At 35.1% G+C, this 135703-nt stretch overlaps 3 protein-coding genes across 3 annotated transcripts; 2 read left to right on the top strand and 1 right to left on the bottom strand.

The window, feature by feature from the left end:
- The first annotated feature begins 1787 nt into the window (after window positions 1-1787).
- Window positions 1788-10007, top strand: LOC128990230 (ester hydrolase C11orf54 homolog). The gene is made up of 7 exons (XM_054412529.1): window positions 1788-1874; window positions 2460-2558; window positions 4323-4498; window positions 4796-4963; window positions 7845-7941; window positions 8171-8340; window positions 9102-10007. Exons 1-7 carry the CDS (start codon window positions 1799-1801, stop codon window positions 9303-9305), a joined length of 990 nt encoding a protein of 329 aa, XP_054268504.1. The 5' UTR covers window positions 1788-1798; the 3' UTR covers window positions 9306-10007.
- A 4473-nt stretch (window positions 10008-14480) lies between these two features.
- Window positions 14481-35760, top strand: LOC128990429 (splicing factor YJU2-like). Its single transcript, XM_054412790.1, has 8 exons — window positions 14481-14819; window positions 18091-18191; window positions 23713-23824; window positions 26355-26522; window positions 28448-28635; window positions 29097-29220; window positions 31923-32164; window positions 34974-35760. Exons 1-7 carry the CDS (start codon window positions 14796-14798, stop codon window positions 32160-32162), a joined length of 957 nt encoding a protein of 318 aa, XP_054268765.1. The 5' UTR covers window positions 14481-14795; the 3' UTR covers window positions 32163-32164; window positions 34974-35760.
- Window positions 35761-35967: 207 nt separating this feature from the next.
- On the bottom strand, window positions 35968-114595 carry LOC128990428 (neurotactin-like). Its single transcript, XM_054412789.1, has 13 exons — window positions 114470-114595; window positions 80895-81176; window positions 76094-76240; window positions 74305-74433; window positions 73321-73470; window positions 72985-73093; window positions 60782-60917; window positions 53913-54156; window positions 46736-47068; window positions 46149-46289; window positions 45654-45834; window positions 42535-42785; window positions 35968-39506 (listed from the first exon to the last, which is right to left on the bottom strand). Exons 2-13 carry the CDS (start codon window positions 81168-81170, stop codon window positions 39228-39230), a joined length of 2376 nt encoding a protein of 791 aa, XP_054268764.1. The 5' UTR covers window positions 81171-81176; window positions 114470-114595; the 3' UTR covers window positions 35968-39227.
- Between the last annotated feature and the right edge of the window lie 21108 nt (window positions 114596-135703).

Genomic DNA, 135703 nt, shown 5'->3' with positions numbered 1-135703 from the left:
AGGAAATAACAATAATAAATTAGGTGGTTCATTCATGTGGACCAGCAATCCTCCTGAGTCGCCATACTGTCGTAGAAAAAGTCAACAGATTCAGCGACGCGGCGTCCCTTGGATCCAGGTGTGACAATGTTAAGGGTTTTCAAAATTGGGGTTTCAGTTTCTAACCAAATGATTTAAACAGTTCAACTAAACTCTACCTTTTTGACTGTTACTTATCTTTGTTTTGTTTTGGGTAATAATAAAGTTGGGTTTTGTAAGCGAGTGCTGAGTTTTAATCCTGAACTATGTCACAGTGCAGAAACCTCCAGTAGCTGAGGTGTCTACTGTTACATAACCACAGAAGATATTTTCAGTGTTCACCTGTCGCTATCTATCTACACTAGCCTTAAGGTTTAACCTAGGCCTTAATTTAAATCCATGTGTGTAGCCCCTGAGCTGTTGGACATAATGTAAGACTAAATTACTTACGTAATTCCCGTCACAGCTCAATAAAATATGTCTATTCAGGACATGTTTCGGTGTTAAAACACCATCGTCAGCTTCAGGTACATAGTGTAGAGTTGATCAGTTGTTAACATCGTCAGAAGAATAAATAAACACAGTACGGACACGAATAAATACATAAAACAGTTAAACATTTAAAATTTAAAAATTTTTTTTAAATGTTTAACTGTTTTATGTATTTATTCGTGTCCGTACTGTGTTTATTTATTCTTCTGACGATGTTAACAACTGATCAACTCTACACTATGTACCTGAAGCTGACGATGGTGTTTTAACACCGAAACATGTCCTGAATAGACATATTTTATTGAGCTGTGACGGGAATTACGTAAGTAATTTAGTCTTACACTAGGCCTTAAGGCTACACTAAGTAATATCACAGGTGATTAATAAAAATAATCTAGTCAATGACAATATCTTTTGGGTCTTAAGATCTTAACTTAGGGTACCAGGGGACCGAGCGTTCATCTCATTGGTGTATTTTTTGTTTGGAATGTAAACAAAATTCAAAAACAGTTTTTGTTTACTTTAATAATATTAATATTATAAAATACTGTCTAAAACATGTTAAAAAACCTAATTCTATAAAAAATATAACATACTCAAGAAGTATTGGTGCCGTTTATAGAACATTTTATTTAAAATTATGTCTTGTAAACCGATTAAAATAACACGCATTACTGACACAGCCAACAATACCAAAATAAATATAAGGTATCAGCAATCTGACACATGCTTTCTCCCATTCGCTTCTCAACAACCCTTATCATGGGTAAGCAGTGGAAGTAACTATGATTTTTATTGGGAAAATCACAAAAGTTGTGATAACTTTTAATTTAAACCTTAATTTCTACAACAATGGGGGTTTTGTACCATTTTGTTTAGTGTTAAAAGGACTATAACATACTAAATTTTAATCAAAACCGTTCATGCTGTTATTTGAATATTCATTATTTTTTATTTTGCAGAATAATCACCATTAAAAAAATCAACTAAAATAAAAACGTCTGGAGATACCATGGATTGATAAGCTAGAATTTGTCATTGCTGCTAATAATCCTTGCTTTAATATTGCATTGACAATGACTCATCTCTAAAATGTGACTTTCACACGAAAATCTATTCATCACAGGAGAATTTATTTGTAGAAGAGTTGGATCAGTCATGTAATGTTGCTGTGACTGTTTGTTTTGTTTTGCCAAATAATAAAATGTCATCTGACTGATAACCTTCATGATATCTCAGCTTTGTCATATCAGCTGCAGTTTTACAGTGTTATTCACAGTAGCTAATTATGGTTCAAAATCCAAAGACTCTAAAAATAGAGAAAAAGAAGCTGACATTACCTCCGCTTCAAAATGTAGCCCAAGGTGAGTGTAAAAAAATATTTTTATAGCAATTTTTTGTCAAAAGTTAACTTTACTGGGATTAGTGGTGTACGATAGTGAAACCATAGACAAATTCAAATTGAATAAATAAAGACCGGCAGCAGTGCTGCGATTAGCATATGTTCCGGCACACACTGCTAGGAATGCTGTGTAGTTACGGCGCACACTGCTGCAGTCTGCTGGTAGCATAGGGCTCCTGCGCTCCTCACCTGCAGCAGTGTGCGCCATAACCAAACAGCACTCCTAGCGGTGGGCACCGGAACCTTCATTTACACTCTATTAGTTTTAAAATATTTTGTTAAATGTATGAAGAGTACTCAAGTGAAGTCGCTTTACAACTGGGACAAAATGGGTAACAGTGAATTGAAATATACACTGACGACTTAATTAACATTAAAAACAGTAAGGTTTTTTCTTAAAACCAATAATATAAAAATGAAAAAAAATGCTAAGACCAACCAGTTATATTATATGGTTTTGCTGCTGGATGAATATGGTTTAGTTCTTGCTCAAACCTAATTGTAAAGCAACCCTGTTTGTAATTTTAATATATGTGTGAATGCATAGCTCTCCAAAAAGGATTGACTTCCTACTTTGAGTCAGTTGAAGTAGAAGTTGTGGATTGTCCAGATCTCACATCTGCGCCTTACTGTCTGGCAGCCCCAGGTAAGTCTCTTCAGCTTTATTTAAAAAATACTGTTATATAGAAGTATTAAATTTAAAACATTCAAGTCCAGTAAACTTTGGACCCAACATTTGTAGGTATTGATATGTGACACATTTGCTAATCCTTTTGCGGTTTTAAACCCTTTTCTGATTCAAAAATTCAAAATTAAATCAGTTTAAGCTCATTGGTTTTTCATTTGTATTTGACAATTTCATTAGTTGAAAATTTAAACTGCTTCATGACTCATAAACTTAACTCTATTTTCTATTTAAAGAAAAGCAAAGCTGTACATATTTATTGGTTGTTGCTATTTTTAAGCCATATTCTTACAACTGGTACACTACAAAATGCTTTTCACTCAATTTCGATGCTGACTAAATAGTAATGTCTAATATTATAGTATGTTAAACTTACTAGTCTAGAAAATTTTTACCGGACGAGTATGGTTGTTCCTGTCCGAGACAAAGTCAAGTACTGTAAACACATATTTTGACACGTGACGTATGCTATTTCTGCTTACTACCCCCAACCTAATAAAAAAAAAAACCTATATATTCTCACTGACTAAAGGACTCAGCAATCAATACCTACTCATTACCTGTTAGAGAGGTTATGTTTTTGCTTATAACCAATAGTTAATTGTTAATTATGATCAGGTGGTGTCCAGTAAATATTCATTACAGTACAGTAGTAAGAACAAATTACTTACATCAATAGCTCAATACTGGATGGTGAATTTCAGTCAGATCTCATGTTTTGACACATTGTGTCATCATCAAGCTGAGTACTTTAACTTGTGAAGTGTTGTATTCCATCAAACTGCTTCGTCATAGTTCAATAAATTAACAAATAACACTTGTAAACGACAAGACACCTAAAAATTCAAAACGCCTAAAGAAACGTTGCAGGCCTGCTTGGACGAACATACAGTGGCACGCCCGAGACTATGTCCCTGACCCGCGGTGAGACTGTATTCTCGTCCAAGCAAACCTGCAACGTTTCTATACGTGTTTTAAATTTTAAATGTTAAGGTGTCTTGTCCTTGTCATTTACGTGTGTTATTTGTTAATTTATTGAACCATGACGAAGCCATTTGGTGGAATAAAACATTTCACATGTAAAAGTACTCAGCTTGATGATGACACAGTGTGTTGAAACATGTTATCATGTTATGACTGTAATTCACCATCCAATATTGAGCTATTGACTTAAGTAATTTGTTCTTACAATACCATAGTTATCTACAGCTCAGGGGTTTAACAATGAATTTAAAGTACAGTAGTACGAAATGAAATCCCATCTTTCCCATCTGATCAAGCAGGTGGCAAACAGCTGTTTACTGGACTAAATCATTGTGTGGGGAGTCCATTAAAACAGTGTAGTATGGCAAGAAAATACATTACACTAAACATTCACTCAATGTTTTCAGTCATTGCAAGCCCATATTTCGAATTTAAAGAACAATCGGGCATACACATGGACACAGACACAGAAACATTTCAGCCAAATGAACTATAGGGGGAAGTTGAGTCTAGACCAAAGGAAGAAAGTTGGATGAGTATTTTTTGTGTGTGTTCTTGCCCATGAGTGTGTTTGTCTTAATTCTAAACTTAACTCAGAATGAAGGATATATGATAGTGATCACCTGAAGAAAAGTTTCACTGTAAATACTGGTATTCTATTTAAGGATTTTATACAACTTAGCAGCCAAGGTTATTCAAATCAGTTATCGGTTAATTTTAATATTTCTTGTGGTGTGCCAGGCCTGTGCGGCAGTACTCGGGTGGTGGAGGTGGGGGGAGTGTCCCACTTTATGCCCCTGTACCAGCCTGATAAGATCTACGACCTAAGATACTTCCCAGACTTGTTGGGACTGCAGTCTGCTGCATTCATAGGGACAGGAGCCGGCCCTTTCACTCAGGGACACTGCTGCTGTGAGGTTATATAGCTGGAATACAGTTTAAGATTGAAATATAGACAGATTTTTACTATGAAATACAGTTGTTCAATATTATTGAAATGTTTTTGGTACTCTTTAAACATCATAGCATTTTGATAAGGTTTTCTTTACACAGCTTGTGGAATGTTTTATTAAAAATAGCAATTGCTTAAACAAGTTGATAGAGTATTGTAATGTTCACTGGAAACGGCAAGCTATTGTATACCATAGCCTCATTTACGGATCCATCAAACTGACACATTCTAAAGAACTAATCATACTCCTCATGTTTTTCAGCTCTTGGCAAATGCCTATTTGTCTAAAAAAGAAGTCAAGATCTTAAACCGGATAGCTAAAGTAACAGATGAGAATGACAGAGGTTACATTGTGGAACTTCTTCCTGCAAATGAGACAAAGTTTGTCTTGATGGCAAATTTGTTTGTATCTCATGGAAAACCAGGAAAGGTATACAAAAAGTTTACAACATTTAGTTGACACATAATTTCTAACAATACTTCCTCCATATCCTATGATAGGGGAAGAAAGTACAAATTAACGTTTTATAAGAATTTTATGATGACAAACAGTTATTTGTTGTATTTTATATACAGGGTGGGGGAAAGGTGTTGGACATTTAAATATTACAAAATATAATAAAGATAGAGCTACAAAGCTTGGGACAAAGTTACTGGGCATTAAAATTATTTTAAAACATTATACAGTGATATGCTCTTAGGGCCTTTGGGAGACGAGACGGATGAACCTCTTAAATGCAAGCATAGGTTGTTATACACATAAATTAAAGGTCTTTCCTATTAGCGAATTTCCCATATAGGGAATAAGCTATTACCGTAGTACTCATGGTAAGACCTGGACCCGGGACCGATTTTTTTTTTCGTTTTGAGGTCCCTAGAGGCCAAAAACACCATCCGTTCAAATTCATATATATATGTATATTTATATATATATATATATATATATATCTAATATATAAAATTCTCGTGTCACAGTGTTTGTCTGCAAACTCCTCCGGAACGACTTCACCGATCGTTATGAAATTTGGTGTGTAAATTCTGTAGGTATGCGAATCGGACGTAAACTATTTCCCGTTTCGAAATTCTTAAAAGGGCTCCGCCCCAGTGGCTCTGGAGTTTCCCATGTTAACCTTATGAGAAATGGAATTAATGAATCTTAACAGCTGTTTCAATTAAACAAGTTGGTTCTGTTCTATGATGTTCAATAGCATTAAAGTTACAAGGATTACCAACAGGGTGCAGCACTATTATTTCTTTTACATTTATGACAACAGCTAATTTGCAACCAAAAGGTGAGTGAGCGTAGCGAACGAACTTCAACCTGGAGGCGAGTTAGCGTAGCGAACGAGCTAACCTGAAGGCAAGTGAGCGCAGCGAACGAGCTCCAACCCAAAGGTGAGTGAGCGTAGCGAACGAACTTCAACCTGGAGGCGAGTTAGCGTAGCGAACGAGCTAACCTGAAGGCAAGTGAGCGCAGCGAACGAGCTCCAACCTAAAGGTGAGTGAGCGTAGCGAACGAGCTCCAACCCAAAGGTGAGTGAGCGTAGCGAACGAACTTCAACCAGGACGTGATTGAGCGATGCGAACGAGATCATCTTGAAAATTAAACGTAACGGTACTTTCTTTCCATCGGTCTGTCTTAGGGGAAACCTATAACTTAGGCGATACGAAGTTCGCCGGGTCAGCTAGTATATATATATATATGTGTCCGTTAGCGCGATAACTCGAGCAAAAATGATCCGATTTTGATGAAATTCGGTACAAACGTGTAAACCTACGTTTATTCGAACGAGTTCGCAAACCAGCATGATCGGACCATAGGAACGGGGGTTTATGGGGGCTTTTATGGGGTAAAAATGGGTTTTTCCAATTTTTGACCCAAAAAACATAAGATTTTGCAATTTCTTTCCAAACTATTTTGTAGAGCTTAAAAAAACAAATAATTTAGTATATTGAAGCGTTATAATGCGCCTAATGGTTACGGAGAAAATTCCAAAAAATTTTTAATTTAAAATTCCCATGTTATTCTTATGGAGAATAAGTAAACTGTTGTAATTTGCTTGTTTATTAACATATTTTGCCCAAATTTGGAAAATGTTTTTATTTCTTACTAACTATTAACATTTTACATAAAAAACAGTTTTACCCTCCCTGTTGCAGCAAACCTACGTATGTGTTAAACTGATTCTATTTAAATAGGGAATAAAAGTGATATTTTTAAGGAGACATTTTAGTGTAAACCTAATCAGGCAAATGGAAATTCGCTTAGTCTGCAGGTTTGCTGCGGCGGGGGTATTTTATATAGTGCCACTAATTTAAACTCAAAAGAACAACTGAGTAAAGAATGGCAGCCGTTCAAAGGTTCAAAATGGCAGATTCAAGACATTTTTTAATGTCTGCCATTTTTACTCAGTTTTTCTTTTAAGCTTAAATTTCTGCCATTGTGTTCGTTCTACTAAAAAATTCTTACACTTATGATTTTCTTCCGACTTATAACAAGCGCCCCCTACGAAAGTACACTAGCATGATGTGCATATAATAGCATTACACCTATGCTTTTATTTAAGATTTTCTTCTGACTCCTAGGTCGTCCCCCTGAAGCATATCACTGAATAATGTTGACTATTTTAATACCCAGTTTTTGAAATATTTAACTGTTTTGTTTTGGGACTTTATTTCCACCATGTATATGAATCAATATTTTATAATTAGGACAATTTAAGTCTATTTTATTTATTAGATTGTTTTCTAAATCTGGTGTAAATTATTTTTCCTACAGTTACCTAACAATGTACATGTCCTCTCACTGATTTGAGAAAGCAAAGTGGCCAGTTCGCTCATCAGTGAGACAATGTTAACATTGTCTCACTCTAATTACTTTGTCTCACTCCAGATTTGCAACGTGAAGGCACGAAATAGTGAGCGCGTAACATGCAGGCAACGTCGTATGCGTGCGAAATACGTTGGCAGCACTGGCTGTAAATCAGCTGGTCAGCTGTTGTACTGTTGTATTTGTCACTTCACATTAAATGTTATATTAAAAGTTCACTTCTGTGTAAAAATAGGTTATGTTTCTTCACAAATTTATTTGTTTTATGGTAACTGTAGGAAAAGTATAATGTGCAACTCGAGTGCAAAGTACAATTGCCTCACTCGAGAAACCATTCCTCACGAGCCGTAGGCGAGTAAGGATTTCCGTAAGTAAGGGTCCGATTTAGGTAAGTAAGGATTTCTCTCGAGTGAGTCAATTGCTCACTTTTCTCACTATATATTTGCAAAAATAACTTAACATATAAATGTTTTTTTTTCAGGTTCTAAGAATTCACTGCAAAAAGAGACTGAAAAATTATGATTTTCCAGCTGCTGTAAGAAAGTGCTTGGCTCAAGAGTTTCAAAATCAACACTTAGGTAAGTTTCTTTCTCAATTTTGTTTTCAATCACAGTTTAGTAGTAACTTTATTTCATGTACACACACATCCATTACCCAGTGTCCATAGACACTCAACCACACCCAGCTACACTCTCAGATATACATAACTTGAAATGGACTGTTTTTTTTTTAGATTCATGGTTATCCAAACATATACCTATCTACCAAAAAACTTTAAACAACTCTTATTAAAACTCTGCTTCACAGGACTTGGTGGAGTGTTCATTGTGGAGGGCAGCAAAGTTAGACAACATATTCCTCCAAAAGAATTTTCCAAAGTACCAATCAATACATCAGAGCAATTGAATAACTGGCTGAAGTTTTTTGACATGAATCCACCACTGGTTTTTGTAGGAACTATTCTCACTGACCAAATGGTAAGTGTTAATAAATTTTGAACTTTGTGGTTTTTTCATGAAAACTGAAATTGTAATTTTGTCATATAATTTGTTTGTTTTGAGTGTATTTAGTTGAAGTTTGTTGTAAGAGTTGTTTGTAAGATCAAATAAAAGACTCATGAACCGCCATATTTAATTCTAACAAAACTGATACCGTAAATGTAAATTATTTTTTGGAAATGCTACAGGAGGGTAAAACTGTTTTACAAACTACCATAAAACATAGAATTAAAGTTGAAATATTTAAGCACAAAGTCTCTAATAAATCGAATGTGTATAGACAGCAAGATTTTATTTTTTGTCGTTCCGAGTTTTGTATAATATAACGAGTATGTCTTCGCTTGTAAGTTTTTTTTTTAACATCTTGACACTTTCCGTCTATACATCACAAGCTTTGCATGCTGATTGTCAATGTTTAATTTGAAATAAACAAATGAATATTGACTAATATAAGTTTATATTACAAACATTTCTAATTGGAATGCAGATGTGCTATATTTAATCACAATTGGAATAATAGTGTAGTTAAAAAGCTTTTAAAACACTGACACTTTCAGAGCATTCTATAAGGTATTTATGTTCAGACAGACCCGAAACAAGGGGGGGGGGGTCCGTGGCATGAAAGTAAAAATTATGTTGGTCGACCAACTCAGACTCAGTGATTTATTAATTTATTTACTTATTCCAACGGAAAACCCATTACACGTTTCCATTGCACTGTAATTTATTAATTTGTTCAGGACATGGATATGATTCTGCAACACTTCCACTCATTCAGCCAGCATGGAGAGGGAGGTCACTACCACTACGACACCACCCCAGCCACTGTGGAATACACTGCATACTTCAACTTGGCTGAGCTAGCTGTCCATGTTGACAAGCCCCCACGAACCTCTAGTCTCTCAGTGGACAGTATCACGCCTACTGGCACCAGCAGTCACTAGTCATAGAATAGCTTAGCATATCTGGACTTGTAAGATTGTTGGAGAGAGGGATGTAGGGTATGAAATCAAGTCCATAGGTGCCACAAGGGGATGGAAGGCTGGGAGTCATAATTTAGATAGCTTGATGGGGAAGCAAGTTTTTCTCCAGCAAATGCACTTAAATGTTTTGGCAAGTCAGCATTGAAATTTCATCACTCTGTTAACGAAAATAGTACATTTCCGTCCAGCTGAACTACCTGAAATTGTCAATTTCTAATCAATCCAGCAAAACATATGATTTTTCCTGTCATAAACACTCTTTACCTAAACAAACTTTTTCCTTCCCAAACAAACATTTTCCTTTCCCAAATAAACAAAGTTTTTATTCAGCTCAAGAGGAGAACTAATCACAATGCTGGTGACAGGGGGGCTGGGTCCATTGCGCAGGGCCTGAGTAGACAGGCGGCCCGGAGGCTTCGACAAGCTGCCAAGGATGTGAAGCAAGGGATTGGGGAGGGGGGCTTGGGGGCCCGGCACTATGGTTGCCCAGGGGCCCTGAGAATCCTGTCACATAAACCTAATGTACTAATGTATGCATTATTTTATTTATTAAAAGAATGTTTTTCATTCAGCTGATTTTAAAATTACCAACCTATGCCATGAAAACTTTAAACAAAATTACTATAGATCATGGAATCTATATATTTAAACCCATTCGGCCATTCCCGCCTAAAGACGGGCAGAGCCCGTTCTAGCGTGTCAGGTTACAAAAGACTAAAAGACAAGCAGCGCCCATCCTCATGCATAATGCGTTATTATTGGGCTTATTATGCATTATTACGAACTTACCTATTTTTTCCCAATTTATTTTTAGCTAAAGTAATATATTCATGCTTAGAATATTATTTCCCATTTATTTCAATACTCACAACACTTAAACTTAGTACACATGAAGTTTTGGTGCAAAAATTGTTTTCCATTTACCTGGCTGTATTTCTACTAAAATATTCCCTGAAAATTGTCAGATTTTTCTTATTTAAATAACATTAATTTTAATGAGTACCTGGGTTTGTTGCTACAGGAAAGGTATTGAGGTGTGTTTTTTTATTAAAATGTTGATAGCTTAGTATGAAATAAACAAAATTATAAATTTGATTCAAATATGTCCATAAACAAGCATACTACAACATTTTATTAATTCTATATAAGAATAACATGGGTATTTTTCTTAATTTAAAGTTTTATTTTAATTACCTTCCGTAACTGGTAATTTATTAATTACTAATAATAATAAATTTTTTAAGCTCTACAAATCCGTCTAGAAAAAAATTTTAAAATTTTATAATTTTAGAGTAAAAAAATAGGAAAACCCCAATTTTTACCCTATAAAACCCCCCATAAACCTCCGGTCCCATAGTCTGATCATGCTGGTTCGGTAACTCGTTCGAATAAACATATCTATATATACCCATATATAGGCCTACATGAATTTGAACGAAACAAATTTTGTTTTTTTTTTATAAAATTTTAATAGCTTATTACAAAAATAAATAAATTTCCCTAGTTTGATCAAAATATATCCATAAATAAGCAAACTACAACATTTTACAATATTCTTCTTAAGAATAACATGGTAGGCACTATGGCGCTACCTAATTTTAAATTAACAATTTTTTAAATGTTCTCTGTTACCATACAAAAACACTTTGATGTTCTAAATTATTAGTTTTTTAAAAAGGTCTAGAGAGAAATTGGGATTTTTTTGTTTTGAGGGTCAAAACATATTTTACCCCATTAAAACCCCCGTTCCCATGATCCGATCATGCTGGTTCACAGAGTGGGCCTATGTTTTATCTATGACATTACACATAAACCAAATTTAATCAAAATCTAACAAAAATAACTATTCATGTTATTGCATTCACGGACGTATATATATATATATAAATCTATATATGTGATGTGGAAAGCGAATAGGGACCTCTTGCCGGGAATTTTATATTTTGAGTTATACATATATTTGAATTCCTTATTAAATTCCAAATCGATTGGTGCAAGTCCCTCGCATGAATGATTTTGTCGTTGTTAAAGTTATAACACTTTAAAGGAAAAGGGCCATTTTGTGAAAAACTGTTTTGAAAATTCCAAATACACATAAAAACGGGGTTTTTCGTTTCACACATCTTTTTTTAATCATATCGTTTTGGTCTTTTAAGAAACGATTTTGATATCATAAGAAAGCTTATAATCTCCTCTTTGGAAGCAATACAAAATTTTGTCCTAACTCACGGTAGTTTTCATTTAAATAATAAATTGTTTTATTGAAGCATGTCGTAAAAACCGCATTTCATAAAAGGAACCTTTTTGTCGGCCCTATGTTATTCTGATAATTTTTCGTTGCCTTGCTCCAGGATTCAGGCAATACATTGAAGAACCTGATACTGTTGGCAAAAGGGTGTCTTTCAAAGAATTTTGTCCTGTGCTTAGGTAGCTCTTAATATTGTTTTTGTGCCTGAGAGTGTACTTCATTGAATGGTTCTGTTTGATAAAGATGATGCTTTAGATTGTGTAATAGAATGGCAAAGGCAAATAAGGATATTGGATGATAAAACTGTACAAGTATCCAAAGTTAATTGCTTTTAGTAATTGACTTTATATGAAATATATTTAATCAATAGTAGTACCATAAAAATAAATGGTATCAGCATTCTGACACATACTTTCTCCCATAAGTTTGTCAACAACCTTTATTATGTGTAAAAGGTGAGAGTAAATATACGGAAATGGGATTTTGTACAATTTTGTTGAGAATTTAAAGGACTATAACATACTAAATTTTTATCAAAATTGTTCGAGCCAATTTTGGGAAATCCGATTTTTCCGTTATTTTATGGGGTTTTTATGGGGAAATAACATAATTTACAATAACTTTTGAACCGTAATTTTTACAGAAAAGGGATTTGTACCATTTTGTTTAGAATATAAAGGACTATTATATACTAAATTTTTATCAAAATCGTTTGGGCCATTTTTGGGAAAATCCTATTTTTCTGTAATTTTATGGGGTTTTATGGGAATATCCCCATCTAAAATCAAAATTTCTAAAAAATGAAAAAAAAACCATCAAAATTGTAAGGACCATAACCTACTATGTTAAATCAAAACTGAATTTTTGTCTAAAATCCTATTTTTCGTTATTTTATGGGGTTTTTATGGGAAAATAACATAGTTTACCATAACTTTTGAACCGTAATTTTTACAGAAATGGGATTTGTACCATCTTGTTCAGAATTTAAAGGGCTACAACATACTAAATTTTAATCAAAATCGTTTGGGCCATTTTTGAGAAAATCCGATTTTCCCGGTTTTTTATGGGTTTTTATGGGGAAATCCCCATTAAAAATCAAAATTTCAAAAAAATGAAAAAACGCCTGGAGATACCATGGATTAGAACCTAAATACCAAATTTCATCGAAATCGGACCACAGGTGTAGTCTCTAGCTCTGTACACATCCAGACAAACCATCGTTTGGGGTAACGACAAACTTCAGACTAAAGCCGCGTTTACACCGGAGTTTGAAACACGAGTTGCAAACAGAAATTGCAAACATTTTTAAAAACGCACATTTTTAGACGAAACATTTCGCTGTTGCAAACAGTTTTTCAGTGTTTGCAACAGAAATTTTTGTTTCCACTTGAAGTCGGTAAAGATCAAAGGGAGTTGCAAACTCTTTGTTTGCAACACTAGTTTCGGTCACTATGAGCCGTTGAAACACGAAACAGAAACATTTCTCCGCCATCCCCTACGCTGCCACATCCACTCACGTGATCACTGCGACCCTGTGTCTCGACTCAGTGTTAAATTATTCGGAAAAATGCTGTTTGACTGTCAATGAATTAACACTAATCTCAAATGACAAGGTCGTCTAATTTAAATATAACAATAACGTCTCATGTGAATTAAAAGGGTTATAATAAGGTCCTTGTAATCTTTAAAAATTAAAAATAATTTTAATTTGATGATTTATACAATCACCGATGTTCACCCAGCATCGTCTCGGCCTACGTTGCTTTGACAACACGACACACGCCGCCGCGGCTAAAATAACATCCTCAGAAGGACTGATCCAAGGAACCAGAACGAGGCAAGTCATAATCAAGGTCAAAATTATTTCAAACAATTTCATGAAACATGGAAACAAATCATTAAATAAAAATTGCAAACATTTATTTGAAACTACTGTTTGCAACTGCAGTTTGCAATAAAAGTTTGCAACTTTTTGTTTGAAACTCCGGTGTAAACGCGGCTTAAGAAAATATTCAAACTGCAAAAAAGAGCCATCAGATTAATCTTCAACCTAAAATATAGAGAGTCTTGTAGATCTGTCTTTCGTACAAATAATATGCTGACCTTCCCATCAATTTTCATTTTTGAATCTTTGACCTTCTTAAGAAAAAATTCGACAATGTTTCATATTAGAGGGTCATCTCACCACAGCTACAATCTCAGGAGGAACTTTAACCTACATATTCCACTATCTCGTACCACTTTCCATAAAAACCAATCATTCTCCATGTGTATCCGTCTTTTTAATTCTCTTCCTAACTCAATCAAGGGCGAACATGATTTAAAAAAATTTAAGCGTGGTCTGAGGGAATATCTAGTTGATAAGGAATTTTACAGTGTTTCTTCGTTTTTAAATTGTAAATAGTTTGTACCTTTTGAAGTTTGTATCTTATTTTAATGGGTCTGATTTTATTTGTTTTAGTTTTAGTGACTTTTGCCCTGTACATTTATGTATTATTATGGCAATAAAAAATTCTGATTCTGATTCTGACACACAGACACACACACACACACACACAGACATCACTTCGAAAACCACTTTTTTGGTTCCAGGGGGACCCAAAACGAATATATCCACTCAAAACTCAAACTCGAAAATTTTGACGAAAACAATACTTTCTCCATATACTATGGTATAGGGGGAGAAAGTAAAAACACGCTGGCGCTGGCTCAAAACTTGATGATTTAATATCAGACTAATGCTTGTGACCTGTGCCTGCCTACCATAAAAAAAAACACGCTGGCGCTGGCTCAAAACCTCAAAACTTGATGATTTAATATCAGACTAATTCTTGTGACCTGTGCCTGCCTAAGATGAAATGAAAACAGAACAAAAACAGTCACAGTGTCAACTAAACTAACTGTTCTGTCTAACCTTAACCTATAAAATGTTATTTTCCAGTTTCTGTTCTGCCTGTTGTTATTCCTGATTGTTTTGTGATTATACGTTTGTTTTACTTAGTTTAGTAGTAGTTAGGTAGTCTTAGGTTTTTACGGTTCTGTTAACTTAGATCGTTAGGTATCAGTTCTGAGCATTTTGCTCAGATAAGTGATAGGCCTAACACCAATTAGTTTTAATTTTAACGAAAGGCTTGTAATTTGTTTGCATTATAAGTAGGCCTATAGGCCCTAATTTGTAACAAGTTTACCAAGAAAACACCAAAATGTCTGAAAGAAAAGTCTTAAATGTAAGTACAAATCCCATGATCCTAATAGGCTAAGTTATATCAAGGATTTTTAAAATCAACCTTTTTCAAGTTCATAGGCATACTGTAAGAGGTGAGCTAGGCTAGTAGATTTTTAAACTTGGAAGCTTGTTTTCACAGTGTAGTAGCCTGCTTTACTTTTTAAACCAGGGGGTACAGTTACTTAACCCTAGAGCTAGCAGTAGTGTAACACTGTACTGGCATAGGGAAGTTATTGATTATATAATACGCAGAGGATACGCGTCCGGTAACCGGACGTGGATTAGGCGTCCGGCAGTTACTGTCATAACCTAACCTAACCAACCAAACTTGCTGATAGTGAAAAAAATCAAATGAAGGTTCAATTCTCTTCATAACATAAAATTATAAATGCCAAAAATTCTAACAAAAGATGTACAGTTAAGAAGAAATTACATTCAAAGCAAAATCTGTGACAAAAAGTTAAAGTTACTGATGGGTTTTGAACCGGGGACCTCTCGCATATCAGTCGAGCACTCTATCCACTACACCACGAACACTGATGGCTGAACATCGTATCATTGTGGTAATGGCGTTCCGGGACCCCCTACCGGACGCCTAATCCACGTCTGGTTACCGGACGCCTAATCCACGTCTGGTTACCGGACGCCTAATCCACGTCTGGTTACCGGACGCCTAATCCACGTCTGGTTACCGGACGCGTATCCTCTGTGTATATCATATCATTTTTAAACCATCATAAAAATTAGAAATAGCAACATAACTATGGATTGTTTTATATCATTTTGTTCGGAATAAGACAAAGAACATAGGTGATTTACATGGTTGCCACAAAAAAAATTTTTGTTTTTCCAAATTGTGGGCATTAGGCCCTAGCCTATTACTTTTTTTATAAAATGTTTTTATATTCCATCGTTTAGCATCATAAGGTAAATTGTAAAGTTGTGGTAAATTTTTTGCTGATTCCAAAAATATATAGTTTATATAGCTTATTTTGTGTATTTTGTTTGGTAGCCCTATTACTATGTCGATCGTACTCCCGCGCTAGTACCAAATAACCACCCAACCCAGGTCATGTACAAATCCGTACACCTTAGGCCTATCTATACTATTATAAAAAAGAGGTGGTTGCTGTATGTATGGGAAAAGTAAACGCGAAAAATACTGGTCGGATTGGGCTGAAATTTGGCATGATGATAGCTCACATTCCCGATTAACATATAGGCATATTCTTATTTCAAAAATCCTTTCGGGCTCCGCCCCAGTGGCTCTGGAGTTTCCCATCCCATGTTAACCTTATGAGAAATGAAATTATTGAATCTTAACAGCTGTTTCAATTAAACAAGTTGGTTCTGTTTTGTGATGTTCAATAGCATTAAAGTTACAAGGATTACCAACAGGGTGCAGCACTTGCACTATTATTTCTTTTACATTTATGACAACAGCTAATTTACAACCAAAAGGTGAGTGAGCGTAGCGTACGAACTTCAACCTGGAGGCGAGTGAGCGTAGCGAACGAGCTAACCTGAAGGTAAGTGAGCGTAGCGAACGAGATAACCTGAAGGAAAGTGAGCGCAGCGAACGAGCTCCAACCTAAAGGTGAGTGAGCGTAGCGAACGAACTTCAACCAGGACGTGATTGAGCCATGCAAACGAGATCATCTTGAAAATTAAGAAGTTAAACGGGGCAAAGCCCGCGGGTTACAGCTAGTATAATATATAATTCCAGGGTACTCTGGTTTGTATTCTTATTTATTACAAAAGTAGCCCAAAAAAGTTAACAAAACTAAAAAAAAAAAAAATTATATATAGGCCTACCGAACACCGGCATTGGCGCCGTATATCCGGCGTCGCCGTTTCGGCCGCGGCCGTTCGCGCCGTATATCCGGCGTTTGCCAGCGCTAGGGTTAACTGGGCTACTCTCATATCGATTAAAAATATCGATTAGATTACTTAGTAAATCTCTATATTGATTTTTATTTATCAGCAAGTTTGTTTGGTTAGGTTAGGTTATAATAATTTCATTTAATAATTGATTTAGCCTACCTAAGGCTAGTTTAAAATATCGATATTTTCAATTGATATTAGGGTTGTCCAGTTAAAGAAACTGTAAGTTACCCATCGAATGATTTTTTCTGATGGATTGATATTTTATTTTTCCATGGACTGATAGGCCTAAGTACTGGTACTAATAAGTTAGGCCTTAGAAATTATTTTCGGTGATCGGTACAAATTGTGAAAGTTTCTTTTTTAATGTCAAGTTAGGCCTGTTTTAATTGTTTAAAAAAAATAACCGTAGCCTACATCAGGCCTAACAAATCAAAACTTTATATTGTAAAAGGCAAAACTAAAAGGCAAAACTAATACAGATGTAAGACAAGTGGGCATAGGCCTACATTAAGTTCCGATATGTCTGATAGTAGTTTATCAAAACGGTCATGATTCTCTGCTTTTACATACTCCCGCCACATGTATTTAGCAAGATATGAATCTAACTTAGATGGTGGGGTTAGAAGTTCTTATGAAGTTCTCATCTTCACATTAAAAAATTAATTTGGTTCTTTCCTGGCTGTAATATTTCCCAAAGTATTTTTTTTTTTTTTTTTTTTTTTGGTGCCGATAGCAGACTGCATTTTTACTAGACAAGTTAGGCCTACACAGGAGAAAGCACCTAGGAAAAGCGGTTCAAAACTATTATGTTATGTGTTGTAGACAGAGTTGCCACCCGTCCCGATTTCGGTTCCTTATGCCCGTATTTAAGCCCATGTTAATCCGGTAGGGAAAGAGGCAATGTTCCGATTTTTTCCTGATCTAAGGTGGCAACCCTGGTTGTGGATGTGCCGGAAATTGAACCCGTCCCTCCTGCACTGAATTCTGTGATGCTAACCACTGGGCTAACACACATAGTTTTGGTAATTAATTGAGGCAAAAAATTTACATTTGGCTCCATCATAGCTACGGATAACTTATAGAAGGTTTATTATTGACAAATAATCAATAATATTACCTACACTGAATTATACAGGGTGTCCCAGAACTCTCTACCAATATTTTAGGGCATCGTTCCTGAGTAAAAAAACATATCTAGGCCTAAATATCATATTTAAATTGTCAGGAAGTCGTTAGTTACTCACACAGCCGCCATTTTTTTTCACTTATTTTTTTTTCTCTAAAAAGTGGTTAATACGAAATTGAAACTTTGCAAAAATCTTAGCAAAATATGAAGTAGGGTATTGTGGTATTGGTGCTTAATTACTAATTTTTTCTCTTTCCAGAAATATTATCCTCCAGATTTTGATCCTTCAAAGATTCCTCGTATGAAATTGCCTAAAAACAGACAGTACACTGTTCGTCTTATGGCTCCATTTAATATGAGGTAAGTTCTTATTGCTGCTTTTATAATTGTATTCATTTTAAAACGTTTTTATTAGCTCGCTTTCTTGTACAGTACAAATTTTGCAATCAATTTTATACTAACTTCCCGATGAGCTAGAGACTTGAAACTTGAAATATAGCTCACAAATGGAAGACAATGCAATATTATATCATTTATTTATTTCATTTTCTATGCATGGAGTGTTGCAGGAACAAACATTTCATGTAATTTTTGCAATTTTTTAGTACTCTTACTTAGTTTTAGTTTTTTTTTACTTTTTCCATACATTTGTCATGTTCACGGAAATAAAGCATTTAATTTCATTTCATTAATTTAATTTTGTCATTCAATTTTCATATTTCTTTTGGGCTACGCCCCATCGGCTTCCTAATTTTCCTTGTTAAAATTTTGAAAGAATGTAAATACTACATATCAATTAATTTAAGGTGACACAGTACTCCCTATCCCGCCCATGTTAAAATTGTAGTTTATAGGTACACATAACTTTAACAAATATTAACCTATCAACTTGAAATTTTTGTACTATGTTTAATACATTATTACCAACAATAATATGAAACAAAAAAAGTTTTTAGCAAAATTAAATTGTTGGTATAATTTTTATAAATTTTATAAAATATTTTGTAATTTTTTAACATAAAATATTTTTTTATTTCAAAGGTTTTTGGTTGTCATGGAAATTGGTTCGTATTGTTGTTCCTTATCATATAAGGAACACACACACAAATTTTTATTGAAATCTATATATTTAATACGCGACATGAAACTTTGTGAACAATAAGGCTTTTTTGTTTTAAGATTTAACCCCACATATTATATACCAAAATGTTTGTCTAAGTGTGAAGATGTGCAAACTGGCTTTAGATTTTTAAAATATATCTTTTTAAGGGCGTGGGCTGCCCTTAAAGTTCCTTCCATAAGGATAACATTGTGATTGATTTTAATGTTATTATATTCTGAAACAGATGTCATTATAAAAGTTTAAAAATCCCAGCTGTTCGTCCCTAAATGCTGTCCCTAAATGTTCGTCTAGGTGTGTAGATGTGCAAACTGGCTTTAGATTTTCGAAATATATATTTTTAAAGGCGTGGGCTGCCCTCAAAGTCCCTTCCATAAGGATAACATTGTGATTTATTTGAGTGTTGATATTCTGAAACAGATGTCAATACATTAGTTAAAAACAAATTAAATCCCAGCTGTTTTGGTTTTAAAATGTAAACAGTTTGAATGTGTTTTAAAATAATTAGAACCCCGACAAAGAAACGTTACCTATAGGACACGACGGGAGAAAAGTTTTACATTTTATTTCCGTTTAAACATGCCAAGGACCCGACGACAAGGAAACATTACCGGTCGGACACGGCGAATCAATATACGGCAAGCAATGCAAAACGTAAGGAGCCCAGACGAGGAGCTGGAACAGTTAGTGGCAACGTGTATTTACAAAATTGCACTGACAAATACAAGAATTCAGCAGCATTCACTTGGCGAGATAGCATTAAAATGTCAGAAATGTGGTGCGCTACATTTTAAAGAAGAACAAAGAGGACGAGGCGAAGGATTTTCATCCTGCTGCCATAAAGTAAAAGTGAATCTACCACCATACCGAGAAAGCTATTATATCCAGAGCTTACTTAATGGAGCAAATCATTTGAGCAGAAACCAGAAAGAGGACATTAGATCGTACAACTCTGGAATCGCAATGGTCGAGCTAAAATTGAAGAAAATAACGGTGGAGGGCCTTTTATGTATAAGGTGTACGACACAATTTATCACTCAATTGGCACCTTTCAACCGTCCGAAGGGGAGCATCCTACATATGCCCAAATGTATATATACGGCGTCAAAACCGATGTTCAAGAAAGAATGCTAAACAAAGCTAATGGCTCTTGCAGCACTATGAACTCCTGCACATTTTGACACAACATTTGGTTGATATTAATCCATACGCGCAAGTTTTCAGCATGATGAGTTCCGTCCTGCAATATACTCCTTACTCCTACTGAACAGCAAAAAGAACTTAGAATGCATATAGTCAACGATCGAGCTCAAGACCAACGTCGATTCAACGACGCAACTTCTAACAACGTTGCTATAATATCCTAATTTATTATTCGTGCGAACTCGCGCGGGTTCATCTAGTTGGATTATAATTGAGGAAGAAAAGTGTACCTGACTAAAAACCACTTGACTTTCTGAAAACGACAAAAGTACCCCCTGTCACGGGTAGTAGTAGGGCCCTTGGGCATGCTAATGTAAGAGTGTATAAAAGTCACTGTATAGGCCTAGCTTAAAATAATTTTTTCTTCCATAATATTTTATATGTACGTGTTCAGGAAAGTGTGTTCTACAAAACTAAATAATAAAAAAAATTAATATTTGACGGCGTACCCTCTGCATCTTGATTAGTAGTAGGACCTTTAACATGCTCAATTAGGCTGCAATAGTTTATAAAAGTAGCTGAAAATTAAAAAAAAAATTTTTTCTTCCTTAATTTTTATTATCTACGTGTTCAGAAAAGTCTGTTCTACAAAACTAAATAATAAAAAAATACCCCCGCCGCAGCAAACCTGCAGACTAAGCGAATTTCCATTTGACTGATTGGATTTACACTGAAATGTCTACTTAAAAATTTAACATTTATTCTTGATTTAAATAGAATTAGTTTAACAAGTACTTAGGTTTGCTGCATCAGGGAGGGTAAAACTGTTTTTTTTTTTTTTTTTTTAAATGTGAATAGTTAGTAAGAAATAAAAACATTTTCCAAATTTGATCAAAATATGTTCACAAACAAGCAAACTACAACAGTTTACTTATTCTCCATAAGAATAACATGGGAATTTTAAATTTACAATTTTTAGGAATTTTCTCCGTAACCATTAGGCGCATAATAACGCTTCAATATACTAAATTATTTGTTTTTTTTAGGCTCTACAAAATGGTTTGGAAAGAAATTGCTAAATTTTATGTTTTTGGGTCAAAAATGGGAAAAACCTATTTTTACCCCATAAAACCCCCCGTAAACCCCTGAGCCGACCCCTCGCACCGCCCCCAGACGAACAACTATTGGAAGCATGCTCCCCATAGTGACAGTGCGAGTGGCCGCCCCACATCCCTAACAAAATTGAAAGGCCGTGGGTGAATATCAAAAGCAAAACAAATAGTGAACTAGGGACCTCAAAACGAAAAAAAAAAATCGGTCCCGTGTCCAGGTCTTACCATGAGTACTACGGTAATAGCTTATTCCCTATATGGGAAATTCGCTAAAATTGAAAAAATTTTTTATATTTGAGTACTGTGTTACCTTAAATCAGCTGTAAATACTTAAATTTGACAGTTCGAAGAGCAGAGGTTAAGAGGTACGCTCCCAAGAGATTATATATACAATCAAACATTTCTAAATAAAGATAAACAATCTGATTGCAGATATAAAGGTGTTCGTTAATAATGTCAATTGTTGTTTAAAAAAAACTTAAACAAAACGTTTTTAAACGCACTAAAAAGTACAAAATAATTTATAAATATGTGGAGAGTAGGCCTATAAATACTTGTAATTAATTTAAAACGAAAAACGTGGGGTGCATGCAATTGATAATACATTAGTTCAATAGGTGAAGGTAATTGTAAATTATCTATTGCATGCACCCCGCGTTTTTCGTTTTAAATATTACAAGTATTTATACTCTCCACTTATTTATAAATTATTTTCTACTTTTTAGTGCGTTTAAAAACGTTTTGTTTTAAACAAGTTTTTTTATTCATAAATTTTTTTTTTTTTATAAATTCAAATGGGTTTTAAAAATTGACATCTTACTACACATTGTAGTCTGTTGTGTAGAACAAAGAATAATATGACATACGGTACAAATTTTTTTGATAACCATAAAAATATTAGATATAACTTAACACTTGAATTTCCAAATTATTGAATTTCTTCCATAATTGCTGTCAGACTTGTTTAGGAATCGTTCCTCTTAAACCAGTAATCCATAAACTTCAAATTTTGATACTATATATTTTTCCAAATCATAGGGGATAGTTTTTGTATATATCTTCACTTTTTTTTATGAACTTCCTTTGGCTGACTTTTGATTGTCTTGAGACGAATTGTTGGGTCAATAATGAGATCTAATCTCTCCCCTTGTCTATTGCAATAATGTCACTCCGCCTCACAGAGCCCTCTTCTTCTATAGCTGTGACCTCTTAATAGACCTCTTAACTTTTTCTTCAGACTTGATTAGCTATGATTTTTATTATTTTTCTTAAATACACTGCACTGTTTCCCGTCCCTGGACCTCCCATGAAGACTTCTAAGGGAATAACGTCTCTTACCATCAAGTACTGTTTGAACTCAGCTTTGGTCAGGCACAACGTCCAGCCAAATTCTTATTGATCTTATGACATCCTTTAAAAATAACCACCCCATTCCCTTTATATGGAAGCCTAGACTAATTTTGATACTCTAAGTCTTGTAAGATTTCTCGCTGTATCTTGGGTTTTGTTTTGATAAGTAAAATTTAGTTTTTTTTTCAGGCAAAACCTAATTCTTCATCAAATTGTGGAATATTAAGTAAGGTGGGGTTACCCATGTTTTAATACACAACATATGTTTTTATGTTGGTTTTATAATTCCCACATTGATTTAGATTTAACCCAATCCTTTTGTTTTAGCTAATTTCCCTATAGGGAAGTAGCTATTGCGGTAGGTTTCTTAGTAAGACTTGAGCCCGGGCCCGATTTACTTTTTCATTATGATGTCCCCAGGGGCCGAAAACACTATTCGCTAAAATTTATATATATATATATATATATGTCCGTGAACACAATAACTTGAGTGATTTTTGTTAGATTTGGATACAATTTGGTTTAATTAATTTGGGATAAACTTGAATGAGTTCATGAAACAGCAAGACCGGACGATGGGAACGGGGTTTTACGGGGGTTATATGGGGTCAAAATTGGTTTTTCCCTATTTTTGACCAATGTACAAAATTTCCCAATTCCTCTCTAAACAATTTTAAAAAGCTTAAAAAGACAAATAATTTAGTTTATTGAAATTTTTTGTGAGGTCATTGGTTACAGAGACAATTCAAAAAAATTTTAAATTTCAAAATTCCTATGTTATTATTATGGAGACTATTGTAAAATGTTGTAGTTTGCTTGTTTATGGATATATTTTGATCAAACTTGGCAAATTTATTTCTTTTATACTAAGCTATTAATATTTTACTTAAAAACACACATCCTTCCTCCTTGAAGCAGCAAACTTAGGTACTTGTTTAACCTAAATGTTATTTAAATAGATTTAATTGTTTATAAATTCAGACAAATGGAAATTCGCTTAATCTGCAGGTTTGCTGCGGCAGGGGTATTTAGTACTTATATAAAACATAGAATTTGACATAATATCAGGCTTACAAGATTTTTCAAATAGCCTAAAAAAAATTGTTAAATTTAATGAAAAAATATTTTACTAGTACTATACTTACTATTGTTTCAGATGTAAAACATGTGGAGAATATATATACAAGGGGAAAAAGTTCAATGCTCGTAAAGAAGATGTTGAAGGAGAAGATTACTTTGGGATCAGAATCTACAGGTTTTACATCAAAGTAATTTTTTGATACAGTTTTAGAAGTTACAAGTTAATGTGTTGGTTGCATGTCTTACCATTTTTATCAAGCTTAATTTCTCTATTTCAGAAGAGTAGGCCTATCAGGGAGTGAAGTACACGTATAAATTTAAATTCTTCTGTTGATTAAGACTTAATTGTTTAATTTTTGGTTGGGAGGTATTACTGGAATATAACGTTAGGTCTAATTAGATCCTGCTTATCTTATGCTGTTGTAAAACTTTTAAGAGAATAACATCTTGATTAGCAGTGTTGGGAAGTAGCGCGCTACAAGTAGCGACGCTACTTTTAAGATTTTGTAGCTTTAGCTGTAGCTAGCTACATTTTTGAAGTAGTTGTAGCGGAATTTTAGCTACTTTTCTCGCTACATTAACATTGATTGAGATAGTGATTTTTATCACAACCTTACGTGAAACAACCTTTTTCAAACTGAGATTTTAAAGAAAATTAAGCCTACTTTCTTGGCTTCATACAGCTGGTCACAATCGTTTCATTACCTATTACAACATTGCGTGGACATGGAGTTGCTGTAGCTGTAGCTAAGCTACTTTTTTGGAAATGTAGCAGTAGTTGTAGCTAGCTACATTTTAAAAGTAGCTTAATTAAATATCTTAAACCATCTATATCTATATAAATATCTTAATTAAATATCTTAATTAACCATAGCGTTAAAACTAAGGTTGCCATAAACAAAGTTTTAGAATCAAATAAATTGTCTTGTAACCTAGAATTAAATGAGACTGCAAACAAAGACATGTCGAATGAGACTTTTGAAGACGAAGGTGACGCCCCATTGGCGGCAACCAATGACAATGTCCCACTCCAGACTACATGGGTCAAAAAAAGATAAATGAAATGAAGAAGGCTGTGAGTGAAACTCCGAGAAATGAAATCAGACTGGAACCAACGACCCCTGTATGTTGACCCCCACCGCACTGTTGAGTCTTGTTGAGACAATTACTGACGCCTTTGAACATAATGAGTCAATCCTCCTCAGACTTTGCGATCTGAGCAAGGCGTTTGATGTGGTGTCCCATAAGCTACTGATAGGCAAACTAGCAAAGTATGGTGTGGGCGGAACTGTGCTGAAGTCCCTGTCCTGTTATTTGGCAAATCGCAGGCAAGTAGTTGTGATAAATGGGGCCTTCTCCTGCGTTAGGAGTATCTCACATGGAGTGCCACAGGGCTCGGTGCTCGGCCCTCTCCTTTTTAGTGTAGCGGTGAACGATTTGAGGCTAAATGTCTCCACCCTCCTATTCGCTGACGACACCACTCTGATATCTAGAGGAAGCGACATTGAGCAACTGCATATTGAAGCTGACCATCTTTTGGAGCTGGCCAAGAACTGGTTTACAGCAAACCGCCTGAAATTAAATGCAGCTAAGACTCAGTCCTTGCTCTGCACACTGAAGCCACTAACCGAAAGAGATGAGGAACTTCTAGGTTTCTGGTTGGATCCCAAACTAAGCTGGAGCTCACATATTGATAGGGTATGCGCACGGCTATCTAGGGTTATTTGCCTCCTAAGGAAACTTCGGAACATCATCCCGAAGCAATTCTTGATAACTGTGTACCATGCTCTGTTTCATAGCCATCTTATGTACGGCTTGGTACTTTGGGGCCATTCACCAGCAGCACAGGACATATTATTGCTCCAGAAAAAAGCTGTAAGAATCATAATGTCAGCCGACTACAACGAACATTGTAGGCCCCTTTTAAAGACCTGGGCATTCTTACAGTCTTCAGTCAATATGTATTGAACATCCTAATACTCCTGAAAGAGAATGTCCATCTGTTTGACCGAAGAGAAGTTCACCACCGCTATGACACCCGGCAAGCACTACACCTTGACATGCCGCGTTGTCGTCTCACCCGCACCCTCAAGAGCTATCCCCGCTATGCCATACGGCTTTTTAATACCTTGCCGGATAAGGTGCGGGATATGGAAATCACCTCCTTCAAAGCTGCCATCAGAAATAGCTTGGTGGATAGGCCACTGTACTCACTGGAGGAGCTGAGTAAAGAACCCCTAAAAGTCACATAAAAGCCTTCATTACAAATGGGGAACACGTTTTATTTACCGCCACAGCCTGTTTAAGTTGTATTGTTTATATGTATGTAAATAGTAGTGTTTATTTTTAAATGTATATAATAACGCAGTCTATCCGACATTGTCGGTCAACGACGCAGCACACAAGTATCAAGTATCAAGTAAGTAAGCTTCCCCAACACTGTTGATTAGACGTTTCTTTGACAACTTTGTTATATCTGAAAGTTTCAGAAAAAGTAGCGTTAGAAGTATTAAATCATTTTGAAATGTCATCCATTAATCTTTAACATTTTCAGAACACTCAACATATTTTAAATTTTGAACACAATCAATTTCTTACATAACCTACATAGCTTGAGTTCATCTTGCAATATTTCTTCCATTAAGAAATTATCGTATCTAAGTACAAATAAAATTTTACGCTTTGAATTATCCCTCTAAGCAGATACTGTGGTTTCAGTGTACACGATGTCTTCAAGAAATATCCTTCAAAACAGATCCAAAAAACACAGACTACGAAATAGAGGCAGGGGCAACTCGTAATTTCATGGCTCTCAAACTGGCCGAAGAACAAGCTCAAAGGGAAGAAGACGAGAGAAAAGAAGAGGAAGCTAATAATCCAATGAAGGTGAGAACAATATATGCTAGAGAATCTAAGCTGTGGTTGGTGGTTGGTTCAAAATTAGACCCAGACCCCTGTCCTTCCTAGCTTTGCCCTTATTGGCCATTAAAATCTTAAACAGGTTTTGGCACACCGATAATGCCAGTCTTTTTCCATACTGGTACCCTACTGATTCAGGTTGGATCCCCATTGTAATAATGTTTTTAAACACCTGGCTTTTCCACCTTAACTTGGGTTATACATTTTTCTGAGCATCCTATCTTCTAAAACTAAAAGTTTATTTTCATCTTAATGGTATTTCTTATCTGTAAAGTAGAACAGAGTGGATTACTGAGTAATATAATTATTATTTTAATAGTTTTTGTTATTTGAGTTGAAGAAACCGTAGTTATTGATCTGTCTGCCGTTATAATGATCCTAACCTAAACTTAACTGGTGTTCTAAGTCATTTACCAGGGCTGCCCTCAGGGTTGGTGGTGCCCAGGGCAAACATGTTCATGGCGCCCCCTTCCCCCCAATAGTAGTTGTATGTTAGTTTTTTGCATTGCCACCAATACTCACACAGCATACCTTCTTAAATAAACACAGCATACTTGAAGGATAATTACATTATGAGTCATATTTAAATGGCCACAACCTATAAGTCAAATTCACTGGCTCCTCTTCCCAGACTTCATTGAATGTTACATCATGTGTGCCTCGAGGGTCCCTCCTTGGCTCTTTCCTGTTTGGTCTATTCATCAACGACATTGGTGCGTCCCTCAAGTCCAACTTTCTTCTTTTTCTTGATGACATAAAAATATTTAGAGAAGTTGCATCTGTAAACCTACACGTTGAGCTCCAAGAAGATATTGAACAGATTGAACGCTGGTGCCATATGAATTGCATGCAGCTCACGGTAAATAAGTGCCTAGTCCTAACCTTCGGGCGGGAGGAACAAAAACAAGCCTTTCTTTGACTATACCCTTAATGGCACAATCTTGGAGGGAGTCAATTTGGTTAATGAATAGGAATCCACCTATCTCCTAGCTTGGAGCTAAATGTTCACATCACTAATGCCTGGGCCTCTGCAAATTGTACACTGAGACTCATTGCTCGGACACCTCAAAATGCCTTCTCCTCTGCAACAGTTAAGAGTCTTTATTATTATACTTTAGTCCGGCCCATACTCGAATATGGATCTACAATTTGGTCCCCCCACCAGTTAGGCCACTGCGATTCCCTTGAGCAAGTCCAAAAACGCCTTCTGCGCTTGTTGAGGGTGAGGAGTGGTCTTAGGTACACCGATGTCAACACCACTGAAATTATGCCTCATGCCTCACGCAGAATTGCTCTTCACCTTATATTCCTTCATAAGATCGTGAATGGACTAATTGATTGCCCTGAACTGCTGCAACTCTTTGACATAAATGTTCCCGCCAAGGGCTGACTTTTGCCAAGCATCATCACTGCACGTCCTATGTTTACCACATCACTCTGCAACGCTTGATGCACCAGGGAAACAAATCACTGTAATAACTGTCACTGTCACTCCCTATATTCCTACCGCCTCCGCCTTACTCCCGAGTTCCGACATTTAAGTCCCAAAAAGTATGACAGCGTCTGACAATTGGTTGCACGTGAACTTCCTTTATAGTAGTACCAACCCTACTTCATACTATATTACATTTACATTTAATTTTACCTTTATATTACCGGGGGCAATACCTATACCGGGGGGCAACCGTTGCCCCCCCCCCTTCGGACGGACCTGAGTTTAGCTGTACAAGGCATAAACCTCTTTGGCCAGACAATACTTTTAAACTGGAGTCAAATGACAGGATCGACTTAATCACAGACATAGATTTATATTTCAGATAAACACTTATGGTTACACAAAAATTATGTTGCAGTTGTAAAGCAAATAATAGCGATGTTTTCAACATTTTCAGCTTTTGGAAAATAGAACCCAGCAGTCAAAACAAGAACTGGAACTGCTTGAATCCTTGGAGGACCTGAAAGACCTCAACAGAAGACAACGAAACATAGATTATGACTCCATGCTCAGCAATTATAACACTAAAGAAGCTAGAGAGAAAATTTTAAAATTGCAAGAAGAACAGGATGAAGAGTTTATTAAGTAAGTAAACTACAGTAAAGATTCAATAACCAGAGAGTTTATACGTAAATCCTATCTATATTTCCTTTATCAGGCGTTGTATTTCAGTTTATTTTATAGCTCACAATAAGTTCATAAAAACATAAAGGTTTTCAACAAACGCAGATCTCTATTTCTTCTCAAGATGTCCCCATTGCAGAGAAATTTTAAATGAATCAATTGGGCTTTGGACTTTTTTTGTGTCCAACCAACTGCTTGAAATGAATTTTAAAGTTCATTAGTTGGTTATTTAATCTTCTTATGTTCCTAAACTTTACTGTATCTTTCTAAAAAAAACTATAATTCTTGGTACAGCACAACAAAATAATTAGATTAGATTAACCGAATACTAATCTATTATTATTCATTATTTGCCAATCCAATAATGATTTCAAGCCTTAAAATGCTCCAAATATTTTAAATGTAATGAGTGAATATTTCAGATCAGTGTTCAGCAGTGGAAATAAACGAGTAGTCGAGGAGGAGATAGTAGATGCGGCAGATGAGGAGAGATCTACTCCTGCGACAAAAAAACTGGCTGTGGAAAAACCTGCACCCAAAACTCAGGTAACACAAAAAACAATCTAGTTACTAGTACAAGTTGACAATGGGAGCCAGGCTCAAATTCTCTTGCAATGAGAGCAATTCAAAAATGTATTGGGCAAAGACAGTTAATATTTTAACATTTTTCAAATGAATTTTAACACTCATCATAATTTAATCCCATCATTGTTCTTAATGCCTTTTTCTGTAATTTTAGGATTCGAGTAAGATTTTTCTTTGTTGTATATAAGAATACAAAATACATTAGTTACAAACCACTTTATTCTACCATTAATGCATTTCATTGAAGTGCTTATTCATGAAGTGTTTTTGAATTGAATCAACACGCTACTGTTGTTTTTTAAATGCTCATGTTTACGTTTTTGATTGAGTGTGATTGGCATTTGGAATAGGCTAACATACAATTTTGTCATTGTCATTGTTTACACTCTTTTATTATCTTTATAAATATATCAGAACACTTGAAGGGCAAGAGGTGTTACACAAGAGGTCTTACAGATAACCACATACAATTCAACATTCAACTGCAGTGAAAGAAACATACACTGTAATAGCTTTGATATTCTATAGAAATCAAGCACTGTTACATCGTATCCTTTGACCAATTCATGCGGTTTTTTACAGAACAGAAAATTTTTGGGTACGTTAACATTTACATTTTACCTTAGATATCCGGTATGCAATATAAAAATTTGTAGGCCTACTGGTAAAAAATTACCCCTAAATCCTAGATTAATACAAGTGATTATAGCTATACCATTGTCTTTTGGATACCGAAGTAGACATCCCATAAGCCAGCTCTCGCCAATTTAAAAAAAAGTTACAGTTTATGCCCGCCACAGAGTGTGCTAGTGTCTTGTATTATATTTTCTACCTTATTTTGTTTACTAAAATACAGTAGACTCTAGACTCCTTCTTATCCGGACACCTTTTAACCGGACATCGGTTTAACCGGACTACACTCTGCGTAAATGTCATCTCTTTAACCGGACAATTGTTTCCACATCAGTTTAACCGGACTAGATCGACAATACTGTGGGCATTACTGAAACGACTGTTCTCGTGGGAAAGATTTGAGACCAGCGATCACGTGCCTAAACACAATGCTCTCCTTAATTTAAGTAAAATATTTGGTTTGCATGCATTAAATTTAAATGGTCCGTTTTAATGAGTTTTTGGGGACACCTGTTTAACCGGAAAAACCGTTATATGGACTGGCCTCGGTCCCATGGAGTCCAGATAAGAAGGAGTCTACTGTAGTTGACTATAAAAATATGATACAAGTACATATACTTAAATCAGTTTTTGACACCAGCCCAGTCTGGGTTTTCTCACTTCACATCCATTTTGATTCAAACTGTTAACATAGGGATGAATTGTCTAGTTCTAACTATAGTCAAAATATACACTCTGAAGTTAGTCAGCAGTTTTGGTATTCCTCTGCTCCGGATACTAAAGTAGACATGATTTATGTGGGTCAGCAGTGGCGGAAGCGTTTCACAAACTCCAAATTCTACCAGCTTCAATATGAAAATATTTAAATAAAAGAGAGATTTATGAACTCCAAATTTCCCCAGATCTAAAAGCATAAATTTTAAAATAACCATCGTTTCACAAACTCCAATAATATTAATTAAATTTAACAATGCAAGAACTGCCTGCAATCCGACGGTGGAAACTTCTGGTTGGGACTGTACTTTTTGAGTTGTTGAAATTTGGAGCTTGGGAAACGCTCTGCTTATTACCATTGGAGTTCGTGAAACGATTATTTGAAATTTATGCTATTGGACTTTGTGACAGTTCGTGAACTTCTCTGTTTATTTAAATATGTTACCATAGGAGTTGATGAAATTTCGAGTTTGTGAACCTTACCCGCTTTAGGTAGTTTTTACTCAGTTCTTTGAGTCCAATGAGCCTCGGTTAGAATCCTTATAGTTCTTTGCACTATGATAGCTGATGGGGAACTTAAGAAATGCTATAGTTTAAACAAGTTGCCTTTCAGTTTGGCACGGTTTAAAAGTGGTTTAGGAATCAGATTTTTTTACAAAACTATACTTTATTGGTTGATTGAAATTGATCTATTTTTTGTTTCAAAAATGGGTACAGTTTTTACCCGTAGTGTGCAATATATTTATAGGCTGAACACATGTGCCTTAGCAAAATCATAACATGTCTAGTGCTTAGAGATTTCAGTCATGGAGGCTAGTATTTTGCACATCGCCAATGATCTTTTGCCAGGTGTTTTAAAGAGTTATAATTCTGTTAATCTCACTACTTTGAGAAAGTCTGTATTAGGAATAAATTTAAAAGTTATTCTGTAACCTTTTAATGAATCTCTTGTATGCATGTAGCGCATGGACTCTATTTACCTTGTGCATGCTAGCTGAATATTATCTTAAAACACTTTTTAATTAAAAATATAAAAAAAACTAAAACTGTCAGTTAAGGGAGGTGTTCAATTTCATTTTAAAGTAATTAATTTATTGTTTATATAATAGATTTAGTTTTAGAGGTGCCAACTCGGCAGACGACCGAGAGGTTATTGCTGTAGCGAGTAGGCACGTTCCCTGCTTGGGATGAACTTGTTTAAGTATTGAGAATTTTGAAAATAAAGCGCCTTTTCATTTCATTTCATTCATTTTCATTCGTAGAGATGAATTGTTTTACTACATCCAAAATCACTTGATATTCATGTGGTTTTGCAGACCCAAACAAACTCGTCTTGGACCAAGAGTGTGGGAGTGATGGGGAAGAAGCCGTTGAGTGGTCTGGTACGTCTGAAGAAACCTGATGCAGCTACAGGCAGTCCATCAACCACTTCAGCTACTGTCCCAACAACTTCAAATATCCCCGCCTCTTCAGCCAATGGGGAAACCAAGAAACCCCAAGCGATTCTGTCCCTAGTGGGCGCTTACTCTGATAGCGATGGCAGTGAATCTAGTTAATGGTTTGTTGTTTATGTATTTATTTGTGTGTAATATTAATAAATGGAATCTTGGAATTTTAATTTTTTAAACCTTTTTGCTCGTTTAACACTAAAAAATCACATAGATCATTCCTAAACCTAACGTGTTAATTTATGTTTAATTTTCCAACATTGTTACCCATGCAAATGTAATGGTTTTCATGGCTCATTAACCGTCTTTCAAGTTGGTGATCGTTAAAATTATTTTTATTTTACAGTAAACCCTAATTTATTTGGACTTATTGGGATCTAAGTTTTCTGGGTTCTGGATAATATTAATATACTACTAGTACTAAATAAGTTTAAGTTTAGTTTTGGGGTAAGGCAGCCGTATTCCAGGGAAAATTGGCTAAATATTCTTAACATTAGGCTAAATTGAACACCAATTTAGGATATAAGCTTGAATTGGATGTTCTGAATTAAAAAAAAAACCTAAAAAAACAAAAAGTGTACAGTAAATGCAACAAGATTGCCTAGTTTAAAGTGGCACAGTCTTAACATAGGTATTCAATGTTTTAAAATGTGCTAGACAGATTAATTAAAATTCATAATGGTTGGATCTTACTGAATGACGGTTTAGTGAAGTTTTATTATCAGCATTGGTAAGCTTTACAATTGAAACAATCTTTAACGAATTAAATCAATCATCTTTTTGAAGCTGTTATGTTTGAGGCAGTTTTCTCAGAAAAGCGTTATTTCCCCTTATACACTCTATACGGTATAAACTTTTAACTATCTGAAGATTGTTGATTAGTTACTATGTCAGCATCAAGTTATAAGTACTATTAACTAAATTAAATTGAACATTTCCTTATGGACAATCCCTTCCACTTGTTAAGCATCACTCCTTACTGGTGCACAATTAGAAATACCTGAAATTATTACAAAATCAGGGCTATCCCTCTTCAACTTATCTAAGAATATTTGTCAATCATAGAGATTATTCTGTAATTCGAGATAAAGATTATTTATCATATAAACAATTTAGGTAATCACAATTTTCATAATTCAGATTGAGTCTGTGAAAAGTGTTCAAATAAGTTTATACAAAATGGTTTTGTACAAAATCATATCAGTTTTCCTCTTCATTTTTATTCTCAAGGTAAGTTCAATCAATGAATTAGGTTCTTTTAAATTAAATACCTGCACAATTTTAAAGTTTAAGTGCTGGATTAGTTGTTAATGTGTTAAAAGGTAGGCTACAGGTAAATTGGGTATTGTATAAATACCTAGATATTTTTTGGGTAAGTAAAGAAAGTGTCATAGGTACTTGGATTCCTGCTTTCCCCATCTTTAATTTTTCTACAAATGCCTTAGATATCTTGAGTATGTTTTTTCATAACTTCTCAAATAGTGCTCTCAAATAACTTTACATGTAGGCGGTATTAGACGGATTTAAAAAGTATTTCTTCCAAAATTACTCGGATATCTTTATACTTTACACCTATTATAAAATCATTAATGTACAGTATAAATGTAATAACCATATTGAATAGTGTTGGAATTTATATTAGGCATACAAATTAGAAGCTATTTCATTGTTATAATTCAATTTTTGTAAGCAAATCTTGGACAAACCCCTCATTATTTTGTGGCGTAGCATTTATTTAACATTTTACATTTAAGAGACTGTAGCATTCAAAATTCAGTTCGTAATAATAATTGTTTTGATCTTGTTGTTAAAAATAAAATTTAGTTGTAAAGTAATTTGATACTTCTTATATTTCTGCAGCTGGACAAGGGAGTTTTTTACTGTTCAGCTTATTGATTTTAATCATTATCATTATCAATTGAGATGGGGACGCCACCTAGGTGCATATTTTAACAAAATAATATGAGTAAGGATGAGTATAGAATGGAGTGAGATGATCTTTGTAGCTTTGTTACTGACTAAGGCCGGGGCCACACTTGTAATTTTTAACCAGTGAGACTGTTTTTTCCGTTTTCACGTGCGTTTGACCGGGGCCACACTCGTCTTACGAGATAGGTTTTTCGGGCAAACCAGTGAGACTGATAGAGCATGCCACGCTTGCAATAAAAATCGTCCGTGTCCGTGTGCCGCTGGTAAAACCAGCGAGACTGACAAACGCGTTCACGGACGTTTTTACTCTAGTGTGGCCTGCCCCATATACCGTAATATATCTAACAAACCCACGGGTAACGCCCGTGGAAAAAATTCAGCGAGATAAGATGAGTGTGGCCCGGCCTAACCCTTCTTGAGTCACAACTTGAGTTAAAATAAATATAAAATAAGATTGATATGTACTCAAACACAAACATTTCATTTGACCCTCAATCTATGAAACTAATTTGCATAATAGTCACATACTTTGTGTATTTCTTATTTTTAATTATTTACATTTTGAGGTTACACAATTATTATAACAAATATACATCGTGTAATTTATCCGGTTTCGAATTATTCTGCTCATTGTGAATTTTAAAGGATTTTTTCCTATTTGTAAACTTAATCAAAATTTACTTCTTCATCATATTACCTTATCTCAAATATAATTACTTGTTTTTATAGTACTGCGCGAAATTTCAAAACAGTTGTAGCATTTGTAATTCCAATATTTGTTAAACATAACAATGCACAGATAATTCTTTAAAGTCTCGTTTACACAAGGCTAGTAGAGCAGGCAGGTTACTGTCTGGTTTGTTCCTCAGGTAACTCGAAATGAATTAGAAGCAAGTAATCTGTCTGCTGTACTGGCCTCGTGTGAACAAGGTAAAGTATAAATAAATACATTTTATTTGGAATAAAAAGTAATTTGAAATATTTCCACAGGTCAGTGCATTTCCAGGAGATTCTCAAACACAAGACCTCATACCCTCCTCTTCTCATAAATCACTTGGCAGTCTAAAGGAGTTTTACGGCACAGCTAAGAGTACTTTGGACAAGTTTCAATCATGTGGTACAGAAACCCATTTAGAAATAGTATCTTTGGCCTTGTTGAAGTATGGCGATTACAAGGCTTGTGTTAATGCAACTAGAGAGATTGCTAACTATGAAGAAGTCTTGATTGATCTCTACTTCTACGTCAGGTTTATCGGTACCACATTCTTCGATTTAATTGAGAATATACTCGGTTGTCGACATGAAGGTGGAATTTTAACAATCTTAAACTGTACTGTAACACAAGTCCAAAACAGTGGACCAGAATTTGATGAAATTCTGACAAGGGCACAGGGCTTGATCGAAGAAGTCCAAGATGATACTGATAACCTAGTATATTATATTAAAAAATGCTTTAGTCGCAGCTCCAGTGAATTCTTCTCAGAATTGAACAATCTGATTGAGAAATGTTAAAAATGTATTGTAATAATTTTATTGTTGAATAAATTTACAGATTTTACTTACAATACTATCCTATGGACTTGTTTAAGGAGTACCTGACTATCAATTAAATGGTCTATCATTTTCTTAGATGTATTGAATACTTCCTTTCAATTGCATAGACAAATGATATATACTGTAAGGAAACACGTAAAAATTGCCTTTAGCTGATCCATTCTCTTTAACCGTCTCTAACTAAAGAAGTCTATATTAGCATGAAATATATCGATGTTATGTTTGTGATCTTGTATTGTGTATATATTAGCTCCTGTACTCTGACTTTCTCAAGTCATCTAGCTGAACTCAATCCCTTTCAAGAAAACTCAAATCTAGAAAGAGGAATTTTTAGTTTGTATTTAATTAGTTTCAATTAAAATTGATAAAATGGAAATGAAATAAAAGATGGAAGTGGAAGTAAATGGAATAAAGTAAACCAAAATGTATATCAGTTAAATTTTTATTGCTACGTACAATATAATTACACTCAAAATGTTTATCAAAACACATCAATAGACAAGAAATGTATGTATATAAATATTTAGAAAATAACATTCTGGCTTAACAAAAATATCAGGCTTTACAAAAGCACAATACAAAAGCTACACTGATGGACAAATTTACCTGTCAACTATTAGACATGATAAAAATTATACTGTAACACTTTAAGTAAAAAGTTTTGGTTTGTGAAAGACTTGGGGTTGGATTTCACTGTGTTACTTTACAAAATTTTCCCCAACAAATTCTAGATTAATTTAACCATTTATATTTTACATCTCAACTAACAATTATTATTATCTCATACTTCAATATCGGTTTTGATTTTATTACAGTGAACCCTTCATATCTGACCATGACGGGACCGAGCCATAGTCGGATTTCGGGGGGAGCATAACCTGCAGTTTCCAAGACATCAGTCATTTTCTCCCGTGACCCAAAATCCTTGAGCGTAACTTGTACTCTGCGACTTCGGTAATCGTATGCCGCGATTCCGGTAACATCCACTTTCAGTCAACGGATCGCGCTTGGCGTTGGCCCAGATGATCGGATATCTTGAGGAGTTGGTTATTCCAAGGTCGGTATGGGGGGTTCTACTGTAGAAAAATTGGTATCATAATTTGGGTCATCAATGTTAAATCTACAGCACACAATTAAATTGCAATACAAATCTAAAAGGTAATCTAGAGGATACAAAGGTGTTAATTAATAAAAGGAAAGTATAAGCTCAATTGTATTGAGTGAGGTATAGTATTTATTTGTGCATTCCCTCCTCATTCTTATACACTTAAGAGTTACCTTAATTTGATTCAAAGATTCCATGAAGATTTTTATTTATATTAAACTTTGTCCTCTTTCTGGAAAATGTTATACACTAGAGAAATATTACTTTCCATACTCTATCTATACTCACTTTTAAAAACATAATTTTGTTTTTAACTATTACAAAAGGAACATTAAATCCTAGAAAACATTTGCACTTATTTAATATGTTTGAGATCAGTCCTGATTCAGGCAGTCGTTATTATTTATTTACTAACTCTAAAAATAATTCTAGACTTATAAAATGTCCTGTGGCTAATTTTATAGAGATCTATAAATATTTTTGTATAAAAATGCAAAATTCCTTACTACTTTATCACATTTGACCGACTTAGAATTTGGCCTTCATCTTTCTGAATAAATATTACGTAGATTAGTGTTGTAGGAACTAAACAATTGAAGAGAAATATTACCATTATAGCAATGAGCAAACTAAATCATCTCAGTGGGTCGACATTCAAAGAATTAAATATTGACAAGACTCTGTAGCCATTCAAATGGTTGCTGTATGTGTGCGTGCTACATCATACATCATCAATTATTGATATGGGGATGTTGATGTTACCTAGGTGGGTATTTTAACCAAAATATGAGTGAAGGATGAGTTTAGAACAGAGTGAGATGATATGTGTAGTTTACCGACTAAGAACAGCTGTTTCATTAGTCAGGACCATTTCAAAAGACATTGGGTGAAATCCAAATCCCGCTTAACACCAACAGTTCTTAGCAATGTGGTAATGCCATGACCTGTTGATTTGGAACACACCTAGCTGTAGGATCACCGATCTAAAAAAATTGGTTCCTCATACGAGAAGGACTTCTTCTGTAATTGAAAACTCTATATGCTGAAACCCTATTCGTAACTATAGAAACCGTTATCCAAGTGGAGGACACACAGGCTTGGAGTTACCACAATTGTTTCTCACCCAAAACAAGATTTGTTGCTACAATGATCAGTTTCTTTTGTTCACAGCTATCAGTTCCAGTATTTACACTTGTGAATATCGTAATGAAACCTTACTTAGAGTTACTTGATAATTTAACCTGTTATGTATTTGAAGCTCATATGACTTTTGTTACGAATTAGCTCTTTAGAAACTGATTCATGATTCATTTGAGTCGTTGCAAGATTCATTCACATTCAGTTGAACAAACTGTTGGAATTCACCCATTACTAGAATGTTTATTCATCATCTTAAAATTGACTTGAATTGATTGAATTGTTAGAGAGTTGTAAATACAAAAATAATCAGCATGCATAAGGATTTGATACATCTACAACCAAAAGTTAGGAATTAGAAGATAATTGGTATACTGACGGAAACACCATACTTGGTCATGGTTGCATACAACCAATGTGTAAACAACCAGACTGTATGTTGAAATAAATAACAAAGTGTTATTTGAAATTTTGTTCAAAAAATCACTATGTTGTCAACAAAAAAAGTATAACCGTTCTTGAAATTTTCTTAAAAAAATAGTTAAGAATCTTTCAGTAAAATCAATGAAGGAACTCAATTAAATGACATAAATTCGTTTATCAATATCATATATACATAAAGCTACTACTGAGCATATTATTGTGGATTTAGCAAACATTCACAAAATATTAACGCCCAATAAAAAAAAGTGTTAGCAATATTTTACAAACATTAAAGCTGTTCATTGGATATAAATTGTAGCTCTTGCTAAAATGATATTGCTAAGAATGAATATTCCTTAAATAACATGTTATGTAAATATTGGTGGCCCGTTTTTGTGAAAGGAAGTAGGGATAAGGTGAAAACGATTACGCGTGATTATAATACAAAAATTAAACAGTCATCGCTTACGTCTAAAATAAATAATTACCTCTAAAGTTATTACACAACATACCCTATATACATAATAAAAGTATAGTTTGTTTTAGAAACATACAAGAATGTTATCAGGGTTTAATTTCTTAAACCCTGAAAATGTTATCAAGGGCAACAAATTGAGCTACTATGTGAAGGTCGTGGTCTTAAATCTTGTCAGTTCACACCAACACCTCACTTTTCCGTAGAAAATTCCCTGGTAAACAAAATTTTTTTCTTTACATGTAAAATGTAATCATTTCCAAGTTTTAAAATGGAAAAACCTGAATGCCATTGATACAATACTCAACATCCTCATATGTTTAAAAAAACAATAAATAATTTATACTGTACAAGCAATATTGTGGTGTAGATTTTAATGATACATTGTAAAAACATAACACATTAATTCTTTCATTAATATCTTCAAAAGTAAAACTTATCAGAACAAATTATTCCCCAAATAAGCAAAACAATGAATTTCTTCATCCAATTTGCAAAAGTATTTACAACTTAATATTCAAACGATTCAGGCTATTTTGAAACCTTTCATCTAGTCGATTCGGGCAAATCGAGGCACAATGTCTTTTGCAAACCAGAAGTCGCAGTTTGGATATCCAAGATTCGGCAGAGCGTCTTGACCAATCAGAAGGATCTTGTTGTTGGAAGCGTCGGACGGATGGTGATCAAACTTTCCGAGCGAGACGAATCGGTAGAAAATCTGTTGTATCGCCGAGACGTACCGTCGTTGTTCAGGAGTTTTAGGATTGTAACGCTCCAAGATGGCATCGACATCAGCATTCACATCAGCAACTCTATGTTCACCTCGAGGCTGTAAAAATTCACAAATGATGGTTTTCTTTTAATAATTTCTAGAACGAAGAAAATACAGAGATGCGGTATCATCTTAGTATTCAATCTGTAGACTGTTCACTCAAGCGAAGTGAAATTTGCTAAATAAGCAATCGTAAGGTGTGTCAGCGTGTTGATTAGTAATTGTACAGTTTTGGTTTGTTGTCAGACTTGGTCAAATGCACACACACCTAATTCCCCTAGCTGAAGAATACATAATTATATGGTTGATGTGGAGGGAGGAAGTGCAGATATACACCTGTAGCAACCTGAAATCTGCGAGTATATTCGGGGCCGGATTTAGCATTTTGGCGCCCCTAGGAACAATTATCTTTTCGCCCCTAAGTTAGTTCTGTGAGGTACCAAATTTTAAGGGGGGTAAAAAACATATTGCTAGTCAACAGACACCATAACTTACCCGATTTTTATCCACAACATCCTACTCCTAGGCCTATGTGTTGGCCATAGCTTGGGCTATGGGCCAAAGAACGTAGGCCTACTTTTAATAACAGTGAAGTACACAAACACACCCACAACGATATATTTATTCATAATAGCACTTCGTTTCACATAATAAAGTTAAAACGACCGATTTTACGAATATTTAACGCCGATTACAACATCACTTAACCTCGAAACGGTGTTTGTTGACCAACGACAGACGACGACGACAACTAGACCGGCTCAACAGGTGAATTTCCGATCAGCTGTTGGCTAGTTCTCAAACTCACCACCAGAGCGATTAAGCCTCGACCGAGGAAATCATGATTTGAGCCGGACAAGATTATTCGCTGTTTGACCACCAACTAGCTCGCACGGGCTACGAATACAACGAAACGACACTACGATATTATTACGAAGGTTAGCTACCATATTAGTTAGGCCCATTTTTACGTTTTACGTTCTTTCTGTTTTATCTTACGCATACTTAACTTATTATACCTTTTCGTTTTCTTAAATTACCGATTCGAATTATCTAAATTTAATATCTAACTCACCTGATGAAAGGTTGCAGATGAGTCAAAGAACACATAAAATCACACACATAATAATACTTAATATTTCGCCTCTTTCAGAGGCTTCTTCAGAAGTAGGCCTAGATGGTAGTTACAAGAACAACAGTTTAAAATAGGATGACACAGTTTGAATTCAAAATGTCTGACAGGTTGTCCAACTGACACTACACAAATAGTAGAGTTAGCTGTGTCCTCTCCATCCTATATATTTATTTAATCCAAGCTAAATGCTTTTTCCTAAAAACATAACCTAAATTTAATATCGTAACTTGAGTCTTGACCCGCCAGTTCCTGCCTGCCAGTGACTAGCGGTGGCGATCGTTTATTTTATTTTAATTAACTAGTTTCGAAATTACGATTTCTCCGTTCGCTTAACAAATAATTATCACGTCCAAATTATATCTCGTTTTCATCGTTTTAATCCCCCGAGACTTGTACAAGTAAATTGGTTAAATTTACTTTTCTACAAATCATTATAATAAGACCTATATCAGGCATAATTTCTAGGCCAGTACCTAGTTGGCTTAGTCGTAAATCCGGCCCTGAGTATATATCACTGTAGAAAACAAAAACAAAAAGAATTGTTTAATATGACACACAACACAGGAGAGTTGTAACAGGTAGTCTATATCATATTAATTCTACTAAGGTCAGATGCTTGTCTCACGCAGAGCTTGTAAAAAGTCTGCTAAAGTTTACCAGGTTGCTACAGTTTAACAGGCCCTGAAGTAGACAACAGGATTTACAAACCAACAGAGTCAGGCCGATTCACCTTGAGACAATCAATCAGTTTTAATCTCTTCACCCAACTTTGATACGATCTACTCTAATGCTGCAAACTCAAGAGTGTTATGTAAATGTAATCATTTACTAATCTTTCAGATACATGATAGGGAAGGTTCTCAAATGAATGATTTAAATTTAAGTGAAACAAAAGTCTAAAATATGCAAAGTGATCATACATTTTGTATTTGATACTTGTAGTCAGCGGTTATATTAATTAAAAATCTTCCAGCAGAGGTTTGATTGAGCTATTTTGTATGAAACATGCATGCTACAACATCCCTATAAATGAAATAACCAGGTGTGAAAAGTGATAATTTCATCATTTCATTTTTGTGATAATAAACTATTGTCGGGACCACGTAAGTTTGCAGTTGAGGGAGGAGCCTATTTACCATATGGTTTTGAATGAACCAATGAGAACCGTGCGGTGTTGCCAAATTTGTTAATACCAGCTGATTTTAATATATTGCTTAGTATATTTTAATTAATTAGTGTTGTCAACGGGCGATGTGGCAACGTCGCACTAGCCTTGTCTTGTGATTGGCTGCCACCAACTGCAAACTTACGTGGTCCCGACAATAAACAATTTATGAACATGTTGAACAAAATTCCAAAAAGCATAACAGATGTCTAAAAAAATCAAAATTAAAAAACAATTTATTTTTTTGGCGAGTTATACGAATAGTTGCATTCGCCTATTGGGTCTGATGATGATTGGAGTGTCCAGTCGAAATCGATCACCACTTACCATCTTTTGTATATTTACCGTCTTGAGAGTAACAGTATAAGCGTAAAAATATGTTTTAAGTATTATAAGACGTATCTTTATTTACTTTCCATAAATTTAATAACACGTACAATGCTGATCAAGAAGTTATTTAGTTATAGGAAGTAATGTTAGTTTTTACCTTCTTTATCCTAAGATACCTTTGTTTAACATTTTTCAATACCGGTATTGGCATTTGACATTATTCATGTATGTATTCGATGCTACAAACAAATTAGATTCTTTGAAATGAATTGAATTGATAAAACAGAATAAGTATTTCCTTCATCAGTATGTTCATACTTAAAAACACACTAAAATAAGAAATATTTTATTATATAACAAAACTAAGGGATTACGTCTTTTAGATAATTATTGTGGTTGAACATCAAGGATAGCAAGAAGGTTTTCCCCACTCTACAAAGATTAACCAGACATACCTCAGTGACAACATAGAAGGGTGTGGATGGCAGCTGGCTGGCCAGGTTTAGGAGAGGACAGATAGTTCGTATCTCTGAGACGATGGCAGCCAGGCTGGTCCAGGAGGTGTTGTAACGTTTGAACACTTCACTGGTAAGAGACTGGTTGTAGCCGAGGATGCTGTTGGCAACCTTAGCTTTCACTTCCTCCTCCGTCCACTCCGGTCGCATCGTGTACAAAGCCTTTGTGGCATCGGCGTGTGCAGTTGTTCCTAAAATAACGTATTTAACTTATTCATAGAGATAGATAGATGCGTTCAAACTAGTCTGAAGCTTTTTTACGGCTCAAAACTTAACCCAGCTGTCATTGATGTGCTTTAAAGAAATTGTCCTAACTAAAGAAACACATAGCCTAATCTTAGTAAGTAACAAAGTAACTCAGATTTCAGTGTTAAACCCGTAACGGCTTATTACTCTTTTTGCATTATAATAAAAAAGAATTGAGACGGATACAACTAGTTTTACCTTGGGGGGGGGGGGGGGGAGTTTTAGTTGTACTTGGGTGGTCAGTAAGTGGTTTCAAAACTAACTTTGACTGTCAATCTCACTCATAGCTGTAATATTTCATTTCATTTCATTCATTATTTAGTATTAAGTTTTTTTTTTAACCCTAGGAGTGGCAGATCGACAGAAAATGTCGATTTCAAAATGTGCCGCTGGAGTGGCGGGCGACAGAATATCTCGATTTATGTAATGGTTTTTTCAGTTGCATGTTAAGCACATTTAAAGTCGGTGAAATGACATAACTCTTATACCAATGGAAAGATAAGATTCCGTAGTTTCATTTTATTATAAGAATGAACCTTATAACATAAATATATCGATCTTATAATTAGTTACATTTAAACGAAAAATACGCGCGAACTCGCGAACGCCATGTTTTGTTGCGCAATCGTAAATGATGAGTCATTTCAAAAATAAATAGCAGACGTAATTTTTGTCTCAGACAAAAGCAAGTGGTACCACTGCAACAAGCATGAAGAAATCTTGTATTCTGTATAAAGTATAACGGCATAATACATTCCAACAGCTGATAAACAATTTTTGTAAATAGCCTATTTTTACGTATTGTTCATGTGGCGGATCGACATAAAATGTCGATTTCTAAATCACATATATATACAATGTGAAAAGTACAAAAACGTTGTTTTATATACTCTCTTGTAGACGAAGGACAGTAGAATTCAATGTTGTTAGGCTGGTCACACAAATAGAAGCTTTTGATTTTTCAAAGCTAAAGGAACAGAACACTTGTCATCGTCTAACCTAAAATGGCGGCGTCGTCGTGAGTTTTTGTCCGATAACAAAGACGAAGTGTGGGTTTATCCCTAATGTTACATTGTAATGTTCGTTTTAGTTTATTATTTTGTATTAGGCAAAATATTTATGCATTATTTTGCATAAATATTTATACATGTGTGATCCAAAATAGGATAAAAAGTCAGTGAAGTTTTGTGGGCTATAACAGCTGATCAGTTGTTTTGTTTACATTTTTGCTTTTGTGAAAACCAAATATTCTATTACTTATCTTATTTAGTTATTCTTATATAGAATGATATTATTGACTTCAAAAAAAATTATGTTTTTATCATATTGATATATTAGTAGAGGGCATTTGTGGATTTATCAACGTGTAGTTGAAGAATTTGACGTTTTCCAATTTTTCCGTATTATTGCTAGTAAATCTATAAAAATAATTATTTTGTGTAAATTATGATATGTCTATGTAGAGGAATAAATTCTGAACAAAATGCATATTTTGAATTGTGCAATAAAAAATTACGTTACATGTGACACGTGTTTGCTTTTGAAATAAAATTTGATAAATTTATAAATTTTATTTTTTTTACTTTTTTCTAAAAATCTACCTTTCTAAAATTGGTTTGTATTACCATTTTTGAATTCTACTGACTATTACGAACAAAATGAATATACGGTTCAATAGTTTATCTCTACATACTAATTTTATACAGATTTTTGAAGAACTCCCTTACAAATTCACCAAAATGAGCGTGCCACTCCACAAAGCACATACTGAAAATCGGTCTCGCCACTCCTAGAGTTAAATGTTAACTTTTATTCATACACCTAATAATCACTCCTCAGAAAGGCTGCCCTAATATTCATTTCCTAATTTATATAATTTCATTAATATGTTCAATTAATCATTAATAATATTCATTCATAGCCTATATTTTTTTACAAAGCCCACAACCTAATTATTTATTAAATATGTATGAGAATTGCAATACATCAAAATTTTTTATAATATCATTTCAAAATTAGTCCTTAAGGAATCAAAATTTAAGAAGCAGTGAAAGTGATCCCATGTGTTCAACAATCAGTGATGTGAACATTGAAATTGAGAGAGAAGGAAGCCATTGAGAAGTTGAAATTGTTAGAAGAAGGACTCAAAATTTTACCTAAATCAAATTCATTCATCAAGAAGACCAGTTTCAAGTTATATCACAGTTTTTTTTAGCCTAAACCTCAAGAGGACTCAACTCAATCATTATCTTCAAAATTATGTATAACCTTTTCTTTAAACTCTTTAAAATTTTGTACTAATTGGACTTACCTTTTGGACAACGCCAAAATTAGATTTTCCATTGTTGAGATTGTGTAAATTTAACACTTTAATTAGGCCTATTTGGACGCTATTAAATTTATTAATTATCAGCATTCAAGCCAGCACGACACCCTACCCTGAGAGATGTCACATCTAAATTATTTGAACCTTTAAGTTATTATTCAAATTTATTTTTTTATTTCAATTTAATTTCAACCCCATACACCATTGTCAATCCTTTCATTGTAACGTCAAGCCTTTTCTCATTGCATGTTAATTGTTCATTTGTTTAAATAAAACACATTTTGTAATCCATATCTTTGTTAACTTATTAACTTTAAACATTTGTAGAATAGGCCTAGCCTAAAATGAATATTTTAAGGTGAGTTTACATAGCTAATATATAATTTTAGACGAGTTAACTTTGCCTTAGAAAGTCTCCAACAGGCAGGGTATTTTCAAAGCCAATGGCTAGCAAAAAGTATTTTCCTGTAAATTGAAAGTCCCTTACCCATGACAATTTTCACCGACAAATTGCCTTGTTTCCACACTTCCAAGGGGTGTTCCTTGATGACAACTCCGTCCACCACCAACCACTGATGTTTGGACGTGATGTTCTCGTCCAATCGGGGCAGGTCATGGTCTACTTTCACCCAATCATCTGGTACATTGTCAATCAGCTCTTCAACATCCTGTAAATATAAACAGTGGCAATCTACAATTAAAAACAAACAAACAACACTGGATACATTTTTACAAGGTCAATAATTGTATCTTTGCACGAAGCCTTTATTCATTATTCAAGCACTTTGGCAAAGAACCACATTTCTTGAGCATCCAGGTTCCACTAAAATAGTTAGGTTGTTGGAGATTTACCAAATGAGCACCTCATCAGGTGAGGAACTCTCATCTGATTTGTATAAGAATCAATTGATTCACTAGAATTAGTAACTCTTGGTGTGTTAGTAACTTATATTTTTAAATGTTAAATCATTCATTACCATACCTTCTGTCGCAGACACTGATCGTCTCTCTCGTTACAGTCGAGGGCTCGGATGTAGGGAAGAGATTCCTGTTCAGACTCGGCCAAAGGAATACCTGGGAAACTAGCAGACCCACTGGCTAGCCAGGCTCTGGTGAACAGCTTCTGCAATAGAAATCGGTCGATATTGAATTTGCCACTCATAAGTGTGATGCTGTCAAAATTATATTTTTTTACCTTAGTTTTTGTTTATAATAATAGCTGATGTGAGATTAATGATGCTATGGTCTACAATAGAGTGTAAGGGAGTGATCTCTTGTATTATTAGATGAAAACTAGAAAAATGGGGTATTGTTGATGGTTGGTTGGTCATTTGATTTCAAATTAGCTTGTTTATTTTAAAATCAGTATTGTTTCATTGATATCAGTGCACTTTCTATGCCTGAAAATGTCAGAGTCTATTCAGCACCACCAACATAGCTCAACTCAGCTACGTTTTGTATGCTGAAACTGGCTAAAAGCTTTAACACGGAAATGGGATGTCTTCTTGACTACTTCCTTTTAATGGTAAAATCTTAACATCATGTGAGAGTCTCAACACATTTACACACCTCAACTTTGTGCGAGGCAGCAATGGCAGTCAGCATGGTGGCCCCGGCTCTGTGTCCTAGCACCGTGATGGCTTCAGGGTCTCCAGCAAAGTGGACGATGTTGTTCTTCACCCACCTCAGCGCCTCCACAGCGTCGTGCAGTCCGTAGTTACCTGAGGTGAAGGGGTACGTTGAGTTTGAGAGAGCCTTGGCAGCTAGGTATCCGAGGACACCCATGCGGAAGTTGGGCTTGACAAAGACAACGTCTCGGATACGGCTGAGCCGAGGCGAGGGAAGATCTAGACGCCCAGGAGACCCTCCGGATAGAGATTCTGCACCAAATAGAACCACCACCTGTGGAAAGTTTGACGTAAACTATAATTTTTTTTAAATATAATCTTTTTCTACTGTAAATTAGCAATAAGTTGTCTCCGCATTACTGTAGTGTCCATGTCAACATTCTCCAAAAGCTTAATTAATCATGATTGATTATGGCTCTCCCACCAGTATATAAGAAAACAATGTCATAATGAAGACACAATGTCAAAACTATATTTTGTGCCGATTTTCAAATCAAAAGATTTAAAATCCGCGACAGGCAATGGACAAGTCAGTCCAACATGACGTAACGCGGAAGGATACGAACTGGAAGACCGTTGGGAGCCGTGCCGTGTGCAATCGTCTCGTCACTCGTGGCTCAGTAATCGCGTAGTCAACATGTGAAGTCGCGTCTTGTCGCTGGTGTAGGACGAATTTATTAATATCTTAATTCGTAGCTCGGAAATTAGCGTTCGGGCGGAAATTGTACGTGCATCAAACGATCGCAATTGTCAAAATTTCGCCGAATTGCATTTGGGGGTGTGTTTTATTAGTATTAAGTCGAGACAGTTGAGATGCCGGATTGATTGTTCGCGTTCGTGATGAAAATTCGTACATGCATCATATCGATAGCAAATGTCAGTTTCTAGCGAATCGCGGGTCGTCGTGACGGTATTTTCAATTGAATCATTAAACGCCAGCTCGAAAAAACAAGAATTAATAAGTCCTACACCAGAAAAAACCGTGTCGTGATATTCCGCTCGGTCAGACAAAAAGTCACAAATTACCACGAGTCAGTTTTTAAATGTTCGGTACGCGTGAATCTTCGTCGGAATGAATGTTAATGTGTCGACATGTGTACGTAAGTAAATGTATTGTGTTATTTGTGTTTTAGTATTAAAATAGTCTTGCCAATCTGCCACATTTTTTCACATGTACCACTCGTTTTACAAGTTATGAATCATGTTTTGTTTGGTCTGAGATTTTCATGTTTCATTTGGTCTACTTAGAGCACATGGTCACGATTCAGGATAAAATGTTTTATTAAATTTGGTCATGTCGTACAAAGAATTTAAGTTATAATAGTGAACCTAGTCAAATGAAAATTATTTATTGAATTGAAATGGTATATTAATTTAAAGAGCAATGTTTATCTGTGATATTATTATTTTTGTATTCTATGTAAATTCAGATTCTATCATCATCAGTATTATTATTTAAAACGTTTGTATTTCATGTGTAGAATAATTTTGAACAGTATTACATTTTTAAATAGTGAGAGTTTGATTGTGTAACGTAAATGGGGGTAACAGAGTGCTCGGTCGAAGGCTAGGGTTGATAAAAGGGTCATGAGGATAGACTCCCATTAAATTCATAAATATTAAATATTAAATAAAAAATTATCAAATAATCGACTCAGCAGTCGATTGGCCCCGTTGCACTGATCAGCAAGGAGTGATGTAGATCACAAACCTACATAATAGTCCCTGTTTGATTAAATTGTAAACTGGCCAGTTTGATAATTACGAACATCTTTGGGGAGTCTGGTGATCCAAAACAAATAAATAAAATCATCGAGGCTAGGTTTTCCCGAGACTTTGCAGTTTTAAAAAATGAACAAACCGCCAATTTGAACATTCAATCTTACAATCAACTCTCTCACTCTCCCTTTCAAAATATTGTTAAATTGTGCACAAAAAAGGTTATTACACTGTTTATATTTGTTACTTGTATCACAGCTCAATCCGACTCATTATACAGTATTTTTACAAATCACCATCTTTTCATTATCCTGTGTTTCAGCTGTTAGTATCATTAGTATAAAACTGGTAAAGTAAAGAGGTAAATGGCTTAACTGAAAGAGGTATACAAAGTATTCACAATGAGTGTTGATGATCACATTTTGTAAATATATTTTGACAGTGCAATTTTTATAAGCTCAGTTCATAATATTTAATATTAAATTGGTGAATTCATGAGTAATCGGCTTAACCGAATCCAGTATATATAAACATCTTGAAGTCATACTTTTGATAAATATTTCCTGAACAAACAGTTTCACAAATATTTTCAATCAATATTTCAATATTATTATTTGCAATTTTACAGTTTTACAGAGTATCAATTCATATCACGATCTTTCATCAGAACAGCACATTTTATTTCATGGAGTGATCAAATAGACACATCTATTAGTTTTAAGAAGTGTTAGAATTAAGCTGAAGAAGGTGTGAAGGAGGACAACATATCAGACCTCTCACGGTCCATAAATCGGACTTCTGGGATATTTAATTACAGGGCCCACACTTAACATCTTTATTTCCACTGCGCAGCTCTGTGATTGTAATGTCCTCAGTAGTTCAATTAAAAGTGTAAATTAAATTCATTAAAACCCCACCAGGGGGCAACTTTTTGTTATACTCACACCTGTATGGAATACCTAAATTGTATTACATATAGGTGTGAGGTGATTTTGGTTGATGGAATGATCAGTTAAGTAAAGAAGAAGATATATTTTTAATAGAGTAAAGAACCTTTATTTTTCTTTACAAAAAGTGATAGCACTAATTTGAGAGGTCTGGTAACAAGGAAGCAGATTGGCATTACTACCAAGGCAGGTTGGCATTGATAAGGGTATCAGTTGTTATCTCTAAGGCAATTATCCACATTGATATTTCTGTGTTTGTTTACTTGTTTATTTATTTGTGTCATATTCGTACAGAGATTATTTATATTTATATTTACATTTATATTTACATGTGCAATAGTTTTCAATTTTGAGTAAATAGAGTCAAACTGAGGTCAATTGTTTTAAACATTTTCATAATTACATATTTTGAGAAACAATGAATCATCTGAGTCATGTTATGTAACCACTGTGAGCGACATGAAGGCTGGCCAACAGAGGTCACGTTCCAGCTGTGGTGGGGCGAGAGTAGAACCTACCCGCACAGACAGGCAGACATCGGGCCGTTCACCACAACAATGTCCCCCGCCCCCGCCCACTCCATCGGCAACAGCTGACTGTCGACTGCGCTACGGGTCAATGAACTGATTGTTGACATCTACTCAACGCTGAATGCTAGATAATTCTACAGTGTGTTAAGCGTGCGCGTTTACACCATTCAAATTGTTGATGGATTGATGCAGTTTTGGTTTATGACACAAGGTGTTAGTTGACAACAATTTTTAATTTCTCAGTACCGACCTCAAAGCAAAATGTTTATTATTGTTAAAGTTTCAGAATTTCTATTTTTGTTATTCAAATTTCAAATGTTTATGTGTAAAATTGTTTCGTGTTAAATGTATTAAATGTAAATCAATGGAAAAAAAAATCAACAAAAAAATGTGTCGTATGAATGAAGCGTCTGTTGCCACGTCAAGCGTCGTCGCGCCGGGTCGAAATTGTCCCGGGATGGAAAAGGCCTTCGTGCGGACCTGAAGGTCGCTCGGGCCAATTTTTTTGGCAGGGGAGATTTCTGTGCCGATTTTCAAATCAAAAGATTTAAAATCCGCGACAGGCAATGGACAAGTCAGTCCAACATGACGTAACGCGGAAGGATACGAACTGGAAGACCGTTGGGAGCCGTGCCGTGTGCAATCGTCTCGTCACTCGTGGCTCAGTAATCGCGTAGTCAACATGTGAAGTCGCGTCTTGTCGCTGGTGTAGGACGAATTTATTAATATCTTAATTCGTAGCTCGGAAATTAGCGTTCGGGCGGAAATTGTACGTGCATCAAACGATCGCAATTGTCAAAATTTCGCCGAATTGCATTTGGGGGTGTGTTTTATTAGTATTAAGTCGAGACAGTTGAGATGCCGGATTGATTGTTCGCGTTCGTGATGAAAATTCGTACATGCATCATATCGATAGCAAATGTCAGTTTCTAGCGAATCGCGGGTCGTCGTGACGGTATTTTCAATTGAATCATTAAACGCCAGCTCGAAAAAACAAGAATTAATAAGTCCTACACCAGAAAAAACCGTGTCGTGATATTCCGCTCGGTCAGACAAAAAGTCACAAATTACCACGAGTCAGTTTTTAAATGTTCGGTACGCGTGAATCTTCGTCGGAATGAATGTTAATGTGTCGACATGTGTACGTAAGTAAATGTATTGTGTTATTTGTGTTTTAGTATTAAAATAGTCTTGCCAATCTGCCACATTTTTTCACATGTACCACTCGTTTTACAAGTTATGAATCATGTTTTGTTTGGTCTGAGATTTTCATGTTTCATTTGGTCTACTTAGAGCACATGGTCACGATTCAGGATAAAATGTTTTATTAAATTTGGTCATGTCGTACAAAGAATTTAAGTTATAATAGTGAACCTAGTCAAATGAAAATTATTTATTGAATTGAAATGGTATATTAATTTAAAGAGCAATGTTTATCTGTGATATTATTATTTTTGTATTCTATGTAAATTCAGATTCTATCATCATCAGTATTATTATTTAAAACGTTTGTATTTCATGTGTAGAATAATTTTGAACAGTATTACATTTTTAAATAGTGAGAGTTTGATTGTGTAACGTAAATGGGGGTAACAGAGTGCTCGGTCGAAGGCTAGGGTTGATAAAAGGGTCATGAGGATAGACTCCCATTAAATTCATAAATATTAAATATTAAATAAAAAATTATCAAATAATCGACTCAGCAGTCGATTGGCCCCGTTGCACTGATCAGCAAGGAGTGATGCAGATCACAAACCTACATAATAGTCCCTGTTTGATTAAATTGTAAACTGGCCAGTTTGATAATTACGAACATCTTTGGGGAGTCTGGTGATCCAAAACAAATAAATAAAATCATCGAGGCTAGGTTTTCCCGAGACTTTGCAGTTTTAAAAAATGAACAAACCGCCAATTTGAACATTCAATCTTACAATCAACTCTCTCACTCTCCCTTTCAAAATATTGTTAAATTGTGCACAAAAAAGGTTATTACACTGTTTATATTTGTTACTTGTATCACAGCTCAATCCGACTCATTATACAGTATTTTTACAAATCACCATCTTTTCATTATCCTGTGTTTCAGCTGTTAGTATCATTAGTATAAAACTGGTAAAGTAAAGAGGTAAATGGCTTAACTGAAAGAGGTATACAAAGTATTCACAATGAGTGTTGATGATCACATTTTGTAAATATATTTTGACAGTGCAATTTTTATAAGCTCAGTTCATAATATTTAATATTAAATTGGTGAATTCATGAGTAATCGGCTTAACCGAATCCAGTATATATAAACATCTTGAAGTCATACTTTTGATAAATATTTCCTGAACAAACAGTTTCACAAATATTTTCAATCAATATTTCAATATTATTATTTGCAATTTTACAGTTTTACAGAGTATCAATTCATATCACGATCTTTCATCAGAACAGCACATTTTATTTCATGGAGTGATCAAATAGACACATCTATTAGTTTTAAGAAGTGTTAGAATTAAGCTGAAGAAGGTGTGAAGGAGGACAACATATCAGACCTCTCACGGTCCATAAATCGGACTTCTGGGATATTTAATTACAGGGCCCACACTTAACATCTTTATTTCCACTGCGCAGCTCTGTGATTGTAATGTCCTCAGTAGTTCAATTAAAAGTGTAAATTAAATTCATTAAAACCCCACCAGGGGGCAACTTTTTGTTATACTCACACCTGTATGGAATACCTAAATTGTATTACATATAGGTGTGAGGTGATTTTGGTTGATGGAATGATCAGTTAAGTAAAGAAGAAGATATATTTTTAATAGAGTAAAGAACATTTATTTTTCTTTACAATTTGTACTGAAATTTACTGTGGATGATGATGATGTTCATTGTAATGAGACTAATCTTTTTGGTCAAAAAGTCATCGAAAATTCATAAATATCCCGAAATATTTTTATAATTGCTTGATACCAAATTCAAACTGATATAATGATTTATATTGTGTTTAATATGTATACTATTTTCTTATAATCTATAGCGTTAGATGTTAACACTTTAATCCATCTGTAAGATAGTTGGGTAGGTACTTTCCTGTTAAAGGGAACATTCATTATTATCAATGATTTCTTTCCGATACATCGATATTCTATTTTTGATCCGATAATGAACGAGATGTCAGCTGACAACTACAATAAGTAAATATTGTTCAGTATCAACAAACAATTTAAAAATATTATATTGAAATGAAAATGTTCTAAACTAACCTTACCTAACCAACCAAACTTGCTGTAAAATTTCCAAATTTCGTTTTTATATTACTCACATGCCTTTTCTGTTATCAAACGAAATTTTGAAATGATACAGCAAACCCAGCAAGTTTGGTTGGTTATGTTAGGTTAGTTTAGGACAGTTTTACTTATTTATGTTTTGCCTAAACAAGATCAGTTGTCAATTTGTAATTTAAATGTGTTTGACGGTATTATAATAAAAACAGAAGGTAACCACCGTAAAGGAAAACAAAAATATTGATATATCGAAAGAAATCAGATTGATAATAATGAATGTTCCCTTTAACAGGAAAGTACCGCGATAGTTGTGCCAAGTTGAAAACCTGCTGAATTGTAATAATTGGTAGCAAGAAATCCTAAGGGAATCAGCTCCAGCTGAAAGCCTTCCCTTACTTAAGCTAAGAAAACATAATTTTCTTTGTCATCAGCTGTAATAAAGAATGACTACTTTAAACATAGAATGGTGGAAAACGTATTACTTGGCCTTATTCGCTGACCTTCCAATTAATTACTGTACAATATCAAATGAAGAAACCAAAAACTCATGACTTCTAACTCACACCACTTGGGGCTGGATTTGTGTTTTGTTATACAGAAAAGATAATTTTCTTTTTTGTCAAAATATAAAACTACAAAACTTCTATGCGTACAGGCAAGGGGTTGATGTATCGGACTTGAGGAGTGACTATGTCTAGAGTGAGACAGTCTTCTCGTCCGTTGATAGTTCCATTGTTGTAGACCTGCCAGCAAGTGTCGGAGGAGTTGTGAGTCTTGAGGGTTCCGTTCCAACAAGACTCCAGAGTGAACTTCTCAGGTGCTCGCCATCGTCTCTCACCCACCGGTGGCCTGGCGTACGGGATACCTCGGAACACAATGGCTCCGTCTTCCAGCAATCTGGAACGTGACAGGTAGTGTAATTAAAATCTCCATTTCAGTTGCCCATTTAAGACAAGAGCTACTATTTTAATAATCAAATGTATCATTAAGTCTTGTAAAATTTGATTTGTTTGATGAAATATTTTTGGAGGTGAACCCTTTTATTTGTTTCCATTGTGTCAATGGATTAAAACATAGAAAAAATATTATACATTATGCATTACTATCAGGCAACTAACTTTTGAAAACTTGTTGCTGGCGGAAATTACATAGAACATAGGACTATTAGGACAGCTCATAATGCAGTTTGCCGATCTACTAATTAAAATCACTCTGTTTTATTGGTATTTTTATTTCAATTAGGCAGCCCTTAGAAAGTAACATGAGTGCAATTGATTCTTTTACACTATACTGTACTATTTTGGATTTTACTTTCACAAATCATTAAAAATCTTCATATTCTTAAAAGCACTGTTAGTTAGGGGCCTACCTTAATTAATTGCACCTCTAATTGACTAAAACATATGTTTTTTAGAAATTGAATAAATACGAGGTGTTAGCCCGTCCTACGTACGGGAGTAGTCAGTTAAAACTGCGTATAAATCAGAACAGCTAGCTTACACGTATAAAGACAAATTCTATAGCAGCCTACAGTAGAAAGAGTAATTATCAATTGAGAAAGTGTATAGGCCTAGTCAATGCATACCTGCCTCTTCCATAATCAATATCAACACAATACAATTACTTATACTATACACATTTTCTGGTAGGTCTGAATAGAAACCCCCTAAAATAAAACGAAAACATCCAATAAAACTCACAGTACACATAATTATAACGTTGGTGTCCTGACATCATTAAAAAGAATCATCCACACATATCCTTTATATCAATTTCACTACATCAATAATTGCTAAATAAATGGATTAATAAAATTGTCAAGCAAGACAAATAAAAAAAAAAAGTTTAAATTATACGATTTTTTTTTCTCCAACATATTTTTTACTTCCCATTTAAATTAATCTTTTCGCAACTCGAGTCTACGCACAGGCCCTGCCTATGTAGACTTTTTCCTTTCTTATAGAATGTATTTTTTTTAACACTTTTATTTACTTATTTCTACAGTATATATTTTTTGTTTTGTTATCTAGTTAGTAATATTTTGCTGTTTCATATTTAAGTAAAGAAAAAAATACAATGTATTTGTCTGTAAATAATTAATGGGAAATAAAATATTATTTCATTTCATTTCATTTCATTTCAAATAAGTGTAAACAAAGAAAAGTAAAAACAACATTATACAGTTTGTTTTGGTAAACAGCTGAGTCAAAAATAAAATAATATTCATTTGATCAAAATAACTGGTCACATGTTGAAGGAATTTAAAACGTAAAACACGCTAGTAAAGCTAGTGACGTAATTAATTGTCTATGTTTATTATCCATTCCATTATCAGTTCTAATATCCTTAATAAATAAACAACCCTCATTGAATCAATGTACACCGTAATTCCCCATATTAATTTATTTAAACTATAAAATATTCAGCGCCTCCAAACGTAACTGTTCTATTTCTAATACAACAATATTAAACACACATCTTGTTTCAACAAACTCTATTTCCAACTAAACCAATGTTTACAAAAACATGTTTACAAAAATCATCTGTCAACAAAAGATATTTAAACACAAATAAATCGTATGACTAAAAGAACATACTTAATACAACATCCCGCCTCAAGATGTCTACATCTTCATGAAGCTCGGTACCGCCTCGGTATCTTGATGGACCTTCCGTAATGGGTAACTGTGCCAGCGTCTGGACAATCACGTGAGTTAGATGGACAATTAAGGACCGTAGATGAACAGTTTGAAAGAATGCAATCTTCTCCGTAGTATGGTGCAGGAACTAAGAACTTCTGGTTTCGTCGAATGGTTTTCTTGTCAATGTCCACAAGGTAGGAACGTGGTTCGTTCAATTTCCTGACTACTTTACCATGTCTACGTAGATCTGTGATCCATACCATGCTTCCCTCTTCTAATTCACTTAAACCCCTCGTTCCATGTCGTTTATCAAATTGCATCTTATACTTCGACTGGTACTTATTCTCCCTCTCAAAAAAGTCTTTATTTTCCACAGGATTTCCAACCAAAGTAGATGGAAGATTGTCTCTTATTTTCCCTCCAAACATAAGTTCTGGAATCAATGGTTCACTGTGATTAGTTGAGTTCTGAATACACACTGGACACGATTTGCTTTTTCTTTCTATTTCTTGAGAAATTCCAGGCCACCACATGGTTTCCAAAGCACGTTTCCTTGTTTTTGTGATTCCCAAGTGTCCACTGTGAAGCCTCTTAAGCATTTCCGCTCGTAGTTCATGAGGTATTATCATCCGAGTTCCTCGAAGCAATAACCCATCAATACAACTTAACTCGTCTTTCACGTTAAAGTATTCTTGAATCTCATTAGGTAAACTTGATTTTTCAGGCCATTCGTCTAAAATTTTTAGCTTGAGTTGTGCACATATTGGATCCCTCATTTGTGAGTGAAGTACTTTTGTCACATTTTCGTCTGTAGTGTTTATTCTAAACATACTGATTTCATGAACGAAGGCTTCCACTTCTTCTGTCAATTCGCCATCTTCATTAGCCGGAATAGGACATCTCGATAGCAGATCTGCTATGGCAAGGTCTTTTCTTGGGGTCCAGGTCATGCGATAATCGTATCTCATCATACGCATTCGGAATCGCTGTAGTCTCGGTGAGAGCTCGTCCAAATTTTGTCTATTGAAAATTGAGACAAGCGGTTTGTGGTCGTTCTCAATTGTGTACATTTTACCCATCAGGAAACATTTTAAACGGTCACTTGCCCAAGTGCACGCAAGCGCTTCTCTCTCAATGTTACTGTAGTTTTCTTCAACAGGCATTAGAGTCCGAGATATATATGCCACAGGTTTCTTGTTTTCTCCTTCAACTTGTAGTAAAACCGCTCCAAGACCTTTTTTTGAAGCGTCACAAGAAAGAATCGAGGGCTTTTCCGGATCGTAAACAGTTAAACATGGCTCTGATGATAAAATCTGTTTCACTGTGACAAAAGCTTTTTCCTGAGTTGGTCCCCAAAAGAAATCGTGTTTAGTCTTTAACAAGCTTGTAATTGGCTTTGAAATCTCACTGCAGTTCGGAATAAATTTAGCCAGAAAAGTGACCATGCCCATGAATCTCTGGACTTCATTAGCATTACTTGGGGCTGGTAAGTCCACAACTGCTTGTACCTTGCTCGGATCAGGCTTGATTCCTTCCTTAGACAGCACAAACCCCAAAAATGTCACAGTCTTCTTGCAGAACTCAGACTTCTGCTTATTCAAAGTGATTCCATTAGCTTGCACTCTCTCTAGAACGGCTCTAAGACACTCGTCGTGTTCCTCTTTCGTTCTTCCCCATATCAAACAGTCATCAATGTGCACTAAACAGTTCTTTGCCCCTTCTAAAGCTTTTGACATACGGCGCTGAAACTCTTCATGAGCAGATGTAATTCCAAAAGGTAACTTACAGAATTTATACCTCCCGAAAGGGGTGATAAATGTTGTGTAATCTTGAGACTCCTCTGCAAGGTTCAGTTGCCAGAAACCGGATTTCGCATCGATCTTGCTGAAGTACTTGGCTCCCGCAATCTCGGACAATGAAATCTCAATCTTTGGAATAGGATAAAACTGACGTTTCACACTGTTGTTGAGTTTGGATAGGTCCACGCAGATCGTAACCCCACCTCTCTTTTTTGCGCAAACTACCATTGGTGCGCACCAATCAGTCTCGTGTTCAACTGGGACAATCACTCCTTTTTCAAGCATATCGTCTAACTGTTTTCACCTTTCACCTTGGTTTTTAAAGGTATTGGTACAACCCTGGGGGTGGATATAGCATAAGGAACTGCATTCTCCTTCATTTCTATCTTGTACTCTCCTTTCATATTTCCCAATCCTTGAAATAAATTAGGGTACTTAGTAACCCAGTCAATATCTGATGAATCTACAGAAAAGATCCTCTTCACCAGGTTCAGCTCTTCACAGGAACGTCTGCTAAGAAGTGGAACATTGATCTCATCAGAAATATACGCATAATCATAAACCGATACACCCTTATGGTTAAGCTTCAGCCTTAAAGTTCCCAAAATATTGATTCGTTCTTTCTTCTTTGCACTGTACACAGGGGATTTGCACTTTCCTAGAGGCAGAGTCTTAATAAAATCACCAAGAACTCCTACTGGAATCATGGTTACATCAGCGGCTGTGTCAAGTTTAAATTTTATAAGCCCTAACACTTGGTTTCCACAGCTTGCTTTTACCTCCTGGGCCCAGGCTCTGTCATTGTTTTCTATATTCCCGATGAAAATCTCAGGAACCTGTAGATCTCCACAGTCTGAAACTTGCTGTTCGATTTCTTTAACAACGTTTTTGTTTTTTCTCATCCACTTTTCGCGGTAGGGACAGCATCGAAAAAAATGTCCAATCTCGGAACATTTGTCACATTTGGCTTTCCTAGCAGGACATTCGGCCAGTGATCCGTGCCAATCATAACCACATTTCCTGCACTTCTTTGTATTTTCTGCATCCTCGATGTATTTCTGGTCACAAACTCCTTCTGTCCGATTCGGTTTACCGTTTTGAACTGACGTTTTATTTACCAAAAAAACATTAGTATTGGCAAGTTCATGTTTTTGGCGTTCTAGCTCCTCATGTTGGCGCAAGGTATTAATTGCTTTCTCCAGAGTCAATTGAGATTCCAGCTGGAGTCTATCACTCAGACCCTCATCTTGCATACCAATAATGAGGACGAGAAGCATCATCTCATCATTTAGTTCACCCCATGCACACGTTTTCGCAAGGCCATGCAAATCTGTTATAAATTTTTCAGATGGATCACTCCCTTGCTTGTGTCTCAAAAATTTTGATCTCTCATAAATTATATTCCGTCTTGGCACAAAGTATTCATCAAAGGCCCTAAGAGCCTAGTCATAAGTATTAGGTTTTGGTGAAAACGAATCGAAAATATCTTCACTTCTACTACCCATTACAAACAAAAGTACATCGATTTGCCGAGCGTCGGAAGTGCTATCCAGACCGCAACCCCGTCTGTACCTTTGAAAGTGATTCCTCCAGGAATGCCATTCATTCGGAATAAAAGAGAACGTTTCTGGAGTTGGTAACGTGATATTGACCATCGGAGTAGGAGTATACATAACTGCATCATTTTCTCGGTTCGTATGTCCCAATGCAAAACCTCGTGACTCATCTTTAGTCTTTCTAGAGTCCCTTTCTGAAACGTAGTTGAGTTCACTTTGGGCGTCGTCCTCACCGTTATCCTCATACCTTTGCCTCCGAGTATTTCGTTTTTTTCTGCCCTTACTTGACATTATGCGTGGTTTTAGACTTTCAGTTCGATAAAAATCCACTAAGCTGCCACCATGTTCTATTTCCAATACAACAATATTAAACACACATCTTGTTTCAACAAACTCTATTTCCAACTAAACCAATGTTTACAAAAACATGTTTACAAAAATCATCTGTCAACAAAAGATATTTAAACACAAATAAATCATATGACTAAAAGAACATACTTAATACAACAGTAACTACAACTAACCACACGCTAAACAACTTTTTAGATTTCAGAAAAGGATGGTTATAGTCTAATTGCAGTGTCCTAGGTGATGACGTTGTGCTCAATCTATGTCATTTATATCTGTATATCTTTGGATGAAACCCGTCTGGGTTTTGGTGGTAATTTAAAATTGTATTCCTGAGGATTCTTGATCTCCTTCTTTATGACATCAATATTTCCGGGCCTAATCCAAACAAAGTTTAATCATTCAAAAACATTGATTGTAAACAAACCAATATGAATTAAAACGTGTAAAAATGAATTTTCCTACTCTTTCCTAAAAAAGTTGAGCAGTATAATAATTTGCATATCCTTTTTTTAAGACTCGTTCCACACCTCGACTTGTAAACATCGATGGTGTTACTTTTCTCGGTGGTCTACTAATCTTACTCATTTCTTAAAAATCAATGACAAATCAGAGTAAATAAAATAACCTCATAGTTCTACAGAGCATTTTTATATTTAACCAGCTGTTAGTTAAAACAAATTATATTGCTCTAAAACAAATCGAAGATTACAAAGATTGCTTTAAAAAATAATTTGAACATCCTAGTATTTTACTATGTATATTTAATTCATCTGTCATCCTCTTACAGAAGAATTAAACATATCAATGATTAGCATTACACATAGTATAAATAAGTCAACCCTAAGTATGACTTAACATTTTTATCCAAATGCTGAATTTGTGACACAAAAGCTGAATGTTTACAGCTGTTATGTTAAGCAAATTATTTTATGCCAAAAGCTAGTTTAGAATCTTAGCGTCGGCTGCTAGACTTTTTAAAAATTAAAACTTAATTCCTAAAAAACTGGGAACCTAAACTAAAATTATGGCTTCGACATTCCCTAGTTTTTAAAATTATCTTTCTTTCAACACAAAAATCATGAAAATCCGTCGAGTGGTTGATTCAGAATCGTGAAATAAAAAAACACTGTTTCGTTTTAATATTATAGATTACAAAATGGTAGTTAAAACTAACCCTTCAACAGGGCCGCAGGATGTGACTGCTCTCACATATCGTCCATCGATGATTGGAGAAGACGTTAGAGTTCGGGGACCTGACACTGCAATGATGATAATGATGATCAACAATATCAAGAATAATAAGACACCACCTGCAACAAATGACCACATAATACAGTACATACAAACCCATTTAAAAGAAATGTGTAATGTGGTAGTACAATGTTTAATGACTTAGAAACTGTAATTTACAACCTAAAACTGAGTACTTCTTTAAAGTTTATTGTTTGTGGTGTGTACAATAGCTAGGTTGCCTGGATTAGAAAGAGTCAATCCTGGCATAACAAACTACCAGAGGTGCCCATCCCCCCCTAACCCAGAGGCGCAATCCTCCCCCCCCCCCCCCCAAGCCAAAGGAGTAGTCCCCCCCACAATTCATGCTGCCGTCTATTTAAACCTACCCTCCCCTCACCAATTTATCTGACAATTTTCCCTTTACCTCATAAAACAAGCATTTAAAGTATTTAGTAAACTTGAGGTACGAAAAACAAACTTGCTGATAATCAAAATTAAATGTTTAATATGAAACGTCATTTAACAATACATCAATATAAATCTAACTAATGGACGAATTAGAAGTTTTTCAATTTACAATTCAGAATTTGTATTGTCAGCCAATATGTGTGCTCAGTATTGCAATAGACAACGTCTTCAAAACGTACAAGAGTGAAAATTTAAAAACTTACGTTTTCATGTCCCTGGCCTTTTACTTCGTAGCTACTGGATTTGTAGTTTATTATTATGTGTTTTAATATTTTTTGGGATGGGGGCAACATGTTACACACATTTATTTGGTTTTAAATAGGTTCTAGGTATTTTTTTCGTATTTTTAAAGTCTCAAAATTCACGACCATGACGTGTCCCTAGGGTACATTTTCCAACTTTCACGCTGTTTTTAGACTAATTACTCATGCCGAAATATATAAAGCCATATTTTTATGCCATCAATGGTTATTAAACTTACAAAAAAGGAGCATATTATAATTTTATTGTCATTGCAAACTGACTACCATGACATAATAAGTCTGTCCCTCGATTTGGCGTCACGACCATTTGGGAAAAATTTTCAACTTTGGAGCACGACAGTGGCAAGCCTGGCGTTGATGGAGTCAGTTGGTTTTAGAGACTAGTTCGGGGTGTACGTCAGGATTGTAGTGCCGGTCGTTTCGAGTTGAAAGGAGGAATTACAAGATTAATACAGGAAAGGTTGTGTTTTTTGTAATTTTGGTGTGTCCATGACCGTACATAGTCATTCGATGAAGTAGACATGGTGTTAATTTTTGTTTATAAGATATTTCAATTGCTAGATTAACCTAGAAGTCCACTTTGTATCCTCGAACATGAGGTGCAGAGCTACCGCCAGAACAGAGCCAAATAACACGTAATTTCACGACCATCGCGGGTTTTTTCACGACCTATCCAGCCTTATGGATTATAGTATGTTTGGTCGTGACAATAACTTTAATATAATTGTAATTTGAACAGTTTAGTTCAATTAAATCACATATTTTTATTATAACTAACAGTATAATTAAAGGATTGTTTAGAAAGATTTAGATTTTTTTAGAAAATTCACGACCGTACCGCTTGTCCCTGACCATCACGTTTATGATTTTTATCATAAAAATTTCAAAAATTAAAATATCGTCATATTTCAATGTTTTATACACAAAAGAAGCACGCCTCTATGCAAACATAAAGATTTTTCGGGTCTTGGTAAGTTTTTTCGGAGTTATACAAACTTAAAAAGATTTTATTGGCTTTTTTCAATTTTTTTGAGTTTTTTTAATTTTTTTTTAGAAATACCAAATATACTAAAAGCTCAGTGACCTTTTTAATGTATAATGGTCATAAAAGTAAATTAGTTTATAGCAAAACATAGTTATAAAAATAATATTAACTATTTTTAATATTCATTTAAACGTCTGTTATGGTCGTGACAGGATTTTGTGTTTTTCCACTAAAGATGCTCTTTTAAAAAAAAACTACCAAAGATATTGCGTTACCATGGACATTTTATGAAACTTCAAATGTTAATGAAATAAAAAAAATAATAAAAGTTTTGAAAAAAGGGGAAAAAAATTTGCAAAGTGTTTTTCCTGAAAACGTACGTTTTTAAATTTTCACTCACAACAATATAGGCCTACTCGGTGAATTACTCTACTCCAACACAGTACTGTAACTGTACAATATATTAGGTGGCGTTAATTTTTACAGGGCTTAAGAATTCAAACAGCTTTAAGTGCATTAATAATACTTTGGCGAAAAGTATATTGTTTCAAAATTATAGGCAGAGTCACGAAATAAGACAGACTTGTTGCTCGCCACTCCCAGGCTGCCTTTATTTATTTATTTATTTATTTATTCACGGTAACACCATTTATACAATAGTAGTTAGCATAATCAATTACAAGATGGCATAATTAACAACGACACTACATTACTAATGCAATTATATCAAACAAAACTGAACTTGAAAAATCTTTGGGTAAGTATGATATTCAATGAAAACAACAGACAATAATAACAGGCAATGCAGACAACAACAAAAAAAAAAAACAATCAATAACAGGCAATGAAAGACTAAAAATAACAGGCTATAAATACAAGCTATATAAATACGGCAAGCAATAACAGGTAATGAAAGGCTATAATGACAGGTTATAACTAATAGACTATAGTACAAGCTATAATACAGCAAGCAATAACAGGCAATAAATACATACAAAAAATAACAGACAATAAAAATGCAGAAGCAATAGAACAACAGGCAATAAATACAGAGGCAATAGAATAACAGGCAATAAAAAACGCTCAATAGAATTCAGACAATAACATGCAATAAATAAATACGGACAATAATACAGGCAGTGAATACAGTTAACGATGGTGTCCTTTCAGATTTATGTAGATTTTTTTGGCGGTCACAACTGAGGTGTTCCAAAGGTCAACGTGCGGGGACAGGAGGTTCCCAATCCTATGGAGACGGGGGATCACACTGTTGTGCTCATAGTTGTTGGCGTAGGCTTGAATAGCGAAGAGGTTCCTTGAGCGAGTTTCTCCTGGAACTCGAAAGTTGATCCGACCAAGTAGCTCAGGGCATACAACATCACCATTTAAAAGATTTACGAGAAGAGAAACATCAGCTAATTCTCTTCTCAAATGTAAAGATTGTAGTCCCAATTGAATTTCGATGTCGCTGATGGGAATTGTTGCATAGTTGTAACCCATCTTGAGTCCAACAACTCGAAGAAACCTTCTTTGGATTTTCTGTAGGCGGTCGATTTGTCCAATTGCATAGGGAGCCCACACAATGCTGCAATATTCAAGTACTGAGCGAACAAGGCAGATGAAGAGATACCTCAGCGCTGTGATGCTGAGACCATGTCTAGAGGTGCGAATAATGAAGCCCAGTGCCCTTGACGCCTTGCCACAAACCAACTCCATGTGGTCAAGAAATGTGAGGTTTGATGAGAACACCACCCCGAGGTCACGAACTGAGGTCCTCCTGGAAATATCACTGCCATCGATGGTATAGTTGAAGATAATAGGTCTCTTGCTACGGCTAAAGGTGATTGCAGTACATTTCTTGATGTTGAGACTCATATCGTTTGAGACACACCAGTCGCATATCCTCCTGAGGCAGTTCTGGAGTGTTGTACAATCTTCAATGGAAGAAATGGCCGTAAAAATCTTAATATCATCAGCAAATAACAGTTTATCCACATCCATGAGTTCTATGATGTCATTAAGATATAATGAGAACAGAAATGGACCCATATGTGAGCCTTGAGGGACGCCAGATGTTGCAGTGAAGGGTTTAGAAATTGATTGTTGAAACTTTACAATAAGTTCCCGGTTATCCAAGTATGAGCGGAACCATTTCAAGAGTTGTCCAGTGACTCCATAACCAGCCAATTTGGAAAGTAGTATCTGGTGGTTAACACGATCAAAAGCCTTCTGGAAATCCAAGTAAATGCTGTCGACCTGAAGTCCCATCGACACATTGGAAACTAGGAAATTCTGGTAGATTACTAGGTTGGACGAGGTTGACCTGCCAGTCGAGAACCCATGCTGGTGAGTTGAGAGGAGGTTGTCAAAAAGGGGCTTTATTTGGTCTAAAACGAGACTCTCAAATACCTTCCCCAAGGTGGGTTGAATGACAATCGGCCTGAAGTCACTTACATCGGAAGAGTTTTGGACTTTGGGAATGGGAACAACAAAGCTGGTTTTTAATGTATCCGGAAAGATTCCTTCTTGAAGTAAAAGATTGAAGATGTGTGTCAATTGAGGAGCCAGTAGCATATTACAGTACTTCAGTACAGATGGAGGTATTAGGTCGGGCCCCGTTCCCTTGTAAGGATCGAGAGATGCCAGCTTCTTTTGAACGTCATTACAACTTAGTCTGCAGGAGTTCAAATTCAGGTGAGTTTTGAAATCGTCAACTGGAGGAGTCACTGCTGACTGCTGGTAAACTGATGAAAAGTAAACTCCAAAAAGGTTGGAAATATCTTCAGGACGTTCGGCCTTCTCACCGTGGTAGTTGAAACAATCGAAGCTGCTACTATTTGATTTAAGGCTGTTTACAAAGCCAAAAAAAGACCTTATGTTAAGTGGAATAGAGTTATTAACTCGATTAATGTATTGTGCATAGCAATCTCTGCTTAAGGTCTTACAAAGGCGACGAACACGGGAAAACTCTTCGTAGTCACGCAGTGATTGAGAAGCTTTAAATTTGGAATGCATGGCCTTCTTCATGATTGTGAGCTGTTTCAATTGGCTATCGAACCAGCAAGGAAATTTTGATGGACCAAATCTCTTCATAGTTGTATGCCTCAGGATGATTTCACGAATAGTGGAGACAAATGAGTCAAAGAAGCTGTTTACATCAATAATACTGTAGTAAGTGGTTCCAAGCTCTCTATTGAGTTCAATGTAGATAGCCTCAACATCACACCGCCTGAAGTCCGGGACGAAACCAGAAACATTGCAGGTACTATCCATGCATTTGTTGACTACAAAAGTAAGTGGAGGGTGAGCCTCTTCAACAGGAAGTAAAATGTCTTGCGCAGCCTCAACAGTTGAGTTGGTCGACGAGGTGAACACCAAATCAAGCAGCACTCCCCTGGAGTTCAGGATGGTATTAGTTTGTTTCAGCTGATAAGATGTCATAAGATCTATGAGTTCTTGCTGGGATCTGCTAGGATTAACAATTGAACTCTCCGGGGACCATTTGTCATCCGGAAGGTTGAAGTCGCCCATAAGGTATAGAGAAGAGAGGTCGTTGGAGACAGATAGCATGACCTCGTCAACTGCCTCGCAAAATCCCAGGTAAAGATCAGAGGGTTGCTGGGGAGGGATATAAACTCCTCCCATCAATATAGGCGAGTTAGGACAATCAATTTGTGTAAACACGCATTCTACATTTTCATTAGAGGTATAGATACGAGAAGACTTTATGTGGGATTTCTACAAAAATCGCCGGGCAAAATACCCACAGTATCTCTTAATAATTGCCACCAGTACAAAAGGTTTTCGTGAAGAAGTAATCTTATAATTAATTTTGATAGCCCCAGGATTGCCTTTTTATGACTAATGGCAGAAACGCATCTTGTCAGACAATCCGTTTGTACACAAAACACGAAACGATAACAGATAGGCCTATCAATTTACGCGTGTATACAGGGTGGCTGAAAAGTAACTTGCACCACCCCCCCCTTAACTTTTCCACCATTTGAGATATTTAAAATCTGTTTGCGGAAACCTTCTTAGATATGAGAGGCTATACAATAATTATCGTCAATTTTGAAAATTTTCCCTTTAGGGGTAGCGTGGGTAGGGGGTAGCTCAAAATTTTCAAATGACAAGTATAGTCGAGTTTGACATAATTTTACAGGTCTTGACAAAACATAAACATTGACATAAAGAAAACCAAAATCGGCTTACTAATAACAAAATGGTGCCCTAAAACGTTTCAATTCCAAATAACCATGAGGGTGGCAAAAAAATTAACTTGCACCCTCTTTAACTTTTTAACTATTTGAGATATTTGATATCGGTTTGCGGCAACTTGTTTGGAAATGAAGGGCTACAATAATTATGGTCAGTGTTATATGTGCTGTGTTGGTTTAACCTATAGTCAATGGTTTAACTTACTGGTAATTGCCAGCTGTTGTCAATGTTAATATTGTATGCTTCATAATAATTAAAACACATGTTATTAATTTAAAGGAGAGAATGTAAACAAATGAGTTGAGTTTATGTTGGCTTATAAAGAAGATGTTAGTAAAATGGTTAAAATAAATTATTGTCACTACTTTCACTGAGTACTCATTGTTTTTTGTCAGTTCCATTCGTAACATTGTGGCGCCCAACGTGTTGGCATTGGTGGAAGTAATTTATTTGTTGGAAAAGTATAGATTTTATTTGAACCATGGAAGCCTTGTTAAAAAGAAGAAAGGCATTGAGAACAACATTTAGTAGATCAGTATCGAAGTTTAATGAAGTTTGTCAAGAAGAATTAGATGAAGCTAATGCTCTTTATGACGTATTAGAACAAAGATATAATGAGTTGGAAGAAATTGATAAAGAAGTATTGAATCTAATGCTTGTAGAACGACCTGATGAAGAAATTGAAGCTGAACTAGCAAAACAGGATGAATACAAGAAGACTTATGGATTAATTAAATACAAGTTGCGAGTAAGTAACAGATTAGAAGATGAAGCTCGTTCTCTCCGCGATTCTGTAAGTAACAACAGTACTTTAGTACCTAAGCAGAACACAGTAAGACTTCCAAAAGTTGAATTGCTCAAATTTGGTGGAGATCCGAAGGACTGGCTACATTTCTGGAGTCTTTTTCAAACAATAGATAGGGAACCGACCTTAAATGCTGCAGAAAAGTTCCAATACTTGTTACAAAGTATGATTCCTAGGTCTAGAGCATATGAAGTAGTAAAGAGTTTTCCACCAACAGCAGATAATTATCCTAAGGCTCTAGAGGAACTTAAAGTTAGATTTGGGCGGGATGGACTTCTAGTACAAGTATATGTTAGGGAGCTGCTAGCTTTGGTACTGAAAAACACAGAACATAGTTTGTCTCTGATGCAGTTTTACGACAAATTAGAATGTCAACTACGAGCCTTGGAAAGCTTAGAGGTAACAACAGATAAATGTGCTTGTGTTTTGTTGCCTTTAGTAGAATCCTGCTTACCAGATGATCTTCTTAGAGCTTGGCAGAGATGCAGTTTGTCTTCAGATGGAGAGAATAAAGAATCATCAGAAACAGAAGAGCAGACATTGAAGAGATTGCGGCAGTTCATCAAATCAGAAGTTGAAGGTGAAGAAAGAATTGTTTTGGCTAAGACTAGTTACGGTACGAGTAAGAGGGTAAGCCCTAGAAGTAATATTGATAAAACATCAAACAATATGCCTTCAGCATCTTGCTTGACTAACAAGTCAAAAGAGTTCAATTGTATATTCTGTTCAGAAGCTCACAAAAAAGCAGATTGCCTTCAGGCCAAAAAAAATGGATTTTAGTAAAAAAAGACAAATTGTTTTGGATAAAAAAGCTTGTTTTACATGTCTATTTCAGGGACATACATCAAAATTCTGTATAAGGCCTTTAAAATGTAGTATTTGTTACCGTAAACACCCTACCTTGATGTGTAATAAGGAACAAGAATTGCAAGAAAAATCAAACAGGAGTACCGGTAATGAGGTCAAAGATCTATCTAACTTAGGACAACAAACAAAATCACAGATTTATCTGCAGACATTGAGGGTCAATCTGATCCATGAAGGTTTGATTCGTCCTGTTAGAGCCTTAATTGATACAGGTTCGATGAGATCTTATATTCTTGAGTCCACAGCATCTGAAATTGGTATGTATCCCGAGGGACAAGAGAGTTTAACTCATTCACTTTTTGGAGGTGTTAAGACGGATGTTGTTTCACATAACACGTTTAAAATCATTCTTGCCAATAGGAATAATGAATATAAGTGTAGGTTCAAGGTTTTAGATCAACCTCTTATAAGTGAAAATATCCCTAGTATTAGGAGAGGTCCAGAACTTAAGGAAATAGAAGCTGCTAACATTGTTCTTTCGGATGTGGCTGGATCAGAAGGTAAAATTGAAGTTTTAATTGGTGCAGATGTTGCTGGTAAGTTGTTCACAGGTAACAAAGTTCAGCTGAATAGTGGACTTGTAGCAATGGAAACCTTTCTAGGCTGGACAATAATGGGTCGCTTATCTAGTGTTGTGGAAACTGATAACAGTAAGGCAGAATGCAATACATCATGTGTTAGTATGTTTTCTTTTAGTGATCCTTCTGAGGATATTTCGATGTTCTGGAAATTAGAGACACTTGGTATTACTGATCCCGTAGAACAGAAGTCAAAAGAAGAGTTACACGAGATGACACTAGAGCATTTTAGGAATACGGTGAGTGTTAACAACGAAGGTCGTTATGAAGTGTGCTTACCTTGGGTCGAGGTCATGCTTCCTAATAACTTGGAACTTTCAAAGAAACGGCTTCAATCAACGATTGACAAAACTAAAAATGGTGGTTACTTCAATAAGTATCAACAAGTGTTTAGAAGTTGGCAGACTGAAGGAATCGTTGAATCAGTTCCGAGTGACGAGGTAGATCACATCAAGCACTTCATACCACATAGAGCAGTTATCGAGGACAGTGCGACTTCACCAGTGAGACCCGTATTTGGTGCTTCAGCACATGTTAAAGGGTGGGAGTCCAACAATCAACATGCTCCGAAGAGAGCTTTAAAGAAAACTAGTTTGAACAACGAAGAAATGTCAACTACATTATGCGAATGTGAAAGTGTCATCAATGCTCGACTGCTTACTTACATGTCGGATGATCTGAATGAGTTGAGTCCCATTACTCCATCAATGTTTTTGAAAGATATAAGCGATGTGAGACAACCCGACTTAGACGCTATTGAGGAGACCAATTTACCAAAGAAAGCTGTATACAGAAAGAAAATAAGAGAAGGACTGAAGTCAAGATTCAGAATCGAGTATCTTGGTCAATTATCACACCATAATAATGTCAAAAGTTACCGAGAACCTGAAGTGGGGGAAATAGTACTCATAGGTAATGACTTTGACAAGCGGATAAACTGGGTAATTGCCAGAATCATTGAAGTAATGAAAGGAAGAGATGGAATTGTACGCACAGTAAGATTGAAGACACCAACCAATGAATTGATTCGCCCAGTACAACGTTTATACCCATTGGAAATAAACTCTAACGAAGAGAGAAAAGTAGTTACAAGAAGAAGTACACGATCCAAAGTACAAGTTAATCAACCATAAGTTAATTAACTTGGGTGGGAGGATGTTATATATGCTGTGTTGGTTTAACCTATAGTCAATGGTTTAACTTACTGGTAATTGCCAGCTGTTGTCAATGTTAATATTGTTTGCTTCATAATAATTAACACACATGTTATTAATTTAAAGGAGAGAATGTAAACAAATGAGTTGAGTTTATGTTGGCTTATAAAGAAGATGTTAGTAAAATGGTTAAAATAAATTATTGTCACTACTTTCACTGAGTACTCATTGTTTTTTGTCAGTTCCATTCGTAACAGTCAGTTTTAAACATTTTGCCCTTAGGGGTAGCGGGGGTAGGGGGTAGCTCAAAATGTTCAAATAGTAAGTATAGTCGAGTTTGGTATCATTTTGTAGGTCTTGACAAAACATAACAAATAACATAAAGAAAATATAAATCGGACCAATAATAACAAATTGGCAGCTAAAAACGATTGTGACAATGGTTATTTAAAGTAATTTTGAACTGCTATTTTGTTATTAATGGTCCGATTTCTATTTTCTTTATGTTAATTGTTATGTTTCGTCAAGACCTACAAAATTATACCAAACTCGACTATACTTGCTATTTAAACATTTTTAGCTACCCCTTACCCCCGCTACCCCTAAGGGCAAAATGTTCAAAACTGACCATAAATATTGTAGCCCTTCATATCCAAACAAGTTGCCGCAAACCGATTTCAAATATCTCAAATAGATAAAAAGTTAAAGAGGGTGCAAGATAATTTGTTTGCCACCCTCATGGTTATTTGGATTTGAAACGTTTTAGGGCGCCATTTGGTTATTAGTGAGCCGATTTTGGTTTTCTTGATGTCAATGCTTATGTTTCGTCAAAACCTATAAAATGATACCAAACTCGACTATACTTGTCGTTTGAAAATTTTGAGCTACCCCCTACCCCTAAGGGCAAAATTTTCAAAATTAACCATAATTATTGTAGCCCCTCATATCAAAGAAGGTTGCCGCAAACCGATTTCAAATATCTCAAATGGTTGAAAAGTTAAAGTCTTCCAGTCCTGCCGACGGCAATGTACGAATTGACAGGCCTATCTGTAATCGTTTTGTGTTTTGTATTAAATGTTTGTCGTATTCTGACGACACCTCCAAAAGTGGATCTTTTTTAAATCCTGACAATGGTGGAGTTAAAGAACCACCAAAACATATGTAGCAAGTAAAATTCGACACTGGTATATAGGATTGTCTGGCAAGGTCCGTTTTTACCATTCTTAGAAGCTATCTTAATTACGAACGGCAAAATGTTGTTGGTGGTGATGGTGAGCTACTTAGAAACACTTTTTTGGGCTGCTTATACAAAATTATACATTCATTATGACAGCTAGCAAAAAAATATCCCCCCCAAAAATTCCTGTGGCGCAAACGCGCCACGGTACACCCCCCTCTGGGCACCCCTGCAAACTACACACATTTACAATTTACTCACTCACACACTTCACAGTAAATTGTTGAATATTATATTGCTGAAAACTGAACATTTTTTTAACCAAGACAGGTTTAAGTTAGGAACTAAGACTTCTTCAAGTCCAAAATATAGCCAAAATATAAATAGCTCTTTAAACATTCACCACTGCAATAGTACAAACATTTTAATGCACATGGACCAGCGACGCACATATACGATGGTCAGTTTCTACCCATAGTACACATTAAAATAGACTGACGTCGCATATTTGCGTCGGTGTTCCAATGTTATCAAAATATTCATATCTTTGTAACGGTCTATTTGAAGGTCCTGAATTCTTTGCACTAGTCTACAGGGATATCTGTTGCACATCTGCATCGCTTGTTCTGTGGATATGATGATTGGTGACGTCATATGACAGTTGGAAAAACTGTTCTTTACTTTGCTGCATCACTTGGTATATATGCTGCATTATCCTATAAAGCTTTTATATTTGTTCAATTATAAACTGTTCTTGAAAAATCTGTGGTTTTAAGTTTGACTTACTTTCACCTAAAAACATTTTTTTTTAATGGCGTTTGAGTTATTTCAAGAAAAATATAAAAATGTTAAAAATGTTGTCTTCGCTATAAACCGGGCATCACAAATATGCAACATTACAAAAGGTTATCAAAAATATTTAAAAAACAAGAATATATTATTTCTTTGTGTAGGCCTAAGGTTAAATTGTATACCTCGGTCAGTGGTAGGTAGCGGACGTGTTAAAACCTTAATTGCTATAGGACTATACTGTCATTATTCAATTAATTAACAATATTGTTTACCTAAAAACACGATTACTAGAAAAATACCGGTATGGATCATAAACATAAACATTGCTTAAATGGAACTGCCAAAACATATGTTCAATGCTATTAGTATAGGATTCGGGCCAACAACGTCATTTGTTTATGTTTATGTTGATCCATACCAGTATTTTTCTAGTAATCGTGCCTAAAAATCAGTAAAAAAATATAAAAATATAGTTCAGAGGCCAAAATTTGGTTTAAATCCTACTTATGGTCAAATAATCCTGTTTTCGGGATAAGAATACTGCGTATGAAAACACTGATCTCAATATTTTAAGGGCTGAAATACTTTAAACAATAGGTATAAGATGATTTAGTCATAATAGTAATACAAATTAATGATGGTTTCTCAACATAGGTGATTGACTTTTAAAAAAAGGAGGATAAAAATCCCCTGAAAGATATGAAGTAACATTAACATTTAAAATTGATATATATCCCTCTAAAAGCAAAGGACTGCCACATGCCCTCCCCTCTCCTAATTGCAGCAACTGGTTTCACAACAAACATGTCTTGTAGTGAAGTTTTTAACACTGACCTATGATATATTGATATTCCTTCAGTGGAGCTAGCCTAGCAATAATAGCTTCTCTATCCCATGGCTTCTTTTCTGGTGCATTCTTCTCACTTTCTAGAGCAGCTTTTTCCTGAAAAATCCAAATATAAAATTATTTCTGGTCTTAGTGGGGATCTAGACAGTGGAGTCACATTAACAAGCTTGTGGTGTTTGAGTTAAAAGTTATCCCTCATCATCCCCCCAATTACAACAGGCCTGCACGGCGCACATATACACATATTCTTTTATCAAAATGTGAATTCTTAAAGAAACTTGTGGGATTCTTATGGCTAAACAATTTTGCTTAAGCATCATTACCTCACTAGAGTCCAGTTTGACAGTCTCCAGGCCTTCTTCGCCTTTCTCGTCTGAGTGTTTCGTAGATCCGTTGCTGTCGTCCAATGTCTCCATGGAGGCTAGACCTGCAGGCTTGCTGGGAGTCGAACTTCCTTCCTCAACATCTGGCTCCTACAAAGAAGAGATATGTTGTATTAGGTATGTATTTATTAGTACCTTACTATTTTCAAAACTATTTTCCTAAAAGATCGTTTTGCTTAATTTAAATACTGATTACGCTTCTAGCTTTGTTTGTCTTATTTTGTGTTTACTTCTGTACAACTGGTTTTTGCATGTACCACCATAGACAAAAAGAATGAAATATAGACCGTCAGCTGTGCTGTGGTTACCATAGGTTCTGGCGCATACCGCTGGGAGCACCACGGTAGTTACAGCGTACGCGCTACGTAAACTAGAGCGGTGTGCGCCGGAACCTATGGTAACCATGGTAACCGCAGCACGGCTGACAGTCTATATTTCATTCTTTTTTTTTGTCTATGGTACCACTAATTCAGTATTGGAAGTTATATTTTTGTCATGCCGACTATATTAGTAAATAAGGGGATTTTAATAAGTGTCAGTCAAGCATAGGTCTAGGTGATTCATGTTCTTATAGCTCATGAATCCAACCAAATCGTTAATATATTATGCATTTACAACGGCATGGTTAAAAACATAACTTCATGTACAAGTACTTGAAACTCCACTAAAACTATTAAGGACCAAATAAACTTGCAATTTTTAGTTAGAACTCGGACAAGACGTCAAGCACTCATTGGTAGCTGGAAAGTTCCACTCACAAAGGGCTTCAAAAACATTTTTGAGCTAGCAGATAATTGAAGAATTCAATTTTGTATTAAAATATGCTTCAGGCAAATGTTTGTTGAATGTGATAAGTTTTGTAATGTGTAAGTTGAACATTTTGCTTGAAGGTCCTAATTTTAATAAACAAAAGTGTATGCCTACCTTGGTAGAGCGTAGTTTCCTTGGCAGTACGTTGACTAGAGGTAGTTTGATGGCGTGTAGGAAGCCTGGCCTCTTCTCCAGCGGTACATCTCCTCCCTCGGGGTTAGAGCTAGCAGACGACTCTTCCGGCTGAAAGATTAAAATATCAATTAAGCTTTGTCACTTGATTGGTACTGTATAAGTTTTGCACAAATTTAATAAACCTATGAGCAGATATATTTGTCCCAATAGGACAACACTGGAAAAGATTAAAAGAAGCATATTATTATGGGTAAAAAGTTGTGGAACAAACTATCGCCAAGTATAATTCAACTCCGAATTAAGAAGTTTTAAGAATGCAAATTATGAACGACTTGTCAGAAACCCCCTGTATTGTATTTATTTTATTTTGCTTTACAACCAATGACCAAATTCCAGTCTTGAATGTGTTTTTCAGCGTGTTTATGCTTATCTGCGTTTGTGCCATTATTTATTTGCATGCTGTGAAAGTTTAGGTGTCCTAAAACCTTTGACCTTTGTTTCAGTTTAATTTTAGTTGATTGAACTTGACTTGTGCTTCTACGGCTGATGCACCAACGATGGTCAAAGGAATTTGCAAGGGTTGAAAAAGTCCTCCCTCCTAAGAGTGCCCATCAGTTGCACCGACAGTCAACATTCTGCTTGGATGCTCCTTCCCCTCCTCGAACGCTTTTATATACCTATCCCCTCTTTTATGTTCCATCTGCTAAATATTTAATTTAGTCTGCGCTAAATATTAACCATATATAAGGGAATTAGTAGGTAACCCTTTCTTTGCTATGAGGTAAAGAGTAACAAACAAACATTATAAACACATAGACTGATATCAACACACTCTATCATATAATTTTACCATAACACGTTTATCTCTTTGTCTTGAAATATATTTATTGAATGAATTTTATTTTTGTAAACCTAACCTAACCTAATCTAACCATTTACCATACTAACTACATTTCAATGGGAGGGGAGGGCGTCGCGTCAGGGATCTTTGACCGCCGGTGCAACTGGGCATCGCCCTAAAATGACCATCGGTGCACAGGGCCATCCGCAGGGGGGGGGGGGCAAGCTGCCCCGGGCGCCGTGGCTGAGGGGGCGCCGCGCAGCGGCTATTTGTAGTATTACATACTGTAGTATTAAAAAATGTGAATGCTACTATTACTGGTGGGGAGGGGGCGCCATGACCACATTTGCTACGGGCGCCGCCAACCCTAGGGACGGCCCTGTAGGTGCAACTGATGGGCATTCGAGATTAGGGCCACCCCTGACCATCGGTGCAACTGGGCAACTGCCACTTCTACTAACATATGTATTAATATAATTGACTGTGTCTCATGCATTTATATAATGTCTATAGATGAATAAATACCATTTCATTTCACAACTATGCAGCAGCTCTTTCACATCTATTGGGTGTTATTTTGTTTTAAACTGAAGATGGGAAAAAACTCCTTGTTGACAATTTAGGATAAGTAATTGCAATACCAAATCTAGTTATAACTGTCTTAACTAAATATGTTGCACACTTATATGTTTGACTCTTAGTGAAGGTCACTCTGCTTTTAAAAGCATCGGGGGACTGGAATACCAATCTTTTGTATCTGTTCCAATCATTATTACTAGTTATGGCTTTTTATCACTTTAAGTTTTAGTTTTATTTCAAAACATTCATCAATGACAGCTCTAGTAAACAATTACTAAACATAGAATAGCCATAAAGTTTAAAAATCGCACAATTTGGTGAAGGAAGAAAAGAATGTAAAATATTTACTTTTTTCTTTTTTGCAAATGGATTTATAAATGGGAACAAAGTCTTTTTGGTTGCAGGCGTGTCGGTTTTCTCATCGTCACTTCCAACAGTGGTCGCTGTGCAAGGAGGTTCGAGCAGATCCTTCTCTTCGTCTTTTTCATCTCCGTCCTGAAAATCAGTATTAAATATACTTTCACTCTTTTCAGGGTGGAAAGCATTGTGGGGTTTATGGCCATAGCACAATGTTTCTCAAATTGGTATGGTTGAATTAATGTTATAAACACAGCTGTTTACTCATTAGAGTAATAGAGATAGAGACACATAAAACGTTGCTTAAATTTAAATCAATGCTCGATTTGCGGAACGGCTTTCTTCTCACTTGGAAAGATAAAAATTCTGACTTGAATAGGTACATAACTAGGTACTAATCATATTAGGGAGAAACATTTTGTGCGAGTAGTACTTAAACTTAGTGAAGATCATTAAAGTGTATCTTATTTTTGTTTAGTTGCAAACTTTTACATCACAGAGTTGTTATTATTTCAGCGATCAAATGTCTATGTTTGTAATAAAAAAAATTATAAAATGTGTCTGTTTACGATAATCTTTTAACAATTAAACCCAATTAACCACAACGGAGCAAAAGCTCGGTACCCCGGTACTTGTGTTAGTCTGTCCTATATTTTTTTTTTTTTTTAATTTTCTGAATTCTTTCAAATCTAGACTAAGTGATTTATAATTTAGCAATGATACAAATTGGAGCTGTTATGAATGTTAAGCAGTTGTGATTGTGATGCATACTGTTGTCTCGTGAGGAAGTAAAGACTAAAGCTGTGCCAGAAGACGAGACAGCATCCTGTTATCAATCTATCTACATCTAGACACCCTCCACTCATGTACATGACCTATTTATAAACAGATTGGCACACTAAGTTTCTAATGGTGAAAAATTGCCCACCAATCTTCAAATCACTTATTCCATTAAATAAAAAAAAAAACGTAACTGTTGGGCTAAAACCATAATTATTTGTTTTAAAAGAGGTGTGAGTAGTATTTTTTATTATTATTATTTTTTTTTTTAATAAGGCAGGTCCAAACTTACTAGGTTTTAGACTATATAATGCCCCCTTCGCAAGATATACATATATAGCATTTTGAACGGATGGTGTTTTTGGCCTCTGGCAACATCAAAATGAAAAAGTAAATCGGTCCCATGCCTAGGTCTTACCGTGCCACCTACAGTAATAGCTACTTTCCTATAGGGAAATTCGCTAAAAAGGGGAAAGTTCAAAAAGTGAAGATTAAATCAAACAACATGAGATCTTACACTCAAGCTCGAACTATAATGTTAGCCCTTTAAACAACGTAGAAAACTAGTGCACCTGTTGCGATTGCAAAGTATTACAGGCGTTATTTCAAAACAAATAACAGTCACAATTTCCGATGACTTAAAAGAGTCAAATCAAAGATAATGTAATCAATCACTCCACTGCCACTAGTTATCGAAACTGAAAACGAACGTTCTTGTGTATATCAAGTATTTGCTCTGAACAGCTGTTTGAGTATGCAATTAATACAAACAATTATTCGTCTGTTTAAGTAAACAAAATCTTAACTTCATTAGAAATACATTGGGATTTTGATGGCCCGTGGACTTTTATTACAGGAATTGGGGAAAGGGGGCGTATACACAACGTCGTTTGTAAAAATCAATCCGTACAAATTGCCTTCACGTATTATTTCATACAAATTGCCTTCATGTATTATATATAAGGATGCTTTCTCTCCTGCATATTTGCACTGATATTTAGCAATAAGGATGACACTATAACTAAACAAAGAAACACATTAAGTTGATGATCAGCTGGAAAATTGTCGGCAGCTTTGGTTCCCATACTCTCAGCCAGGGTATAATTACTGCCATTAGTGGAAGTGGTCTTTGTTAACCTTTGACATTGTAACAGTTTTATGGTTCACTACAACAACTGTAGGCAGTTGTGGATCTTCTCCAGGATAGGTGTGAATGTGATGTATTTTGAGGCAGAACAAGCTGATTCCAGCTTGGAAACAAAAATACAAAATTAAAAGAGTGTTTTGTACTGAAGAACTATAAGACTATCCACATATCCACATATATGCAGTATAATATTTTCTGGTACTATAACCATAACCTAAAATCTAGAAACCCTCCTACCCCTCTTGTAAACCCTTTTTGGACCAAATGTCCTTGCTCGATTGGATTTTAATGAATGGTCCTGACCATAAAGAAATATTTGGTGATAACCGATGACAAAGGAGACAAAAATTTCTCACTAAATTCTACACTCATCCTCTAATGTGTCCTTTCTCAATATAAAATTAACAATGATAAATGGTTTGACCAGACCAAACTGTTTATCTCAAATAAACGGTGAGAAAACCCAGACTAAACTTGTGCCCCGATTAGAAGTAACCAATAACCAACACTGGCCACCTACAGAAATACTGAGTGTTTAATGTCTTCTTGTTATGGACAGCAACTGTAACTATTTTATAGAATATGTAGGACTTACAGAAATGTTACATAGTCTAGGTTCAATACACACATTAAAAAATACACTATCATTTCTTTCAGTAAGATAAATAGTTTTCACTTTTTGAATATTTGCCACACTTTGATAAAGCTGAATGTGCTTTTGCATAAGAACGCTCATGATCGGAAAGTATATTGAAACTTGAACAGCAAAACGGACAGACGCAGTTTACCACACAACCTCTCTAAATGTACTAAAGGAATAATCCCAAGTAACTGGTTATATTGGGTTACAATAGCATTATAACTGCCTCACCAGCATGTACCACTTACACACCCTTCTTGTGTTCATTCCAAGATTCATCTCCAATATTATATACTGTATTGAGTTTGTGTATCTGTTTGTTTTGAGTGAATGCAAAACCGACTTGGATGAAGATTAACTGAAAGTTTGATCTTGGACCCGGGTAACAAACATGGTTCATGTCCTAAATTTCTCTTGGATTACGCCCTTGGATGTCCATTGCTCCAAGATAGACTGCAAACATCTCTATACTCCATGACAACAAAGAGAATACTAAAATGTTTACATTTGCTCTGTTTAAATTGCTAAAATGCAACTTTCATAAGGGAATCAAACATTTCAGAAAATTGTAAGGTTATGACACCTCTGCTTGAATGAAGAGTCTTGATGCGAAATTTTCAGGAAAAATGTTAGTTTTTGATAAACCCTATTCTAAAAGGGCATGAACCATAATAGTCTGTTCACAAAATTTTTGCAAGTTAGACCAATTCTTTTGTTGAACATATATGTTGCAGCTGATTGACGTTTTGGCAAACCTCAGCTATTAAGATAGTTAAGGTAGGATCAAGTGGAGGGTATAAATTTATTAATCTAAATCGCCTAAATTTTGTGAACGGAGTATAATGGGTTGTATTTAATAACATTAAAAATATATTCAATATAGTACTTCGGCTGTTACATTTTGTTATTAGTAATATTTTTTTTTGATTCTTTACATTAACTGTCTAATGTTGATATCTATATAGTTTTCATCACTAGGGCATAAAGTGTCTCTTTTGGACCTGAGCTCTAGTTTCACAGCCGAGGTTGGAAAATGAGCGAGTGTTGAAAAGACACTTTTTGGCCGTGTGATGAACATAATAGATACACAAAGATAATAAACAAATCACAAATAATAGATATATACAGAATATTTTTTGTATTATAGCAACACAATTCAACAAACTAAGTTAGAAAACAAAAGTACTTTTCATTTAAAGATAATCTCTAAAAAAATTTCCAATTTGTTTACAATTTTGTTAATGCAAATAAGCAGCTGTATAGTAAATCTTACTAATATCATAAATGTGAAAGTTTGTGTGTTTGTTTGTTTGTTTGAAGTTAAATCACGCTTTAACTACTGGTCGGTTTGGGCTGAAATTTGGTATGATGATAGCTCACATTCCCGATTAACATATAGACGTATTCGTATCTCAAAAATCCTTTCGGGCTCCGCCCCAGTGGCTCTGTAGTTTCCCATGTTAACCTTATGAGTATTCATATTTAAAAAGGATTTTTGGCAGCTGTTTCAATTACACAAGTTGTTCTATGATATTCACTATTGATGTGTTGATTAAAAATAAGCTACAGCCGAAGCAATCAATCGATAAATAGTTTTGATATAAGCAAGTTTGCATCTGTGTTTACAACAGTTGATTTTTATTCCATTACGACTAAAAAGGCCTTTTACTCCCTAGTGAGTAACAAAAATACTTTAGACCCGCAATACATGTATTAAAGCAGCTCAATTTTCATTAAAATATTTACCAAATTTCAAATTGCTACAAAAACCCGATATCAAATAAATAAAAAATAGTTTTGTAAAAAATAAAATATAAAATATGGAGGCTGAAGGCTGATTGTCTTTGGTTTAGGAATGATACTTGGTAAAGGGTCAGCAGAGAGTTCAGGGACCCCTGTAGAGTAGACTTTCTTTTAACCGGACTACTCTCGGCAGAAATGACATCTCTTTAACCGGAACCGGACTAGATCGGCAGGAAGTGGGTGGTACTGGAACTACTGTTCTGGTGGGAAAGATTTGAGACAAGTGATCACGTGTCTAAATGCAATGCTCTCCTAAATTTATTTCAAACTTTGTATACAGTATTCATTCAATCGGTCCATACTAACGAGTTTTAGGGGACGTCCGTTTAACCGGAAAACCCGTTATCCGGACTGGCCGCGGTCCCGAGGAGTCTGCATAAGAGGGAGCCTAGTGTATTCCTGTATTATAAACAAAGCAATACCTTATTTTTGTCTCGTGATCTACTTCTGAGGAATCCTGGGATTTTGATTCCTCCAGTAGGGATCCTCTTCCTTCCCCCTTCTCTTTCCGCTGCTTCTTCAAGCGCCTTCTTCTTTTTCTCTACCTCCCCTATTTCCTTTTTGTTCTCATCGTTCAACATCTTCTCTTTTTCTTCATCTTCAATGTCTTTTTTATCCTCAGATTTTTCAATCTCAATAATTTCTTTGGCGGGAGCTTCTTTTTCCTTTATGGGCTCAACTGGTACTTCTTCAGACATATTGATCTATAACAAAGAAATTATGTGTAAATATATGAATTTTTCAAAGTTAAAATGGCATACAATAGCACATAAATCTTAGACTATTATGTAACATTTTAATGTATCAGAATAAGAGCTTAATCAGTTATGAATACAGTGCTGCCACTTGGGCATTTTAAAGCTGAATAAAATGAATAGAGAGGTCATCCAGTGGTCGAAAACTCAACAAAAAATATGTAATGTCAGACTTCTTATTTTCACCCTAGGCTGTAAATAAAACATGTGATTGGAATTTCTTCCATTTGTTTTGATTTTCTGTTTATATTGCGTTCTTATTTCGTCACCAGCATGGCAACCTATAAGGTCCATGTAAATTTTTTTAAATTTAAAATTTATTTTTTATGATTATTTTTTTAGTCTACTTTAATTTATGAAGAGATTCTGCACATCAAAAAAAATATCTTTCCAGCAGTATGCGTAGATTTTCCCTGTGATGCACATAAGCTGCGAAACACGGTTTTAAAGAAATATGCTTGCCTATTAAAATATGGATGTGAATAAAGAATGGAGTAAAATGACCTGTTTAGCTTTGTTACATAACCAATAACCACTCTGTTCAATTGCCCCTTTAAACTACGAAATACTTTAAATAAAATACCCCCACCACAGCAAACCTGCAGACTAAGTGAATTTCCATTTGCCTGATTGAATGTTCAATAAAATCTACTCAAGTAACATTAGATTTAACAAGTATCGAGGTTTGCCGCTATGGTCTCAAAATAAGGAGAGTAGTAAAGTGTGTTTTTAAGTAAAATATTAATAGCTTGGTATGAATATAAAATTAATAAATTTGCCACGTTTGATCAAAATATCCATAGACAATCAAACTGCAACAGTTGACTTATTTTCCATAAAAATAACATGGGAATTTAAAGTTTACTATTTTTTTTTCTTTTCTCCATTGCCAACAACCGTACAAAAACACTTCAATATGGAAAAAATGTTTTTAAGCTCTTAAAAATGGTTTGAAGAGAAGTTGGGAATTTTATATTTTTGGGTTCAAAAATGAGAAAAACAAACTTTTTACCTCATAAAACCCTGTTCACATGGTCCGATCATGATGGTTAGCAAACTCATCCATGTTTATCCTAGCCTACATCTTCAAGCCAAATTTAATCTAAATCGGACAACAAGTTATTGCGTTCACGAACGTATATATATTAAAATGGACTTATTTTAAAATATGTATATATAACAATTTGAGCGAATAGTGTTTTTGGTCTCTAGGGACATGAAAACGAAAAAGTATATCGGTCCCAACTCCAGGTCTTACTGTTGCACCAACAATTTGCCAAAAACCAAAAAAATTCTTCACTAACAATTATTCCAATAAAGGATCATCCTCTAGTTGTCTTATTACAAAGTAATTGTTATTGCTATTGCTCTAATAATGTAAAAGGGACGGATTTCAAAAGGGAATATCTTATGTATGAAGATGAAGGGGAGAAAAAATATACCCATATAGAAGTCTTTTGCAGATTTTATTTTTGAATTCCTCTGTGAATTTCTTGAAAGCTAGGTTATAGTCCATGACTGTGAATCGTCACAGATTTACCCAATCTGTGCTAAGCTCGATCTAAGCTTGATGTAGTTATTTTAGTGTTCATGTTATATGGAAGATATGTCCATATAGTGGGGTGAAAATGAATATTGGAATTAAATTTGCACGCTGGCGTAAACAGGTTTATATTTCATACTTCCCCTTCAGATTCACTGGTGTGGCACTAATTAATTTAATCTTCCAGTCTCCCTAATAATTTAAATGGCAACATTGTATTTTCAATTTTATTGTTTGGTTAGTGTCAAATTACGTATTTGATTGCTGACAACTTATTTGAATGCATGTCAACAAAATTTTTGGAAAAATCAAAAATATATCTCTAAATAGTTTCCTCCCAGTTACAGACCTATCATTTCATTACAGTATTTCATCCGTGACATTCTCTTAAACATTGTTGAGGTTTTTTGTTTTGAATTTTAAAATTATATGTGGTTGAAAATCTTTGTGTTGTGAGACATTTTATTTCATAACACCTGTTAATTTCTATTAATTATTATCATATGTTTATTTGTTATTCTATGTTTGTATAAAGGTAAATAAAGTGAGTTGAGTTAGAGTTATGACATAAAACAGTGCATTCACTTAATTCTTAGTCAAATAGTACATGGTGGCAGCGGTTTAGAGCTATGCCTCAGAAGAGAAATCCAAGAAGGAAACAATCTGACTATGAAGATAATGAAAATGAAAGAAGCAGAGAAAACGAATACAACAATTCAACTAAGAAGTCAATCATTGTATCAAACACTCATTCAGTAATTCAACCTCCAGCTAGTTTCTCCTTTGTACCAGCAGATTGGCCAAGATGGAAAACACGATTTCAAAGATATCGGTCAGCATCTGGGCTATCTAAAGAGTCTGAGAACAAACAAATCAACACTCTTATATACACATTAGGTGAGAAAGCTGATGAGATTTTTGCATCTTTTAATTTAGCAACCGAATCTACGCTAACATTTGAAGAAGTCTTAGATTTATTTGACAAACATTTTATTCCACGGAGGAACTTAATTTTTGAAAGAGCAAAGTTTTTGAAGAGACAACAAAAAATTAATGAAACAGTTGAAGAGTTTATAGTTAGTCTCCATTCCTTGGCTAGAACCTGTGACTGGGGTTCACTTAATGATGAAATGGTGTTGATGGTACTAATACTGGGTTTAAATGATGAGAAACTTAGTGATCGCTTGTTGCTAGATCCCGAGATGAATTTAGACAAGGCCATTACAGTAATAAGACATGCAGATAACGTAAAGAAAGAGAAGGCAGATTTATGTGATGAGAAAAGAGTTCAAATTGAAGCAACTACGTCATCGAGTTCAAACCAAAATCAAGGATATAGGTTTCGTCAAAAGAAACAAGAATACCCAGCGCAATGTATCTGGTGTGGTTATAAACCGTCTCATCCAAGAAGCACGTGTCCAGCAAAAAGCGCAACATGTAACTTATGCAAAAAGATTGGTCACTTTTCGAAGGTCTGCAGATCTAAAGAAGCACAGGAAGTAACTGATGAAAATGAAGTAAGTGAACTTGGACCTTCAAATAATAAGGTATTCATAGGTACACTTGGGGATGGGTCAAAATGTAAGCCCTGGAAACTAGAATTACTATTTGAGGGAAAGCCACAAACATTTAAAATTGATTCAGGGGCAGATGTAATAGTAATTCCCCCTGGCATAGTTGATCCAAGTAGGATCCAGCCGACTCTAGTTGAGTTGTTTGGGGTTGGTAGAACAAAATTAGAAACTGTAGGTTGTGTTAGAGCTAATATCCAATACAGAGATGTTAAAATAAATCACATGGTATACGTAGTGAAGGGACTCATAACACCCTTGCTTGGTCGTCCAGCAATACAGGACTTGAAAATTTTAACTTTTGTTAATTCAGTTGCAGAGGTAGACAGTGACTTTTTTACCGAATACCATGAAATGTTTAGTGGTCTGGGCGTCATTCCTGATCCCTACACAATAGCACTTAAGGATGGCGCAAAGCCATACGCAATAACCACTCCTAGGACAGTACCTTTACCCCTAATGTGTCAAGTGAAAAAAGAACTAGAAAGTATGGTCCAAAATAATGTAATCACACCAGTTGAGCATGCTACTGAATGGTGCTCAGCAATGGTAGTAGTGCCTAAATCTAATGGAGATGTCCGCATATGTGTTGACTTAACAAAGTTGAATGAATCCATCCAGCGGTCTTATCATCCGATTCCCAAAATTGAAACGTCTCTCAGCTCAATTTCAGGAGCAAAATGGTTTTCAAAACTTGATGCAAACAGTGGTTTTTGGCAAGTCCCCTTAAATGTAAATTCCCAGGATCTAACTACTTTCCTTACCCCTTTTGGACATTTTAAATTTCTCAAACTTCCATTTGGAATCACATCAGCACCTGAACATTTTCAGAAATGCATGAACAAAATCTTAGACAACCAGTCAAATGTCGCAGTCCATATGGACGATATTCTGATTTGGGGCAAAACGAAAGAAGAACATGATACAGTTGTTCGGCAAGTACTTGAAAAGCTTAAAAATGTAGGAATGACACTTAACAAAGACAAAACTGAGTTTGGGAAGTCAAGTATTAAATTCCTCGGGCATTTCCTCTCATCCGATGGAATTTCTGTTGATAAGGAAAAGGTTTCCGCCATTCTCAAAATGGACTGCCCAAAAAACGTAAAAGAACTTCAAAGGTTCAATGGGATGGTAAACTTTCTTGGTAAGTTTATTCCTGACAAAGCTAAGATTTTGGCCCCAATGAATTCACTACTTCAAGCTAACGTTCCATGGATATGGGGTCCAGAGCAGGCGAAGGCATTTGATGAAATAAAACTCTTTTTGACCAACTCTCCTTGCCTAGCTATTTACGATGTAAATCGGGAAACAATTATCTCATGTGATGCCTCGCTTCAAGGACTAGGATCAACTCTTTCTCAAGTTCAAGATGATGGTTCTATACGACCAGTATCATTTGCATCCCGAAGCCTTCTTCCTTCTGAAAAAACTATGCAAACATCGAGAGGGAGGCTACAGCTGTTGCTTGGGCATGTGAAAAGTTTCAAGAATTTATTATTGGCAAGAGAATAACAATACAAACAGATCACAAACCACTGCTTCAAATTTTGAAGTCCAAACATCTTGATGAATTGTCTCCAAGAATTCAAAGAATTCGATTGCGTCTCATGAGATATGATTTTTCAATTACTTATATTCCTGGAAAGCAGCTTCTAGTTCCTGATGCTCTTTCAAGAGCACCTCTCCCATTTTCAGGTACTGATGACCGTGAGTTAGAAGAAGAAACTCAAGCGTTTGTTCAAATGGTTTTGTCATCCATCGATATAAACGACTGCATAGTTGCTAAAGTATTGGAGGAACAAAATAAAGATCCGACTTTACGTGAACTGAAAAAAATAATCATCCAAGGTTGGCCTTCTAAGACATCATTGCGAGATGACCTAAAACCGTACAATTCAGTTAAGGATGAGCTAAGTGTTGATAATGAGATGATACTACGAGGTTCAAGACTTGTAATTCTGCCAGCTCTGCAGTCTTGGGCACTTCAAAGAGTACATGAAGGTCACTTTGGAATCACCAAGTGTCGTTTACGTGCAAAAGAGTCAGTCTGGTGGCCAGGAATTTCTTCAGCCATTGAAAGTATGGTGAAATCATGCCCTACTTGTATTAAACATTCAAGGAACAGTCATGAACCATTGCTTCCCACACAATTCCCTGACAGGCCATGGAAAACACTTGCGATGGATTTGTTCAAACTTGAAGACGTTTGGTTTTTGACTGTGACAGATTATTACTCCAGATATTTTGAGATAGCTGAATTAGAGTCATTAACATCACGAGAAGTAATAATGAGATGCAAAGCCTTTTTCTGTCGACACGGCATTCCAGAAGAAATTAGGTCTGACTGTGGGTCTCAATTTCAAGTCCTTGAAAATTCAGATTTCAAGACATTTTCCAAAGTTTATGGCTTCAAGCATGTAACAAGTAGCCCAAAATTTTCCCAAAGCAATGGAGAGGCTGAAGCGGCAGTGAAAATCGCCAAAATGATTCTAAAGAAAAATGTGGAAGACCCTTATTTAGCGCTTCTAGCCTATCGAACGACACCCCTCTGGAATGGGTTCAGTCCCTCTCAGCTTCTTATGAACAGGCGATTACGGAGCACATTGCCTCAGACAGGACATTTGCTTTGTGGAAAACCAGATCTAAAGGATCTTAAAGGGAGAGAAGAAAGATATCGTGAGAAGTACAAACACAACTATGATAGAAGGCACAAAGTGCAAACTCTCAATCCTCTTCATATAGGAGACCCAGTTTGGATTGTGGACCTTAGAAGACATGGCAAGATTGTGAAAATCCTGGACAGCCCTCGTTCATATATTGTTGAAACTGATAAGAGGAATGTGAGAAGAAATCGATTCCACCTCAAACTTGCCCCTTATTTAAGAGAGGAAAACAGTGAACAAAATTTGTCAGCGAATACACATCAAACAGAACCATACAACCATCCACAGAGAAACATACAAAAACCAAGCTGGTTGAAGAACTTTCAAACTTAAAAGGGAGGATGTTGTGAGACATTTTATTTCATAACACCTGTTAATTTCTATTAATTATTATCATATGTTTATTTGTTATTCTATGTTTGTATAAAGGTAAATAAAGTGAGTTGAGTTTGAGTTATGACATAAAACAGTGCATTCACTTAATTCTTAGTCAAATAGTACACTTTGTTTAAAGTTCAGACAATTTTTCAGACTGTTGTTTATGTTAAACATATAGTAACAAAGGTACTGACACTTTTAAGATATCCAGTGAAACAACCAGTGGCGGCCCTAGAGATTGTGGGGCCCAAGACAAAGTTCAATAGCTGTTTGGTTAAAAGTATTTCTTTATCTGTGTATAATCATATGTCATATTATGTTATTATTGTTATTGTTTACATTTGAATTTGTACACAGATTTAGTTCAGTAACTAGGTGGCGTTCGCAGAGGCATCCACAAAATTGAGCGGAGTCATCAAGGGTTCATATTATATTGTTTTTGTCTTACTGCAGTAAAAACAGTATTTTTTCATGCATGCGCTGCGGGTCTAAAGTAGCATTTTTAATATTTAGGGAGTAAAAATCGTTTTTAGCCTCTATGGAGTAAAAATCAGCTGTTGTCAACTCAGTTGTAAATTTCGATTGTAACCGATTGCATGTATCGAAAATATGTATCGATTTGTGCTTCGTAATCATTTTTAACATATTACAGTCTACAGTCTCTTCCCGTAGCATTTTAGCATTGCAGATACATTAATCCATTCCCAAATTCAACACTGCTCACATTTACTACTTCCTTCACCACACCCTACGTCGTTAACCTGTTTCCCTCTCTTCCCATAGCATTTTAGGATTGCAGATACATTAATGTAATTGCCAAAGACAGTTCCCACACTCTGCGCTGTTAGCCTTACTACTTCCTTCACCATTTACTACGTCATTGGCCTGTTTCCTTCCTTTCTCATAGCATTTAAGTATTACAAATTCACTTATCCATCTGCTCAAACGGTTCCCCCACTCAGCACTGCCAGCCTTTACTACTTCCTTCACCACTTACGTCGTGGACCTGTATTCATCGCTTTCCATAGCATTTTAGTATTTTAGATACGTTAATCTAATTGCAACAAACATCCCCACTGTCCGTACTGCTAGACTTTACTACTTCTTTCACAATTTCCTATGTCTTGGGCATGCTTCCATCCCTTCTCATAGCATTTCAGCATTGCAGATACATTAAAACTGCTACAAACGGTTTCCAGTTCCCACCCTCCACACTGCTCACCTTACTACTTCTTTCACCTGTTCCTACGTCGCGGATCTGTTTCCCTCTCTTCCCATAGCATTTTAAGATTGCAGATACCTGAATCTAATCGTCATAAACAGATCCCACACTCCGAACAGCTCGCCTTTACTACTTCCTTCGCCACTTCCCACATCGCGGACCTGTTTTCCTCCCTTCCCATAGCATTTTAGGATTGCAGATACCCTTATCTTATCGTTATAAACAGTTCCCACACTCCGGACAGCTCGCTTTGACTACTTCCTTCACCACTTCCTACGTCACGGGCCTGTTTCCCTCCCTTTCCCATAGCATTTTTGATTGCCCATACCCTTATCTAATCGTCATAATAGTTCCAACACTCCGGACAGCTCGCCTTGACTACTTCCTTCACCAATTCCTACGTCGCGGACCTGTTTCCCTCCCTTCCCATTGCACTTAAAGATTGCAGATACCTTAATCTAATCGTCATAAACAGTTCCCGCACTCCGGACTACTCGCCTTGACTACTTCCTTCACCACTTCCTACGTCGCGGACCTGTTTTCCTCCCTTCCCATAGCATTTTAGGATTGCAGATACCCTAATCTAATCGTCATAAACAGTTTCCACACTCCAGACTGTTCACATTTACTACTTCCTTGACCTCTTCATACGTCACGAACCTCAAGCTAGTGTCGTCATTTGATTATAGTACCTGGGGACCGAGCTTTGCTCGGGGAAAATCATTAGTTCACTCTGAAAGCACCGTAGTATTGGAGATACATAAATCCACACATCTGCATCCTACACAATTTCCTACGTCATGGACCTGTTTCCCTCCATTCCATTGCATTTAAAGATTGCAGATACCTTAATCTAATCGTCATAAACAGTTCCCACACTCCGGACTACTCGCCTTGACTACTTCCTTCACCACTTTCTACGTCGCGGACCTGTTTCCCTCCCTTCCCATAGCATTTTAGGATTGCAAATACCTTTATCTAATCGTCATAAACAGTTCCCACACTCCGGACAGCTCACCTTGACTACTTCCTTCATCACTTCCAACGTTGCGGACCTGTTTTCCTCCCTTCCCGTAGCATTTTAGGTTCGCTGATACCATAATCTAATTGTCATAAACATTTCCAACACTCCGGACAACTCGCCTAGACTACTTCCTTCACCACTTCCTACGTCGCGGACCTATTTTCCTCCCTTTCCATAGCATTTTAGGATTGCAAATACCTTAATCTAATCATCATAAACAGTTCCCACGCTCCAGACAGCTCGCCTTGACTACTTCCTTCACCACTTCTTACGTCACGGACCTGTTTCCCTCCCTTCCCATAGCATTTTAGGATTGCCCATACCCTTATCTTATCGTCATAAACAGTTCCCACACTCCGGACAGCTCGCTTTGACAACTTCCTTCACCACTTCCTACGTCACGGGCCTGTTTCCCTCCCTTTCCCATAGCATTTTTGATTGCCCATACCCTTATCTAATCGTCCATAATAGTTCCAACACTCCGGACAGCTCGCCTTGACTACTTCCTTCACCACTTCCTACGTCGCGGACCTGTTTCCCTCCCTTCCCATTGCACTTAAAGATTGCAGATACCTTAATCTAATCGTCATAAACAGTTCCCGCACTCCGGACTACTCGCCTTGACTACTTCCTTCACCACTTCCTACGTCGCGGACCTGTTTTCCTCCCTTCCCATAGCATTTTAGGATTGCAGATACCCTAATCTTATCGTCATAAACAGTCCCCACACTCCGGACTGCTCGCATTTACTACTTCCTTCATATCACTTCCTACGTCACGGACCTGTTTCCCTCTATTCCCATAGCATTTTATGATTGCCTTTACTACTTCCTTCACTACTTCCTACGTCACGGACCTGTTTCCTTCCCTTCCCATAGCATTTTAGGATTGCAGATACCTTAATGTATTCGTCATAAACAGATCCTAGACTTCGCACTGCTACCCTTGACTACAATGTATCGAGTAATCTTAAGTATAATCTTTGCTCAATATTAACAAGTGATGTTTTTCCTTTTGTACTGTATTTGTAATTTCCTAGTATACTGTGGGTAGTTGGCTTATTATGAACACATGCTAAAACTTCAAATCTTTTGTTTACTTTTTACTTGTTATTTAATTCAGCCAACATGGTTACCTAGCAACCCATAAGACTAATGTTAAGAAAATGTCATTTTCAGTTTCATTTTTCTACGGATTCCTGAGAGACTTTTTTAACGCCATATAGATGTTGGCACTCACCGATATGGTCTTTATCACCATGCAAAATTTGAAAACGATTGATTCAGCCGTCTAGGAGGAGTTTGCGTATTACGAAATGCATAAAAGTCGACGTATAAGAGCTTCGCTCGCTTCGCTCGCTCCGCTCAATAAAGATACTTTTGTCTATTAAACATGGCGCAGTCAAGAATAATAAAGTAAATAAGGGAATTCAAAAAGAAAAGAAAGATCAAAATGGATTTTAATAAACCTGAAGAGTTGAATGTTGTTAATGGTAATATTGCCACCAATTATAAGAAGTTTAAAGAAGAAATATTAATATACTTTGAAGCAACTGAAACAAACAAAAAGTCAAACAAAGTACAAGTTGCAAGATTGAAGAACCTTTTAGGGGCTGAAGCTTTAAAGCTTTACAACACACTGAAGAGAGATGCAGAAAATGAGGATGAAACCGTCTTAAGTATCTTAAACACGTTGGAAAAACACTGTATTCCTAAAAAGAATGAGACTATGGCAATACATCGTTTCTTAACTCGTAAACAGAGAGATGGGGAAAGTTTTGATAAATATTTGATTGATTTAAAGTCACTTGTAAGCCCTTGCGAATTTAAGGATCAAGAAGATAAACTCCTACGGTCCCAAATCATATTTGGAATTTCCTCTGCGAGCGTTAAAGAACGCCTTCTAAGAGACAATGTTCCTCTAGAAAAAGTAATTGATTACTGCAGATGCGTAGAAACAGCAGAAGAAAACTTGAAGCAATTGATGAAAAATGATCAGCCAACCTATATTGATGACGTTACTAACAAGACTCAAAAACCACAGACGAATAAGCAAAATTACAGCCAAGCTACAAATGGTAATTCCTCAATGATCAGGCCTTAGAGCTTATGATAATGAGGGTGCAAGATGTTCAAGATGTGGATATTTTCACAAAGGCCAACCTTGCCCTGCACAAAATAAAGTATGCTTAAAATGTCAAAAACCCAATCACTTTGCTAAAGTATGCAAGACAAAAATTTTTAATGGCCATGAATTAGAATCAACTACTCAAATTGATGAAACACAGTCAGAGTGGAAGCTTATGATGAAGTGGGGGCTATAGTCAATGTTAACAGGATCAAAGCAAGTCACTGGACAGTAACATTAAATATAAATGCAAAGAAGATCATATTTAAGATTGACACTGGTGCCGATGTTAATATTCTTTCCACCAAAGATCTTGATAGCTTATCTCTACCTAAGTGCTTTGAGGTTCAACCATCAACAACCAAGCTTGAGGCTTTTTGTGGGTTCAAGATAATCACAGTGGGGGGAAGTAACACTGCCAGTTACAGTGGCTTCTAAATTGTACAACTTCACATTTATTGTGGTTGATTCTGAAAAGGCGACACCAATAATAGGACTTAATTCATCTATTGCAATGGGCCTCATCAAGAGAATATCTATTGATGCAGTAAGCAAAATACCCGACGTACAAACGCTGGTTGAAGAGAATAAAGATGTATTTGTAAACCAAGGTTGTTTTCCTGAAGTACTGAAACTGAAACTTAAGGAAGGGGCTGTTCCAAGAAGTTCACCTGCCCGTAGAATACCTAACAAATTAATGGATCGTCTTAAGCAGAAGCTGGATTCTTTGGTATCAAGAAACATAATTACAATTGATCAGTACATAAAATCTACAAATGAAGACGAATCCTTATACAAAGTTATGCAGTTTTATCAAGAAGGATGGCCCAGCAAAGTTTCGCCGAATAACCATGAACTAATGCATTATTTTAGAATACGAAATGACATAACAGTTCAAGATGGACTACTGTATTTTAACGAAAGGTTGATAGTGCCACCATCTATGCGAAGGTATACTTTACAGACACTCCATGAAACTCACTTGGGATTCAACAAGAAGAAAGCTCAAGAACTTGTTTACTGGCCTGGATTAATTTCAGATTTGAAAAATCTTATTGACAGCTGTGCTACATGCGCTAAGTTTATGCGAGCAAAATTGAAAGAGCCACTTCAACCTCATGAAGTTTTTGACATGCCTTTTTACAAGGTAGCAGCAGACATAGCCGATTTCGACGATCAAAGTTATTTAGCCTAGTGTTAATAGATTATTACTCAAGATGGATTGAAGTTGAGCGTATTCGAGATAAAAAAGCAACTACTGTCATTACTGCATTGAAGCCAATTTTTGCTCGTTTTGGAATACCAAGTATTTTTGTAAGTGACAATGTCCCATTTAACTCTCAAGAATTCATTGACTTCAGTAAATTGTGGAAGTTTGAAGTAAAGTTTACTAGTCCCCATTATCCTCGCAGTAATGGACTCGCGGAAAAAGCAGTAGGCATAGTTAAGTCAATGTTGCAAAAGTCAAAGCATGAGAAAACAGACTTCAGTTTATATCTTCTAAATTATCGGTCATCTCCAGTTGCGAATCTGAGGTATTCTCCTTCGCAACTACTTCAAAGTAGAGTTCTGAACACTATGTTACCTGTAATACCATCAAAACTTAAACCAAGGATTATTGATGATAAAGAAGTGACAAGCAAACTTGGCCAGGGTATGCAGTATAATAAAACAGCACTAAATAAAGCCAGTGTTTTCATTAAGGGACAAAAAGTATTAATCAGGAATGTTTCCAACCTTCAGTGGGAAGAAGGTATAACAGTTGATGTGCTGGGAAACAGATCATACATTGTTGAACTAAATGGGAGAAAGTTGCGTCGTAATTCGTGGTATATTCGACCCTTCATTGAACGTACCAGAACCAGAATAGTCAAAGCTCCAACAAAAAAATTAGATTTGTGAAAAGGGGCATGTTTGGTTAAAAGTATTTACCTAACCCGCCATGTTAAACTTCCCTATCCCAAGCGTGATGTACAACTTCCTTACTTCTCGAGTGATGTAAAGTTGAAAAAAAACTCACTCGGTGATGTAATGAAACCCATTTAAATAGCATTGAGTGGATAACTTAAAAATTATACCTCTATGGAGCCAACGACGTTCAACGCTATAAATCAGCTGTGTGTATGAATTTTATTGTTATGCTTTGAAGAATTTTCCTAACCTAGCTTTTGTTTGTAAATGAACGTTACTGTAAGAAGATGAGTGAAATTGATAATGAAGCATATTGCTCGTAACCTCCTGAATATTGTCGGGTCAGGTAAAATCTTGTACGTTACACGTTACGCAAGAGCGTGTTTACATCACTTCGGTGAATTATGCAACTCGCCTTCGCTCGTTGCACAACATTCACCTGCGTGATGTAAAAACGCTCTTACTACACTTGTAATGTAAATAGCTATTCTTTATCTGTGTATAATCATATGTCATATTATGTTATTATTGTTATTGTTTACATTTGAATTTGTACACAGATTGAGTTCAGTAATAAAGATACTTTTGTCTATTAAACAATAGCGGGCCTCTCTTATACCTGAAATACGGCTGTGCTTACGGCTGTGAAAAGCTCAGGGCCAAAGCACCAAATGGATATTAACATTGACTATATACCATAACTAGTTATTAAAATAGTCTAGAGTCTAGTTATGGTATATAGACAAATGGTACTACGGATAGTCATAGTACTCACTAGTGTGGACATTAATCCACACCAGAGAGTATCACATCCACAGATCATGTCTATATAAATATCCACAATTCATGACCTTCAAGTGCCTGGACAACAGGACGACCTCATACTAGACTACTTGTATTACTTGAGGTGCGTGCCCGTTCTAACTTTACTTAAGATATCTTTGACTTTCATACATAGACGAATTGTGATAATATTTTTGAGTGGAGCGAGTGATGATTTTATTATACTACACTCCTCCTTCTGTTTTCCATATACTTTTCCCGAATGGCTGAAGCGATCCGCACGAAATTTAGCAGTATAGTAACGAACTATGCGAAGGGATAAAACTTAAATGGTACAAATCAGACGACAGGGCTTTTCCCCTGCGTGAATTTAAACTTTTGAAAATTTAACATGGGCCTTATCTTAAGGTTATTGGTAGCCATGGCAGTTTTTGTAAGAACTAAAAAAAAGGATAAACAAAAGGTCAAGACACATGTGTTTTACAAGCAATGCATACCAGTCAGTACATTACAAATACAAAACAAAAGGGAAATAACTGTCGGATTACAGTAATACCATTTTGAGCCTAATAATATTTAAAAATATTAATAACCAATTATAGCCTAAGCACCACCGGCTTTTGATAGTGCCAGTACACTTCCATTTTATGTGAACCAGATGTACCATTGACTTTGGATACTGTAAGTACACTTTACATTTACGTTAACCAGATGTAGTTTTGACTTTGGATACAGCAAGAGCAAGACTTGCTTTTTATGTAGACTTGGTTTGGTAGGCATCACATTCATTTAGGCTATGTAATACTGATTTACCATTGACTTTGGATAGGATACTGCAAGTGGACATCCCATTGATTTTGGCTACTGCAAATGACATCTAATTAAAGTGAACCAGATTTGGCATTGACTACTGCATGTAGACATCCCATTTTTGTGAACCTGAGCCCATTGGGAACAATCGATCAAATTGTGTTACATTTCTCTAAATCACTTGATTAATAAGCTTGCTCAGCAACAAGACAACTGCATTTGCACACCTACTAAAGTTTTGAACCACATATTTTTAAATACACATAGGTAGATAAACTTGAAAAGTATTGACAAGTTCTCATGGTTTTGTAACCTCCCAATAATTTAAAACCCTGTGACGCAGGAGATCCATTGTATCAATTGGTGATTGGCGTGATTTGAACCCGCCTATTGAAATTAAGTCCCGCGACCAAACCTCCTGTTATAATCTATTCCAGAACTATAACAAAATAACAACACGAAACTACAAGAGCAAGTGGTCGTGAAGTGGAAACTTTAACCCTTTACACAAGCCAAAGTTTTGTTGAAAGCCAATATCAATAACAACGCAGGGACAGAGGGACAGGTGGCCCGCGCCGTCACGGTCTCTGGGCCAATTAAAATCCCTGAAAGATGAGAAGCAGAAGAACGCCCAAGGTCGCACGTGTGATTCATGGAGCGGTCACGCATCTGGCGGGATAAAAAAGTGATAAAAAACAGGCCTGGACTTCTGGTCCTCCGCCGTCCCCTCTGGACCATTGCAGATGACACGTGGATATGTCATGACATTGGCGGGTAAATGAGTAACAAATGGCGGGAGATGCAACGAATGATGTATACCACTAACATATTCATGTATTCATATCGGATACTGGTTGTCCGAGTTGTATAGTGTATCGGAAACATATGGTAGTAGTTCTCGAATCAGTGTCCATGTCATGAGATCAGCTGTTTTCATTGTTGAGTTGTGCTACAATATTATTATACACCAACCAACATTAATTATATTGTTTTCAGTTGATCCTTCGCGAACATTTATCAGGGTTATGGTTGACAACTGTAAGGTAGAGCTCAAAGTTTTTAAAGTCTAGGTGAAAATTAAAATAAAGTGTAATGTAATAAACAAAACAGCGATGAACAGCAGCAGTGATGTTTTGCTTGTATATAAAATTTGCTGATTGTATTTGACATGGTCAGCTTTAGATGTTCAAAAAGTGGGTTTGATTGATTTTAAACATGATGAGATATAATAACAGTCACATTTCTCAGCTCACGGTTTGATTCAAAATCAAGATTTAGAGGCTAGGATTTTTGCTAATTTAATAATAAATATTCTCAGGCCAGAATGTGATTGAATACTTGCATTACAATAATTATTAGCCTATAACACCTTCGAGCAATGCTGTGAATACAGACATAGAGTAACACAAGTAGACTTCTCATTCCATTGTAAATTATGAAGCTCGTTTTTCGTGTCTAGTTCATGTCCGGTGACACTGGCCTGGAGAACTCTTCTCTTCTCTTAATCAAAGAACTCTATTCACTGTAATGAAGATGCACGACGTTTTTAATGGCGACAAAGGGGTGATTTTTGTATTGAGTATCAGTAAGAAGTTTGTCTTTCTTTGCTGAAGAGTAAAGTTGTATCCGTTACCGGTAGTTACAGATTTGTGGCAAGTAACACAATAAATGCTCAAAAATCTAAGGATAGAGTTTTACGACTATTAGCTCACTTTTTTGGGACATCAATTTGATATGGGAAGGAAAGATTAACATTTTAGTTTTGTTCAGCACCAGGAGAAAATGAATACGATAGTTCTCAACGTGATTACCCCTAGGCTGGGGGTGGATTGATCGCGGAGGCGGGGGTGGGGGTGGCAGGTGGTGGCGTCGCTAGGAGACAGTCTCCATGACAACCATCACAGCTCACAGCTCGCCGGTGACCGGTGTACTGCTAACCTTGTTTTCCGCATTTCTAACAGTGAATTTGAAAATGGGTGAACAATATGAACGAAACAATGAGAAACTGGCTGGGTAGCAGAGTGCTCTCCCAACAATCTAAAGGTTGCCGGATCGACCTGATAATCAGTAGCTTTTTGACGGTTCGAATCTGGACCCAGCTGTCCCTGATCATTGGACTTTGAATAAATAATGATCCTGGCTAATCAAACAGCTGATCTTAGACAGTAACAAAGGTACAAGGATCATCCCACAACATTCTGCACTCATCCTTTACTGATATTCGGGTTAAAATAGGTGGCATCCCCCATCTTAACTCATAATGGTAATACAATTTTGAAACAAGGATAATAATTTATTATTTAAAACCCGTGGACGTGGTTAATAAAACAAAGCATAAGATACCGGTAACATTTTACTTCCATATAAATAAAATTAGAGTTTTGTCTGTACATTGCTCAGAATCATAAACTTTTAGGTTATTTTTACGTTTTATACATTAAACAAACCGAAACAAGTCTCATCTAAATTTCTGTCTGTCTTCGTGTCTGTTACGGCCCAAGAGCCATTTTACGCGGCCTACTCCTGAAAAACTAGAGTACCTATCAAGATCGAAATAATTTTAATGTATTCACTGGATTGGCGAGATTGTCTTTAGCCATTAACACTATTCGTGCTGTCGACATGTTTGAACATAAAAGTTGCATTTATTTCAATGTTAAGCAATTGCGGGAATTCCCGTCATCAGCACCCAACGTGTTAAAATATGGCGTCACTACTTTGTATATAAAACGACGGACGTTTAAAACCCCGACTTCGTGCGATTTTTGTCAAGTTTTCTCCCAATGTCCAATGTTCATCACTTAACCATCAATGAAATAACGAACAGCTGTTCGGATCAAGATTATTTCTTCTAGCTGTCACTGATATGTTTACATTAAAGGTTGTTTACAAATACCGCAAACATTTCCGATCACATTTTGAAAGCAAAATCCAAAACCAACTGAGATTAAAAACTATTTTCCTTACATAAAGGATTTCATTAATCACAAGTTCAATAATGTGTAAAATGAAATAGAGATTCTATGTGTATAAAATTGCTCTGAAGCTTTGATAACCGGGAAAAAGACCTTGAAACAGTGATGTATAGGGCTGGGAAACTTACGTTTATTAAATTGACGACGTTTCAATGGCGGTTGTGTAAAGCGTAAAGTGAAAAATCATAACTGCAGTTGGTGATTGTAACAGAGGTTTACGGATGATGCTAAACTCGCTTTTCCAATGTGTCACTTTCGGTTTCTACTGACCCCTATGTGCTACAATCGCTGGACCATACAGCCAATAGGCCAATAAGACTGTATCTTGGGTACATAGGCCTACCCAATTATTCATAACAACCTATTCGACGACGATCCTTGATACCGGTACTTTTCCCTAGAATACATGGCCTAGGTATCTACCTACTTAGGAAATCAAATTAAAAACTTTCAAAACACAACATTGTGTGATTTTGTTCACATTTCCTTCTACAGTAATATTAACTACATATACCAAACATCGTTTAAAGAATACGTCATATTCTAAATAACAAAAAGCTGTTTGGATGAGATAGTTTGGTTCAAACTGTCACCAAAGTTGTTATATATGTTTTGCTTTTTCTTTATATGTCATAATATTAGGTTTATATATAATAGTTTTGCACGTCTGAAAATATGCAAACCAACTGCTGTTCTTTATATAATAAGGTTTCAACTGACTACTATAAGATCCCCGTGCGTAGAACGGGCACACAGCTAGTATATGAATAAATTTGTCACATAAGATTGGTAAAAACGGTAAGTTGTATATTAAGCCGTGGAAACTACGTATTTCCAACATTAAACCACACGTGTAATCAAAGAACTGAATTAATTTAGCTCAATGATCAAGGTTTGTTGATGTGTAGGCCTACATTATCGAGATGCTGAATTCTTATGATGAATGCTATTTTCCGATGTGTGCTGTTCATTGGCGAGATTTCACTTCTACATTCTGTCTAATTTGTTGAATAAAACGACAATGATTTGAAGTATATTTTATCTGTTGATGTTTTCGATTGTGCTGTTTTCTTTTGAAGCGGAATTATCTTTCTGTTTACGGAAGTGATTGTGCTGTTTTATTCTTTAGGTCTGTGTAATTTGTCTAGATTGTTGATGAGCAACGTAGGACATTGAGAACCCTCTTCTACTCTTCAGCAATCTGGATTCCCAGTCTCTAATTATTTGCATTCGAGTTTTGTAAATAGCTGCTATTGGCGTATCAAGAGCACAAAGTACGTCATTGTCGAGCACTGTACATTTGAAGAGCGGCAATTACTGTTTGCACCCGTAATACACACAAGATTTTTCCCACCACCACCACCACCATATTTAACTTATCATAACGCACAGATAATTTTTTTAGTTGCGTATAAAGTGTCTAGGTTATCTTGGTATGTTTTAGGTTTTTATATTTGCTTGCAGAACGTTAGTGATTCATAGAAATGCCAACGATGAAATGCGTACTGTTAACAGATGTGGCAATGTGGTCATTTCCATGCAGTGGTAGGAAAACTAATTTTTCCTACAGTTACCTTACAAAGCGGGCTTTCTTGTACTGATTATGGCACGAAAAGTAGCTAATTGCTGCATTTACTTATTGTTTCCGCACTCCGGTAGTCCAATCAAACAACACAAGACTTGCTTTTATTAGGCACGTAATACGTGTACGCTTGAAAATAAGCTGGCAACACTGCGACTGCGATCAGCTGGTGCTGGTACAGTGTTTCCCATTTCGTTCGACGCTTGGATTTAACCTAACCTAAAACGTGTTGTTTATTGTTTGAGAGACTAATTACTTCCACGTGCAAAGTGTCATTACTGCACTCGAGAAACTTTCCACATTCGCCTGCAGCTCCGGTTCGTGCGTAAACATTTATCGCGTGTGCAGCAAAGTGCCAATTCGCACACTAGCTACACAAATAACTATTCGTAGCAACACAATCTGAGAGTATTGAGCCATTATAGTCAGACCATCCACCAACTCAAGTAATACGGTGTTATACAGGAATAATCTAACAAAGCACTCTGCCACCCTAGTGGGTGTAGAGCGATAAAAATAATAGACTCGACTAGTACAGGGGTAGTTAACCTCCGGCCTCCCCCAACTAGAGGCCTAGACTGGACGTCTGTGATTTATCGTACAGCAACTGTGTGACTTTGCCGCCCTCCCTACCTTGTTCGCACCCTTGCGGATATTTCTGGACTGCTTATCTCAAAGTCGATTATTAGTTGCTGATGAAGTTTACCTCAAAGGAGTTCATTACGCTAACTCTGTGGAATTCAGAGCTTCATTGGGTCGCGTTTAGATTTATGTAGCTGAAAGGGGATGAAGTTATGGTTGGTCCTAGTGTAGGGTAAAGAGGTTTTGGCTGAACATTTTACCACCTCCTTTATTTACGCACTGTTGTACTGTTGCATGCAATGCTGAATGATAGGAAATGTTTCCTTTCAAAATAAGGAATAAAATGCCACTGGTGTAGATATGCAATCAAACAAACCTCTTAATTGTTGGCGTTTTTACTTTTCACAGGCTGTCAATGAGTACCAAAAATAAACTCGTACTTTTGGTGGGTTGTCATTGCTTTATGTGAACAGATTGATTCTTAATCTTACCTGAAAGTATGTATTCTTTTAGATTATTCGCACTCCCTCTCTTTTAGTTAGAATAGCCTAGTCAGGATATAACCATCCTTTCTTCCTTCGGAAATAATGAATAGAAAACGATGACTCATGCGGCTGGCCACCGGATATCGAAGCAATAAAAAATGAGTTACCGAATTGCGGTTGTAATGTTGTGGTAGGGGTAGGGGAAGGGGGAAGCGGTTCAGGTGTTCCATTGTTGATGACGTCACGCGTGACGCTCACCTCCGTGACGGTCACGTGACTGTGTAACTCGGCGATCTCAATGGGCGATGTAGCTGAGATAGGACGGTAATTTACCCTGGGTAATGATGTAATTTGGGTGATGGCAATATCACAAACATCGCATGTAACTGAGCAATGTCAACATTTTGTAGTGTTTATTTAGTTGGTAGAGATAATGTTTTGTGTGAGACCTATAATCAACGGCTAAACATTTTTTCATTCGAATTTATTACTCTATGTTAGTTCATGATGGTGGAAATAGCCCAGCTGTTTCCTTCTTGCGTTGTGTGTGTCACAGCAAAGTGTAATAAACTGAAGCGGGTATTTAATCAGTTTTACGAACAAAATGGCAATACAATGTATGTTAAAATAATATCTACTTTAGAAGAAATCAGGGCTTCATAGGTAACAGAAGCATGAAGTTTCAATTATAGAACGGTAAATACTTTTCTTCAGATTCACACGATTACGGTATGTGATGGTATGGAGATTGTTGACTCTTTAGAATCTACAACCACTTGTCAAGAAAGTAGTATCATTTCAAGAGGTTGAGCTAAAAATAATTCAATGTTCAACAGCAAAATGGAGTAAGTGACTAAAAACATTGATTCACTGTGTTACCTTCAAGACAATTTTTAACACGTTGGGTGCTGATGACGGGAATTCCCGCAATTGCTTAACATTGAAATAAATGCAACTTTTATGTTCAAACATGTCGACAGCACGAATAGTGTTAAACGCGTTTCAGTTCGGCAAAATGTTTTTTTTTCAATTGTTTTGTTTAGGTTCCTTACTGTAAAGCTAATTTAACTATTTTGCTATACTATGTGAAATTGATACGCACATTATAAAGTGTTCTAAGAAGAAAAACATTAATTTAACATCGGCACACTTTTAGTGAATGATCAACACAAATAAACAACAGACACAAGCAAACAACACAGAACAAGAACAGAAACAGAACAACAGACACAGAACAGCACAACAGCACATAACAGTACAGAAGGAAACAAGTACAGAACTTGCTTAGGATTTTGCATAAGGTCAAGGTGTGAGACTGATAGATTATCTTGAGCTAAGGGGAGATCATTATTAATAATTTAAACAGTTTGATTGAAGAGTATCAGTTCATACCGTTTATCTTTGTTTGACTCCATCAAATGAGTTGGTCAAAGTTATGATTAATGATAGAAAATCTATAGGCAGTCCGTTTAAAGTTTACGTTCAAACCTAGAAGTAGCCTTAAAGTGTTTGTTGTTTGCTACAAACCGACAATGAATAAACACGAAACAAGCTTGCGGATCGCTTGCACTGTTACAAATGGCGAAGTAAATACAAACAAACTGCCGTAAACAGTGTAGTTTACTATTTGTACGTAGACCACAAGCAGAGCGTACCCTGGACACAGGCCAGACATAGGCCTGGAGATATGAGCTATGTTTATTTTCACATCCCTTCTACGCACTACTACTTTACTGACTTCGGATTCCAGCTAAACGGCGGTATATATAGCCTGTCGACACGAGGACTCCAGATGTGCCGTCAACGTCAATGTACAGTCGTGACATCAACGTCAATGCACAGCCGTGCCGTCAACGTCAATGTACAGCCAATGTCAACTGTCCAAACTGACCAAACAGGCCATTCATAGTTGATCATTTCGGATGTAACTTGAGCCCCGGGCGGGTTCCCAGAAGAATTCTTTGTTCCCATTAGAAATGCACCGTCTAAAGTAGCAGGAAATATATTCCAAATATAGGCCCTAATATAAATACAATTTGTATAATATCTTGTCAATGGTGTAGTCGTAGTGATTGTTACAATAATAGTGGAAATATAGTTTTCTAGATTTTTTGTTGACGTAGTAAATTAGTGAACAGAAACTAGTGAGCATGTTCTAAGTTAAAACATAGGCCTATCTTCCTGTGTCTAAATTACATATTGATAAATGTTCAAACGACAAAGCGAACGTAAATGTAGTATGCGTAACTAACGTATCGGACAAGCAACTGATTACTCTATGCTGAGGGAACTACGCAGTGAAGAAGCAGAGAGAACGTAACAACAATACCTGATGTCTGCGTATAACAAAGTACTAATAATTAAGAAGTGTTTGATTTGGTAAATGTTCAGGGGTCGTCATTACTGCAGTTTTAATCTACAAAATTGTTACAATAATGACACTAATACAAATGTGTTAAAAATAATAATTTGACAACTGTTAATAATTTATTATATTACATAAGTCAAGAATGTAGGTACGAACTTAAGGGTGGCCCCCATAACAACGTGAACCTACCACTAAATATCCCCATACCAAATTAGTCACTTGGATCTCTTTACGCGTTTGTGAGTAAAGGCAAATTTGACAATCCTCCTTTGGACATGACAGACTACAATGCAAATAAACCAATCAACAATCACCCTTTGATTAATATGCGTGATCACGAGGGGGGGGGGTTAGGGGGGGGGTAAAAAGAGGATCGTGACTAGACAATAGAGTGAGCCAACCTGCCCAATCACTTCTACCCTCTTTAATCAAGGGAGAAGTACACCTTTTCATGGCATTGCGTTGCAAAGAGCACTTCCAAGTTCCAGCTTCTTCGAAGAATTTCACTGAGCCAAATCTGTTCCTTTTTGAAAATTGAAAAGTGATGCCTTCGATGGACCTATTGTGAAAGGGGGTACAATGTACAATTTCAAATTACAGTACTTGAAAATATCTGTAAACCGTTGGCATTCATAGAATAGTTAAAAAGGAACAACGGGGAAGTAAAATATTTTTTGGAATCTGTTGGTAGGCCTGATAGAAATGAAACACGTTTGATATAGCTCACACTTGGAAAATATGGAGGATCCACTATTTTTAATATATCTTGACTTTTCTAAATAAATTACTAGTGTTCTTACGTTGAAAATCTATAATTTTAATTGTAATCTTGATGGAAAACTTCAAGTAGTATATGATCATGTATTTTTCACTTACGATTACAGTTATTGACTACGAAATCAATACTTGCGAAGTCATCAATTTCATGTAGATTTATTAAGATAAAATACTGTTATTTCTTTACTATGTAAGTATATGGTAGACTTCGATGTAAAACATCTACACCAAGGTCAATTGCACAAAACTAAATTTTTTGGAAGATTTCGCTTAGACTCTGAACGATCTGAACCAATCATTTTTTGTGAATGCCGCATGGGCCACATAAACACTTCCATAAAAACAAGTCACAAAAAATCTAGTGTTGGGGTCGGTACAGCTAGGATAAGGGTTGAAAGCAAAGGCAGTTTTTATAGGGAGGTATGAGATTACTCTATTAGTTTCGGAGAGAACACCCAAAAAACAAACCACCAATACCGTACACACCATACCATTTTCACTAAACGTGATATTTCCATTTTAACTGGAGACTAGAGGTATTTCAACCAGTTAGTGATACTTTCATTAGGATTTCCCTTACACTGTTAAACAATTTTCATCCATCGATTTTATTATACCTCTTACTAAGTTATCTTAATGATGAAAATGTTTTCAAACAAATCTAATTTTGCAGGTCTCACACTCACAGTGAGGACAATAAATGAGTAGAAACGTTTATTACAATTATTATTGTATCAAGTTATTATTGTATCATCATCGTTTATTACAATTATTGTATCAGGGTTGAAAATCTTTGTTTTCGACAGTTAGGAGATATGCTCGCAAAAATAGTTGAATTTGAAGGTGTTCTGATGCAGTTTATTTTTTATTTTAAATCTCTAGTCTACATTACTATCATAGACTTAAAGAAGCTTTTAAATAAACATCTACTCATCAATATCTTCATTCTTTAGTTTATTGTGATTGAAAATTCCTAGATTTTTTATAAATTGTGGACTTTGTAATCGATACATAACTAATCCCCTATAGACTAGAAAAATGAAGCAAAGGAATTTAGTAAAGAAAATTAGGATGTTCATGTTTATTATGTACTCACTGAAGAATTTGGAACTTCCCTATACTATTATAACATGACGCAAAGATATAATACTACGCTTATTTTACTCCCTAAATAATAACTTCACGATTTTTTGTGTGCTAAGGTGGTGCTACTGTCCATATTTTAGGGCACGGAACGGTTCAATACTATTCATTTAGCATTTTGGCTCGAGGATGTCAACAATATCTTTACTCAATGTTATTACTAATTCTCTTGATTATTCGTGATATTTCGGAAGGCAAGCTATGTGGTCAATAGCGGAGAAATATCCACCAGGGACCTCGTTACAAACGTAGCAAATGTTAGATCTACAAACACAACTACCCTCCAAATTTCCTTCCTGATCCAAAAACCTTTTCCGACACAACCAGCATTGTTGAATAATTGTATTTAAATCCAGCAACGCTTTTTTGTGCGGTAATGAATCATTTTCAAGATTAATTTTCCTCTTATGTTCTTTAATAGCTCCTTCCGCTTCTGTATTGATATTATCAATTTCTTGTTGATTATTTTTATATTCGTGTTGGCTATTTGGACACTTCCTGGACCTAGGTTGGTTATTCATGGAAATTCATTGTTCAAGTGCCTCTTGAATCCTCTCGACTTTGACTTCTTTATCGTGAAAGATGTCCTCTGGTTTTAGGTTGCATTCTTTGTTCGTAAATAAGTCGTAAAGAATATCAAACGCTTTAAAAGGAACGATTATAAGGCTTCCCATTATTTAGAAAATTGAATAAAATGTTTATTATCGAACCTAGTTCAGTTTAAACATATGATAGTTTACAATATAAACAACCAATAAAAAGGATGAATAAAAGGATGAAGGGAAGAAATCATATTATTTTTGCGTATATTATTTTCAAACTATACACTAATAAACAAAAGGCTAAAATACAGAAAAAAGATAATGGAAATGAAAGATTATACATCAATGTGTAAAATATTATACCCTTGAGATACTTTTGAAGTTCAATAAATTTTAGTTTTCCTTGCGACAGATCTACATCATTTTGTTGTCTATAGTTATGCGGGTTGCAAAGAATCTCAGGGTTAATATTACAGATCTATGAAACATGTATCTATATTATTAAAATAATTTGTTGGATTTTTGTGTGCAGCAAATCAACCCCTAAATATTTATTTTCATAAGCATATTGGAGATCAATTTAAAGCTCTAAACATCTAGATGTGCCTTATGCTGGTTTGGATGATATATAGTGATAGCCCTTCGTCCTACAGGCTTTTAAAATTTCAGAGTATGTGCTGAATTCTGTTGTCAATAATTTTAACTTTCTCAAGTTTACATTTGTTCGCATCAAAACAGATGACCATATACCTAATACAATTTTGTTTACATCCATACAAAAATGGGGGTTATGGGGGTTGGTGTTGTTTCAGTGAATTCAAGTAAAATATTGTAATGCTATTTGTATAAAATGTAAAGAAGAAAATGACGTAAGTTGGATTTTGTGTTTTCATAGTATGTTTCATTGATGTTTTAGGTAATTTAAGCAACCCCCGCCCGATCACGTTGTGTCCCGTTACCGTTTTATAATCACCCTATTCGTTTTTATGTTCGTGTACGTGTGCGTGTTAAATGTATCTATTTATTATGAATTGACGACCTTCGAATGAAGCAAGAAGACATCTGTACTGGCCCGACAATGACTCCTTTGTGAGTCGAAACCGGTTGCAATTTAGCAACACATTGATCACATAAATGCAGGTATTTATACCAAAATGTAAAGAAGAGATTTTGTTTTTTCGTAGTATGTTTCATTTGTAATTTTACTAAGATGCCTCGAAGAGATCACGCATGCAATGCAAATAATAGTGATATAATTAGAAATAATAGTTTTCACCCTTATCAACTACGTATAAAATATATCTCGGATTTTGAAGTCACGAAGTGGCGCAGGCTGCTAGTAGATCTTAATTTTTATTATAATTAGTCATATAACACCCTCGATTAATTTCGATTCAACAAAATTGTTTTGTAAATATTATACTTGGTGGGGTAGGTGTTGTTAACTTAAGTCTTTTATCTTGGAGGTCAAGGTTCGATTCCTGTCAGTCACCAATGGTTTGTTTGTGGCCTGGGTATTAAAAGCCCACGTTCATGTAGCTAAATAAACAATACAAGTCTTTCAGATGCAAGAACGTTCTCTACACTGGAGGACTCTCTCTATGCTTTAATTACAATAAACAAAATCGTTATGCGGTCTAAAAACCAGCATCGTACAAGCATAAATCCAGTGAAGCTGTATTGTTCTGTGTAGTTTTTTGCGGCGGGGTGTAGAATGACTAGAGTTTCTAGCACACCCGTCGGATGGGAACAAAAGCAGTCTAGTTTTGGAGTGAAGGGTCCACGAGATTGCGGTACACAACGGGGCTGCCTGCAACGGTCAACTTCCAATTGTACGCACAAGCTGCAGGCATATACAAAGCGTCCGTATCGTTGCAGAATCGATTGACAAATTCTCAATAAGTGGTGAACATAAAATCGGGTATAATTTTTGTCAAGCTCCATAGTACATGTTTCAGTGAAGCTTTCCCAAATAGTAAAAATATGCATATCATATGTGAGAAATATTCTTTTTCGATTACTGGGGAGGAAGACAAACTGAAAGAAGAAAACTTCTTATAGCAAGGAGGTTTGATATTAACTTGCGGAAAGATCTGAAGTGTGAGAGAGGGGTTAATTTAAATAACAAAATAGCCTATTAGATAACATAATTGCGTTTCCAGTTATGTTATGTTTACAAATAGCCTCTCTCCACACCACGCTCATCCCACATTCTCGAACATGGTAGACTACCGTATCTGTTGGCACAAACAACCGAATGAAAATATCGATCGATACATCGATTATGCGATATATCGTTTGGTTAGTTAGGTAAGGTTAACATAACCTAACTAACCAAGCAATATATCGAATGAAACAATCGGAATCGATATTTTCATTCGGCTGTTTGAGCCAATAGATAGGCTCTCGTACATATGTTAGAGGCCGCGTTATGTGATATGTTGTGTTAGTGAAGCCCCTCAATCTCCACTCCATAAATGGTCATGAGAGGGGTGTGAACCGGAGAACTCCCGGACGTGAAGCCACAACTAACAAAGCTCTAGGCTCCTCGTGGTATGAGGGGAAAACTGAAATTTGGAAACTGGATAATGGGGTGTTCAGTGGTTATCGAATGTGTTTGGGACGAGAGAGAGATATTGTGAGTGTTTGGGTTTATATTGAGGGGTATTATAGAGTTAGTTACATAATGTAAAAGTTCTTTGAAGTTTGACAATACTTTTGGGAACAGTAGAGACAACATGAACGAAAGAATGAAAAAATAAGTCTGGATAGTAACATGAATAGTAAGACGTTAGGACATAAAAACGTAAAATGTCATTGGAGCATGGCGTAGGAAAACTCATACTGTACTAAATTAGGCTACATCAACTTAGTGATAGATGTCTAATGTTTATTCAACATTGTAAGCACCTTGTCCGTTGTAGACTATATTCTGGGTTTCGCTTGTGTGCATTTGGGCTTCCGGTATTTTCGAACGATAATTATTTATTGTTTAGTTCTTCTACATTTCAATCTAGAATGTTCAGCTGTAAGTTGCTAAGATATCCTCATAAGCGAGAGATAGCCCAGGTGACATTTAATTTTGCTTTCAGCAAAATGTATTGAAACCATTAACTTCTTGTAAAGATACAGCTTTTAAAATTTAGATAACCCGTGGAGTTCTTATTTTACAAATACTGTGTAAAAATAATTACTGTACGTGAAGAATATACTACCGGCACTAAAAAAAAACAACACGAACAGAGTCCAAAATCGTTCAACGAGTTAGAGGCAACCGTAACGAGCGTTGACAAGATTAATGTGTAATTAAGATGAAATCTGGCTCATTAGGGAGAGGGTTGGGTCCCGAGGGTGCGACAGGGGTGCCAACCTTGGGAATGTGCGGGGGCTTTAAATGTTACGAGGTTGGCAATAATGGCTGAACCTGGAGCTGGAGATTCGGAGTCTTGGAGAGCTCTTGAACCGAGACAAAGAATGAGCAGAGCAGGTGTGGGGGACTGGGAGCATCTATCACCGGGGCAAGCTACTGTAACGCAGTGGAAACTAAAAAACAACAGCTCAGATCAGCTGTTGAATATAAAATATAACAACTGGGCAAAATATCGTCAGCTTGATAGGTTGAACGTTTTTGTATTGTAAACCCTTTGTTAATGCAAATAAAGAAGCTTTTACTCGTTGACACGTTTTAACGTTTGGCAGTTGGATATAATACGTAATTTGGGAAACTATGGAATATCCAAAGAATATCCGTTTCGAGGTCTGGAATTTAATCCCATCTTATTGCTTAAGTACTTAAGTTTTTTGTGGTTATGACCGTGTGTTGAGGAAAATTTTTAATTCTATTTACAACTTTTTTATTTTTTGCATCATTTCATTAGACTGATCTAGACATGTCTGTCTTCCTCAGCTTATCCCTGGTTGTATACTGTATTATATACAATCTTTCCCAAAAATGCATTGCATTCCATAAACGTTGCGTATGTTTTGCAAAATGTCCACAACATTGTTATTTCTACACGGAGATTCATAATTGCTCAAATCTTTGTCGAAGAGTTTTCTTTGCTGTTTCCTACCGCTTACGCTTGGACTTGTACCATTCTCCCCGTCACCGGCACGAGCTTATACAAAAACTGGGCCCCATTCACATCCCAAGATCGTGCACTCTGGCGGCGAGATTAATTGAATCACAGACAACCTGTGTCCGAGGACTGTACTGGACCTTGGACTTGACCATATCTGGAGTCGTGGACGGCGCCGGCGTCCAGACAACACTTGAGATGCGGTAGAACATACTCAGGAGGAACCTCTGGGCAACAAGAATGTTTCTTCGACAACCTAACCTTAAACATGCTCTAAAATGTTCAGAATATCTTTTATACGTTTCAAACCCTTAAAAACAAACAAAACCCTAATGTATTTTCGATAGTTTGAATCTGGACCCAGCTATCATCGATCATTGGCCTTGTTATAAATGATCCTGAATAAACAAACAGCTGATCAGCTGATCCTAGTCTGCAACAACAACAACAACGCTACACAGATCATAACACTCCACTGTACACACATTCTTTATCCTTCGCTCATATTTGCGTTGAACATGCCTAGTAGCGTCTCCAACTATAATTAGTAGGCCTGGTTTTAATAACATCTCATCCATTGAATCTTTAAATAGGCTAGCTAAGAAATTCATGACACTTTACAAACAAGTCTTTCCTCTTTGTACTCCAAGGAGTATTTGTTATTGATTGTTTATGGAAGGCTGGAGATGGACTTTGCTCTCCTAAAGTAGTCTATTGGAATTCGCCGATTGTAATTTAATAAAATCTTTAATCAAAGTGCGTTATGATTTATACAAGTCCTGGGTACATGAAGACTTTCGCTTCAGACCCATTGCTGTTTCAAACAAAATTTAGGAAAATCTTTCCTCGTGGCCTTCAAGAAATTTCTTCAATGGCAACGTTTCTCTTCGCTTTCAATTCGCAACTTTGCTTCGGTAACTTGGTCGCACCAGAGTAAACATTGTGACGGTACAACACCACTTCCGGTGATGGGGTGGGATATCCGCCGACATCACTTCCGGTCTGGAATAATGATAGAGTAACTATTGTTATAATAAAGGGGCGTGCCGGTAGACGGGTCGGCATGTTAGCTTACCGAAGCAATGGCGTCACAACCCCCGACAGATGTGGAACTCCCTCTTAAAAAGTTGATTTAAAGCCCTGAATGAATTTACTGTTAGGAAAGGTCACGAGTGGGGACCTTGAATTGTTTGTTCTGTGGAATTTTCATAACTGGATTTGGATTTATATTGTTTCATTCACTCAGCGAATGTCTTACACAAGTTCTCTAGAAGCTTATGCAAACTACTCAATACAAACGAGTTTAATTGTAAAATATACAAAAGAGCTGTAAAATTGCATTAGGGGTTGCTTTATTGTGACAAAATAAATCTCCTCATTATTACGTATACGTACTCCTTTTGTTCAACAAAATCGTCAATGTTTAATGTCCAATGCAAATTGGAAAGTCAAAGACAGCAAGAATACAATATTCACAGTTTCTATGATAACTTTACTTTGGTTTTGACTATATATATATATATATATATATATATATATATATATATATATATAATAACACGATGAGTTGTCATTATAGAATATAGTAAACTAGAGGGATGGTGGAGGACGTTGAGGTATCTTAGCTTCTGCTAAGTTTGAGATTCGGCAACTCATATTATGTAAATAAAATAAAACACTGGCTTAATGAAATCTAGTATGAAAATAATTTAAACTGCTTCTGGCATTTGTTTTCAATTTTGAATTCTCTCTTACAAACCAAGCAGATGGTCAAGTATATTTTCTTAAATTTCAACACTTGATACCAAAAATACTTTGGTTTCAATGGGGTTTAACTTTTGACAAGAAAGTCAAAATCGATAGACAGCCCACCACAATGAGTCAGAGTTTTACCCAGTGACGCCCCACCTGTACCAGACGTCGCGGCGCTACCCCCCCCCCCCCATAGCAACTACCCCTAAAACCACCCCTCCACGGGCGTCATCGACCTGGCTACTGGCTACGTTCATTGCAACACGCATTTCACTTGCACGCACGCTGGTTCTTGGAACATTGCATAATTCAATCAGATGGTTGTTTGACATAAAAGCTGTTTCTTTGGCTGTTTTCATCCAAGGAATGAATTTTAATGTTGAAGTATTGTGAAGGCAGATGTTGCGACATGTAACTTGCTCGTATTCGTATTACAGAGTAGCCTTGGATATGTTGGTGTACGGGTGATCTTGGCCGAATAATGTTCATTGAATGAACATAAAACTCTTCTCATCGGGCATATTGAAGCATAAGTATGACATTGGGGCTAATTTTATAATTCAAACGTAGATGCTCGGTTCAAAATAAGTTTGAAACTGTCTTGTTCACGCTGTGAGAATTAGGTCTCATTGTATAAAGAGTAGAGAAGCTGGCTGGACATGAAGTGGTCAACATTCCTAGTTTTTAGTTAAAAGCATTTACTATTCTAGCGCAGCGGTTGCTTGGGATAGAGCGGTTTTCAACTACATTTAGTCAAATGGGACTGTTTATGCACGGCGGGAGCGGGAGCGGCTGAAGCCAGGGTTGCCAACTTGACCCACGCGCACGTGCACTTAGGACAAATAGTTGTGTTAATTATTTGGCAGAGTTTGAGTTGGCAAGAATGTGTCCCCCTTCCATTCTCCTTTAACCAACCGCTACCGCTATCGCTCTTCGTGCATTACAGCTCCATTCATAGCGGGAGCGGGCCCGCTATCGCCCCGCTCCCGCTCTTGGTGCATAAACGGGGCCTAAGTTGGTTAACCTTAACATAAACGCTATACTATCAGGTACTGAGGTTTTCAAAGTAGCCGAGCATTTATTCAGTAAATGCCTAGGGATTAGAGTACTCAAGAAAATTATAAAATTTGTACTCGCCACTGGAGTTTATAACTGGAAGATAAAGTGTGTGATTCACACTCTGAGATATTTACAACAATCATCAGTATGAATGTTTATTTAATGCTTATAATTTGCCCAATAAATATAAATAGACCGGTGATCAACGGTGTAGAACTAAACGGACGCCATAATTGATTAAATTTAGGGTCCAAACATGAACAGGAAACAGATGGTCAGTGTCTCGCACGTGGCTTCTGACGTTTACGTCAATGTTAATCACTGTTACCATAGCAACTATGTCCGGCCTGAAGAGGTTTATGGTTGAGATAGAGTTGAGATGGAAAGTTTATGGTGGGTGGCATCATCCTGAATATGTTTACCTAAAGACAAACAATCTTTGGAAATTTTGAAAAACTTGTACATCGAGTTTCGATTTATGATCTAACTTTGCTAAATGCAGAGTTTTGTCAAGTCAGTTTGACTATTTGTAGAAGTATTATATAAGCTGAGATTCAATTTCCATGTTAAGGTTGTAGCACGATTACTAGAAAAATACCGGTATGGATCATAAACATCAACAAATGACGTTTTTCCGAAAATAAACATTATTTAACATTGGTTAGATGGAACTGCTAAAACATATGTTCAATGCTATTAGTATAGGATTCGGGCCAACAACGTCTTTTTGTTTAGGGTTGTAGCATAGCGTTGTAGCATTGATTGACTATTTCAAAGGTTGTAGCCAGGAAGAATAAATAAAATATATATAATCAAACTGAGCCATAGAGAGCGCCAATGTCCATAACTCATTTCTGTTATATTAATCTACTAACCTAGAGTATTGTGGATATCTCACAGTAACAAATCGTTTTACACAGTTTATCCAAAAAAATGGGTAATGAATAAAAAGTTATTTAGTTGCAACACAACACACTTCAAAATTATCCTCAGCTGATTGAGTCATGGATGATTAACCTGACGGAGTAGGTTTAGGTATAGGTTTAACATTGCTAAAAACAATTAAAAACAGCTCAAACTCCGTCTTGAAAACAACTAACAGATTTTATTGATGAAAGAGTAAATTGTATAATTATTTTTTAACTATTCTTTCACACACCCGACTGATAGATATTATTCTTGTAATCGCGCTGTAGATATTATCGTATGATGATTTATCTCATTAGGATTTATAAGTTTTGCAGTATTTAAAAATTAAAATCCACGTTGACTTGAAGCCGTTCAATTTAATTTTCGCTGTGATCGCTAATAAACGAACGCCTTTCCTCTGGCAAGGAGAGTTCACTTATCATGGTTTGTTGTGTTTTTTTTTTCGGTTAGAGTAACAAAATAATGTATTTTTGCAGTCCACAGTTTTTTTATATAGCATCACTCTTTAATGAGCATGCATTTTTTTGGTATTTTAAATGAGTCAGTTTCAAATAGAGAACAAACATGCACAATATAATGTTATTTGAAAAAGTTGGTGGTATTTCATAGTGATACGTTTTTGGGGGGTGCAGGTAGTAAAATAAGGGGTATTTCAATGTTTCACAGGCTTTGGGATGTGCAGGATTTTTTCTGTGCGTTTGTAAGTGGTGTGAATTTCCAACCACTATAGTTGAGGTTTCACGACGTTTCGGATCTGTATCTGTAATCTAACCCCTTCTTCAGGTGTTACGTTGGAGTCTTTATTCTAGCTCGAGAACTAGATATGAGGAATAGCGCGGATAAAGGAACACAAATGTGAATCTACCTGAAGTAATTGGTATTTAAAAATTAAAACCCTTTTTTGTATTGAAACAAAAGCAACACAATAAAACTTACCAACTTTAACGTCGGGTCTCGAAAACACAACACAACACTAACTTAACACACCTCACCGCCGCGTACCATTTTAAAAACACAGTAAACAATGAAATATTGCACCTTCAAAATGCCGAAGCTCCGGCTGTGAAGGGCTTCCCGCGAATGTGCTATGGGCTTGGGCTAGGGGCACCTCCCCCCACCATCGGTCACTCTGTCTCTCTCCCTCTCATGGCGATGGGGTATCTCCATCCCTGTCTCTCTCACGGACAAAGCACGCTCCCCTTCGAGCATGCGTTCGCACCCTCTGTACAGTCTGTTCAGATGATAGTGGGACGTATTTTGTTTACGAAGTATGTAGTGTAGATAAAATATTGTTTGTAAAGCACTTCAATTTCTTTGGCACACACTTTTTACATGTGTTATCACTTTATGGACAGTTTAATTTTTGTAATTAATCGTTTGAGTTTTTATAAGTTTAAAATGTGTAATAGAAAAAAAGGTTTTAAGAGACCCTAACATCCACATTTACCTAATACCATAGATAAAAGGAGTATAGACATAATCTTTACTCTTTGTCTATCTATACTCTTTTTATCTATGCTAATACCCTATGTAACCTAACCTACTTAATTTTCCTTTTCCCCCCTCTCATACATGCGTTGCTATGTGTTTAAAAAAATTAGGAAGGTTAATCTATTACATAGAGCAATTATTTAAATTAAATTCAGGGTCACTAAAAAATTTAAGGAGTTTACTTGCGGAACGTGAAGTTAAACACAAAGTTAAAAGTTCTCTTTACTTCACAAATCAAATAATCATCCTTCTCCCTCCTATCAATAATGTTTTAATTTATTTGTTTACATTTTCGAAGTATAATCCTTAACCGACATGACACCCTATAAGCCCTAGGCCTATGCTAAAACTTTCCACATGACTTTTTATTTTCGTTTAAGGTATACAACAATCATTTAAAATCAAAAACACTTTTTATTATAACTTTTTAAAATTAGAGTCGAAAGGGTTAAGTAAGTCTCTAGCTCATCGGGAATTTAGTCCGGACAAGAGAGTGAGCTAATAAAACGTTTTAAAATATCGTACGAGTTTTTCTGTAGTAATGGCTTTTGATTTTTCCGATCAAACTTTTAAAGCCAACCCCCCTAAAACCAATTTTCAATTAAATCCTTTCGATGGATCTCGAAATATAATAAATAGAGAAACAAAAACAAACGGGAAAAGTATTTTCCCAGATATTCTTGCCATTAGATAATAGAATGGTTATTTTCATTGAGTTTTTTTTTAATCACTGTTAAATGATTAATTGATTCAAATGTTCTATAATTGTGAAAAATGAACCATAATTCTAATAAAATACATTTTTGAAGTTTTCATCAATACATACCAATGTAACTGTCCCAAAGTCAATGTAAAGCCATACATTTTTTTGATTTATTTAATGTTTTTGGAATTTAGACGTTTTTTTTTTAATTATAAATTAAAATAGCCGCGAACCATTCTAATTATTTTAAGAGATATGAATTATTTTAAAGATAAAGTTTTCAGGCCATCTGTCATACAGTAATTCCAGTAATATAGCTAATGGATTTAAGTTATTTAGATTAATAAATTATTCAAACAGAAAGCGTTTCTATTTGCATTTTGTTGAAGCAAGAAATTTAGAGATTACATATGACATTTTTAAACATAAACAAAGAATTTACAGTGATCGATTCTAGTAGTAGTTGAGATATTTGATATTGATATAGATATTTGATCGTTTGGAGGTCCAGGACTCTTATTAATATACTCTTGTTCAGTTTACCTTTCAATTTTTTATCACGTTAACGAGCTATTAAAGTTTGGTATAGGCCTACAATAAGAAAAACAAATGCAGTAGGCCTACATCTTTATAAATCCTGACATTATTCAACATATAAGTCGATCGCTTATTATAATCGTAAATAGCAGAAACATTATAATTTAACTAACGTTACATACAAATACTATAAATACTATACCTTCACACACAAAAAATAAATAATAAATATACTATATTTGACCTCAGAGTAATAAAACAAAATTTTGTTTTATTACTCTGAGATTTGACTTATCAAACGCACTAACAACGGTGCAACATTGTACACAATTTCTCCACTAGAATGCAGTTCTGTGCAATACGCATTACAACGATACCTAGTGGCAATTTCTGTAGACTATTGTCGGCAACGCAGATCGTTGCAACATTGGAATGCAGATATTATAGTCCTAAGAGGCATAAAATTAAAATAAAATTATGCTCTCCTTTAACATAAATAATACAGTACGTGTTTTATTTCATTTTAAAAGCCTATAATGATATGATGTAACTTTTAGCGAATTTCCCATATAGGGAATAAGCTATTACATGCTATTACCATTGACTATAAATCCTTAAGGATTTATAGTCAATGCTATTACCGTAGGTCTCATGGTAAGAGTTGGACCCGGGACCGATTTCGTTTTAATTTTGATGTCCCTAGAAGCCAAAACACCATCCGGTCAAATCCACATATATGTGTGGGACCGTTAGGACGATAACTAGAGCAAAAAAGATCCGATTTTGATTAAATTTGGTACAAACGTGTAAAACTACGTTTATTCGAACGAGTTCGCGAACCAGCATGATCGGACCTTGGGAACGGGAGTTTAAAGGGGTTTAATGGGGTACAAATATATTTTCCCATTTTTGACCATAAAAATACAAAATTTCATAATTTATTTCCAAACCATCTTGTAGAGCTCAAAAAAGGAATAATTTTGTATATACGGAGAATATTGTAAATTAAAAATACCCATGTTAGTCCTATAAAAACTGTAGTAGTTTGCTTGTTTATGGATATATTTGGATCAAACTTGGTAAATCCATATACAGTACTAAGCTATTAATATTTTACAAGAAAAAAAACACACACACACACTTTATTACCCTCCCTGTAGGCAGAAAACCTAGGTGTTCGGTAAACCTAATGTTATTTGAATAGATTTAATTGAACATCAAATCAGGCGAATGGAAATTCGCTTAGTCTGCTGGTTTGCTGCGGCGGAGGTATTTAACCGGTGATTTACGGTCCACCTTAATTGTCTGTGACCCACTAAAAAAAACATTAAAGAAAACTTTGTGTTTCCAGGGGGATAAAAATCCGCTACCCCCTTTTTACCCCCTTGATGTAAAACATACTTATAATTATACTTTATACTTTTCTTTGAAATGGCGACCATACAAATGTGTAGGTATTTTAAGCCAAGTATGAATGGAGACATAGGCTATTACTAGTATTTTAAAGCTTTAGTTCCATTAGTACTGAGTGTTATTTTATTTCATGACTCATATGCTAAAACGTATGTGTAAAAACATAAAAATTTAGTAAAAATTTCATTAGTTTCTTTAAATATATTTCGAACCGACGACTAGTTTAGTCGATCGGCACATTGGAGGATGATTAAATCCTCATCACGTTGCCACTATGTACCAAACGAGAGGTTCTGTACATGTCTGAGCTCTGGCGGAGATTCCATGAACCACGGAACAAGTTTTCTTCAACGAGAACTGCTATTTTGTTAATTAATTTAATTGAAGTTAGATATAAATAAAATGTTCTTGTAAATTACCTATGAGGGAATTTCACCCATCATTGAACTGCTTATAAAATAATTTACTCGCACAATTATATTATAAATAAATAATATCTAATATCGTTGTGATTAGGAGTGTAATATTTTATAATTTTAACAAAATGGTATATGTTACCTGCTAGTCTGGTGTTCCAAAAAATATAGTACGATTGATTGAACTTCCTTATATGTATATTTGGTATCCTAATGGATTAAATGAAGATAACAACTAAGATTTGAGTCTGGCCAGTTTATGTATGGGGTGAGTTTTTTCTATATATTATCTTAACAAAAGTAATTATCTATAAGAAAAATTAAATTATATATTTATAAAATAACTTTAGGACTCTAGTGTTATTATCAAAGTGTAATTTATTTTGTAGAATTACCCTAAAATAAGAGAATATTTTGTCAAAATCATCACTGTCTCAAATATTACTAGAAATGATAATAAACAGTTCAGTACCAGCATTGACTTTATATTTACACTATATGTAGATATAATGCACTATGTAGATATGTACTATGTAGATATAAAGTCAATGGTACCAGACAACTGACAAATACTTTCTCATATCGGCTTGTCATCAACCCTTATAGTGAATCCTTTTAGACATTCCATCCCCATGTTAAAGTTGTAGCCAGGTTTTTAATCAAATTTGTCTTAGTTGATGTGAGCCACCTACAGATTGCGCTGATCTAAATTACTGATTTCTGCCGATTACACGATGGTTTTTACCAAGTCAAACTGATGGAATGACTTATTATGAGCTATAACAACTGTTGTGACCCAGAAGCTTTGTCAGTAACAAAAAATAAGGTACAAAATAGAGTTTTAGACTCTAGCGCAATCTTTGACTGGCTCACACAACTACATTCTTTTTTAGTAAAAAATTGGCGACAGCTGATCAATATAGATGGGATGTCTTATGGTGAAAAGGTGGAAGTAACTATGATATTTTATAAGTAAAATCACAAAAGTTGCAATAAATTTTAAACCGTCAATACAGCATTGGGGTTGTACCATTTTGTGAAAATAATACTTTCTTCATATGCTGTGTATACGGGGAGAAAGTAAAAGTCAAAATATGCTTAATTTAACAATTAAGAAGTCAGCTTGCAGTATCAAAGGTCAAGAGGTACTCACGACGCTGTCTTCCCTAAACAACCATAACAATATTACGATTGCAAGGACAGTTTTAATACATTTAAATAAATTTAACTCCACTTCCAAATTTAGCAATGCAAATTCAATGCGAGTGTTCCCTCGACGGCCCGACGAAAATTTAACCCATAATTACCTATAAATTGACCTTTAGATAATACCATTGACTACTAAACCTCCCAAAAACGTGGTGCTATCTGTTGAGATGGTCTACCAACTAATGGCAATATTCTGTTTCAAGTAATAAATGAATCAGCTGTTGGCGTTGGATTTTAATTAAATACACTAGTACCCTCTGGTGAGATGATCCTGAACTTCATATTTTTCTTGGCTTCAAATTTTTACATTGGATACTCGTAATGATAATACCATTGACTATACACAGAAATATACATTTCTGTGTATAGTCAATGATAATACCAAGAGTGCTTACTCCAATAAGTTTTATACTGTTTATCATAACCAACTTAAACTTATCAAAATATGTGAAAATTAACTTTTAAAATTTTGCTAAAAAAAAATTGAAATCTTTCTCAAAACGGGATTATTAATTGATGAATACGACCCTTGCCCTAGTACGTACTAAAGCACCTTAACCCGGAACGAAGTTTCTGACCAATTCCCACTTCGACCATAAAGTGTTTAGTTTGTCGTTGCCTCTAAACTTATGTTTGGACCAGGACCCTATAAGCTGTGTTTTAAAAAGTGTTAAAAGTAGTTCTTTTAAAGTTTAAAGTTTTAAGTGTGTTTTTAAAAGGTTCATTGTTGAAGATTCTCAACTAATCTCTCAAAGGATTGTGAAGTTGATTGAAGTGGTTCAGTAACTAAGTTATAACGTTTTAGCGAATTTCCCATATAGGGAATAAGCTATTACCGTAGGTCTCATGGTAAGACCTGGACCCGGGACCGATTTACTTTTTCGTTTTGAGGTCCCCAGAGACCAAAAACACACTCCGTTCAAATTCATATATATTTCTTGATGAAAATGCCAAATGACATTTATATTCTTGAGGAGATCTTGATAGAGTTTATGATGAATGAAACATGAAACATTGCAAATTTTCGTTTAATACAAACGTTTTCAAGCAAAGAGAATGAAAAATGTAAAGATGAACAAAACAAATAAATATGAACTGTTTACAAATATAAGAACTCACCAGTTGGTACTGAAAACAAAGTTCCCCTCTGGTTTAAATTTAAGATAGTAAAAAAGTGATTCAACTCAGCTGAATTTTTAATTTTCTTTTAGGCTGATTTTATTATTTTCTTTGATCTGTACTCAATCATATGTTCTCAAAATTCAACTGTTTGTAAACAGTTCATATTTATTTGTTTTGTTCATCTTTACATTTTTCATTCTCTTTGCTTGAAAACGTTTGTATTAAACGAACATTTGCAATGTTTCATGTTTCATTCATCATAAACTCTATCAAGATCTCCTCAAGAATATATATGTATATAGATATGTGTCCGTCAGCACGCTAACTCAAACAAAAATCATCCGATTTTGATGAAATTTGGTATAAACGTGTAAACCTACATTTATTCGAACGAGTTCGCGAACCAGCATGATCGGACCATGGGAACGTGGGTTTATGGGGGGTTTTACGGGGTCAAAATGGGTTTTTCCCATTTTTGACCCTAAAAACGTAAAATTTTGGAATTTCTTTCCCAACCATTATATAGAGCTTGAAAAAATAAATAATTTAGTATATTGAAGCATCGTTGTATGCCTAATGGTTACGGAGAGAAAAAAAATAAATTTAAAATTTCCATGTTAGTCTTATGGAGAAAATGAAAACTGTTGTAGTTTACTTGTTTATGGATATATGTTGATTTAATTTGGCAAATTTATTTATTTCATACTATACTATTGACGTTTGGTAAAAAAAAAACACTGTTTACCTCCCCTGTAGCAGCAACCCTAAGCACTCGTTAAATCTAATGTTATTTAAAATGGGAATAAATATGTCTTATTTATGGAAATATTTGAGTAAATATGTAATCAGACAAGTTGAAATTCGCTTAGTCTGCAGGTTTGCTGCGGCGGGGGTATTAAACGTGTTTTAATGATTTTAAACCTGTTAATTGTTGGTTGGCAAATCAAAACTGCAATATGCTTAGACATCATTCTTTTGGCACATTTGGGTGGTTGTATTACTGAAATGGCAGTGATATTGAATACCTATCAAGGTAATCGATAATGATCATAAGACCAACTTCACTTTTGAAACTCTCAAAGTATACATGTGATGAGGTGAACATATTTTTTTATTTGATGAAAGTTAACTAAATAATTAAACACATTTTTAAAAATATACACTTTTACAATAACCTATTTTGTTGAAATAAGTAAAAAAAATAAGCAAAAAATAATAAGTAATAGTAATAGTAAAATAAGTAGTAGTAGTAATTAACTAGTAGTGGTAGTAGTTAATAGTAATTAAGTGAAAAAATTGCATTGTGTCATAAAACCTGATTTCATTTGGTCACTTAATTTTTGTATACCGATTTAATAAAGACAAATTATCTAAAGAAGTGACATCTAGTTTGTTAAATTAGGGTCTTAAAGTTTAAATATGGCATTACGAAAATGCACACAACAGTGTTTTATATTAGTATACATGACCTACTTTAGTATGCTCGTAGTTAAATTGTGTTACTATACATTATTTATGGATAATAAACATGGATGAACCTTTGAAGTGTTCCAGAGAGGAACCAAACAGTCATATCGGAGGCCGGGATGAATTATTCCGTTTGAACTGACGATAAAATTTGTTTACTCCATGTAGTTAAACTCGTACCTGGTGGGCGAGCTACAACAGCTGATTGAATTTTTAAATTACTGTGCGTCCAAAGCAGGGTGAAATAATTTATGTAGTTGTAAAAAGGTTAAAACAGCACTGGGTATTCAGAAAGCCAATAAAGTTATTTCATAGAAATAAACAAACTGTGTACAGGTCCATTCATTTTTGTACACACGGAAAGAATTATTTATCGTTAGTCAACAGTGGACCAACTGTAAAATGCAGATTGTATTGGTTGTTTGGTTGGAAATTAAACAAGCGATTAGGATTTAAATGTTTAATCGGGTTATTGCAATGATATCAATATCAATGTTTTATTTCTGGAAACCCATTGATAAAATAGTTTTACCTAACCCGCCATGTTAAACTTCTCTATCCCAAGCGTGATGTATACAACTTCTTTACTTCACGTGTGATGTAAAGTTGAAAAAACTCACTCGGTGAGGTAATAAATCCCATTTCAATAACATTGAGTGCTTAACTTAAAACATATACCTCTATGGAGCCAACGACATTTAACGCTAGAAATCAGATGTGCGCTTGAATTTTATTGTTAGGTATGCTTTGAAGAATTTTCCTAACCTAGCTTTTGTTTGTAAATTAACGTTACCGTTAGAAGATGAGTGAAATGGATAGTGAAAAATATTGTTCGTAACCTCCTGAATATTGTCGGGTCAGGTAAAATCTTGTACGTTACACGTTACACAAGAGCTTGTTTACATCACTTAGGAGAATTATGCTACTCGCTTCCGCTCGTTGCACAACATTCACCTGCGTGAAGTAAAAACGCTCTTACTACACTTGTAATGTAAATAGCTATAACAACATTAATAACCACTATTAATTGTTTTCACATTTAAAATGTTAACTGAAAAAACTAATAAGCCTCCTAGCCTAATTTATTTGTGTGAATATCGATTTACTAGAGACTAATTCCATGTTATTACAAACCATTCTAAGGCTGCTACGAGTTATTTCCTTCTCAAGAATATTAAAGTAAAAATATATAACATACTACATGATGTGCATTATCGACTCAAATATTAAGTTAAATATCGCTTAAGTATCAACTATAAATTATTGTTTGTATAAACTATAAACTGTATTGTTGAATGAATAAAGATATTTTGAAAATGAAAAAAAAATTGAATTGAAAAATTAAAACATGTAATACATTATTGCAGACAACATAGTGTAAGTGAGTAAAATTTTTATCCATGACGATTTATTAATTGCCTTTAAACAATCTTACTATTTTTATTTTATTTAAGATGTTTCTCTTGAATGTTGAATTTTGTAAGCTACAAAACAAAGTAATTTTTGAAAGATAAAATTAATACTTTATTATTGTACAGGGTGATTGGTACTCAGTATGACAAAATTTTTTGGTGTAAGTACAAACTAAATGAAGTGTGATGATGCATATCAAATGTTCCAAGCTTAAAAATTAGCTCCCCAAAAGATTATTTTATGTTTTTAAAAAATAACCATGCTTTTAAACTTAATACAGCGATTTCTCAATTACCTGTATATGAATTTGAGTAGATAATGTCATTTTCGTGTTTTACATTAAATTTTGAACAAGAATAAATAGAAAATGACGTAGGATCAGTTGTAAAAACACCACTATAAATAGATTCAAAGATAGAAACTAAGATGTTTGATAAAAATTTAAAAACAATGGTCTATTGCATTTTTCACACCCTGTATACAAGAAAGTGTCGAAATATGTTAAAAACTGCGCCATTTTATAAAATGGCGCAGTTTATATAGCTTATGTAGCTTATGTTTATGTAGCTTATAAGCTTTCCAACCATTTGCTACACTATTGAGGTTTAGATAATTTTTTGTTTGTTTTAGTGGTTTTAATACCAGAAAACAGAGAACTTTTTTTTACTGTTTTTACTATTCAAGCTGAAACAAAAATACAACGTTTGCTTAATACATGCCGACTTTCTATGTTTTAAATGTCAAAGACACCATGCTTTGTAGTCTTCAAACCACTAAAGCGTACATAAGCAGACATAAAGCTCAATGGTGTAGCATATGGTTGGAAAGCTTATAAAATGCCGCAGTTTTTAACATATTCCGACACTTTCTTGTATACAGGGTGCGAAAAATGCAATAGACCATTGTTTTGTAAATTATTATCAAACATCTTAATTTCTATCTTTGAATCTATTTACAATGGAGTGTTTACAACTGAACCTCCGTCATTTTCTATTATTCTTGTTCATAATTTAATGTAGAACACGAAAATGACATTATCTACTCAAATCCATATACAGGTAATTGAGAAATAGCTGTATTACGTTTAAAAGCATGGTTATTTTTTTAAAACATAAAATAATTTTTTGTGAAGTTAATTTTTAGACTTGGAACATTTGATATGCATCATCACACTTCATTTACTTTGTACTTACACCAAAAAATGTATAATATGTATATGTTTTAAAAGCCAAAGTAATAATTTATGTGATTGCAATTTATATGGGGGTTCAGACAGAACGTTATATACGAACATTAGTTTTTAACTGATCGAGTGACTTAGAAATAACATACTATAACTTTCGATTCACAAACTTTAACTTACAAGTCACGTGCAAGTACTCATCTGGGCTATGTTATTTTTGATACGATAGAAATTCTCCTTAATTTGGGTGATTGCTGCAAACAACTAGTGTTAACGATTATCCATCGCCAATCCTGTATCACCTATACTGCACTCTGCACAGAAAAATAATACATTACATTCTTTGTTCAGTACAGTGTATGATGCTATTTGGCCTGCATTTCACTCAATTAACTGATATATTGCATAATATCCTCTATATCCTGCATTCTGTACAATTAATTGATATGATTTACTGTGTCCTATATTTTGAATCGTGTATCCTGAATCTTGTTCCATTTGTTTAAAATCCTGTATAATGTATGATAACAATTACATAATGTCTCGCACATCCTATGTACTGTGTTATGTATCCTGTATCCTGCGAATTTCCCTATAGGGAAGTAGATATTACCGTCAGTGGCATGGTAAGACCTAGGCCCGGGACCGATTTCCTTTTTCATTAAAACCATTCGTTCAAATTGTTATATATATATATATGTGTGTGTGTGTGAGTGTGTGTGTGTGTGTGTGTGTGTGTCCGTGAACACGATAACTTTGGGTATTTTTGTCTGATTTTGATTAAATTTCATTTGAAGGTGTAAGGCGGTATAAACTTCAATGAGTTCACGAACAGGCATGATCGGACCATGGGGGGTTTTATGGGGTAAAAATTGGGGTTTCTTATTTTTGACCCTCTAAACACAATATTTCACAATTTCTCCCCAGACCTTTTAAAAGAACTTGAAACAAATATTTTACTATATCAAAGTGCTTTCGTACAATTATTGGTTACGGTAAAAATTAAAACAATTGTTATTTTAAAATTCCCACGTTATTCTTATGGAGAATATTGTAAAAAATTGTAGTTTGCTTGTTTATGGTTATATTTTGATAAAACTTAGTAAATTTATTTTTTATTCTAAGTTATTAATATTTTACTAAAAAACACACTTTTTTACTCTCCCTGTAGCACCAAGCCTATGTACTCATAAAACGTAATGTTAATTAAATACATTTAATTTAAAATCAATTCATGCAACTGGAAATTCGCTTAGTCGGCAGGTTTGCTGCGGTGGGGGTATTTAATATTATGAATTATTTGTCCCATTCTACATTCTATATCATGAATACTTTGTTCTATATAATTTATCATATAGCCTGTACTATAACTATACTATGTTGTTACGTCACTGACAATATATTCTGTTTGAAGCTCCTCGTCATAACAGTTTCAACGGTCCATATCCCAACAACGACATTGGCTGGTAGCCTATAACCTGCACAATCGTACATCCGCTGCAGTGGAAACACATGCCAAAGATTCGATACACTCTCAGATTAAACTAGCAAAGTTTCACTATGTTGTAGTTTCCTACCACAAATAACATTTGCTATTTATGGAATTCATTAAATTTTATCACACGTTTAATCAACCATGATATTTAAAGGAATGACTGGGTATGTTTTAGCCATTTAAAATGAGTGTACGGATTTTGAGGGAAGAAATTAATTAATTTAGGCTACTATATACTTTACTTTAATACTTTTCAATGGTGACCATACATATAAAATTGAGATGGTTGTCTATCTATCTGTCTGCCTTTCGATAACGAAAAATCACTAGTAAAGGTTAACCGATATTCCACAGGAATATATTATATACTGTTCAGAAAGCCCTTTTCTACAAAACTTCCCGTATGCTTGGGTTTTGCCTGTAAGCCTTACTAAGGGGTTTGGTCCTGGGCTTAAAGGTTTTGAGGTGGAAATCACCCCAATTATAAATCTTTATTGTTTACGACGGTAACAAAAAGGTATTCACGGCGTATTACAATATGGTAATGTTCAAAGTAAACGGGTCAATATTACATTCTATCATTGACTATTGGATACCGAAATAGACATCCCATCTATATGGACCAGCAGTAGCCATTTTTTTTATTAAAAAAGAATGTAGTTGTGTGAGCCAGTCACAGAATGCTATACACTACAGTAGTGTCTAAAATTCTATTTTATATCTTATTTGTTGTTGCTGACCAGATTGATCGTAACATTCATTGATCATAACAGTTGTTATAACGCATCATAAGTCATTGACTATGTTTGACTTTGTTAAAAAGATTGTTTATTGGGCAGAATTTAGTCATTTAGATCATCACTATCTGTCGGCGGCTCACATCAACTACGACGATTTTGATAAAAAAGCTGGCTAGAAATTTAACATGGGGATGATGTTCAGGGTAGAAGGAAAGCTCTATAATAGCGAAGTGAAATTATATACAATTAGATATTACATTTCTGATTATTTAGGTACCATTAATTTAACATGATTGAAATTTGTAGCGTTTCCTTTCATTAAACTTATACTGGACTTTGTCTATTTTCATAATTTTTTAAAATTACAAATTAACGAAAATCAACTCAGGCCTTGTAGCAGATCTGGTTGCACGTCTATTATTTGGTATAATTTGACGTTCAAAAGTTAGTTGACCCAGTTTTACGATCAAAGTTTCTTGGGTGAATTAATTCTGTTTTGCAGCTGTTCAGTTTGGCTTTAAGGATTGCTTTCAATGAGAGGTCAGGCACTATTGGCTACACTGATGAAACAATGTTGCTTAGTTTTTAATCAATATTACAAAATAAATCCATTATTTATTTTGGTCCAATTTATAAACATCTAGTTCCGTGAATCTCTCTAGGTAAAATGCAGTAATCTTCCATAATGTATAAATCATTCGAAATTTTAAGTAACGTGAAATAATAAATAAAGTCCAGGAGTCATTTTTAAACAGTAGACCCGGTTATTTGAAGTCCATATTCTGGAAATAAAAATATATAAGCATAGATGAAGTGATATAATAATAACTTACTTCATCTATGATATAAGTTCCAGTTGCAAACACCACTCTTTGAATTTATGTTCTTCACGACGGGTTTTAAAGTTCCAGTTTTGTAAATTAAAACTATTAAAACTCCTGTTTTATAAATCAAAACTTTTAAGTTCCTGTTTTGTAAATAACAACTCTTTAAGTGTTAGGAGTCAAAGGTATGGTAGTGTAAGTCATTTAAGAAGAATTCATAATTGGCTTAAAATATCTAATTTGTATGGTCGCCATTTCATTGAAAAGTATTCAAGTATAAATAAAAAAAACAAGTCTGTAGTTAAGTAAAAAAATATTGTACTCCTTTTCTGCGATTAATTTAAGAAACAAACTGAGGGTTCGTTATAAAAAATTCATTTCAATAATATTTTGATACAATAATTTCTTTTGTCTGTACATTTTCATCAACCATGCAACTGGAAAATGCTATAATGCATTTGAAATACAATTGATTTGTCAAAACGTAAGGTAGACCAAACCCTTGACTTTATATTTTTAGAATATATAAAAATGTCAACAAAGTCAAACGTTAAAATGATCAAAGCCTGGCCTTGGGCTCCCATTTGAAAATCTTTCTCGTTTTCAAAGTGCGTGGGTTTAAAAATGCATGTTACCATGTCCATAAAAAGTGCATTTTAGTATCCATAGAATGTGTATTTTTAATTCTCCTATCCCCAATTGTTCGTCAACCTCTTGTTAAGTGACTATTCAGAATATAAAAATTTAATTTCACCTTAAGTAAAGGGTGTAAGTCTACAGAAAGTATGAGGTGTAAATTAGCTGTCAAAGAGGAACGTATATGTATTGTATGTTAGAAAGTACATGAATAGTCACTGTCCGTTGTCAAAAGTTTTTACTGATGATTAAGCTTAATCGATAAAAGCCTCAATCTAAAACTTTAATAAGGAACACATACTTTTGAGAAACCCGTAAGCCTATCAACCTATCAACCTATCAACCACATAGGTACTTGAAATAAAAGGTCTCGATGAGAAAATATATTTAAATTCGGACACAATTAATATTGAAGCACTGTAAAAAATGCGAAGCACAGTTGAGTGACATCTTGATACAATGTCCTTGGGCAATCTAGAGCAGAAATAAGGCAAGATTTTTATTTTTTTTTTAGATTGTTGGTGTTTTATTCAAAGTGTTAGTGATTGAAAGTCTCAGCCAAACGAAGTCTCGGCCCTTTGTGGGATAAAACTCCATTCAACACCCCCATTGTTAGACAGTACAGCAAAGTTTTCCCTTTGTGTCATTGATAACAGAAACAAAAGAGTAAACTAAACAACAGAACAACGAGTTCTCCATAATTGAAGATACGACTGCTGGTTTAGAAGCATCAAGCATCACTGTACGATACTTACAACTAGTTACTCTATTAATTGGAACTAGTTGTTGTACTGCGTGCTTCGCAACGGGGCAAGAATACTTAGGAAAATAATGTGGGTGTCTACATCAACTGTAAAACAGTTACACACACTTACCATGCAAATTATACAGGCAAATCTAAATTTACCTTATATGAAAATCTCTTGTGTGTTTGCATTAATCAGTGTGGCAGGATCAAAACCAATAACTTTATCTTAAAGTACAAATTTATAATGAGACTTAAATATATTAAGTGAGAAAAAAGTAAACAAACAAACAAACTGTACTATAAATTCAAACAAATGTAATAACTGACGCATATTTAATATTTTGAATGTGATAAAATACAACCCTTTTACAGGTTCGTGCCTTAGTAGATTGTTATTGAAAATTTGTAATTTTCGGGGAAGTTCCTAAAAAGTTTGCGATCCTTGCTGTTGTTGCTGTTGTTGCTGTTGTTGTTGTTGTTGTTGTTTCATAGATACATGTTATCCAGTTAAACTATGATTTATGCCTTTACAATCTGAAACAAACTCCAGTATAACTAAAGCTGTTGATCGATTTAGATGACCCCGAGTCTGTCATTTAGCCCCGAAGTAATTAGTACTATGAGATAGATCAAATGTTGAACAGACGACTACAAGTTAGCAGGCTGTGGTGATTTAAATGTCACTTATGACAAGCAATTATTGAACATTTAGGACAAGACACATCAATACATATAACCTCCTGAGATGCAGTGCAGAGTGTTATCTAGAAGAATAGTACATTAAAAACATTGGTCGTTTATTATAAATACCACCGCTGCAGCAAACCTGCCATCTAAGGAAATTTCCATTCCGCTGAATTGATTTTCAATTGAACTATTTAAATAACATTAGATTTAACGAATACCTAGGTTTGATGCTACAAGGAAACTAAAAAAATGGTGTTTAAGGTAACATAATTATAGCTTAGTATAAAACCAATATATTTGCCAAGTTTGATCAAAATACAGTACATCTATAAACAAGCAAACTACAACATTTTACAATATTCTCCATGAGAATAACATGGGGAATTCAAATTTACATTTTTTAAATTTTCTCCGTAACCAATAACTGCAAAAAAAAAAACACTTTGATATACTAAATTGTTTTTTTAAGCTCTTCATAAAGGTTAAAGGTTAGAGAAAATTGGAAAATCTTATGTTTTGATGGTCCTGCCTTACCCTTAAAAACCAAACTTTATCAAAATCAGACAAAAATTACTCAAGTTATCACGTTCACAGACATATTATATACATATATATATATATATAAATTTGAACGAATGGTGTTTTTGGCCTCTGGGGACATCAAAATGAAAAAGTAAATCGGTCCCGGGCCTAGGTTTTACCATGAGACCTACGGTAATAACTACTTCCCTATAGAGAAATTCGCTAAAACCAAATTTTATGAAAATCAGACAAAAATTACTCAAGTTATCACGTTCACAGGCATATTATTGTTTTATAGATAAGTGTGCCTAAAACTTAATGTGCACTTAAAAAACAGCTTACTTATGTCATTTACGCAGTTACAAGCCTGTGGTGATTGGCCAGATTTTAACCAGAGCATCCAGCGTAAAACTTTCAGTAGGGAATATCAGACTCTTACAGCTATACCCCCCTACAGGGCACAGGACGAGATATTAGTAGGGGGTACAGCTGTTCTAGTTTTGTTTATATAAGAACTTTCACATAACTTTAATCAGGACCATCAGGAACAACATACTAACAAAGTTACCAAATAAGTTTTATGTGTATGTAAAAGTTGAGTATAGAAAGTATAGTTGAGTATCGTTACAGAACTGGGCATATATTAAAATATTTAAAACACATACACACAACACATGTACGACAGCTTATTGTATTACATCACAAAATATCAAGTCATACATTAGGAGTTTTTGTAATACTTTAAACCAACTAATACTCTAATCAAAAACACATAATTACACTGTTATTGAATCAAATGAGGGGGTTTTCAGTTTCAGAAATATTTTTATATTGAAATTGAATTTCGCATATTTTGCACTATAATTGATCACGTCGATTTAATTTTCTATCGGTAAATATTTAATTGCCAGCATAATTAAAAAAAAATAAGTCCTTTCTATAATGAACACTGTCTTTTGCACTGCCTTTTTTGTGTTTTGCTTGGATGGAAAATTATATGACAGATACATTTATTTTTATAAAAATACATTGTATATCTATCTGTAGTATTGAAGAAGAAGGGAAGAAAGCGAAGACAATCTTATCAGTGGATTATTTATAAACGAAATATTGAAATGAATGGTTTTCGCTAATTGTTTACACAATTGTAGAATTAATTATCTTCTTCGTCTAGTGCCCTGGCATCTGTAAGGAAAATTGATGCATAAGGATATTTTAGCCCGTAGGAAAGTTACATCTTCAGAGGGGTCATAGTAGTAAAGAAACCCAAAAATATTTCCGGCGAAGCTGATGGACAACAGCTCAAATATAAATAAATAAAGGAAAATTGGCTATAACTCTTGACTATTCCAATAGTCAATACTATAATCCTATGCTATAGTTCTGGATGTAGGCTATAGGAAAAAATCGTCCAAACCTAAATTATACCTGTCACTAATATAAAATAAATTAAACTTTTCCAAAAACATCGTAATAACACATCAGTTTTGTTCAAAAAGTTATTTTTTAATTGCAATTGGGCATCGTCAAACTAAGACTGTTCCGCAGATTGAATTTAATACTTATATTAAATTATATAAACATTTCCCAGTAATTTTATTCGATCGCTCATTTAATAACCGGAATCCGATTTAATTACCTACGAGTTATTCAAATCTCATTCGACTAATTATAGGTTAAAGGAAGTATTACTTAAAATTGTTTATATAATGATATGCTTATCAAGAAACCCTTACCATTCATCAGTTCAATTATATTGAAAAACAAGCTCGTTTGTAATGATAATTTAATAAAGATTAATTTATTTGCAGTAAAAATATGAGAGAAGGCGGTTTTAGTTTTCAAACTACAATTTTACAAATTCTGTAACAAATATTATTTTTGTTATTCGGTTTTCTCTTCAAGAATGAATAGCAGTAAAAAAATCACTCAGTTTATTTTTAGTTTATGTTAATCTATCTATCTATATATTAATAGGCAAGCATGTTTCTTTAAAACCTTTTTTCTCAGCTCGTGTGCATCGCAGGGAAAATCTACGCATACTGTTGGCAAGATATTTTCCTGTAGATGTGCAGAATGCTTTTAAAAATTAAAATAGGCTAACAAATAAGAACAAAAAATGAATTTGAAAACTTCAAAAAATTAACATGGACCATATGGGTTGCCATGATGGTGACGAAATAACAACAAAATGTAAACAGAAAATCAAAACAAATGGAAGAAATTCCAATCACATGTTTTATTTACAGTGTGGGGAGAAAATAGAGAAGTCTGTACATTAATTATTTTTGGTCGAGTTTCGACCACAGGACGACCACTCGTAATATGTTAATACCTGACCGTTATGTCAAACCATTATTTGGCCAAATAAAAAAAAAACTAATAATGCTTTCATCTTAAAGAAACAATATGGAAATCAACCAAGCTAAAACCAATTCTTTGACATTCAACAATCAATACTAAAACCAATTCGAATGTATATATTTTGCTACATAATCCATTGTGCAATAAAGACAAGACAATCCATCAAAGACGTCCAACCCCTGAGCTCTGGCACTGTCAGCTGATCAATGACGTCATAACAGCTGATCAATGATACTATATCAGCTGTCAACAATAAGCACATCTGGCCTCAGCAAGACTAAACACGGCACCTCAACCATTTCACACTCAATTTGTATTGTGTTTTCTTCTATTTGTGTCTATCAAATGTGTACGGAGTGTTATACCTGAGTATATCATACACGTAAATTTTATTATGCATGAAATAAAATTTAAATAAAGTATGACAAAAACAGTTTGTCGTGAAGATGTTTTTCGGATACCTAGCTATGGAAAAATGAGTTACGTTGGTAATTCTTCTCTAGTTATTCGAAAATATACGTTTGCGTAGTTTTTAAGTGTAACGGAATCTATTGTTATTTAACCAAGTTGTGTTAAGTAATTTTCACAGTTGTGTGTTTTTTCTAAAACTACCTCAATGAACACAAATTTCACATACAAATGGAGAGTCTAACAATACATAACCTAACATAATGTAAATGGGAAGAACAATAATTACTTTGGAGGTTAAGTAGTAGATAGGAAATTCGGGTCCTAACTCTTCCTCTACGATAAACGTGAACATTTAATTTCTTTAAACTAAAATAAATTACACAAAACTTTTATTTTACATTGTTGAAATCAAAGTATTAAATAAGAGCTGATTGAATCTCCTCAATGGCAATGTTGGCAATGTCAGATCCCGAAAATTTTTAACGTTTTCTCTCATCTTATAATTATTTTTTAATTCTCTTAATTTTTGTTGTTGTGTAATGTAATTAAATGAAGTAAACCAATTAAGAACTATTAAAAAACATACTATAGAATGCCAATTTGATGCTATTACTGTTAAGTAATGATTTTATTGTTGATTTTATCATGATGTTGATGATTGTATTAACGAATTTCTATAACATGTATGACATTGAAGGATAGTACTTTTAGTAAAATTATGCACTTATAGAATCCTTCAAAAAACTATATTGTAATGTGATGGATTGATGTAGCTGTGTGGCATATGCTAATAATTATTTAAAAAACGAAAGTTTTTTTTCTCTTCAACATCTATTGTCTGTAGAAGCTAAGATTTGAATTTTTAACAATCAAGATTCTCCATTGTATAGCTTATGTATTTGAGTAGTTTTGGATAAAATGGGCAGAAAAGTGGTTTTCCAGATTGCACTTTATTTGAACTAGGCTACCCACAACTTGTAAAATAATTCCTTAACTCTTAATGGCCGAAAGTTAAATTCCAATAAGCTAGTGACATGGATTTTATGGAAATAACAATTTTACTACAGAGTTTGAGATTTTGATTTCGTTAAAAAAGAATAACTTTAAACTTCGTCCTATTTTGCTATAGTCTACAAAAATGTGTATATTAATTTAGTTTACAAAATATGGTCTTAATAGTAGATTATTTTAATTATAATCTTAAGAATGTGGCGTTAAATTCTATGTTTTGAATTAACGAACAGTCAAATACAAAATAAAGGAATTTAATACTATGGAATTTAATTCCAAATCTATTTAACGAAATAAAATTCTAACTAAGACAACTGGGATTTAGAATTTATGAAATAATACTGTAACCATTTTGGATTTTTATCGGGATTCTTATGTTTAAGATATGTTTATTCAACACGTATAAGTAACTGTCTCAAGCATACTATATCGACTTTCAAATTATTGGCTACGGTAAAAAAAACTAAAAATATCATGTACCATCAGGTAGGTAATAATGTATCATGTAGGTAATTATAAACCTTTTTTTAGTAGGTCTTTGTTGGAAATAAATATAGCCACTATTCCCTTTCCTTGAAGTAATAAACTGTGTAAATAATCTGTGAGCTATGTTTTCAGTGCTAATCCTTTTGAAGGTTACAAGTATTGACATGTTTGAGTAATTAATTGTCCTACGATGAAGTTTCAACCAACACGAAGCAAAGTAAACTTCACTAATGGATAATGGTGGGGGCCATTTGGCGAAAGAACAGACTATAAAAAAGAATGTTTATAATTCCGATATCAAATTACATGAGGTAATTCCATGACCCTTATTTATGTTGCGTATGATTATACACATTTTTTAGCACTTCGTCAAGTTTTTAAATCATTAGAAAATATATTAAGGTGTTTTCCTTTTCTTCTGAGGATTAAAAATACAGACTTTGCAGATCCTCCTATTGAAACATCTTTAACAATTTAGAGGAAATCATTGGAGCCGCGTCTTAAGGCATCGTGTGCATACACTCTACCAATATAAGATTCATTGTATTGACACCATTGGTGTAACTATCACACCAACGAACTTATCAAGTGATGATCATTTTATTTTAAAATGTGTGGATGATAACTATTAAAACCCAAAAACAAAGTTCCACCCTTTTATTTTCTCTGTAAGCAGTTGAACCATTTCTGAAATAGTGTTACTGGTTAAACATTAAAACGAAATTTAATTGACAACCTATCTGCGAAATGGACATTTTATTTCACTCAATCAATGTTCTCTGATAATTAGAACGGATAAAGCCTCTCTGATTGATACGTGTTGTTGACACTTCAACTGCCAGAAAATGTCGATTAATTAAAACAGCTTTTATTTTAAAAACCGGTTTCCCAGTTTAATTAATAGTATTTTCAGTGTATAAACCTACCATGATGAAAATGACTTACCTAAAATGACTTGAGGTATTGCTTTTAGCAATCAAAACTTATAGTTACGATTATGTAGGCATAATAATGAATACAAATAGAAAGGCAATGTAAGGTTATGTAGTAGTGGTATATTTAATTCCGAGATTGTCTTAGTTAAGTAAAATTGATCCATAATAATTGCAAAAACCCTATTATTCAACATAGCCTTAGAAGATTTCCAAATAACCGTTCGTAAATGGTTTAAGTTATACAGGGTGTTGGACTTGAGGATGTGGATCCTCATACCAAAATAAGGACAAAATATCCGAAAAAATACAGGTATGTCCGCAAATGCATATTTACCCATATATCCGTTATTTTGTTTT

Source organism: Macrosteles quadrilineatus, unplaced genomic scaffold (genome assembly GCF_028750875.1).
Source record: "Macrosteles quadrilineatus isolate MER2022 unplaced genomic scaffold, UCM_ALF_1.0 Scaffold_3__2_contigs__length_128488019, whole genome shotgun sequence".
In the NCBI taxonomy this organism is placed as follows: domain Eukaryota; kingdom Metazoa; phylum Arthropoda; class Insecta; order Hemiptera; family Cicadellidae; genus Macrosteles; species Macrosteles quadrilineatus.
This window is presented reverse-complemented; position numbering and strand designations above follow the sequence as displayed.

Coding starts and splice junctions, on each gene's coding strand:
- LOC128990230 (XM_054412529.1), top strand. CDS start 1,799: ATGGTTCAAAATCCAAAGACTCTAAAAATAGAGAAAAAGAAGCTGACA. Junction 1,875..2,459: donor GCTTCAAAATGTAGCCCAAG/GTGAGTGTAAAA, acceptor GTGAATGCATAG/CTCTCCAAAAAGGATTGACT. Junction 2,559..4,322: donor TTACTGTCTGGCAGCCCCAG/GTAAGTCTCTTC, acceptor GTGGTGTGCCAG/GCCTGTGCGGCAGTACTCGG.
- LOC128990428 (XM_054412789.1), bottom strand. CDS start 81,170: ATGTCTGAAGAAGTACCAGTTGAGCCCATAAAGGAAAAAGAAGCTCCC. Junction 76,241..80,894: donor GATCACGAGACAAAAATAAG/GTATTGCTTTGT, acceptor ACTGATTTTCAG/GACGGAGATGAAAAAGACGA. Junction 54,157..60,781: donor TCCTGCGGCCCTGTTGAAGG/GTTAGTTTTAAC, acceptor GTCACGTTCCAG/ATTGCTGGAAGACGGAGCCA.
- LOC128990429 (XM_054412790.1), top strand. CDS start 14,796: ATGTCTGAAAGAAAAGTCTTAAAT. Junction 23,825..26,354: donor TCTACAGGTTTTACATCAAA/GTAATTTTTTGA, acceptor CTGTGGTTTCAG/TGTACACGATGTCTTCAAGA. Junction 29,221..31,922: donor AACCTGCACCCAAAACTCAG/GTAACACAAAAA, acceptor GTGGTTTTGCAG/ACCCAAACAAACTCGTCTTG.